Raw genomic sequence first — 140,874 nt, forward strand, 5'->3', positions numbered from 1 at the left:
TGAATTACCATTCTACTATGCGTCCAGAAGGAGGAGAATGGAAAACATTTGGTGAACCTCACTAATGACAACCATTGTCTGTTCTTCTGGTAAAAAAGTATTCAATTTGTTTTTTTCCCACTCATAAAAACTACGCTCCGTCCTTACATAATAGTAGTTGTCTAAACATTTGGAAGGAAGGAAATTTTTTTTTCTTTCTACCCTTTGAGGAACCCCTGTAACAAAAGACAGATTAACAAGAGAAAAATAAACAAAAGGTTATTAACATGTATATTTCATATATACACGGGAGAAACTCAGGGAAGAGTAACACAAAGAGATGGCTTAGAATGCAGGTTTATACAGCATCTTCAACAAAGAACAACACATTTTTAGAGAAATGACAGGACAAAAAAAAAAAAACCCCACACATTTTTAGGCTTCCAAGGGTGGCAGATGTGGGAAAGTAAATATGTGGGAAACTAATGGTAGAGAGAGGCTAGTTAGTAAAGTTTGCATTCAGATTCCTCTAGTGACTCCAAGCTGGTAGGGTCTAAAGTTACCTCTGGTGATTAACTTTCATTTTCTCTGGTAGAGAGGGAAGGAGGGACACCTTTGAGAATTTATGTCCTGCCTTTAGGCAAATAGGAGAAGGACAGGGAGATTTTCTTGTATTTGCTTTTTCTCAATTGCCTTCAGCTCAAAATAATCCTTATGCTAAAGTGGCATATTTTGGGGTGACATATTCTGGTTTCTTTCACATTCTACCCTGTCATCCACACTCTCTATCCCAGGAATGTATAGTTCCTTGCTTTGGCCCTGATTTCCTGCTCTGGGAGTAGCTACCTTGCACTTTGCTCTCTGTAACCCTTGGCTGTACCTACCTTCTGGAAGATTCTTTGCTTTCTATCATCCTCTTTGGCCTTATCTGCCATAGACAACAGCACATTTGCTGACCATTGATGGTTGGGGGCTCTAGAGTCATTTTAAGGCTCACAGGGTCATAAATTTATGCTCACAATTTCTTTGGCCATGCAATACTTCCTAAAACCTTAGTAGCCTTCTTATTTATTTCATTCTAATAAGTTCTATCTGACAGGGCTCATCCACTGCCATTTTAGATATTCCAGATGTATTTCTTGGATTTGCTAGATTTCTTGCTCACCCTATTCCCCACACTTTCCTGTTTGCATAATTGCAGTAAGGTATTGAGTTTATCAGGCCGTTGTGGAAGAGCTGCACATTTAGTCTCTTAGTGCCATTTTGTCAAATTAATAGGAATTACTAATACTTCACCTTTAGTTGAACCCTCACTTTGAAACATCTTTATCCATGCAAAGGTTTTCCTCAGTGGATGAAACAGCCATAAACTTGACGTGATCCTTGTCAAAAGGCTGAGATTTTAATGAGTGTTGTCCTTCCAAGCCTTCCTCATTTTTCCTTTTACTTGTGAGGGTTGAGAAGCAGTTATCACTTCCAACTGTGCAAGACCCCCAATTTCTGATCCCTCTCATTCCCTTCCATTCCTTCTTGGAAATATGCCAGTTACTTTCTGCTTATTTCAAATGCAGTCAACAGAAACTAATGCTCACTATTATCTTCCCTTCCTCTAGGGTTGAACGTTTATTAGGTATAAGACCTGCCTTCCAAGTTATTGCAGATGACATTTTTATTCAATATTTTGCCACTACATAACATAAAACACTATCCCTCCAATATCTGCTCACAGTTTCCTTGCTCCCTGTGACCAGCTCCTAAGCCATTGCCATATATTTTAGATTATACTGTTATGTAGGGACCCCCTTCCTGTGTCAGTTAGGATAGATTACATTAGGCTAGGTGATAGACAACCATAAAATCTTAATGGCTTGAAACCACAAAGGAGAATTTCTAGGTCACTGCAAGTCAACAGGGTTCTCCACTTATCATAGCTACTCAGAGACCCAGGCTAAAGTAGTAGCTACTATCTCTAAAACTGCTTGTAACGACGCCAAAGGGAACATTGTGGTAAACAGCGCAATGATTCTTAAGCTTCTGCTTAGAAGTGACACTTGTCACTTCCACTGAAATTTCACTGATTGATAAGCTATATTGCCACACCTAACTTTAATGAGGCAGGAAAGTATAATCCCAACATGTATCCAGGAGGAAACCAGAAATATTTGATGGAACTAATGACTATCTCACATACTTTGTCCATTTTCATTGTAGTTCCTGTCATTTTCTTGTTGATTGTTAGAGTACTGGTAGGGTCTAGAAGAAGGTGCTGCCTCATCAATTTTAAACACTGAAAAGATCTTCTCACCACCATTCATCTGTGAACTTAACTATGTCTATGGTGTCCTTTACCGAGCAGACATCCTTTATGTTGATATAGATCAATTCATTGATTTTCTCCAGATTGAAATTTGTGCATTGAGGATCTTGTTTAAGAAATCCTTTCCTGGGGCTCCTGGGTGGCTCAGTCAGTTAAGCAGCTGACTCTTGATTTTGGCTTAGGCCATGATCTCAGGGTCATGAGATGGAGCCCCACATTGGGCTCTACGCTGGGCATGGAGCCTGCTTAAGATTCTCCCTCTCCCTCTCCTTCTGCCCCTCTCTCCACCTGCTTGCATGCATGCTCACTCTCTCTCAATAAAAATTTTAAAGAAGAAATCCTTTCCTATCCCAAGGTCACAGATGTGATCATATGCTCTCTTCTATCACCTCCATCTTATACTTCCCACATTTAGATTTTTAATGCATCCAGAGTTCACTTTTTTAAGGGGTTATGTAGAAGTATTTTATTTTAATCCTTAAAATAACCCATTATTCTCAATATCATCAACTATAAAGTTCATTATTTCTCTGCTGACTTATGATTCTATCTTTATCATATTTCAAATTCATGATATCTACTTTTGTTCCACTGACCTATTTGTTTTTTTGGTTTTTTTAAGACTTTATTTTTAAGTAATCTCTACACCCAACATGGGGCTTGAACTCACAACCCCGAGATTGAGAGTTGCACACTCTACTGACTGAGCCAGCCAAAAGCGCCTGTTTCAATTCCAGTTCTACATTATTTTTAGCACTATGGCTTTGTAGAGTGTGTTAATATGTATCAGGAAAACTCCTTGCTCTTCTTCAAAGTTGTCTTAATTATCTGTGAACTTCTAGTCTTCCCTATAAATTTCAGAATCACTTTGTTACGTTTCTAATTTATTTTTGAAAGAAATTCTACCAAATGTATTAATTAATTAGAAGGACATTTTACCTCTCTGTGATGTTAAAATTTCTCATTCTTTAACATACTATATCTCTCCACATATTCTGGTCCTCATTTATGTCTTTTATTAGAGTTTTAAAGTTTTTCTTGTGCATTCTTTGATAAGTTAATTTCTATATATTACATAGTTTTTTATTGCTATTGTGAACGGCATCTGAGTTTATATTAAATTTTCTGGTTGGTAATAGCTGATATAGAAGAATGTTACTGACTTAAAAATTTGTGTTAATATTGCTCATTAATCTAAAAATTTGTGTGGTATTCTGTTGCAATTTCTTTTTTTTAAAAAGATTTTATTTTTTTATTTGATGGAGAGATAGAGAGAGCGAGCACAAGTAGGCAGAGAGGCAGGCAGAGGGAGAGGGAGAAGCAGACTCTCCGCAGAGCAGGGAGCCCAATGCAGGGCCTGATCCCAGGACCCTGGGATCATGACCTGAGCCGAAGGCAGATGCTTAACCGACTGAGCCACCCAGGCACCCCTCTGTTGCAGTTTCTATGCATAAGATCACATCTATCATTTGGAAATAATTACATCTTTGTCTCTTCTTCTCCAAACGTTAAATTCTCTTCTTCAGTTTTTCATTTCTATTATTATAACGTCAAGGTTGAATAGTGGTGGGGATATCATTCATCCTTGGCTTGTTTGTAATTTTAAATGGTCTGTGTCTTCAAGCATGATGTTTTTTGAGGTATTCAGTGAAAACCATAGATCTTCAATGAAATATTTAGTCAGTTTTGGTGGACAGAGAATATTTCCTTTACCTCAGAAAGTTCCCTTGTGCTCCTACACAATCTCTTCTCCCTCCAGAAGCATCCACTATTCTTATTTTTTTTAAGATTTATTTATTTATTTATTTATTTATTTATTTATTTATTTATGGGGGAGGGGCAGAGGGAGAGGAAGAGAGAGAGAGAGAGAGAGAGAAGCGGACTCCCCACTGAGTGTGGAGTCTGAGGTGGTTCTCAATCCCACAAAGCTAAGATCGTGACCTGGGCTGAAACCAAGAGTTGGTCGCTCAACTGACTGAGCCACCCAGGCACCCCCACTATTCTTATTTTTATCATTATACGTTAATTTTGCCTATTCTAGAATTTCATATAAATGAAACTATGAAAAAATAAACTTTTATGTGTCTAGTTTTTTTGAACTAATATAATATTTTTGAGATTCACCTCTGTTGTCACTTGTATCAGTAGTTTGTTTCTTTTTCCTGCATGGTAGGATTTCACTGTTTTACTAACCACAGGTCATTTGTTCTCTGTCTAATGGGTATTTGGGTTGTTTCCAGCTTGGGACTATTATGCATAAAACTGCTATGAACATTCTTATATAAGGCTTTTTTTTTTCAGTTTTATTTATTTTTTTTTGAGAGAGAGAGAGAGAGAGAGAGAGTGTGTACGCAAACGAGTTGGGGGAGGGGCAGAGGGAGAGGGAAAGAGAGAATCCTGAAGCAGACTCCCTCCTGAGCCTGGAGCCCAAGGTGGGCCTCGATCCCAGGACCCTGAAATGAAGAGTCAGCCACTCAACTGACTGAGCCACCCAGGTGCCCTTATACAAGAAGGCTTTTTGTGGACCTATGTTTTTATTTATCTAGGAGTGGAATTGTTTGGTCATAGAGCAGATGTATGTTTAACTTTTTAAGAAACCACCAGTTGCCCACAGTGGCAGTTTAACTGTATGCTTGTACCAGCAATATATGAGAGTTCTAGTTGCTCCCCATATTCTATAACACTTAGTATTGTAAAGTGTTGTAAATATTTTTCATTTTAGCCATTATATCAGGAATGTATTTCCTTACTGTCCTTATATTGGACTGGTACCTAATTGTTTTAATTAGCATTTCTCTGATGACTAATGATTTCAAACACTTTTATCATCCACTTATTGGTCATTGGTATACCTTCCTTTGTGAAATATCTGGTTTTTGCCCATCGAAAAAACTGTGTTGTTTGTATTTTTATCATTGAGTTGCAAGAGTTCTTTATATGTTGCGGAAACAAGCCTTTCATCAGATATGTGTGGTGTGAATATTTACTCTCAATCTGTCGCTTCCCTATTTGTTTTCTTGATGGTGCTTTCTGATGAATAGAATTCTATATTTTGATGAAGTCCCATTTATCAATCTTTTCTTTTATGGTTTATACTTTCTGGAGCTTCCCTAAGAGATCTTTGCTTTCTCAGTGGTCACAAAGATATTCCCCGAGCGCTTTTAGTAGCTTGATTATTTTAGCCCTTATGTTTCAGGTCATGATCCATCTCAAATTGGCTTTTGCATACAGAATAATGTAGGAGTTGAGGTCTTTTAGTTCCCATATGGTTACCAGTTGTTCCAGCACCATTTTGGGGGGACATTTTTCTTTCTCTGCTGAATTACTTTGACATTTTTATCAAAAGTCATTTGATTGTATATCTGTGGGTCTTTTTCTGGACTCTCCATCTGATTCCATTGATTTGCCCATCCTTCCACCAATAGCACATCATGTTGGCTACAGTTTGGGTTTTTCTTTTCTTTTAGTCTGAAAATGTCATATTTTGTTTTCATATTTTGAAGAATATTTTTGTTGGAGATAGAACTGTATGTTTGCAGGTTTTTTCTTTCAGCACCTTAAAGTCGTCGTTCCATTTCCTTTTGGTTCTATAGTTTGGGTACAAAATCACCAAATCTTACTGTTGCTGCTTTGAAAGTAATGTGTTTTCATTCTCTGGATGCTTTTAAGATGTGCTACTTAGCTTTGGTTTTCAGCTATTTGACTATTAAGTGTTTAGATGTAGCTTCCTTTGTATTTATTCTGCTTGGGTTTCAACAAGCATCTTGAATCTGTACATTGATATCTCTGATCAGTCTTGGAAAGTTTTTGGTCTTTCTCTTCCAATTTTACTTCTGTTTTATTCTCTCTCTCCTCTTCTCTGGGACTGCAGTTGCACATATGTTTAAGCTTTTGACTGTGTCCCACATGGCTCTTGTGCTCTGTCCTTTCCATTCTTTTTTTCTCTGTGGGCTTCAGTTTGGATGATTTATATTGATGTTTGGGTTCATTAACCCTGTCTGTTGCTCTTAAATTCATCCAGTGAATTTGTAATTACAGATACTGTGTTTTGTAGTTCCAGAAAGTCCATTTGATATTTTTATAGGTTACAATTCTCTGTTGAAGTTTTCTTTTTAACAATTTTGTCACACTTTGTATTTTTCTCTTTGTAATGGTTATTTAAAATGTCTTGTCTGCAAAATAAAATAAAATGTCTGCTAACTGCAAAATCTGGGGCATCTGTGGGTCTTCTTCTATTACTGATTTTTCTCCTGAGAATGTGTGATCACATTTGCCTGCCCTTTCACATGCCTTATAATTATTTATTGTACGCTGGAGATTGTATATACATGAACTGAGACTGAAGATGATGATATTTTCCCGAAATAGGTTTTACCCTTTCTTTATTAGGCAGATAAGATAAGGGGCCAATCATAACAATATGATTAGAAAATGAACTGCATCGGGGTGGGATTGTAGTTTTGTTAGTCCCTACCTCCTTGGCCATGAGACACCATTGGAAATTCATTTATGCCTTTCAGAGGCTTGAACGTAGCTCCTCAGGCTCCCAATCAGCACAGCATCAAAATTTGGCAAATGACATAAGAGAGAGCTATATATTTGACAAAACCCCCCTTCCTCTAGCAGGACTTTGTGGGAAATTTCATTTTGTTATTCCACACCTTCCTCACCCACCCCCAGCTTCCTGTACCACTCAAGCACTCAGCAAATGTTCTGTGGGAGAAAACTGAGGGCCATCATCGATTTCCCATCTCTCATCCTTATTATTCCAATGTCCTTCCCTTCAGCCCAAGGAAGGAGTGGCTGCCCCCAGGCTCTGAATCCTGTCCCTTTCTGCCTTCTTAGAGATCTTTATGTAGCACATATCATACCCCTTCTCCCCCATGCAACTTGTCTACTTCCTCTCTTGGTACCTTCCCATAAGCACATAAGCTCCGGTATCTCATATCTTGATAAAAGCACTGTAACCTTTTTTTTATCTGTGTGCTCTTCAACTACTCATCCTTCCATTCACCCATCCACTTATTCAACAAACTGTAGCTGAACACCTACAATGTGCCAGGCAGTATTCTAGGTGGAATACAGCATGAACAAAAACAAAGTCCTGACTCTTATGGAAATCATATTCTATGGAGGGATACAGAAAATAAACACATAAGCAACAACATATAGTCAGAAGATTAATAAATTCTAAGGGGGAAAAATCAAGCAGAATGAAGGAGTTGGAGATGACTGGGGATGGGGACTAGAGAGTATCACTTTATATAGGGTGGTCAGGGAAGCCTTCCATGGTAAGGTAATGTCTGAACAGAAATCTGGAAAAAGTAAGGGAATGAGCTACATGGACACCTGGTGGAAGAGTGTCCTAGTCAAGGGGAATAGCACATGCAGAGGTCCTGAAGCAAATGTGCCTGGTGTATTCAAAGAACAAGGAAGGGAGCATGAAGAGGAAGCAAAGAGAAGAGTGGCAGATGAGATCATAGGAATAGCAGGGGGCCAGGTCATGCAGGGCTTTGTAAGCCGATTTAAGGACTCAGTTTTTACTTTGGAGAAATCTGGAGGAATGAAAAGTTGCCTATATTTAAGAGGATCACCCTAGCTGTTGTGTAGATAGTAAACTACAGACAGGAAACAAAGCACGGAGACAGATTAGGATGCTATTGCAATACAGGCATGTGATGAAGATGGCTTGGACCAGGGTGGTAGCAGTGGAGGTGGAATGAGGTCATCTGGTTCTGAATATATTTCAAAAGTAGATATAGTCGGATTGCCAATGTGGGATTTGCAAGAAAGAGGAAAATCAAGGATGATTGCAAGGCTTTTGGCCCTAGCTCCTGGAAGAATGGAGTTGTCATTCCTGAGATGGGGAGGTTTGCAGGAGAAAAGATTTGTTTTGTTTTGTTTTATTTTATTTCCATAACAGGGGGTGGAAATTATTGGAGACAAGTGGAGATGCTGAGTAGGCAGTCAGATATACAGAATTCAAGACACATTCCAAACTGGAGATTTAAATTTGAGAGTTGTCAGCACATAGATAATATTTAAAGCCATTGGAGGGTGAGATGACCAAGGGAATGGGCATAGAGCCAGAAGAAAAGAGTTCTGAGTACTAAGTTCCAGTGTTCCCCAACATGAAGGGGTTGGTGGGAAGAGAAGGACCCAGCCTAGGAGATTAGAAGGAGCAACCAGTGAAGGTAGAGGAAAAGCAAGAGAGGGTAATGTTCTAGAAGTAGAAAGTGTTTCAAGAAAGAGAGTGAATGAATCGGGGGAAAGTGAAATGATTGATGATGCAAGAGAGAAAGTGACTGGTGATGTCCTCAAGGAGATGAGAGTAGGCAAGAGGGGGCCAGCCTCAGTAGAAGAACCCTGTCTCACCCCCAGCATCAGGGGCAAGCAGGGCAAGTGGGCCCACTTGCTATTTCTCTTCTTCCAGCTCTGACTTCTCAAGGGTAACTTTCCCCTTCTGCCTCCACCACCTGACCCTTTTCCTGGTCTCAGACGCACGAAGCACACACCAGGGTAATCAGCTCAGGGTCTTCCAACCTGTGCAGTGTCTTAGACAGGTGCCAGATGCCGGCAGGATTCTAATGCTATTCACTTATCAAATTCTTCCCCTTCTTCAAGATCATCTAGAAGCCCGTCTCCTCTGGGGGCCATTCCCAAACCTCCACAGCGCCAGCGCACAGTGCTTCCCCTCCCCGGCCTTCCCATTTCCTCCTCCAACCCCAAGACTGGAATTGAAGAGCATCATCCTTGGAGACCTGGGTTGGAGCGAGGATGGAGGCCCTCTTCAGTTGCATTTTGACACATCACCAGGAGGGGGCTCAGGGTAGCCAGGGTATCTGTCAACCACAGAGGGGACAACTTGTAAAAGGGTCGGGAAGTTGGAGGCAATCTGTTGGTCTCTTCCTCACTTTGCAGACTGCTTGTGCATGTGCTAGCCTGCTTCATCAGTCCTGCCTGCTTCAGGGCCTAGGGGGAAATCCTTCAGGTTCTCTCAGGGAGAAACAGTCAGTGACTCAGCAGGGCCTGGAGGACACTGTGCAGGACTCTTTCAGAAGAAAAGGAGGCAGAGACCCCAGAACAGCAAACCCATTCTCCTGGTCACATGTGCCGTCCTTGGCAGGGCTGGGAGGAGAGCCCTGGTATCCTGGTTTCCAGCCTACTGTCCCATCTGTACCCCGCTCCCCCTGGCCTAGGTTGAGGCATTCACTCCAGAGTTCAAATGCTCTTTCAGCTACAACGTTAGAAGGAAGGGGGGTCGGGGAGGGGAGCCTGGCTGTGGAGACTGGAGGAGAATAAGCTGGGGTCCTGCCCTGAGGAACTCTTGAAATTACATGGGGCAAGCAGAGAACACTGGGCAGCTCATGTCAATACCAACCAGAGTTGAAGGTGGCACATGTTTCTTGAAGGAGACGGGGAAGTAAGTGGATTTGTGCAGTTTGAGAGGCCAACCTCTTATTGACTCCCTGTCCCTTAGGGGAGGGAATGGAGCTGTGTGAATATTTACAGAGGCGTGGATGGTGTGAAGGTTGATCCAGTGGGACCACATTTTTAAAAAATTTTTATTGTTATGTTAATCACCATACATTACATCATTAGTTTTTGATGTAGTGTTCCATGATTCATTGTTTGTGTATAACACCCAGTGCTCCATGCAGAGCATGCCCTCTTTAATACCCATCACCAGGCTAACCCATCCCCCCACCCCCCTCCCCTCTAGAACCCTCAGTTTGTTTTTCAGAGTCCATCGTCTCTCGTGGTTCGTCTCAAGTGGGACCACATTTTGACAGCAATGCTGACTCAACAGATTGGAACAGGGAATTTCGAGGGTGAGTGGAGACACCCCAGGGTGGCTGGGATCATTCCTCAGAGGTGGCCATGCATCTCCCTGAGTGGGTAAATCCTGCCGCTGCTCGAGGCCCTGTTTGGAAACCCAAAGCCCATCACGGGTTTGTCTGTGGAGGTGTCGGGTTTCCTCGGAAAGTCTGGTTGTAGAGATTTCTTTAGAAGTTATATTTGTGATGATCTCATCATGGGAAATGAGGAAAGAAGAGATGCCAAATATGTTATTGTGCTGAAAATCCTGTTTTAAGAAAACAATCGCAAGATTGTATTCATTAGCAACTGCTAACCACAAAAGTGGAAAAAACAGTTAAACCAATAAGAAATAATCCTCACATCTGATGTAGTAAGTGTCCTTGGGGATTGGGCCAGTGGGGAGAGAGCCCACTTCTGGTGGCAGAAGCAGGGTGAGAGGGAAACTGTCAGAGGACTGACTGGGGAGGCTGCAGCTCATATAGCCTGCTTACCTCAAACTGGGCTTCTCCCCAGGATCAGTGACCCGAGGGGCCACTGAGCCACACCCAAAGCATGGTCCAGGAGGGACCACTTCCCTCACACCCCGCATATCTCCACATGAGAGGGAAAGTGGGCTGAGGGAAGCCAGCAAGAGAAAGCGGCTGGGATTGGCAGTCAGTCATCTTGGAAATGAGGGTTTGGCTGGGGTGCCTGGGTCGGTTAAGCGTCTGGACTCTTGGTTTCGGCTCAGGTCATGATCTCAGCGTCATGAGATCAATCCCTGTTTTGGGCTCCGTACTGGGCCTGGAGCCTGCTTAAGATTCTCTCTCTCCGGGTACCTGGGTGGCTCAGTCGGTTGGTTAAGTGTCCGCCTCCAGCTTACATCATGGTCCCAGAGTCCTGGGATCGAGCCCCGCATCGGGCTCCCCACTGATTGGGGAGTCTGCTTCTCCCTCTGCCCCTCCCCCCACTCATACACTCATTCTCTCTCAAATAAATAAATAAATAAATAAATAAAATAAAAAAAAAAGACTCTCCTTTTCCCTCTGCCCGCCTGCCCCCACCCCTTGCATGCTCTCTCTCTCGCTCTCTCTCTCTCAAAAAAAAAAAAAAAAAAGGACTGGCAGGTGAATAATGCCCCACTCAGGAGGACAGAATAAACCATTTTCACTATTGGGGCAGCTCAGCTTTCCCCTGTGTCGGTACCAGGGCTGGGAGACTATGGTCAGATGTCCTGAAGATGTCCAGGCATGGTATCTCAAGTCCAACTAAAACCACAAGGCCATCATGAGTCCTGGCAACTGAAAAAGCAATACTAGTATTTAATTTAATTTAGCACCTGGATTGAGACTAGGATCCCTGGATTTCAAGTGGTTTATCCACTGTCTTCCCTAGGAAGGTCTCCACTGCTGGCTTTGCATGAGGGGCCCCTTGTTCTCCAAGCTTGGGGCTCTTGGTCTTATCCTTCTAGGTGGAACCCTTAACTTGTTCTGTTCTGTGCTCTCTTCTCTGAACCTGTCATGGGCCAAACCTAGAAGCAGGACCAGGGCCGGGGGGACATAAATGAGGCCCTTGTGACGCCACCCTGAAGGAGGCACTCACTCTTGGGGTTGTGCAAGCGCTGATAACTGGGTTATTTGCACATGACCAGAAGTCATCAGGAAAAAACAAAACAAAACAACTCCCAATATGAGGGAAAATGTCTCCTGGCACCATAGTGCTCTTTTACTTTTGTTGTTTTGTTTCTTAACTCCATCCCAGCCCTCCTGTTTGGAGAACCAACCACCTTGACCCTCCAGCAGCAGGACAGACTCCAATATGGATTCCTGGTATCGGGAGCGCTGGAAGCGTGGGCCAGAGAAGGAAGAGGAAAGCAGGGGGAGGGCTGAAAGCTACCACCCAGGACAGGGGAGGAGGGCAGATACTGGAGAGGGTGGCCAGGGAAAAAGAGAGGACAGTGGGTCAGATGGGGGCAGCTGGTTATACAAGCCTGGTTAGAGGACGTTTTGTTATTTTTGCAGTGTATGTGTTGGATGGAGGGGAAGGTGTTCTTGAAGGATCAGTTCTGCCCTTTTTTTTCAGGCTGCTCCTTTTATTTTGCTGGCCAGATGCTTCCAGCTGGAAATATTTGGATCCAGACACCTGAAGTCTACTCCAACACTCAAATGCCAGGAATAAGAAAGCAGGAAGGTGTACTGGTCACTGTGCTCTATATTCAACCATACACTGGATCCGGTCATTTAGGAGAAACTTGGTTGCCTTAGACAGCTGGGCTGGCTGACTGGCTCCAGATGGCAGCCCTGTGCACCCTAAATGAGTGGGTGGGGCTGGGTGGGGTGGCGGCGTTTGCCAAAACATCAAGGACTTGAGACCTGAAAATGCAAACCGGTCGGGAGGTAATGTGCAGCCTGAGTAAGGGGAGGCCAAGGCCAAGTTATTGGTGTCACAGGAACCTGGAAAAAAATGCCCAAACGGGGCCTTTGGCCAAGACTTGATCTTTCTTTCTTATGGAAATGAAGAGTTCTGGGTATTGTTCTTAGGTGAGGCCTGCCAACGTCTCTGAGCTGCTTTCTGAAAGATGGGCTGCTTAGCTGCTCTAAGGAGCCTACCCCCCCCTCCATTAAAGCTAGGTTAAGGGAATCCAGTTTGCTTGATTTAAGGGTATTCAAATAGATGAGGGAAATACTTGTCTTTTTGTATGTTAAGGAGGTTAAAGGAAGCTGTCTTTGAATTTTATCAGCAACTCAGAAATTCTGTTGCGGGGAAAGTAATAAGAGGGTCAGAACACCCCCTCCCTTTGCCAGAATGATGGTCTGATGTTCCTTATAGCGAGCCTGGGGAGAAAGACCGTTGAGGGTCACTATTCATCCCTAATCAATCCTGAATGAGCAATGGCAACTCTGGGGGCGAGGCCAAGGCCTGGCAGCAATCCAGGGTCTGGGTGGCAGCTCCACAATGCCTTCAGGAACCAGACTGCTTCTGACTTTCTCCTCTGCCACCCTTAGCCTTTGTCCCCAGAGTTGCAGGATGGCTGCTTTACACCTGGTTGTATGTCTGCACTTAACGCACAAAGAAAAAGAAGAGCAAAAGGCAAAAGGCAAAGGCACATGCCAGTGAGGTCTGCTTCTTTTTTTTTTTTTAAAGATTTTATTTATTTATTTGAGAGAGACTGAGAGATAGAGAGCACGAGAGGGAAGAGGGTCAGAGGGAGAAGCAGACTCCCTGCTGAGCAGGGAGCCCGATGTGGGACTCGATCCCGGGACTCCAGGATCATGACCCGAGCCGAAGGCAGTCGCTTAACCAACTGAGCCACCCAGGCGCCCTGAGGTCTGCTTCTTATTATTACTTTGGAAAATGTTTAATTGTGATAAAATATACACGCGATAAAATGTACCATCTTCATCATTGCTAAGTGCACAGTTCAGCAGCGTTCCGTACATTCAGACTGTTGTGCAACCCGTCTCCAGAGCTCTTTTCATCTCACAAAACCAAGTCCGTACCCGCTGAACAGCAGCCCCTCCATCCCCTTCTCCTCCAGGCCCTGGCAGCCACACTTCTCCTCTCTGTCACTAGGAATTTGACTACTTTGGGGACCTTCTGTAAGTGGAATCATATAGTACTTGTCTTTTTGGGGACTGGCTCAGTTCACTTAGCATAGGGCCCTCGAGGTTCATCCACAGTGTAGCATGTATCAGAATTTCCTTCCTTTTTAAGGCTGAATAATGTGCCATTATACGTATTACTACGTTTTGTTTATCCATTCATCTACTGATGGCCACCTGGGTTGTTTCTACTTTTTGGTCATTGTGAATAATGCTGCTATGGACATGGGTATACAAATATCTCTTTGAGACCTTGCTTTCAGTCTCTTGGGTTTATACTCAGAAGTGGGATTGTTGGGTCCCATAGTGATTCTATTTTCAATTTTTTTGAGGAACCACCATGCTGTCTCCCCTCGCATAAGCCTTTTCCTTTAACAGGTTTTTCCCAAAGCCCCAACCAATGAGTTTCATTGGCCACAGCGGGTCCTGTGGCCACTTCTAGCTACAAGGGAGCCTGGGAAATGATGTATTTTTGACTAGGCCTAGAAAAACACTCTCTGCACTGCGGAGGTTCCTGTATACGGGGATGGTCACTCCAGCTGTTTGTGTCAAGGCCAGGTGTCTGAGTCTCAGCTGAGCCTGTCCGGCAGACACTCTGTCTATTCCCTGCCCTAGCTGTTTACACTTTCAGGGGGATCAGCACCCTCTCAGGCCACTGCTTCCAGTCATGAGAGGCAACACTCTCTTCATTCCCTCCTGTTCTGATTCTCTCAAGCAATTACGAAAAAAGTCTCCCCCGCCTGCTCCACACCGATATAAATTGCGCTGTGCTATTCCTTCATTGTCCATCATGGCTGAGTCATACCTCTGCGGTCGGACTACAAATCCTCTGGGACAGGACCTGTGTCACCGCTGCAGGGCACCTGGCACAGGATTGACTCTTGGTGGAGGGAAGGACAGTACATTTTTCTAGATTAGTTCTATGCCACCTCCAGGGTCCTGCTGCAGGGATCCTGGCTCTCTCAGCCTAAGGACACCTCTTCCTTGGATGTTTCTCCCCAGGTTGTGGGGCCTGGTGGGGGCTGCTCATCCTGAGATCTATGAGGTCAGGCCCAGGCTGGACAGGCCCTAATAGGGCAGGCGGAGCAGTGCGGATTGGTGGGGAGGCTCATGACCTCTGAGGACTCTGGGCCAGATGGCCTGGCCTTGAACCCCTGCTCTCTTCCCCCATCCCTAGAAGCAGTTACATAGACATAGCTGCTCTCAAACTTACATTCAGAAACACATAAGCACACCGATTCAAATACAGAGTTGCTCACAAACACACATACCCATGAACCACTGCCCCCGCCCCCCCCACACACGCGCAGGTGCAGAATTAAATTTGCATTCAGCACTTAAATTCAAGGGGGCAAATCCTGTTCCTCCACTTAATAGTTTTATCCTCTAGTAAGTTATTAATCTGTTTGTGTCTCAATTTTTTTTATTTGTCAGAATGAGGATAGTAATGGCATTCCCCTCACTGAGTTGTGAATATTAAATGAGAGCTTACAAGTGGTTACAACAGCTTACAGAGAAGCATATGCATTCATTCTATTTCCTGAGCCCCCTCCCCTTTCTCTGCTGCCACTTGGTGGTGGGCCTGGCAAAAGCACGAAGTTAGAGTCCTTTCATCCAGCCTCAGGTTTCTCACCTGTAAAACGCGGATCATATTATCTATCTGTTGTGAGGATCTAAAGAGGCCCAGCAGGGAAAGCTCAGAGTCTAGACCCTGGACCCCAGGAGCCTTGCTACACTTTAGCTGTTCCTGTCCGTAACTGATGAAGAACAGGCCAGAGAGCAGGTGCAGGGACAGGATGTGCTAAGGCAAGCCTCTGACCCCCCATCTCCTCCCAGGCTGGAGCTGGGGCCTCTAAGGACAGAGCCCAGGCACGGGGATCAGAGCTGCTCCCCCTGTTGGGGCCTGGCCTGGGGCTGGGGGCAGGGCTGGTCGGGTGGCCGTGGGTGGGAGGAAAAGAGGAAAACCAGCTCAGTGGAAATTACCCTGCGGTTGGCTCAGGCGCCCACGACACTGTATTTATAGAGAGCTCCCTGCAGCTCTTAATTCCTCGCAGTCGAAGTTAACCCTTTCCAGGCCGCGGTAGCAGCCTGGGGCGGAGGGAGAACACAGGACTGGGGTCGGCCCACGGGATCCGGCTCTGCGGCCAGCCGCCTGGAGGGTGGGGTGGTCAGCGGGCAGTCGCCTGTCCCCTCTCGGAGAAAATACACGTCGGATCTTCGGAGTCGGGGAACGCGGCGGGGGAGGGGCACGGGCAGACCAGCGCCCCCTGGCCGGAGTCCAGGACCTGGTCTGGGGTCAGGGGCGGGGTCCGGGCCGATGCCCTGCCCAGCGGGCGGGCTCAGGCCTCTGCCCCGGACCGCCGCCGCGGGGCCAATCCGGCCTCTGGGGCGCACCCGGGCTGCCTTTCCGGGCCCGCGGCTTCCTCCAGCCCGCCCCGCCCCTCGGCCTCGCGGGGCCGCCCCCGACCCCCACTCGGGCCCGGCCTCGCGGCGGCGGCGATTCGACAAGCGCTCCGCCGCGTCCCCGCGTCCCGAGAGCCGGCCGCGGCGCGGTGAGTGCTTGCGTGGCGCGGGTTCGCGCGGGTGGGGGCGGCCTTTGTCCGCGGCGGAGCGGTGCGGGGCCGCCGGACCGCGTGCTGTGCCCTCCCTCGCTGGACCCTCCCCGGGTCCGCGGCGCAGCCGGGGTCCGGGCCCCAGGCAGCGGGGGCCGCCACAATCCAACCCCGCCCCAAGCTTACCGCCCAGGGGGCTGGGGCACAGTGGGACCTGCTCTCCCCCGGCAGGTCCTGGACGAGGCTGGTGGGCGCTTGTGATTACCCGGGCCCGGGGCGTGCAGGGGCATGGGGGCAGATCTGTCACTGTGTTGATGATTCTGGAAAGCTCAACGAAGCCAGCCGGGGTTAGCAGGGAAGCAGGGTCTCCCGGGCCCTCCAGAGGGCCCTGCAGAGGAAAACACCCTGAGTCCTCGCTCCGAGGAGAGAGAGCTGCCCGGGACGGTTGGGGAGGGGGGCCCACTCTTCCTGGCTCTGAAAGGACGGAGCAGAGAGGACTTACGCGGGCAGCAGTGGGCGCGAGGGGGACAGATTCTGAAAAGAACAGGTAGGGACCGCTGACCTGGGTGAAGGGGTGAATAGGTGTTGGGGGTGGGAGGCGAACACGAGAGAGCAGGATGGGGTAATTTGAGCTCGGGGAAGTCTCCAAGAGATGATGGGGGAGGTAGGACGGAGAGGAGGTGGGGAACTCGGTGTCCTGAAGGTGGGGACCCAGGGTGGAGACACCCTAGAGGGGAGGGAGTTGAATCTCAGTGCCCCGAGGCCCTCAGAATGCTGTTTAGTCAGGGAGTTGGCAGGTTTGCTGGCCTAAGGCCCCAAACTGTCAGAAAAAGGGGTTTATTTCTAAGCCAGACCTGCCCTAATGAGAAATGCGTGACAGATGACTCAGATATGGATGGGTCTATCACTGGGGGAAAACGTTAGGCAAAGGGTAACGTAGAAACGATTGGGGGAATAGGGGAAGTGTTTGTTTGACCTAACTGAGAAAAACTATTTGCCTTCAAATTGGATGTGGATAATTGTAAATGAGTCAGTTTCATCATTAAATTAAGGCCGGGGTCCTTTTTTTACATGCATGTCTTTAGCAGTTGGCTTCTGTACTAGAAAGTAATGAAGCTGTTCTGTCTTTAAGAGAGTTCTTCATCTAGTGCAGCCTCCTCTCATTCCCTCTGGCCTCCCAGAAATCCCTAGGAAATCTGATGCTGTGCAGCCTTCCTTGCAGTTTGGGGGCCTGCACGTAGGTGGGACGCTTATGGAGGCTGAGGGAAATTGAAGTCTAAACTTGAAATTGAAGCTGAAACTTGTCTGGCGGGTTGGGCCCATCTGAGTGGTGGGGAGGGGTGGAGGGCTCTGGGGCTGCAGGGTGTGAGTGATGGCTCATATTTCCAGCTCATTTGGGAATGGGAATATTTGGGGTGAGTACATTTCCCTGATATCTAGAGTTCCTGAGCTTTAGCACTAACACTGATTTTAACTATCGAGCATGGAAATCTTTCTCTCCCATATTACGTACATCATAGTCTGACATCAGGATACTCCTGACATGAGTGAAATTTTTTTTGTCATGACTTCGAGTCAGTGCTGTGAATGTCAGATTTTTGCGCTAAGGGCCTGTAGGGCGAGGGGACTCTTGTGGGAGTGCGCTTTGCACTAAGTGGCTTCAGCCATGCTTTTATTGATCCCTTGACTGCTGTTTGGAGTTCCTTCCTCTCTTCAATGACATCACTGGTGGTTTCTCCTGCTTGCCTTCAGTGAGCTTTCCAATTTACTCCAGACTCCCCTGCTGCAAGAAATCAGACCATCCGGCGTGTTAATGCAAGCCTGAGGGCGGGAAGGGGTGCTGGGATTTGTGGACCTGTTTTTCCTTATTGTCCCTGGCCCTCTGCAGCTCTGACCAGTCACCCAATGGAAGCAGATCGGCTGACTGTCTGAGATGCTCAGGTGCCTGACAGCCGGGTTGGGTGCTTGAACAGTTGTGGGAAGGCCATGTATAGAAGCGTCGTCCCTTCTGAGGAGGCTCTGTCCTTACTCTGGTGAGGTTGACTTCTGAGACTTCCTGGGGGAATTCCTCCACCCTTAATCTGTATTCGTGTCTTGTCTGGAACCATAAATCTTCATTTTTTTGGAGCAGGATTTGGCCTTGACTGTGAGCTAAGCAATACAGCTTGGGGTCAGATTGTCAGGATGATCATAGAGCTGTGAGTTGGGATTCCACAGCACCTAAGGACACTCCTAGAAAGTGTTGTAGAACAAGTCTCTGGCCTGCTGCTGGCTGGTTCTTGGTTGGATGTGTGGGGTTTGAGTGTGAAGAAAAATGATCCAAATCCAAACAGCCTCCAAGATTATGACCACATGGGGCCTGAGGCTGTGGACTTGAGTCATGGGGTCATGGGGAGGAGGAAGAAGGGCAGGCAGGATGATGTCACTGCCCATGAGCTTATCCTCCGAGTGGGTGGCCACTTCTCATTGCTGTCCTCTTTCCGCACCCCAGGGCAGGAGTGCCAGGGAGGTCCACTAGCAGAAAGGGAAGGCATAGCCTGAGCCTGCGGGAAGTAGGAGGGTGGGAACTGGTTGATGAGATCCGTGAGAAATTTCCTTTGGTCTCAGATGCATCAAACATCTGGGACAGGGCCCCGTGTGTTTTTCTGCACCCCCTGGCTGCCATACCCCAGTTTTGCCACCCCTGCAGTATGAGGTTCCAGCTAGGAACATTGAGTTTCCAGGTTTTGGGGGTGGGGTTGTGCCGGATGCTTCATAGACGTTTAATCATGTCAGTCCTCCGAAGTGGAGTGTCCTTAGCTCCATGGTATAGATGGGGAAGCCAGAGCCCAGAAAGGGGAAGTCATGTGCCCAAAGACACATGCAGAGGCACATCCTGGAGCTGGGATGCTGTCTGTCTTTCTGCCACTCTGGAGGAGGCATGGGCTTCACCCCTCGTTCTGGAGTCTGGCAAGACGTGCCCCACAGCAAGGCAGGGAGAACTCATCTGGAGAGCTGGGGAGAGAGCAGGCCTGACGTAGGTGTCCCAGTCCAAGCCATCTGTGGGAGTGCTCGCTTTTCCAGAGACCTGGTCTTCAGCACACGGGTGCCTCCGGAGGCCCTCCTTGACTCTCCAGGTCTGAGCTGCGCTCCCGGCCAGTTGCCCCCACTCTCCCTCTCATTCTCTTTGTGGTCCAGAGAATGGATGCCTCCTCCACACCCCTAATTCCTTTGGGTATTTGGCCTTCTTGAGGCATGGAGAGAGTATGTCAGAGGGAAACCTGCAAGGAGTGGGGAATGAGAAACAGTTTTTTCTTGGGAGCCCTGGAGTAGGAAAAGATAGTACCTCTGAGAAGCAGGGCTCCTAGGTCACCCTAAAGTCAACATGGGCTCCCAGGAACCGGGGCTTCCCTGGGGAGATACTGGAATGTGTGCTGGGGTTGGGGGGGTGGGCCTAGATGTATAGCCCGACAGAGAAGCTCTTGGCTGGGGGGGGTGGGTGACACTCAGTGCGGGGGCACCCAGGAGGCCTTGTCCCCATGACTACGGCAATAATAACGGCAGGAATAATTGTTACCGCTGTTTGTGGGTGCTAAGTGCTTTCCCAAGTCCTTTCTGTATATGCTCTTATTCTCATAGCAGCCCTTGTGGGGTAGGCATTGTTACTTCGTTTTAGAGATGGGGAATCAAGTCTCAAAGAGGTTAAGTCATTTATACTTGGTCATGTGTCTAGCAAAACTTTTGAGTCAGAATTTGAGCCCAGGGCTGCCTGCTCCTGAGCCTAAGCTGTACCCTGGGGCAGGCAAGGTGGCTTAATGATCCCATTTAAGAACACAAAGGCTCGAACTGACTCAGATTATCAGGAAAAGGGAAGGTCATGGGGGGGGTGGTATTCCCCAGCTGTCCTATAATCATCGTAGGAGGGTAATTTATAGTCCCTATTTTATAAATGAGCAAACTGGGGGTCAGAGAAGATGATTTCCCAAAGTCTCATGACTAGGAAGTAGCAGAGTCTGGATTTGAAACTGTATCTCCTACACCAAAGTCATCTCCTTAAACACCAGGGCTCACTTCTTCCATGAAGCCTCTTGTGATGACACCAGCCCAGCATGCGATCACGGTTACAGCGCAGGATGGTTGTGGAACCTTCCTTTGAGAGCTGAGGAGACAAAGAGCCAGAGAGGTTTGCCCTAGGGAACCTAGCAAGTGAGTGATGGAGCTTGGTGTGAAATCTATAAAAATCTCTCAAGTTGCTGTTTTCCTTTTTGTTAATTGCAAAGGAATTACATGCTCATTGTCAAAGTCACAGAAGTATATCAACTAAGAAGTAGGAGTAGATGCTTGCCCTCATTCCCACGTCCTGGGGTTGGGTTCGCTATCACACTTCCAGACCCCTTTCCCATATACAAACATCTATCTCTCTCTGTCTCTCTCTCTCTAAACACAAGGTCCCCTTCATTCGTTCCACACTGCACTGAGCACTCACCATGTGCCGGGCCTGCACTGGACTCAAGGGTACAATAGTCAGTAGAACAGATGCTGTTCCTTCTCAGGGAGGTTCCAGTATGACAGAGAAAAAGAAAACTGTGTAATGAATAATAGGGACTCCCCCGGAGTGGCCAATCTCTGCCTGGCTTTTCTGCCAAGGTGACTCTCAGGATAAAGAAGTGTTCCCCGTGTCATCCAGGAAGAAGGAACTGTGTTTGCAAAAACCCGTGAGGAAAAGATCCCCTGTTGTAGGACCTAGAAGAGGTCCCTGTGGGGATGGGCAAATAGGAGGAGGTGAGGCTGGGGAGGTGAGCAAGGCCAGAACAGGTAGGGCTCTTTGGGCCATGGAGGAGCTGATTAAAAATTGGAAGTGATGGCCTGATGCAGTTTATGTTTTTATAGCAGTTATTCTGGTTGCTGTGTAGTGTCAAGACTGGGGTATAGAAGCGGGTGGGGAGATGAGAGGGAAAGTAGAGAGACCAGTGAAGAAGCTTTTGTGGTCAGCCAGGCAAGATGACGAGGCTTGGCGGCGCGGAGAGAACAGCACAGGTGGAGAGAAACAGGGTGAAGCTGTATCCGGCGTCGGCAAACGTTTTCTGCAAAGGGCCAGAAAGTAAATGTTTCAGGCTTTGCGCCGATTGCAAGGGCTCGGTTCTGCCATTGTCTGCAAAAGCAGTCGCAGAAAATACGTAAAGGAACTGTGGTTACGTTCCAACGAAACTTTATTTACAGACCCTGAGATTTGAATTTCATGCAATTCCTGTGTCTCATAAAATATTCTTCTTTTGATTTCCAACCGTTTAAAAAAGTGAACCCCTTCTTAACTGGTGCGCTGAACAAAAGCGGGCAGCAGGCTGGATTTGGGGCTCGGGCTATAGTTTGCCGAGCCCGAAGATATATTTTGGGGTCAGGAATGGTTGTTTTTGGTGTGATGCATTGTAGAGGTGAGAGAAACTTGGGTTTCTGGCTTGAGCGGAGGGTAGAGAGCAGTGCCTTTCCCAAGCGGGAAGAGCGAGGGAGGAGCAGGTTTGAGGGGAGATCAAGAGTTTGAAGAGGGCCATGTTAAGAGGGAGATGCCTCTGAGTCACTGGCAAAGAGATCTTTAGGGGACAGTTGGAGCTCAGATGAGAGGTGTGGGCTTGGGGAAGAAAATCTAGGAGTTGCCAGCATATAAAAGATATTTAAAGCCACGGGAGTGGATGAAATCATCTAGGAAAAAATAGTAGAGAGACTTGAGGAGAAAGCCTAGGAGCCAACCCCAGGAGGTTCAGTGCTGGAGGAGGAAGGCTGTGCACTGGACTACAGGTGATGCTGAGATGGAGAGAGAGGTAGGGGACCAGACCTGGGGCCATGGGGCCATCTGTTAATACAGAAATGAGGTCATACGGTTGACAGTGTACTTTACTTATGTGACATATGGCATGGACTTGTTTCCACATTAGTACACGTTCTTTTAAAAAGCTCTACGCTATTCCATCACACAGAGGCGCCGTTGTTAATGTACCAGTTCCCTACTGGTTCCCATTTTTGCTGCTAGCTGGGTGTCTTGGAGACTGGAGCTAGTGTGTCTGTAAACCCGTTCCTACAAACTACAGCCCATGGGCCAAACCTTCTGCCGCTTGTTTTTGTATAGCCCACAGCTAAGAATGGTTTTTTCGCCTGTCATGGTTGAAAAAAAAAATCATGCGATTCATGAAAATTACATGCAATTCAAATCTGAGTGTCCATAAATAAATTTGTGGTTGGAACACGGCTCTGCTCATTCATTTATACATTGTCTATGACTGTCTCCCTGCTACAATGGTAGGGTTGAGTAGTTGTGACAGATATCAGATGGCCTGCAAAGTCTAAAATATTTACTATCCGGACCTTTACAGAAAGAGTCTTTTCCGCTCACGCCAGCGGAACAGCCCTGGGAAGTCCGACTGGGTGTGGTTTGGCTCATCGGCCCATTCTGGAGCCAATCCCCGAGGGTTCTCTGATGAGTCAGGTCCAGTCACCCGCTGAGGCCCGAGGCTGGGGGTCAGCCCCACCAGCATCACATGGACTGGGTTCCCTGCAGGACCGGGGAGCCCTGTTATCAGAAGGAATCAGTGTAGAACAAGAGAGAGGCACTCTAGAATAAAGGACATGGAGGAAAGTTGCTAAGAGTATCAAGACTGAATGCTGAAGGCAGAGAAGGTCTGCCCAGCATCTGTTGTCTTCCTTGTCAAAGAAAGAAGTTGCAGAGGCTGTTAAGAAGGAAAGTTCAGGCCAGGTAGGGAGGTGATAATCTGCTTTCAATGGATTTGTCTTCTGGCCCCTGGGATCGTCCTGGTGTGGGGTGAACTTGGAGATAAGATATCTGAGAAGCTGTCAGGGGTATTTCAGGACAACTGGGGTAGACAGCAGGTGTGGGGGTCATAGCCCTCCACGGGTTCCCACTGTGTATAGAATCCATCCTTAAGCGACCCCTGACCACCTCCCATGCCCCATCTCCCGACAGCCGCTCCCCAGAGGCCCTCTCTTCTCAGAGTATGCCGTGGGGGCCCACTCCTCCAGGGAACTGCTTGACCCTCCATGCCCATAATACTTCATCGTGTTTGTTGTGTGAGTGGATAAATGAATGCTGGTAGACTTGAGGTGAGCAAATAACTGGTTTTACGGGGAAGAAGGCAGATTATGAGAACAACAGATTAGTGATCATGTCCTTAACCCCGGACAAAATCCTGGAACCAGTTATTAATGGAGCACTTGAAGAGGAGTCCATTTTCTTCAGAGGAGCCTTTTTTTTTTTTTTCCTGGTTCTTCCCCATTTGACTGGTGCTCCTCCAGAAGCAGGGATAAGACCTGTGATGGGCAGTTGAGTGGCAGCACGAAGAGGGAGATTCCTAATCCCAGAGCCCTGAACAGTGGATGGGCATTGATCCAGGGGCAGAACCAAGGGGTCTTCTTATTCCTGTCCCCTCCCTGAGGACCTTGATGACACAAGAAACAAAGCGGGGAGAAGAGAGCAACCTTTTTGGGTGACATTCATTTTTCTTTTTTTCACCCACCACAAAATTATCGAGCACCTTCTAGGTGCCAGGAACTGTCACAACAGTACTGCAAAAGATCATGGCATGGGCACACAACACTGTGACTGTACTTCACCCTACTGAATTGTACATTTCAAATGGTTGAAAGGGTAAACCTCACACTCCATGTATTTTGCCACAGTTTAAAAGAAAAGATTGTGGCAGTTGGGGTGACGGAGTTGGCTTAACTGGATGAAATATAACAGTGACGCAAATGAACCATCCCATAAAATTCCAGCCCTTCCCCAGGTCCATGGGAAGAGGATGGCAGAGGTGAGGATCCGCAGCAATGCGAGTAAATGGCGTCCAGTCTTTGGCCACAGATTTGATCGTCTATTATTTGGGGTTATTTTGGTGAACAAAGTGGCATGGCTGCCCAGGGTGGCCTTGTCAAGGGAGAAGATCAGGGAGGGGGCACACTTGTAGTACAAGGTCGAAGGAGGGGCGCCTGGGTGGCTCAGTCGTTAAGCGTCTGCCTTCGGCTCAGGTCATGATCCCAGGGTCCTGGGATCGAGCCCCACATCGGGCTCCCTGCTCAGCAGGAAGCCTGCTTCTCCCTCTCCCACTCCCCCTGCTTGTGTTCCTGCTCTCGCTGTCTCTCTCTCTGTCAAATAAATAAATAAGATCTTTAAAAAAAACAAAACAAAACAAAAAAAAAAAAACAAGGTCGAAGGAGGACTGACAGGGGCGGGACGGGAGACAGATCTGGGCTCAGGATAAGGCAGAGCTTTCCCCAGTGACAGCCGCCCCAAAGCCAGCAGACTTCTTTGGGAGGTTGTGGGTATCCATCACTGGAGGGAGCAAATGGGTTGTGAGGGTGGCCTGAGAGAGGTTCCCTATTCTGAGACTTGACCATTAACCTCTGCAGATTCTCCAGATTTTGCTGGGGGACCTCTCCTCATTCCACACTCTCCCTCAGTGATCCCAGCTTTGGCCCCCATCACTCCCAAACCATGGGTAGCTCCGTGTCCTGTTCTGAGCTCCAGCTCCGTGTGTCCGGGGTCCATGCGGCAGCCGGCAGGGATGCTCTGTAGCTCAAGCCCAGGAGGAATTGTTCTTCCTCCTACACGTGCTTCATTTCCAGGTCTCCTGGGCTTAATGGAGGCACATTGTATGATGTGTGCCCCCAAGTGCCCACTTGCTCAAGCCTTCAGGACATCCTTGACTCTGTCAGCCTCTCCCTCCCATACAAACAAAACGACCCCCAAGCCAGGTCACACCTACCCTGAGCCAGGCCCAGTCATCAAGTGACTCAGAGGAGATAGCGTCCAGTTCGTATTTGGAAACACCTATTTTAGATGTGGTTTCCTTTCACTCTCTGAGCGTGGCAATTTTCATGGGGTGGGAAGAGCGGGAGAGAGAAGGAGGGAAGAAAGGAGGGGAGGGATGGTTCTCTAAATTAGTCATTTCAGATGCTGTAAAAAGACTCAAAATAACCGTGACGCTAGAGTAGATGCTTACTCTCACCCATGTGACAGGCCGAGTCTGTCCAGGGCTGATACTGCAGCCCCTCCGAGGGCCTTGGGTCTTGCTGTTCTGAAGTCTCCAGAGTGTTGCCTTTGGCAGCATGGTTTCAGATGGTCACCACAGCTGTGTTCCAGGAGTGGGAAAGGGGAGGAGACAAGAGAGGGTGTGCTCTCTCTCTTTAAGGGTCTGACCCAGATGTTGTACACACCAGCTCCTCTCACATCCTATTAGCCAGAAGATGGTCACCCGGACACACCTTTCCCCCTGCAAGGCAGGCTGGGATCTGTAGTCTTCAGCTGAGTGGCCATGTGCCCAACTAAAAAGTCTACAGAAGAGGAGAATAGATATGAGGGGGAAATGAGGGGTTTCTGCCACAGTCATTTTGTACATTTTAGCATGACCTGAATGGCAGCTAATTGGCTCAACCTCAAGGATATAGTACCTGAAGCCTTAACATACTAGTATTGTTCCGCTAGGATCCAGCCAAGCATTTCTTTTATACATGGGCATATGGAGTTTAGAGAGGGGAAGTCACCTGTTAAAAATTGCACAGCAGTGTCAGAGCTGGGACCAGAACCCTAAACTTTGGGCTCATTTTCTACTATTTCAAAGGGATCTGGTTGAGAGGCACCCAGGCAGTGCCAGGAGGACAGGTGTCTTGGGGCTGGGGAGAAGCCATCCTGCCCAGGCTGTCTACCTGGGATGCTGCTCATCATTTTTCTGGACTCACCTTTAGGGTTATTATGTCTCTGAGGTACCTGCAAGTAGCCCTCACTGTACCTTAAATAATGTACTGTATTGAAGTGCAGTGAATCACAGGCACTCCTTGATTGGAATGCAGGCTCCTTGAGGACAGACACATAGCTTAGTCATCTCTCTGTCCCCAGTGCCTGCCTACCAGGTACTCAGTGAATAGTTAAATGCACTACTGAATACACAAACAAATGTATATTCAAGGAGTCTTTCAGTTGCAGGTAATAGAAACTTAGCTCAAACTAGCTTGAAGAAAAAAAAAAGGATTGGCTCAAGTATCTGGACAGTCTAGGTGTGCACTTGTTTCAGGCATAGCTTGGTTCAGGTGCTTAACTGCTGTTTGCAGAAGCTCTGCCTCTGTGCTATACTGGTTAGCAGAGATTGACACTAGTTATGTGGTTTGATCCTTCTTGGCCTCTTAGTGGGAGGCATTGCCCAAGTGGACCCTGCAGGGATTGGGAGGAGGCAGGGGGTTAAGAGATATGGGGTGGTTATGGTGGGGGCAAGGAATTCATCTTGAGCCAAGAGCTCTCTACCAAGAGCCCAGTCTCAGCCTTTGTTTCTTGGTTTGGGCTTAATGGAGGCACACCTTGGGTCCTCTCTTGAGAGCTTCCCAGTGACTGCACCTCTGCTAGGGTTGAATGAACTTGCTGCACCTTCAGGCCAAGCATGGCCTGGGCGCCTCAGTCCTGCTTTCCCGGGGAAAGCCAAAGCACTGCGTGTTCTTTCCTGGCGGGACTCTTTGGAGTTCCCACATTTGGCTGAGACTGGGATGAAGGAAGAGGAGGAGGGAGGGCTGGCTGGTGACTCACTAGGAAGGGTGGTACATGCTGACTCCAGGGCAGGTCCCACCATGGGATGAGACTTCCCCTTTGTAGAGAAGGTGGGCAGGGTGGTGCCAATGCAGCACGAGATCTGTGTGCCTCCAAGGGCAGCCCGTCTGTCCTAAAGAGCAGTGATGGGCTTTCTGTTCCCAGGCCCTGCTCCCATTCCCTGAAGGGCACCTTGTCTCCGAGAGGTGTTTCTCCATCCCTCTCTCAGTCTCTGGGGGACCAGCTGTTGGGGTAGGAACCTCTTGGTGCGGTGGAATTCTCAGGTCTTCTTGGTTCTCGGCTGTCAGGTTTTTCCCTAGGGTAAGCCATGACAGTGGGAATTTTGCTGGGTTCAGAGTCTAGGAAGGTAACCAAAGGGGGTAAGCCCAACTCCCACTCCTGGAAATCCTCCCATTTTCCCTCTAGAGTGAAGGACAGCTTGGCCCTTGGGGAGCCCTGGTAGGTCTGATCAGGAGGGGGTGCTCCCTGACCTCCCCCACATTCATGGAGGTGGCAGGCATTCCCAAAAGACCCTGGTGAGTAAAAGCTTGATATATGGAGACCTCATAAGAAAAGTTTTGAGTGCCAGCCAGAGGAAAGTGGCTTTACTTCTGTACTAAATAGGGAGCCACGAAAGGTTCTTGAGCATGGGTAAGGATGTGAACAGATTCCTATCTTAGGAATAAGGTGCTGAGAGCAGACGTTGTAGAGAGTGGGGTTTGTGGGGGCAGAGTGGAGATAGCAGGGCCTCTCAGGAAGGTCACAGGAGGGTCAGGGTGGGAGTGGCAGGCATAAGCAGCAGTGGGGAGGGTGAGGGAGGTGGCCTGGGAAGAACAGATAGGCCTTGGTTTTCTCCTGGAGGTGAAAGAGAGGAAAGGAGTCTTAGAATCTGGAAGCTTCTTAATCCTTAGGTCCTGGTGCTTCCTTGGGGTGGGGGTGGGGGACAGCGCGGAGGCTGCAGCCTGCTAGCTTTTCCTGCAGCCAGGGGTTGCCCTTGTAGGCAGGATGTGGTGCCCGCCAAGGGTGCCTTTATGAATGGAGCAGGGAAGGCTGCTGACTCAGCAGGCGGCGAGGCTTTGAGGCTGCCAGGTTTGGGCCGGAAGTGTCTGGGAAGGAAGTGGCTGTTCAGGGCTTCCCCGCTGTGGACAGCTGTGGGGGGGGTGGGCAGGATGCACCCGGTTTGGCTGAGGGACTCCCTCAGCCCAGCTGCTGGGGGTGGGGGAGGTGCTTGGCTGAGACTGGAAGGCTGGAGGCCGGGTGCCTGCGTCCAAAATGATGGTGCTGGCCGGCTGTGGGTGAGGTCTGCTCCTTGGGAGGGCAGAAAGCTGTGGCAGGAGGTTGGGAACCCAAACCCTCCCCAGCTTGCTAACTGGCAGATTACATCACATTAACAAAGGCACCTCACTTATATAAGGGGCTTTATTTTTTTCTCTTGAAAAATAGGACCAAGTCGATCCGGCTGTCTCCCTGGGTGGTTGCGAGAATGTGAAGTCGACTGCGTTCTTGTTGAACAGTGTTGGATAGCCTAAGTCCACACTGGTTATGTGGCTTCATCGGGACATGGTGTGAACAGTCAGGCAGCAGCTGTGGGACAGGGTGAAGGTGGATGCAGCCCGCCCAAGTCAGACACTGGGGGGGGGGGGGGCAGCCAGGATCGGGAGCAGGGCTGGGCCCAGGGAGGTCTCACCTGTGGCCACAGGCTTTGCTCTGGCTATGCCCCTCGCCTTGGCTCTGGGGATGAGTTGACGCTACGCTTCTGGGATTCCTGCTCCTATGTTCCCTTCACCTCCCATTCCTCGCACTCGGTCCTGATTCCAGCCTCTGGGGTTCACCCCAGGCCGGGCCTCTTCCGTTTCTGATTGGTCTCAGTCACTTGCTAAAAAGTGTCCAGTTAGCAAGTGTCCTCTCTCTCGGGCCCCATACTCTGACACCAGCTGCCTCCAAGAACTCTCCCCTGGAAGTTTCTGCACAAACACTGCTAACTTCCCACACCCTACACCGACCGCCTCCATGTTCTGTCTCAGTGACTGCCCCACCCGCTCACTGGGCTCAAAACCATGGCCACCCCGACTGCCCCCTTCCTCTCTCCGCATGTCCTCCAGTGCTGTTGTTCTCACCCAGACCTGCCTTATCTCTTCTTTATCCTGCAGATGCTATCAGTCATCTTTATGGAGCACCGCTCTGACCATATCCTTTCCCCTGTTCCAGAACCTTCAGCGGCTCCCAGTTGCCTTCAGGATAAACTTCAGACCTTTCAGCCTGTCTCCACGTCTGGCTCCAGCCTCAGCCCTTACTCTCCCCACCAGCTGCTGTCTGGAGTCAAACTGAGCCAAACTGATCTGCGCACATTCTTGCCCCGGGCTGGCCAACCTTGCCTCTACTTGCCAACTTGTCTCATCTTCCTTGTATTTTGTAACAACATCTTAGTTCTGAAAGGGTGGGTCCCAGCTGCCCCCTGCCCCGTGTGGCCCTGGTCTATCCTCCCCAGTGATTCAGTTCCCTCCTGCCAGCTAGCATGTCTCAAAAAAACAAACAAACAAACAAAAAACCCCTCAGTGGGGAGTCTTGTAGGGTGTGGGAGGGAGGACCTGCCACTGGGCAATTGCAGCCTTCCCCGAGCTGGGGCGGGGTGGGAGAGGGAGGCAGTAGGGTGAGGGCGGGCCTGGGGAAGACCCTTGGAGACAAAGTCCTCAATTCCTCTTCCTCACACGCAGGGGCAGCCTTCCATCACGGAGAGCCCAGCTGTCAGCTGCCTCTCGGGAAGATGCTGTGTCGCTGGGCCAGTGAGGGTGTGGGCATGCGTGTGCGTTTGGCCACAGTCCTGGCAGCGCTGTGGTTCTGCATCACAGGTGAGGGGAGCAGTGTGGGGACTGGAGTGGGGGGGGCGCCCATTCCCACCAGGGCTCCTGCCAAGCCTGTCTGTCTAGCAGGGATGGGGAGGGTTCTGGCCAACCTCCTCCCACTGTCCCCTGTCACCTGTCCACTCATTTCCACTGGGATTCCATAGGCAACGTACTCAGCATTTCTTAGCCCGTTTCCTCTTCTGTAAACTGGTCATGTGAGCACTTAATGTGATAATGTGTTTCTTAAACATACAGTATGCGTGCTCCCTCCTGAGGGCCTGTGCACGTACTGTTCCCTCTGCGTGGAGCTTTCCATGCCCACACATTAGCATGACTTGATCCTTTATTTCGTTCAGGTCTTTGCTCCTACGTCACCCCCTCAGCAAAGTTTTCTTGGCTACCTTGTATAACATAGCATACCACCTCTCCATAGCCTTGACCTTACTTCATCATGCTTCTTCCCAACCTTTCCCTCTGCCTGACATGTTGTATGTTTACCTGCTTCTTGTCTGCTCTGCTCAAAGAGCAGGGTCTGTCCCCAGTGCCAGGACTGATGCCAGCCACATAGTAGCTCCTCAATAACCATGTTGGATAAATGATGTAACTCTTCCCACACAGCTCTTGGCACAGAGTCAGCATTCAATAATGGATTTATTTTTAATGACAATATCCTCATATTTTAAATTCTTATCAGTCCCTGGCAGAGGGAGAGACTGCCTTCTTCCGCCAGAGGGGAAGACAAAGCTGAGTGTCTGGTGCCACCTGCTGGTCATAAAGAGGAAGCAACTCTCTGGTCACTGCTGCTCTGATTTCTGTAGAGAAAGGGATTTTGTCTGGGTGATTCCTCAGGTTTCATTCCTAAATGCCCCCTACAAGGGCCACCAGTTGGAGAGCTCGCCTGGGGCATCTGCTGTTGCAGCGAGAGATCCAGGGCCAGCATAAGACCTTTAGAGACCTCTACACAGTGCAAAGATCATGATACCCTCTCCCTGTGTGTAATTCGCAATAAAAAATACTACTTTTCTAAATGCAAGAAACTTTTGACGGGTGCTATATCCAGTCAGCTTTGTGTCAAGACTGTTTGATTTTTACACGGAGTGTGCCTGCTTTGCTGGTGCGCAAAGCACACACCTAAGAATGGCAGTGCCAGAGAGTGTACCTCCCCAAAGGAAAGGCTTGGGGACCCCCGCCTAACTTCCCAGGGCTCTAAAAGAAGAACTGGAATGGAGGCAGAGGTGACTTGGTGAGGAGGCTTGCCAATCCACAGGATAAAGGGCAGGGGACGAACAGGGGAGTCTGCCCCAGGGGGCTTTGCTCTGGCTATGGCCCTCGCCTTGGCTCTGGGGATGAGTTGATGCTAGGCTTCTGGGATTCCTGCTCCTGTGTTCCCTTCACCTCCCATTCATCAGCAGGTCCTGTTGGTTCTCCCTCATCAACAAACCTTGAATCTGCCCCATGCTCTCCGATACCACCGCCACCCTCTGGAGCTAAGCCAACGTCACTTCTTACAAAGACCACTGAAATAGTCCTTAATCCGTTCTCCACAGAGAAGCCAGAGTGAGTTGTAAGCATTGTTAGCCAGATTATGCGGGATCACACACACACACACACACACACACACACACACACACACACACACCCCACACCCCAACCTGCAGTGACTTTCCATTGTATGTAGCAAACCTAAATTCTTTACTGGTCTTACAAAGCCCTCCCATCCAGACTCTCTGGCCACAGGGGGCAGCTACCTGATATTTTCACTTAGGGAACTGAATCTTGCCTCAGAGCCTTCCCACCTGCTGTTCCCTCTGCCTGGAACACTCTTACACTAGCTTTTTTGTATGTCAGGCTCTTTTTCATTCCCTTTAAATCTCAACTTCATATCCTTTTAGTGAGAATGTGCCTCACAACCCCACTGAAAGGTGTGAGCGTTCTTTCTTTTGGGTATAAACGCGAATCGTGCTTATTTGGGAAAAGAAAAAAGAAAAAGCACTCGTGATCCTTTCTCATTCAGAGAAAACCACTGTTAACATTTGGTATATACCTTTTTAGACTCCCCTTTTCTGATTAATAAAGATAACATATACTTATGTGAAAATTCAACTAGCACAGACTGGGGTAAAGTACCTGTCAAATTTTTGAAAAGCTACCACCTCTAATCCTTTGGCTTATTTATATCTTTCATACCCCTAATCCCATGCTAATGCGAATTTGTGTCTTAGTTTGTCCCTCGCTTCCATTAAAAGGTAAGCTCTGTACGGGTGTGACCTTGGTCTTCTTCTCTGTTGCATTCCTAACTCTTAGGCTCAACAAATAGTAGGTGCTTACTGTAGTCTTGTTGACTGGATGAGGATCACAGGTAATAAGCTTTACTTTGGGTCTCCGGCTTTAAAGGAGGGGTGGACGGGCTTGGAACTAACCCGGAAGGGGAGGAAGACTAGGGAGGCTCCCAGTGCCCCCACCCCTCCTCACTGCCCCACCCCACCGCCCCCAGGTGCCGTGGAGGTCCAGGTCCCCGAGGACCCCGTGGTGGCCCTGGTGGGCACCGATGCCACCCTGCGCTGCTCCTTCGCGCCCGAACCCGGCTTCAGCCTGGCGCAGCTCAACCTCATCTGGCAGCTGACGGACACCAAACAGCTGGTGCACAGCTTCGCCGAGGGCCGGGACCAGGGCAGCGCCTACGCCAACCGCACGGCGCTCTTCCCCGACCTGCTGGCGCAGGGCAACGCGTCCCTGAGGCTGCAGCGCGTGCGCGTGGCCGATGAGGGCAGCTTCACCTGCTTTGTGAGCATCCGGGACTTCGGCAGCGCCGCAGTCAGCCTGCAGGTGGCGGGTGAGCGCCGGGAGGGGGCGCCCTCCCCTCGCCACATCCCTCAGCTCCCGCAGCCCCTTAGCCACTGCGCCACCACTGACCCCGTAACTCAAGCCCCGCTGCTGACCCCTGTCCCTCCAGGTGCCCTTTCCTCCACTGCGATCCCCGCCCTCGCGTCCTTGCCTCACCTCGACCTCCGCCCTCTACCCTCTGCCCCACTCCAGCTCCCTACTCGAAGCCCAGCATGACCCTGGAGCCCAACAAGGACCTGCGGCCTGGGGACACGGTGACCATCACGTGCGCCAGCTACCGAGGCTATCCGGAGGCCGAGGTGTTCTGGCAGGACGGGCAGGGCGCACCCTTGACGGGCAACGTGACCACGTCGCAGATGGCCAACGAGCAGGGCTTGTTCGACGTGCGCAGCGTCCTGAGGGTGGTGCTGGGCGCTAATGGCACCTACAGCTGCCTGGTGCGCAACCCCGTGCTGCGGCAGGACGCTCATGGCTCCGTCACCATCACGCCCCATAGAAGTCCCACAGGTTTTGTTTTCTGTTTGTTTTTTTTGCTTAAATGTCCCCGTGAGGGAGGGAGATTTTTGTCCTATCAGCAGCGGCTGCGGGATTTGAATCTAGCTCCGTACCTTCAGTCTCGCAGAAGGTGAAATTCCTAGTAATGATAACAGGAAAGATAAACAGGGTGGGGAGGCGGGGAACCTCACCTTGCTGGTAGGGGACGAGGACAGTAATCACAGACCTTCTTCGCTCTCCGGTGCTCCTGACTCCAGGGCTCTGGAAACCTCTGGAAAGAGAGGAAGGATAGGAGAGGGAAATGGATCCATCGGGGGGGGGGGGGTTGCTAGGACTGGATGCTGTCACCGGCCTGCGCCTCACCCGCCCCGGAACAGGCATTGTCAGGCCAAGGTCAACTGCCTGTGATTCTTGTCATAAGATTAGGGTGACTCCACATCTGGGAATCCGGAGACTCAGTCTGCTTTGGGGTCTGGAGAGAAAGTGGGAAGATGGAACAGGAACTGGGGGTTGTTAATAAAGAAGGAAATCTGGGAGGCTGTGGGCTGGTAGCCCAGAGTGTCCCCACCCCTCTTCACCGCCTATCCAACCTCGCCCCCAGGTGCCGTGGAGGTCCAGGTCCCCGAGGACCCCGTGGTGGCCCTGGTGGGCACCGATGCCACCCTGCGCTGCTCCTTTGCGCCCGAACCCGGCTTCAGCCTGGCGCAGCTCAACCTCATCTGGCAGCTGACGGACACCAAACAGCTGGTGCACAGCTTCGCCGAGGGCCGGGACCAGGGCAGCGCCTACGCCAACCGCACGGCGCTCTTCCCCGACCTGCTGGCGCAGGGCAACGCGTCCCTGAGGCTGCAGCGCGTGCGCGTGGCTGATGAGGGCAGCTTCACCTGCTTTGTGAGCATCCGGGACTTCGGCAGCGCCGCAGTCAGCCTGCAGGTGGCGGGTGAGCGCCGGGAGGGGCGCCCTCCCCTCGCCACATCCCTCAGCTCCCGCAGCCCCTTACCCACTGTGCCACCACTGACCCCGTAACTCAAGCCCCGCTGCTGACCCCTGTCCCTCCAGGTGCCCTTTCCTCCACTGCGATCCCCGCCCTCGCGTCCTTGCCTCACCTCGACCTCCGCCCTCTACCCTCTGCCCCACTCCAGCTCCCTACTCGAAGCCCAGCATGACCCTGGAGCCCAACAAGGACCTGCGGCCTGGGGACACGGTGACCATCACGTGCGCCAGCTACCGAGGCTATCCGGAGGCCGAGGTGTTCTGGCAGGACGGGCAGGGCGCACCCTTGACGGGCAACGTGACCACGTCGCAGATGGCCAACGAGCAGGGCTTGTTCGACGTGCGCAGCGTCCTGAGGGTGGTGCTGGGCGCTAATGGCACCTACAGCTGCCTGGTGCGCAACCCTGTGCTGCGGCAGGACGCTCATGGCTCCGTCACCATCACAGGTAGGCAGGCGGCAGGTGAACCGCTGGGGATACGAAGGGAGCCGCTGCCTTTTTTCTAGACCCTGAGTTGGAATTTAGGTAGGTTTGGATGGTCAGAAGCCTGACATTTCAGGTGTCTCAAACTCTCCACCAAGAAGTCCTTGAGGGACTTGCTTTAAGGAGCTGATATGAGTCATTTGTAATATTGGCCCTCCTAAGAGCACCTTAGGTGGTCCTTGTGCTTCTTACACAGAGGCGGGAGTAGCTGCGGGAATCTGGGGGTAGGGGAGGGAGTTCTAGAGCAGACGGCATGGTGAGCAAGGGCTTTCCTACCGGAAGTCCTCCGGGTGATGGGAAGGTGTTGCTGTGTCCATGGCACCATCTGATCTGAGAGACAGCTGGGGATGTCCAGGTGTTCCGTCCCGACCCTCATCTGGGCGGTGTCAGCTCTTCTAGAGGGGAGCGCTCAACCCAGGCAGCAGTTGGGGGAATCTCTGCTGCCCCCTTGTGGTCAAACACCAGATTGATGTCCGTTTGGGGATTCCCTCAATATGGTTGGGGTCTGGTTTGGGATCCCAGCCCAAACACCTTCCCTTCCTGCATTGTCCGCCTCAGTGGGTGCTCCTTGTGCCTGGGGGTGTGAAGAGGGCGCAGGCCCACACTCAGGCTAAGGGAGGCAGTCTCCATCTGTTTGGGGACATCAGGTTTTCTCCTCAGTCCCTCCCCCTGGGCAACTGAGCTTTCCCAGGGGCCTCCCCACATCCTCTGGTGTCAGGACAGAGGGTCTGTCTGTCTGGTTGTCCTGTCTTCCCTTCCCATGACTTCCATCCACCTGGTAGGTTTCCAGAGAGAATAAGAAGTACCAGGTAGAGTGAGATTGGCAGAGAAAGGGAAGCTTTCTGAGAAGGGAAGTGGGCTGCAGGAGCAGTCGGGAGAAGTCTCCGGGGACAGGCGGGAGTTGAGAGAGCCTTGAGGGACCGGTGGACTTTGTGATCATTTGCACCTGGGGCCGAGCTGGGTCTTTGCCACGCTGCGCAGAAAGGGCTTATGGGTGTAAATGGAATGGTAGGGAGAACGCTTACCCCATCTAAGAGAAAAACACTTTAATTTTAAACTTTAGGAGCTAACATTTAAAGTGTTTTTGTTTCAGAGATGAGGAGACCAAAGCCCAGAGAGAAGAGAGAACTTTCCCAAGTCGGCAGACTAGCACAGTGGCTCCATTTTGGGGGCCAGGCACCTCTTTGAAAATTGGATAAATGGTAAATGCAATAGTTTGCATTTACATTTAGAAGGTGCATGGCCCCTCTCCACTCACCCAGGGTGGTGAGCAGATGAACCAGGACCAGAATCTAACCTTTAACCTCTCAACCTAATTTTCTCTCCTCCCCACCACCCAGCCTCCTGTTTTTGTAAGAGCAGGTCTGGCCTACTTTGGAGCCCTTGGCCTGTATTTCGCTTCAGGCAGCTTTGTGCCTGCTAAAACATTCTGGGATTCAGAATGTCAGTCCTCCAGCCTGGTCTTTCCCACACCTGCTGGAGGGTCGTGACACCCCGCGTGCTGTGCATGGAGGGGGCTTTATGGAGCACGCGCTGGGAGTGGAGCCTCAACACCCTGGCCTGAGCCCCGCTCTTCACTCCAGGGCAAGTCTGGCCTGTGTTCCAGGCACTGACAGCAGTCAGGGGGTGAACACAGAAGGAGATCCTCCCTCCTCCTATTTCTGTGCCTCTGCTCCCTCCTTTGCTGCAGGAGCCCCACTGGGCTGGGATCCTCAGGGGTTTTTCTTTCACGGGCTTCCTGGACTGGCCTTCTTGCCCCTTGTGTCAGCCGCTGTCCTCTCCCGCTCCCCTGGGTGACGGGTCCCTTTGCTTGCAACGTCCTGAGCGGCAGCTCTGCCAGCCATGCCGGCCAAGGAAACATCTGCTGCAAATGCCCGTGTCCCTGCCGGGGCTTCTGTGGCCGAAGGTTCTCCCAGCACTGCTGTCTGCCCTGACAGAGCCTTCTGCAGAACCAGCTGGCCCCCCCGGCTGCCGCTGCTGCCCTGGGCCCTCGTGGTCCACAGAGAGCAGAGGAAAGCGGTGCTGTCTTTTGTTTGATCTGAGGTCCCCGAGCTTTCTGCCCGGGACCTGGCATGGGCCCAGGGCCTGGGCTGCTGGCTGGCGTGCTCAGGACAGTGGCTGGCCCTGACCCAGGTGCGGGAGCCTCGAGCCCATCCCTCTGCCGAGAGATAGCTAACAGACGGGCCCTCCGCGCTTCACAGAAACATTCCCCTGGCAAGTCTCCCCCTCTTGGGTAAACCCAGAACCCTCACCACGGCACCCTCAGCTCCCACCCCCATCTACATGCGGGGCTCCCCAAACGTTTTCTGTAAAGGGCTGGAGAGTAAATATTTTAGGCTTTGTGGGCCACATACGATCTCGGTTGCTCCGGCTACTTTTCCTTCCCCTTCTGCTCCTCCTGTTTCTTTTTTTGCAACCCTTTACAAGTATAAAAACTATTATTAGCCTACAGGCTATACAAAAACAGACCACAGACCAGATCTGGCTCACAGACCATAATTTGCTGACTCCCGAGCTCTAGGACGGGGAATGTCACCGGGCAGGGCTGGACGAGTCAGGGAGGGCCTCCTGAGGAGGTGAACCTTAAACTAGGTGAGCATTTGGGGGCATTTTTTAAGTAGGGGAACCTGACAGCAATGGTGTGGGGGCTGGAAGGAGCCAGTTGTCTCTGCAGAGAATGGTTAGTTCACCAGCTTGGCTGGAGCAGAGGTTCCTGAGGTGGACACGGAAAGAAAGGCTGGAGGAGGGGAAGGAACAGCCACATAATAGAAGTCCTTGAGAGGATTGAAGCATTATTCAAATGTCAGTGGGGAGCCATAGAAGGTTCTAGAGCATCATCAACTGCAGACTCTTCACCCCTGCCAAGTTGAGAATTGTCCACACCAGCCATGGCTGTGTTGGGGTTTGGATGTGTCTTGGTGTGGGGGAGTGGCGTGGGAACTTCAGTGAGCTCTCTTCATAGCGCTGGAGCCCACTGAGGGTGGGAGCTCCCTATTCCCAATATCCCTTGGCCAAGGGTGTGCAGTCCTCAGGGCCATGGGGGCCAGGCATGACCATCTCTTCCCATTCTCTCCACTTCCCCTCCCAGGGCAGCCCATGACCTTCCCCCCTGAGGCCCTGTGGGTGACCGTGGGGCTGTCTGTCTGTCTTGTTGCACTGCTGGTGGCCCTGGCCTTCGTGTGCTGGAGAAAGATCAAGCAGAGCTGCGAGGAGGAGAATGCAGGTGAGGGAGAGAGGGTGTGCACACACACGTGTCTTTGGGTATGTTGGTGTGTCTATGGCAGTGTGAGTGCGCACATGGGGCCTGATTGTGTGTGTGTGGCCTTGAGGCTGAATGTGTCTTAGGTGTGCGAACAGGCGTGAGCCTGCCTCTCAGGGTGGGAATATGGCAGGCTGAGTGTGCGTAGGAGTGGGACGGGAAGTGAGTGGTGGACGTGTGGGGCTGCAGTGTGATGGTGAGGGTGGAAGTCACCCGAGGGTGTCTGTGTGTGGCAGCGTGGGTGTAGAGCGTGGAAATTTAGTGCACACATGTGAGTGCCGCATGGGTGTGGGGGCCCTGTGTGCGGGTGTGTCTGCCTCCCAATGGGCAGAGTCGGAAGGAGCTGCCATTAGCCGGGTTGGAATCAGTGTGAGTTGACCTTGATAGATGGGCAGTTTGAGCTTGGCTGGGAAGTGTGTCAACTCTGGGGAGTGGTGGGTGGTGAGCACACATTGGTGAGTCGGGGGTGATGCCCGTGGGTGGGAGGTGGGTAAACAAAGGCTTCCCTGGGTGAACATGGAAGTAGATGGTCGGAGGTGGGAGCTGGCTGGGCGTCAGGAAGGAGGGTGCATGTGTGGAGGAGAAGGGACAGACAGGTGGGTAGCGGTCTGTGCTGCAGGCGGCAGGGCGGGCTGGTAGAAGGACAGGTGCACAGGTAGGTGGATGGTGCTCGTGTTGGAGGCCGGTGGTAGGGGGGCTTGGTAAGTGGGTGAATGGGGGAGCAATGGGGTCGGTGGGTGTGGCTAGGTGGAGGGGTGAGGAAATGGTGCTTGGCTGGGGGAGGGGTGGGCTCTGCTCTGTGCTGGTCTCAGGCTCCCACCCTGTGTCCAACGTCCAGACCACAGGCCAGGCCTACTCAGCCTGCTTAACGTGCCTCCTGTGCTCCCAGGTGGAGAAGCGCAGGAATGACCGTGGGCTGAGAAAGTCTTGCTTACTGAGTGCTTGTCTTCCAGGTGCTGAGGACCAGGATGGGGATGGAGAGGGACCCAAGACCGGTAAGCCTGATCTTAGAGCTGGCCTTATTTTTTTTTTAAGATTTTATTTATTAATTTGACAGAGAGAGAGAGAGAGAGAGCAGGAACACAAGCAGGGGGAGTGGGAGAGGGAGACGCAGGGCTCCCGCTGAGCAGGGAGCCCGACGCGGGGCTCGATCCCAGGACCCTGGGATCCTGACCTGAGCCAAAGGCAGACGCTTAAGGCCTGAGCCACCCAGGCACCCAAGAGCTGGTCTTATTGGCTGAGGGAAGGATGCAGGGACGGGGAGAGGACTCTAGGATCCGGAGGAGCCAGATTTGCTTGGGGTTTGGGTGCAGTATGTTCTATGGGCTGTGGCCTCCTGCCCGGATGAGTCCAGTCTTTGCTCAGTGTTAGGCCTTGATGTGGATCTCCCCTGACTCCCTCTCAGGTGTTGCTTCGTCTTTCCTGCCTACCTGACCTTTCTACCAGGGCCAGATCCTCTCTGAGTGACCCTGCACTGTGGGGTCTGGTGGCTTCCTAGGGGAAGAGGGAGGGCTCAGGGGACAGGGCAGCCTGGGTTTAAGTTCCAGCTGCTGTTCGTGGGCTGAGTGGCCTGGAGCAAGTCACTTTGCTTCTCTGAGCCTCAGTTTCTTCATCTTTGAGTCTTGGTTTCCTCCTAATAACTGTCTTCCTTCATAGGTTGTGTGGGTTTAATTAAATAAGATCATGTATATAAAGGGTCTAGTACCGTCCCTGGTGCCTGGTCCATGCTTGATAGCTTGGAGTCTTGTTAATAGGTAAACAATTTAAGACAGTCCCGTTCTGGTTAGAGGCTGTGTGACTTTGGTCAAAGTGCTTTGCTGCTCTGGGCTTCCGTGTCCCTCTGTAAAATGTTATGCTGGCCCTGCCTTGATGGCACCAGAGGCTCTTTTGAGTGACTGGACACACAGGTGGTTTGCAAAGGGCATGGTGCTTTGGAGACATTAACTGGGAGCCTAGCTTGGGGTGGGTGCCACGGCACCGGTGTTTCGTGGCCCCTGGAGGCCTCGCTGCCCACCTCCTGGGGCTCCTGGGCTGGGAGAGCCAGGTTCCCGCTGAGCCATTTGGGATGGCGCCAGTTGACATTGGTCCCCTCCCCAGCCCCGTGGAGGAAGAGCAGGAGACTGACAGCTGGGGATGGCTGCAAATGGTGCCAGTTAACTCTCTGCCTTTGGTGTGGAGACAGCCCTGGGATCAGGCCTCATTTGTCTTGCTCGGAGTCAGATGTAGTTGACAGAGGGAGGGGGTAGGGAGAGGAGGGTGGCCTAGAGATTTGTTCAGTCTCTGTTCCGCATGACCGCAGGTCCACCTGGGAAGGGCTGCAGCCCTCCTGTAGCTTCTTACTTCCCCGTTATTTGCGGAGCAGACTCAGTGTCCTTCTGCATCTCTGGCTCACTGGAGGGCAGGGTAGCTGTTCCCATTGTACAGATGTGGAAAACTGAGGCCCAGAGAGAGGAGTGACAGGATACAGAGTGGAGCTGGGCCTTGAGACAGCAGCCTAGGGCCCCTTCCCTGGGGCTGGGAGGTTGCCCTCATCCTCCCAACTTCTCCCAGTCCACGTAGACCTCACTTCTTCCTCGGCTTCTGTCCCTCTGCCTGACTCCTGACCCCGCCACTTTCCACGGGCCCCCTCACTGTGTGCTCCTTCCTTTTTTTGCAGCCCTGCGGCCTCTGAAACACTCTGAAAACAAAGAAGGTAAAGACACGTGGTGCTTGAGATTGTGTCTGTGTGTTGGCACCCCTGTGTGGGGGAGGCTGGGGAGGGTCGTTGGTGGTGGGGGTGACTATCACCTGCTCCCTCCCCAGGAGCGCAGCCTTGACTCTCCCCTGGCAGCAGGGCAGAGGGTGGAGTAACCCAGCTGCTCTAAGCGGATGCAGATGTGACAGAGGCTTCGCAAGGACAGGGATTTATTTCTCTCTCCTGTAACAGTCTAAGCATAGGTGATCTTAGGGCCACTGATGTCCTGGAGCTAGGTTCCATTTATTGGTTTCTGCCCTCTTCCACTCAGAGCTTCCGTCCAGGGAGCTCCAGCTCCCATGCCCTCTCCAGAAGCAAGGGGGGAGGCGCACAGGGAGGAACATTTTTTTCTAGGGCTTGACTAGAAATAGCTCCTGTTACTCCAGTTTCCGTCCATTGGTCTGGACCTAGTCACATGACGCCTAACTCCAGCAAGGCCAGAGAATATGGCTTTTGGCTGGGCAGCCACGTTCCTGACATGTAGTAGGCAGTTAGCAAATGTTAACAATCATTGTTATTCATATTCTGTAACATCAGCAGTTACGTTAGGAAGTCGTTGGTTGGAAGTAAGTTTGAGATTCTTCCTTACTGAAAGTAACCAACAGCGACATCTGTGTATATGTGTGTGTGTGTGTGTGTGTGTGTGTGTGTGTATGTGTGTATTTGGAACAAAACACTCCTTGATGCAGACTTGCCACTCGATATCAGTGGCTTCCACCGAGGAAATCAAAGCTGGTTGCTAAAGGTTATGGAAACTTTTTCAGGTTGCCTGGGTGTCCTTGTCAGGAAAGAAACGTTCACTGAATTCCTGGATGCTCGTCCCTACATTTAGGGGAGAAGGGAACGACATAGGCCCTGTCTTCAGGAAACTTCCAGAGGCAGGGGCGGGGGGCGGGCAATGGGGCCCTCAGAAGCCTGCACAAAATACGTGATACGAGAGGGTCATAGACTCAGACTTTCACGAAAGCCAGTAAGAGGGCTTTGGGAAGGCAGCATTGTGCAGAAGAAAGAGGCCCCAGGGTCGGGAGGGGATACCCTGGGTCTAGTCTCTGCCTTGGACCTTCTGGGAAGCTTCCTCATCTGTGGAATGCACACCTCCCCTACAAGATGGTGGTGAGGATTAGGCATGGTGACAAATGCAGAAGTGCTCTGTAAAGCAAGTCCTTTCAAATGCTGTAGAATGTTCCATGGCAATAAGAGGCCTATGTTGGGTTATGGAGGGATAGAGATAAGTTACCTGCCTCCTTGTTGTTCTGAACCAAATGAGGCATAGAAGGATTGAGCAGATGGAGATGAAAATGTCAGCTTGGCTCTAGAAGAGAGCCGCAGGAGAATGGCATGGGTGCAGGGTGCAGCAGGCTTCCCCATCCTGTTCCCACTGGGGCGGCCTGGCCCTCCAGTCTCTGGTCACACTGCGTGCGCACAGAGGCAGTGCCCAGAAGGGAGGACTACTTCCTCTGGGACAGACAGACCCCAAAGAATGGGAGAGGGAGTGGCGGGGTCACACATGCCCTGGTCCTCCTTCGAAACCCTCCCCCAGGTCAGGGAGTGGAGCGGGGCCAGTCCACTGGTGCCCCCCAGGTGGAGACAAGAGCCAGAGGAACTCAGCATGGGAAGGGAAGCTGGAAAGGATTTCTTGCTAGTAGGTGGGGAGGGAGCCAGGCCAGGGAAGTCGGAGGGGAAGCTAGGAGGGGACAAGTGTGCCAGGGAAGGTGGTTGGGAGGAGTGTGGGGCGGCGGAGCCATGGGGTTGGAGAGAGAGGCTGGTGGGGATTAGGCAGCCTCCCTCGAGGGCCTCGTGGTCTGTCTGATGCCCAGCTCCTGTGTTGGCATCTGTCTGGGCCTCCAGGGCAGTGCTTAGCCCAGGGGCTGCTAGTCAGACTGCGGCGGCCAGCCCCACACACACTGCCCACCTGGAAGTGCATGAGCATGCGCCTGGGCTTCTGAGCATGCCCAAGAGTACAACTCCTGCATTTAATGCCTTTTCCCCCACTTTTTCTTTCCACCACGAAATGCAGATGATGGACAAGAAATAGCCTGACCACGAAGACCAGGGAGCTGCTGCTCCAGCCTGGGGGCTCCCACCTCTGGCTGCACCGGGGCCTCAGCGTGAGCCCTGCCCCCAACAGATGGCTCCCACTCTGGCAGGTCTGCCCATTCTCCAAAGGACAGAGAGACCACCCCGCAGCCTTCTTTCTCCAATGGACGTGATTCCCAAGGCATCTTGCTGCCTTATTTCTCCAGTGACACGATACATAAACCATCCTGCTGTCTTGTTTCTTATGGACATGATACAGACACCACCCCACCGCCTTATTTCTCCAGCGGATATGCTGCATGGACCATCTGGCTGCCTCCTTTTCTTCACAGGACACAATATTCAGACGGATCCTCTGCCTTCTTTCTCCAAAGACAGGATACGCAGTCACTCCTGGCCTTCTTTCTCCAGTGGCCCTGTTACACTAGTTTTCATCTCTCAGCCTTTTGTTCCACTCCCCCGCCCCTGCCCCCGTAAGCCTGTCTCCTCAGACGGGGACACTGCAGCTTCAGCATCTCCTTGAGTTCACAGGCATCTCCCCGCCTCTGGCCCCAGCGTTGGCCTTTTCCCTCCCTCCCTAAGTGAAGACAGGGCCCTTCCCCCAGGCATGCAGGGGCACACCGACACCTGTGCTGGGACACATAGGGACCTCCCTTCGCCCAGTCTCTCCCGTGGTGCCCTGGGCTGTGCCCTGGGGCTGCCTCCCCATGGGAAGCATGTGCTGGTCACACTGGGTCTCTGGGGGTCTGCATGGGCCCCCTGGAGGTCGGCCTCTAGCCCTCTGCTTTTCCCTCCTATCCTTTTGTTCATCCATCGTAGTCATGTTCGTTGAGCATCCGTGGGGTGTTAGCACTGCCTTAGGTACCTGGGACCCAGTGTGAGAAGACAGGCCCCTCCTTTAAGGAGCTTGTCCTTCACCTGGGGAACTGCGAGGAGACAGACAACTGCCTGCCACGGCCTGCGCCTTGTGAGAGGGCTCCTGCCCTTCTCCCTACAGTACCCCTCTAATGTGCCCGCAGCGTCCTGGATACCTCATGCCCAGGCCGTCCCTAATCCCTTCCCAGAGCAGGGGGTGCGGGCAGAAACCTGGAGACAGGGGCAGAGCCTCTTGCTACAGTCGGAGAATCTGATGGTTTCCAAAGTCTTTCAAGGTGTGAGCAGGTGAGCAGGTGGGCAGGCGGCCACGGCAACCCGGACCCTGGAGAGCAGAAGTGTAGGGGAAGCCTGGGGACGGGGCAGGGCCAGGAGGGCACAGGGACACAGCCCTTCACCCCCCACCATGGTGCTATTCTGGAGCCGGGAGGACACCTCCTGGCTTGTCTCTCGCCAGCCCCCGGCCTCCGGAACGCTTCTGATGTCCTTCTGCTGACATTTCCTCCTTCCCCAGGGAACGGAAGAGGTGGCATGCCTAATTTAAATGTGGGACTCTGAGGAATTTTGTTAACTGGGGGTGTATTTTGGGAAAAATAAATGGCTTTGTAGAAAGCTTTTTCTCCGAGAAGTGTGTGGAAGCAGGTTGGGCAGCAGGACTTGGCAGGAGGGATCCCCTCCTGGACATTTGAGGCCAGAGCAGGGATGCCTGTGTCTCCTCCCTCAGTCGCTGGGTCTCTGTGGCCATGCAGCCCCTCCCTGGCTGCAGTTTCCCCCTTGGGAAAGTGAAATTGGCTGTCCAGGAAGGCTTGGTTCCTCCCATTCCTGGAAGCACCACCTAATTTCTTGATCTTGGGAGGCTCAGATCCTGGGCTTGCTTAGGGCCACTTCTAGCACCCCATTTTACAGATGGGGAAGCTGAGCCCTAGTAGGAAGCTGATACCAGGGAAGGAGCTCTGCATGCTGGTGTTGGCTGGCCCCCTGGAACGGGCACCGATCTTGAATCAGAGATCCAGGTCCAGGACCTCATTCTGCCCTGTGACCCTGAGCAGGGCATCTAGCTTCTCTGGGCTTTACTTTTCTTATATAAGAAACAGACCTGAGGTTTTCACCATCCTCCACCTCCAAAGACTGAGAAGAGGGGTGAATGTGGCAGATAAACAGGTTTCCAGGGGGCTGGGTTCAGGGATGGGGAAGCCTGCAGAGCATACTGTGCCCATTTGCCCCTGGGTGACAAGGCCCTGGGGCAGCAGGACAGTGATGGGGGAGGTGGTGGTAAGGACACTTGACTTTTGTTCCCAGCTCCACTACTAACTTGTGACAGAGTCCTTCATACCTCTGACCCTTGATTTCCTTGTCCATTAAGTAGGGCACCAAGTCCTCCCCTGAAATGTATGCAGCATTCTTTACAAACCAGAGTGCCTATTATAAAAGCCCATGGCCCCCGCAGTGAGACTGGTCACCTTGCTTGAAGTCCCACTACGGGTGCCCTGGCTGGATTTTAGAATCAAAAGACTTGTGTCGGGGCTCTGCCTTTGCCCTGTACTCTGCCCCCCTCCGCACCCTTGAGCATGTTGCTCACCCCACTGGGCTAAACTCTCCCTGCCAGGTGGGGACGACGGTGGTTCATGTTTCATAGGATCTCTCTGAAGGTTGGACAAGACAGTGGGTAAGAAGATCCTGCAAACTATAAAGTGCTGGGTGCGTGTGGGGGGTATTTTTCTTCCCTGCCGTCTGGGCTGCACTCTCTTACTCCCTAGGTGACTTTGTAGATGGAGCGCAGTGACCTCAGTTTGCCTATCTCTAAAAGAGGCATGGGAACCAGTTCTTGTTCTTCCTGATGGGGCCAGGATAAGCCTCAGACACTGGATCCGATGCTCGCAGGAGGGACCCGGCAAGTGGGGGGTACTTTCCTGGGGGCTGAGGGCTAAGGAAGGTGGCCACTAAGTCCCCTGTGATAAGTGCTCCAGAGAGCAGTATTTTTAGCTGCCTTTCCTGGGCAAAGCTCCAACTTCTGCATTTTAATGGAGAAATAATTCTCACAGTGCTACAAGCTGTAGCCTGCAGGTGTCACATCCACATTAAAGAGGGGACAGAGCAAGGGTTCATTTGCCCTGGCTGGCTTGAGGTGTGACCGGAATTCACCTCCAGGAGCACTTGTAACCAGGGCTGTGAAGACCAATTAGTGGATCTGATTGCTCAGAGGGAAGAGCCTGGGAGGGGGGTGAAGACGGCAGGGCTGGGGCCCTGAGCCATCCCGATTGTCGACTTTCAGAGCACTCTGCCTCTGCTCAGTACGGGCAGGAATTGTGCCTTCCCCAGGTCGGTTGCCAGGGGCTTCTGTAAAGCCCAAGTCTTAAACTGAAATGTGAAGCCAAGGTTTGCACCAAGTATCAAAATCCTGGGCCTCCAAGGGCAGGGCACTCCCAGAGAAGCAGGAGCGGAGGACTGCGTGCAGTAATGCGCGGGAACACTGCAAATGCAGACAGTATTGTGTTAAACTAACAAGCAAACACAATCAAAACACCACAGGCCCAAAATGGCATCGCTTAGGCCAAGTCCCTACACTGGGGCTTAATATATAGTCTAATTGCACTTTTGACGTCCCCCAGAAATATCGTCTTATAGGAATTTTCTTAGTAGGGTCGCCAATGAATCTGCCATGTGGGCCTTCTCCATCCCCCAAAGGAAGATGAGGTAATCTGCATAAGACCCCTGGCTTTTCCTGTTGCTTTTCCCTGCCCAGGGAAAGTGGCCTTGCCTGGAACAATCCTTTTGCAAAAACTTTCTTGCCCCACCCTCCTATAAGAACTTTCCATTTTGTACAACTCCTGGGAGCTTCCCTCTACTGGCTTGGTGGCCTGAATCATTTAATAAAGCCAATTAGATCTTCAGATTTACTCAGTTGGATTTTGTTATTTAACAACAGAAATGTACAGAGTGGTTGTCTTCACCTCCAGTCCCCCCACACAGAGGGAGGCACTATTAAGGGTTTGCTATCCTTCTAGACTTTTCCCTAGGCTAACGCTTCTATAAAACTGAGACCATATGTATTTTTTTTCCAAAGATTTTATTTATTTATTTGAGAGAGAGTGAGAGCATGAGAGCGGGGAGGGTCAGACAGAGAAGCAGACTCCCCGCTGAGCGGAGAGCCCGGGGTGGGGACTGGATCCTGGGATTCCAGGATCATGACCTGAGCTTAACCGACTGAGCCACCCAGGCACCCCTTGATTGTTCTTGAATTTCCTGTAAATGGAACCCTTACAGTACATACTATTTTGTGTCTCGCTTCTTTCAAAGACATCCCTCATTCTTTTTGTTTTTTTTTTTAAAGATTTTATTTATTTATTCATGAGAGACAGAGGAGGAGAGAGAGAGGGAGAGAGAGAGAGAGAGAAGCAGAGGGAGAAGCAGGCTCCCAAGGAGCAGGGAGCCCGATGCGGGGCTCGATCCCAGGACTCCGGGATCATGACCTGAGCCGAAGGCAGACGCTTAACCATCTGAGCCACCCAGGCGCCTTCCCTCATTCTTTTTGAATAGCTACATAGTATCTCATAGTACTGCTGTTCTAGAATATATTTTGCCAGTTCCTATAATTTGGATACAAATCATGCAGATTTGTGCTTGAGTTTCTACAGTATGGAGCCCCAGAAGTGGGATCTCAGGGTCACAGGGCTGTGTATGTTAAATGTTGGTAGAGTTGCCAACTTTTTCGGACAGCCTGTTTAGCCAGTCTCTGTGGCAGCAAGAAATGAGCAAGCAAAGAACACTTAGGGCCACCAAGTGGGGATTCTAGATAGGGCAGGAAAGGTGCTGGGAATTCCAGCCCCTAGCTGGGCTTAAAGGGACCTCAGGGGTAGAGCCTGTGGTCATCTCTTCCTCTCCCACCCGCTCTGGGCCGCCTTCCCTTCAGCCTCTACCTTGTGGCAGTCCCCTGCCTCTGTTCATAGTGGTGACTATTTCACCCCTAACGAGGCGGTGCTTGTTCGAACACAGGACATCCAGGATCTCATGGGGCGGATACATCCCAGCCCTCAGAGACAGAGGGTCTCTGACCTTTGTTCCCAGCCTTTCCCCCGTGTCCGAGCCTCTTCCTCTCTTCAAGCTCCCTCAGCGGATATCATTTCTCTACCCCCAACGCCCTCCTCTGGACATGTTTCATCACCGGCCTTTCAGATAGAGGCCCTGGCCTGATAATGTTTCAGCGCATAATAGATCATTCTCTCACCTCCTTGATCCTGAGCACTATGTTCCTAGTGATACAACTCCAGATTCCATTAGTCCGATAGGTCTTAACCCTGGCTGCACGTTGGAATTCCTTAGGAGATTTTTAATAATACTGGTGCTTGGGCTCCATCCCTAGAAGTTCTGATGCGATTGGTTGAGATCATTGCTAAATAGTCGATGTGTGTGACCCAGAGGCTCTAGCCTGGCTTACAAGTTAATGCAAAATAGGGCTCAGAGGGACAATCCTGAGCAGAGACCTTTGAGACCAGGCACCGGAGAAAAGCCAGCTGTTCCCAGTGATCACTGAATCAGACCGAGGGGTGTTCGTTGTCTCACTAAAGGAAGTGCAGAAAATACAGGTGCAAAGAAGGTTGCCGGAATCTGTGATCCTATGTGCATGAAGAAGGGGGGCCCTGTGTTGTGGGGCCCAGGGGAGAGCAGGAACCCCAAATTCTTGCCCTCAGACCAGGCACCCAGGCTCCGGGGGCGTGAGGAAGAATGGGGTGCCACGGATGATGGCTCAGACCCTTCAGCTCAGTGTAGGAAATGGGGCCCTTCCCCCCGCCTCCTCCCACAGCCTCCCTTTCTCCCTCTGTCTCTCTCCCTGGTTGCCCCCAGGCCTCCAGATGTGCACAGCCACGTGGCTGGTTCTGGCTCCCTCCCTCCCTCCCTCCAGCATTGTGTTCTGCACCGAGGCAAAGACCATCTGTCCCACTCCCTGCAGCCAGTGTGCGCGCGTGAGCCAGGCTCAAAGAAGGAGGCTCACACTCTTCCTGCTTCCTTCCCTTCGTGTCTCAGACTTGCTTCTGCCCCAGGGTATCCCGAGCCTCTATTGGACTGCAGACCAGCCAGTGACTGGAGCGAATGTAGCATCCTTCCTCTCCACTGCCCCTCACCATCCTCTTGTGGGGTCTCTGGCCTTGGGTCCTTCCTGAGTCTGCCTACCTGGTCCCATAATTCCCCGGGACAGCAGGCTTTCGGGGCGGTGGCGGTGGGGGCTGGTCTGCACTGTATTCTCCTCCCTTCCTGCTCTCATGTTTCAATATCCTCTCCAAAGTGTTTCCTTAAGAATGTGACCCCCACTCTTGGGGTGTTGGAGGAAGGACCAACATGCATCTCTGCCCTGACATTTTGCTTTATTTGCTAAGATAATTTAGTGTTATTTGCTGCTAATGAATGAACGCACTAGTTTTTGTTCCTATAGCTTTCATAATTGCTTTGAAGTCCGTGTGCGCACTGATGGCACCTTCAGAGAACCTTCCAGGAACCCGAAGGGGGCCAGGTTGCAGATGGAGCTCAGCCTCCATGGGTGAACATGCTAAGGGCCTGGGTGACATGGCTGGGGTGCTGATTTCCTTGGCGTCTCTATCCATGCTGCCCTTCTGGGTGTCCGCCTGCTTGCTGCAGCTGGGAGGATCTGGGTCAGCACAACAAGAGAATGATGGCAGCCAGGGATTCCAGACCTAGGGCATTTGTTGAATGGGCTCTGCAGTGCTGAGGTGGGGGTGGCATTCTGCTCTGTCTCGAGGATGGGTGATGAGGGAGAAGGGGAGAGAGATGATCGGCAGAGTGGCAGAAGTTTCATGCACCACATTCAGTCCTATTTACAAGCTTTCGCTTAAGCTCCCCCTGACTCCCACCCGACCTGCCCTCTCTCCCCTCCACCTGTGCAGATCCTACACATTCTTCCCGTGCAACCCCCCACACCTCTGACTGCACCCCAGCTCCTTCACTGTTCTCTGAGAGTTCATCTCCTTCTCTGCAGGGCAGGTCTGGATCCCCCTACCCAGCCCTGGGCACAGAGCAGACCCTGTGGGTGGCAGGGCGGGGAAGAACCCAGACCACATTAATGCTGTCTCTGAAAGGAAGGGACTGAGGCTGAAGTTTGCTTCTGCACTATCCCTGAAAAAGAGAATTTCCCAGCAAAGGAGTAATGTAAATGAGGCTGCCAAAGGATGCTTAACCTATTTAAAGGAATAATCTATTTTAAAAATCTCTTAGAAGCACCTATTTACCCAGAAATAATTGATATGGTAATTGCAAGTCATTCTCTCTCTCTCTGTTATTTACCAGAGAAGGTTCCCTAAGCTCCCTTTGCCCACCCCCAGGTTTGGGGTAGAAAACACTACCTGCTGGCCCTTGGGGAGCTGGCTACCAAGTGCTCTGTGTCCTTGCAGGCTGTGTCTGTAAAATGGGGCCAAGAGTAGCACCCTCCTTTCCAGGTTGGCTGAGATGGAGACATCACCCACAGGACAGAGGCTTCGTGGGGCCGCCTCACCTGCACTTTCACAGTGTGAAAAGAGAAGTCTGAGCAGATGGCACTGGGCTCAGTGCAGACAAAGGAGAGGGGACAGACAGACAGAGTTGGGGAAGATGGACATGGGGGCGGGGAGGACTGCTCACTGCTCAACTGAAGATAGCAGTGGAAGGAGCCCCAGGTGTAAGAGAGAAGCAACCTCAACCCCCCAGGTACCAGCATTGCAGATCAATGTAATCCCTTGGCCTGCAGATCGATCCTGCTTTCTCAGGGTGTAATTGGCTTGTTGGCTTTGGCTCGGGGGAGAGAAAGAAGCTCTTTCCCAAGGAGAGGAGCTGCATCAGAGGCAGCCATGACCACTCCATTCCTGCCCACCCCCACCAGCGGGATGATGGGGCAGTAGGCAGATGCCATTCTTACCCCCTCCCCAGGTCCCAGCCAGGGCTCTCCCTGCCTGCTGGAGTGGGGCAAGGCAAGCCACGATGTTCCTGGGGGTAGTCTGGGGACCCTGTGCACCTGCTCTGGCTCTGCTGCTCCTGGTCTGACTTGGTCCCGGCTGGTGGGGTGGGGTGGGGTGGGAGAGGTGGGGGGAGGAGGAGATGAGGGAGGAGAGCAAAGGACAGCATCCACAGTCTGGGTACTTCAGCCTGCCCAGGAAGGGACCCTCAGCCTCTTCTCCACTGTACTGTTGAGCTCAGAGGAGAGGAGCAATTGCCCAGCAACTGGGAGCAAACCTCAGAGGAGAACCCGGGAGGCCCCTGCCCCCAGCTCAGCACTGTGTCCACAGGACTGTGTTATATAGCCCTGTGGGGTTTGAACTGAGGATAGGAACATGGTATCTGAGCAAGGGGTAGGGCTGCCCAACAGAGAGGACTTCTCCTTGCAGCCCCCACAGGCCAGCCCCTCCGGAGGGGTACATGTCATTGGTGGTGGTGGTGGCAGCGGCAGCCGAGACCTTTTGGGGCATCTTTCCTCCCGGCCTCAGCGGCTTCCTTTCCGCTCCTGTAGTTTTCCTAATAAACACCTTTAAAATATTTATGAAGGCAACTTCAATGAAGTAACACAACATTGCTTTAAAATGATTTTCTTCTTCTAATAGGTAGCTTTGGCATAAGCTCCAAGTCCCAAGCTCCTGAGGGCAGACCCATCAGGGTAAAGGGCTCTCCTTTAATGAGCTAAGCAGTGGGGATCCCTTCCCTCTCTTTGGGGGGCCTGACCTGGTGGCAGGTGTGGAGCTGTGACAGTTTGACAGGGCTCAGGGACCAGAATCTGGACTGTGGAGGAATGGGTCAAGGGAGGGAGGAGACTGGCAGAGGCTCTTGGGAGAACTGACAAGGGAGGAGCCTGAAACCTCAGTTTCTCTGGAACCATGGACAGCACCCCTGGGCTCTGCTGCTGCTGGGGTTCTGAGAAGCCCTGAAGCTGACAGCTAGCACCCCTAGCTGTGCTCCACTTTGTTGATAGGAATGGGGAAGGGCTGTGCTCTAGAAGGAAGTGATGGATGCCATGGGTTGGTGGGGTGGGGCCAGGGGCGCCGTGGGCCCTGAACAGTTGGTGGCTGAGCTCACTGACTCCCCAGCAGCCCCGGGGTTGGGGTGGGGGGGAAGATATGATATCAACACCTTGTGTGCACATGTTGGGGATGGGATTCAGCAGCTGGCCTCTAGATTTGTCTGTCTGGCCTTCAAAACTCCAAGGGGCCCCTGGCCTGCCCTCCTTCTTGCACAAAGCTCTGTGCTGCCCTCTTGTCAGTTAGGATGGCACTCTGTCCAACCTCCCCCGGTACAGATGGGGACATGGATGCCCCTCCTTACGCCCCTGCCCTTCCCCAAGCTAAAAGGAAAACCTCTGTCCATATCGATCTGGAATGGAGGGGAGGCCCTGATGGAGAAATCTGGAGAGATGGGTTCTATCCTCACCCTGTTCACGCCCAGAAAAGTCTCTTTCCAACAAGAACTGTTTTCAACACCATCGCCTAAAGCCTGGAGCTGCTCTAATTACGTGTCAGGCTGGAATCTGACAGGAAGCATTTTAATTATTAATTTGAAGTGTGCTGAGTGTGGGGATGGAGGAGGGCAGGTTCCTTCAGCTCACTCACGCCCAGTTCCGTCTGTTGGGACCTCATTAGTGACACCTCAGGCCTTCCAGGCCTCTCTGCCCGGCCAGAGCCTCTTTCCTGCCATGGCCCAGGGCCTGCATCTCCCACTCCTCTGCCCTTCCTGACCCCTTGCTTGGCACAGCTCTCTGCTTTTCCTCGTCGACAGGGTCCTTCAGCACGGAGTCTACAGTTCCCACTATACAGATGGAGGAGATTGGGGAGGGCGGGGGCAGGGGGAGCGGCGCTGCCCCAGGTCACAGCTCACAGCAGCCACAGGCGGGCAGAAACTTCGGATTTTCCAATTTGAGCTTTTTAGTTCTTGCCTGCCAGTGGAGGTGGCCTTCTGCCAGGCTGTTCTTCCCCTGCCGTCTTATCTTCCTACCTACCTTATCTATGGCAGCACACAGACTTTTCTTTGATTTGTTGCATGCATCTGACACTTTCAAGGACCATTTTCTTGCTCCATTTACACCCAGGCATGGGCATCACCTTCTGGGCTCTGGGGCTGGACTGCCAGTCCTGTTCCAGGGAAGGTAGGGTCAGGGCCTGCCGCGGACCGGGGACGTCATCTGGCCTGTTGCCTCTTCTGCCCCTAGACTGGTCCTCTGCTCACTGGTTATCTTCTAGATCTGACCCTTCACACTCTCCTGTGTATCAAGGCCTGATCCTCCTATCACACGTCATCGTTTCTGCATTTCTGGATTCAGAGCCCCAAATTCCCAGACCGGGCAGCATCTCTGAAGCTGACAAATGTACCGCTTCACATGTATCTACCTGCTGACTTGCTTCTGTATCTGAAAATACCTTTTGTTGCTCCCCTGAGCCCGGGGGGTTTGTGAGGTTGAGATTGTGTTCCCATCCCTGGCTCTTCTCCTTGTGTTGCTGGCTGCCTGGGCAGCCCGGCCTCACCCTGGCTGATCCCCATCCTCCCCAGGCCATGCCTGCCTCTGCCCACATCCAAGGCTGCCACTCAGCAAGTTGCTCTCAGCCAATGGCCTCTGGTTTGTTTCTTTATGCAGCCTTCCTTTCTGTTAGATCCCAGGATGGGATGGAGAGGTCCTGATCCACTAGGGGAGATAATATTTATGCAAACTTGAAGTAGGAGGAGTTGTGGGGTCCAGAGGGAGGAGGAAGAAGCCCCGGAGGAACTGGAGAAGGCTTCCCAAAGATGGGGATGTGCGTGAACTGAGCCTTAGAGGATACTTGGTATTTGAGTCATGGTTGGGTACAGGAAACAGAAGCTACTGCATTTTAGGCAGAAAGAGGTTGAATACAGGGTACTGGGTGTTTACAAAATCATTGGAAGGGGTGAAGGAGCAGGCTTGAGCCTGGGTCTCCAGGCATGGCTCCAAGAATGCCGCAGAACTGACCAGCCAGCATGCTGCCATCTTGGCCACAATCAGAAAGACACTGTGGTGGGCTGAATATCCCACCAGATTCCTGGAACCTGTGAGCATTATTTTATACGGCAAAGGGAGACTTAGTAGTTGTTATTAAATGAAGAATCTTGAGGTGGAAAGATTAGCCTGGATCATCCAGGCGGGCCCAATATAATCACAGGGGTCCTTATGTAAGAGGGAGGCAGGAAGCAGAGTCAGAACAGGAATGGAGGACAGAAGCAGAAGCTGGCTTGAAGATGGAGGAAGGGGCCATCAGCCAAGGAATGCAAACAGCCTAGAAATGGATTTTCCCCCATGGCTCTAGAAGGAATGAAGGTCTTCCAACCTTGACTTTAGCCCAGTGAGATTGATTTTGGACTCCTGACCTCCAAAGCTGTAAGAGAATAAATTGGTGTTATTTTAAGCCTCTAAACTGTGGTAATCGGTTATAGTAACCAAAAAATGTGAGGTGTGGGGGAGGAATCCTTGGAAGCGGTGGGTCCAACACGGCCATAGCTGGGCCCAGGGATCAGGGATCGTGCTGCCGCCTCTCTGCACCCTTGACCCCGAAGACTTGATGCTGAAATGCTGCGCATTTGGCACAACTGCGCAGCATTCCTGGCCGAAAACAGCCCAGACCAGCCATAGACAGCCTCCAAATCTGCCTTCTGAGTCTTGCCAAAGTGCCTCTAATTGCTGGAACCTAGCTCACACACAGAGCCTCAGCTGCAAGGGGGCCCAAAAGTGTCATTTTTAGCTTTCCAGCCACAGACGTCCAGCAAGGCCACTAGGAGGGGGTAGGAATGGGATGCCGAGTGTTGATCAAACATGCCAGCCAGTGGGGAATAATGAATGATGACAATGCGTAATACGCTTCAAAACCTGTCTGTGGGCGCACTCTGACAGCCTCACCCCAGCCCATGCATGGGTGTCGTTGAACTGTCCCCTGTAACCTGCTGAAGCTAAGCTATCGGCCCAAAGTCCCACAGCAAGCAAGCACTAAAGGCAGGCTCTGAACCCAGCTGTGCTCTACTTTAGAGCCCGAGTTCTAACCACTGCACAGGACAGAGGAGAAGCAGGGTCAGTCCACAAGGGGAAATGCCCCGAAGAACACAGAGGCATGAGGGAATTGGGCACTGGAGGGACTCCAAGCTGCTCATCTGCCCTCCGTGAAGTCTGAGTGAGTGGGAGAGGCAAGGAGAGCTGAGGCCGGCAGGGACCAGGCCATGGAGGGACTCAATGTCCTGCTGTGTAATCCTAAAGGCCACCAGGAGCCACTGAAGTTTCCTCCTTCTCTTCCTCCTCCTTCCTTTCATAAGAGCTTATAAAGCAGGAAGGTAATAAGTTGCTTTGCATTTTGTATGTAAAGAATGGCTTACACAAAAGATTGGGGTGCTGAGTTAGAGAGAATACACTGAACCCCAATCCTGGTCACATACTGAGCCCCAATCTTGGTCACACACAGAGCCCTGATCCTGGTCACACACTGAACCCCGATCCTGGTCACACACTGAAACCTGACCCTGGTCACACACAGAGCCCCGAACTTGGTCACACACAGAGCCCCAACCTTGGTCACACACGGAGCCCCGACCCTGGTCACACACTGAGTCCTGACCCTGGTCACACACTGAACCCCGACCCTGGTCACACACTGAACCCCGATCCTGGTCACACACTGAACCCTGACCCTGGTCACACACAGAGCCCCAACCTTGGTCACACACGGAGCCCCGACCCTGGTCACACACGGAGCCCCGACCCTGGTCACACACAGAGCCCTACCTCTAGACTAGACTGAGTCCTATCCCTGGCCTCTTCCTGAGCCCTAACTCTGAATGTAGACTGAGCTTGTCCAGCAGCTGAGTCTTTATCTCATCCAATTATCCCAGGAATGCCCCCAATCACTGGGGCGCTCTGATGAAAGAACAGTTCACTCAATACAGCCGTTCTCTACTGCTGTGTCTGTGGCCCGGAGCTCACATCTTTAAAAAGCAGAGAAGTGTCATCTTCCTGGTGAAGGATGACTGGACAACGCTTGCTTTGCGCCTGATGAATTGAGGAGAAATAGGGGCAGGAAGAGGTGGGGGAAGAAAGGAAAGTGAGTTTCTAGAACATTAAGCTGCTTTTTCCACAACGAAGGGAGCTCTCATTACAAACCTGGAGCTCCCTGATAACCAGAGGCGGGCGGGGGGAGCACAGAGTGACAACCCGGAGCTCGGTGTGCTCTGTGGGGCCTCTCAGAGAGGGCTCAGACCCTCGGTCCTCCCACAGCCACAGCCAGATGGGCTCTTAGTGAGAAGAGGTCTGAAGAGACCAGGTAAGCAGGGCCAGCCCAGCCCGGCCTTCACTGGTACCCACAGGCGGGGCACAGGCAACCCTGTGGCTGGAGGAGACGCCTTCTGGAACTAGTGGATTGGTGGAATGAGTACAAGTCCTGTTTGATTTGAAGATTCCTTTATTAAGAAGTAGGAAATCATCTTTCAGCCCTGTCATGATGCTCTGGATTAGAAAACAAACAAATCAAAACAAAACTGGGTGAGTGCCTTGGCACTTCCAGCAGAGGTCGGCCACCTCAAAGAGCAGGAGCGTCAGGCAGAGCGTCTTTTCTGTCCCTTTGTTTCCCCCCCCCAGACTGGCATGATGGCCCCTCCTCTTGGAAAGATTTTAAGTGTCATGGCCCCCACTCTGGATCTGGAAAGAGGTTTGAACCATGCGGGCAAAGGAGGGTTATTTAGGGCCCAAGCAGGGAGAGACTTATTCATTCAGTGCGTATTCACGGAGAACCTGTGTCAATTCCTGGGAGCTCGGGAGTTATTCCTGCCCTCAAGGGGCTTGCAATCAGCGGCAGCAGACAGCTGTGTGGGCAAAATAAACCCCAGTGCAGTAGTGAGGGTGGATCGAAGGTATGTTCTGGAAGGGGCCTGATAAAAGATGAACTGAGGGCAGGTGGGAGCAGCAGAGGAATCAGACCTGCATACCCGAAGCAGTCACGGTAGATGACAGAGGGCCTTCAGGGGAGGTCGTGGGGAGGTGGCGGAGCGTGTGCTTCGGCTGTTTCCGTGTGGGTTACCAGCCCACTATTGTCAGAGCTTTTTTTTTTTTTAAGACAATCTTTTTAGAGCAAAATTGGGATTTTTTTTCCCCCCAAGAAACCTAAAATCTGTATTTTTATGTAAAATCCTCTTCAAAACAAGACAGAACTATATGGGGGGAGCAAACGAGCTGACCAGGGCCCCAACCTGCAACCTCTGCAGGAGAGGAAGAGAAACGCCCAGGGAAACTCGAGAGTGGGTAGGGTCAGCAGGGCCTGAGGGGGTGTGTCTGGGCTAGAGAAGTTCTCAGAGCGCCCCCTCCAGGGCAGGAGGTCCTCCTGCAGCTTCCCCGATGTGTGCCCAGCCTCCGGCAAGAGCACAAGGAACTCTTCTATGAGGAAGCCAGAAGGAAGGGCCTGAATGGGGCTTCCTTTGAGGAAGGCAGGAACCCGAGGGAGACCCATATACCCTGAAAGATCCCTCCTCTTGTATACGCCACATCTGGGGTGAAGCCAATCCTGAGAATCAGGTGCAGCACCTCATTCTCAGGCACCAGGGACATTGCAGCGTGCTGCCCATGGGAGGAGTGTTAGGCTGAGCACCCCTGGGCCTTGTCCTAGAGCTGTCTCCTCACCAGGCTGAGCCCTTGCTTCATGCTCCGGGCTCCTCTCCCAGAGACCTTCTGTTGCCCCCCACCCCCTGCCTCTGGAATCACAGGCTGCCCCCAACTATCTTTACCCCACACTGGCCAAGCGCTGGGCTCATCACTCCTGGGACTCATCCTTTCTTGTTTGTTAGTTCTATGGATTTAACTCTTCACTCTCACCCTGGGTGAGATACAGCTCCTCCCGACATTGTCCCTAGAGGGAGTGGTCAGTCGTGGGGGCAAAGGGGAGAGATGGTGCCAGAATTCTGTTCTGCCCCCTGCTCTCCTGGGTCACCAGTGAACTTCTTCCCTTCCCCAACTCTCCAAAGTGGACTTAGCATCACAACCTCCTTTGGGACCCTTCCCATAATCAGTATACTGCTTGGCTCTATCCCTACAGAGGTCTCCTAGGAAGGCCCTACCACTGACCATAGAGAATCCCCACAAAAGTCAGGGTCCCCAGACCTTTTCCCACTGTTCCTCTACACACTGTGGCCTGTAGCGACCCCTGCCCTGTGTTGCCTTCTTGAGGGTGGAGGATGGGTGGGGTAGAGCAAACGGCGGGTGAGCTGGTGCCTGGAGACTGGGGTTCTGTGGCACTTGTAACGTGGTGGGTGGCAGGGAGGACGTCCTGCGGGGTCTCCAGCACTGTGTGGTTGCCTGCAGCGGGAAGCTCCTGCCCTCTGCGTGTTCCAGCAGGGATAGGAGAGGGGGCAGCTTGCCCAGGGAACTGAGAACCTCAGGCAGGTGTGTGAGCTTGAGTGTTCCTGGCAGGGAGTCAGATCTGATCAGGCATTTGTGCCTGGGCCTGGAGAGCATTGGCCTGAGGTCACCCACCTTGGTCTCCTCGGCTGGCATGGCCGGGGCCAGGTCAAGTGGGAGAGGGGGATGTTGACAGTGGCTGTGCTCCTCCATGTAACTGGCTGTCAGGGCCAGCAGGGGGACAGAGTCAGGTCTCATCAGGGGCTCGGCTAGTTCACCTGGAAGGGGGCAATGTGGCCCCCGCATCCCAACCCCCGCCCTGAACGGGAAAGGAAGGTTAGGTGAGAATGCTTTGCAGGAGGGCTATTTAACCTGTTAAGATACAATGACTTTCGAGGGCTTTAGCATACCTATTTTACTGACCAATGTGCTAATCATGTGCTGTTTTTTATCCATTCACTGAAGTTGGTCCCTGTCATGAGAGCCACTCCTGGCTAATGCTTTACTGAGCTCTCTTAAATCTATTCTCCCAGTCCTGGACTAGACAGGAAAGCTGGATTCCTTCCCCCGCAGTCAGGGGGATGCAGGGGCTCTGAGGAGGGCGATGAGACTCTTAAGTCCCTTGCTGCTGGTGCTCCCATCTTTCCCAAATGGGGCCAACGTGCACCCTCTGCTGTAGTGAGGTCTCTCTCTGCTGTCTGCTGAGCGGCTGCCCCAGCCATCTTTGTAAAGTTCCACCAGCCCCAACTGCCCTTGGCCCCCTCTTCCAGCTGCCCAAGTTCTACCCCATTGCAAATGCATTCCACCTCAAGTCCCTCCTCCTCCCGGAAGCCTTTCCCACACACTGTAGCCCCTGACCGTAGTCCCCAGTTCAGCCTGGACCAGAAAGGGGTGGGCATGGATGGGGCTAAGGGCCTCGTCTTCCAGGCTCTGCTGGAGATAGGAGAAGGGGAAAGGTTACTTTGGACCTGGAGCTATTTTCTGCTGGTCATCCCCTCAGTGCCCCAGACCCATAGGGAACAGGGGCCGGGGCAGGGGGTTGGGGGGCTCTCAGAGTCCTGCTTACTGCTCCCAGAAGCCTGAGGGGCTGAGCTGAAGGAGGTAGGGCCTGAGCTCTGGTGAGCGCTGATCAGTTGTACCAAGGGAAATCTGTGCTCTGGCAACTTGCAGGGGCTCCAGGTCCCCAGAAACATGTGGGAGTCTCGGTCCAGGTCCTGTTTCTATACTTAGGAGCCGGTTATTTGCGACAGGATACTCTACCTCTCTGGGTCTCAGTTTTCTCATCTGTAAAATGGTAAAGGTGTCAGTTATTTGGAGGGGTGTTGTAGAGTAGGTGAGATAATTGACACATAGTGTCTAACACACCAAAGAGGAGGTATTCCATAAACAGTTGCTCTTACATAGTGTAAATAATACTAGCAATGTCAAGTTCCCGGCCCCCTCAATTTGTGCAACTTTGAACAAATTCCTTGTGTGTTCATTTGCATCCTCATCTATAAAGTGAAGATTGTGTTTCACCCATGTACTCAATAAATAATTATGGAGTAACTTATGATGTGCTGGGCATTACTAAACCTGTCATTTACTGTTAGTTCAAAGATGCAGCGCAGTGCCTGGCATATACTAGGTAATCAATAACTGTCAATAACTGTCAGTTTTCTTACGTAAGTCACAGCTGGACAGTGGGAGATAGAGGGGTTGGCACAGAGGAAGGGGGAGGGTGGAAGGCTGGGCCTGCCTCACATTCTCAGCTTCCTTCCCACCCTTTCCCCCTTCCATCAGTATAGCCTCACTTTGGGGCGCCTGGGTGGCTCAGTCGGTTCAGCGTCTGCCTTCGGCTCAGGTCATGATCCCAGGGTCCTGGGATCGAGTCCCGCATCGGGCTCCCTGCTCACAGCGGGGAGCCTGCTTCTCCCTCTGCCTGCCGCTCTCTCCCTGTCTCTGACAAATAAATAAATAAAATCTAAAAAACAAAATAGCCTCACTTTGCCTCTAAGCGAGGGGGTGAATGGTGCTGGGGTCTCTGAATAGTTTACTGTCCCTTCTGCCCCTTGGTCCCATCAGACCATGTGTGTAGACTAGATCATCTGTCCATTGCCTATAAAATGGAGATAATGGTGCCTCTTTATTCTCAGACATTGGGGACACTGCCACAGTGCCCACCTCATTAAGAGTGGTCTCCTCACCAAGCTTTTCTGCTGCCTTATGGTCCTGGCTCCTCTCCCAGGGACCACAGGCTGGACCCAGAGTCACCTCTGGCTCCTTAGCACTAAAGCCCCACACCCGTCCCTTTTGACTCTGCCCAGCCCCCAGCCATACCAGACTGGATCCTCATGGGGGGTTCCGTGTATGCATGTGCGTAAGCAGCGTGAGACCTGACACATAGGAGGTCTACAATACAATTTGATTGGATGAATCCACAACGGATGCCCCCTCTGCAAATGCGGCTCATTCATTCAACCAACCAACATTTATCCAACTCAAAATCCATTTGGTGCCAAGCTCTACGTCAAGGGCCATGGCACTGACATCACCAATAGCCAAGCTCTCCAAAGACTGACTGTCACTCACAGGTTTCCTGCTCTCAGCACCTCCTCATCCCCACCAGGCCGCCTGACTCTCAGACCCCCAGCCCCCTCCCTCACGCCCAGAGACCAGAGTACTGGCACCACCATGGATTTGAGCTGCGGCAGAAGGTGGAGTGCCAAGTCACTGGGTTTGGGGTCAAATCCTGGTGCCATCAATCACCCTGTGCCCTTAGGCAAGTTATTTAACTTTTCAGAGCTTCATTGCTCTCATCTGGAAAATAGGCGTGCATCAGATTGCTTATCTCATATTTGCTGTGAGGAATAAATGAGATAAGGCGTATGCTTAGAACACTGGACAGCACATAGTACATGCTCAGTGAACATGAGCTATTCGTGATGGTTATGACTCCTCTCTGTCACGCATGGCTCAGCAGCTCCAACGGCCACAGTTCTTTCCCTGGGTTCTGCGTTTCAAGTCATAAGCAAGCCACGGGGATCCCACACTACTTCTAATTACAAGAGGAGTCAATTACTTCTTTGGCCTTCCAGAACCTCTACCCGTTTTCCTCTCCCAGGCCCCCCTTGCACCTTTGGCCCATTTGAGGCAAGTAGTCAGGTGGTAGGGCAGGGAACAGCTGACAGATGTCAGCCATGCCCACATGGAATCCCAGAGCCAGAGTGGGTGGCTGGGTGCATGGTGGGGGGTGGGGAGAGGTTCCAGGAGAGGACAGTGCCTTGCCCAGAGCTCTCTCAGAGATTTCTGGCTCTGGGCGTCCGTTTCCTCCTCGGTGAAATGGGGACCATTCTGTAGGTTTATTTTCCCTGACTGTTGTAAAGCCCAGAGGCTGTAAGTCTAGAAACAGTCTTGCCCTCAGAGAGGAAAAACAAGTTTGGGAGGTAGAAATGGATGTCTTCCCTCAGAGCTAGGTGTGCCCAGACCTGGGTGGGGACTGTCTGGCCTACCCCTTCCCCGTGGTCAGACAGGGCAGGCCCCAGCTGGCCCCTTCCTCAGGGGACCCCCTGGCATGCTTCCTCTGAGCCACGTCCTGTCACTGAACTGCCTGAGAGTGGCCTGGGGCTGACAGAGGGGCTCAGACCCCTGGCTCTCAGGCCAGGCCCTGAGCACGCCCCACCCCCCCAACCCATGGATTTCCACCCCGGAGGCTGCAGTGTGGCTAGCTCTTCAGGGCTCTGACCTCTGAACTCAGCCCAGGCCTGAGGGGAGACCCCCACACTGCAGTCGGCACATCCTAGGCCCGGCCCATAGCATGCTGATAGCATCACTGGTCTCTGCTCCAGACTGGCCAGCACCATCTCTCTGTCTCCCCACTGCTGGGGCTCAGGCAGGGGTGGTGGCGCTGCCAGGAGCAGAGACCCCTCCCAACGGGTCCTGGGCAGCTGTAACTCTGCCTTAATTGAAATGTGCAGCAGGAAGACCCCTGAGGAGTGACGTCCACCACCTCCCTGCTCTGAGCGAGGGGCGGCAGATTGAGCCGCAGCGATCTCTGGGCCGCAAGCTGCCATCGGGGGACAAAGCAAAGCAGTGACCCAGGGATGGCTCCCAGTCGATGGGAGTGGCTTCTTCCCCACCCTCACTCCACGCTTCTCACCCTGGAAAACACTGGAATCCAGGTTGGGGTCACACTGACCACAGTGCCTGTCCAGTGCCTTGGCGCTTACCAAGCGCCTTTCCATTTCCTATCTTGTAGAAGCCGCACAGCAGCTGGTGAGGTAGGTGAAGACTATCAGCCTCATTTTATAGACGAGGTAGATGGGCTCAGAGAGGCAAATGGACTTGCTCAAGGTCACACAGCTGCTAGATAGCAAAGCCAGGTACAGCCTGGAAACCACACACTCATGGGAGGCAGGATGGCACAGGCTCTGTGACTTTGGGCCAGTCACGTGACATCTCTGAACCTCAGTCTTTTCATCTGCAAAATGGGGATAGTAAGAGTTCCTATCTTACCAGGTTATTGTGATGATCAAATGAGATAATGCTCTAAAACATACTCGGTACAACAATGGCATAGAGGCCTGCCCAATCACCGTGAGCAATGATTATGATTATTATCTCAAGGATATCCAGATGCTGTTCCTGTGGAGGCCACACCCCAGATGAAGCCTTGTTACCTGTAGGGTCCCATCTTGTCTCTGTTGGTGGTATTCGAGACCTGCTAAAGTGGGCTCACGGTCCTTGTGTGAAGAAGCAGGGGCAGCGTAAGGCCGTAGGATTCCTCTCTGGGTCTGCCTGCCAGGGGAAGGAGTTCGGGAGCCTGCCTTTAGCCCTGGTTCACAGCCCCCCAGTGGTTTCTGCCTGCTTTCTCACATGGGCCTCAGGTCTGCACCGGGCCAAGTCAGGCATTGGCTGAGGCTCTGCCCTGAGTCTTCCATCCTTAGGGGACAAAGCTGAAGATGGGGGGTGGGAGGATTGGGGGTGATCGAGTCTCTCCAAACAAGCCCCTGCCCAACCTAGCCTGCCTGGTCCTCCAGGGTCTGGGGAAGCCCATCTCTCCAGCATGGACGCCTGCCCCATGGGAGCAGCTTGCTCCTTCTCTGTGTCCTGGGTAACCCTGAGATGGAAGCGGGGGTGGGGTGGGGTTGTGTATCTCCAGGTAAGTTTGCCTTTGGGAAGGAGAGGCAAAAGTCTGCCTCGGAGTAGGAAGCATGGGGGGTTGGATATAAATGATCCTGGGCCCAGCTGGGGTGACACCACCCCTAGGCCCTCAGTCCTGCAGTCAGATCAATGGTTAGCCTTGGCCTTGGGCACCACTCCTGGGAGCCTGCCACCTGCTGATAAACCCCCTTCAGGACAGGGCCCAGGCCAGCAGCCAGACTCCACCACTAGGCTCAGGGCCCTGCAAGAGGAATCCCAGGTTAGGCCTCTCCCACCGAATTTACATACCTTTGGGCACCCCTTTCAGGAGCCCTGCAATGACAAGGGAGGGGGGGTGGTTCTGGCCATACATCCTGGGACCTAGATGGTAAGGAGGCATCTCTCTGTCTAAGATGAGCTCCGTGAAAGCTCTGGGGCCTTTGGGGCTAGATCCTTTGCATTTTAAAATTTTATTATGACTGCGTTTGTTTAAATATATATATATATATATATATATATATATATATATTTATTTATTTATTTATTTATAGCTCTATATGCCCACCGCCCCCCAGACCCCTCCCTGGCCCCTAGTTTTTCCCCTTGGCTTTCTGTTTGGCAGCCGTGTAGGGCAGCAACGTCTGAGTGCTCTTGTCTGACACCGTTTGGGTGCTACTGTTCCTTGTGACCCTTCGGGTCTGCTCAGGGGCCAAGGTGGGGCCTGAGCGGCGGCTGGTCAACGGAGAGCGCCTTGGCTTGTGGGGAGCGGGGGAGGGCTTGAGGGGGTCCACATGGGCCTCTGGACGGGGCGGCTCCGGGCACAGGCCCACCTCCTCCTCGGCCACCTCCCCCTCGCCGTCCCCTTCCTCATCGTCACAGCACAGAGCGTGGTAGAGCACTTTGTCGCTGAACCGCACCCTCTCGCGCGTGCCTGGGGTCCGCTGGGGCAGCTGGCCCTTCACAGGGCCAGCACCGAAGGCCTCCTCACTGGAGGAGTCCGGGGTCTCCACCCGTGGCCCATTGGGGATGGGCGTGCCGCCATTCATGAGCCGGTAGTCAGGGCCAGCCCCTGGTCGGGTCAACTCGGGGCCGTCCACGGAGTCCGAGGGGGTGGACGCGTCCAGGAAGGAGCAGAACTCCCAGCTGTCCGAAAGGATGTCGGCTGTCATGAAGTCCAGGTGCCCCAGGTCGAAGGGGCCGCCCACGCCCGCCTTGTCACTGCTGGAGGTGCTGCTCACAGTGGCCGTGGTCCAGTCGTCTGGCTCCAGTTCAAAGTCGAAGTCTGAGGTTAGCTTATCGATCTGGCTCACCACCTGGCCAGGGAAGGAGAGAGGGGTGAGGGGGTCTAGCGTCACGTGGGGGTGAGCATGCCCCCGTCCCACCCTGTTAGATGCCTGGCTCATGACCCCAGAGGATGGTCACAGGTTTGCCTGCCTGGTGAGGGCCCGTGTTGGACCAGGGTGAGCAGGTTTGGGCCAGTTCCCCATTTCCTACTCCTCAGCCCCTCCTTCCAGCCCTGCACCCCATCCACCCCCACACTCCTCTCCCCCAAAGCCGGCTGCTGCTCTGGGCACAGCCCTGGTGCTCAGAGCTCCATTCTCTTTGGATCAAGAGGCAGCCGTTTGCAGAGGGCTGGCACTCCAGCAAGGCCACTCAGTGGAGAGATGAGCAGGCCATGCACCTTTGGAGAGGAAATGATACAGGGTGACCATGAGGAAGACTCTGCCCAGGTTTTCCAAAGCATCCTGGACCAGCCTGTGCCGCTGGTCAGTGGCTGTCCCTGTGGGTCTCCACCACCGCACCCCCACAAACCCTGGAACCCCCTCCCTCCTTCCCTTCCCCCTGATGAGTGGAGATTAACCCTGGCTCCTTGGGGAAGGAATAAGACAAGCATCATTTGGTAAGCAATAGGAAACCGCCCCCCACCCCCATCCCGGGCCCAGAGCCTCTCGTTACATGCACTCAGGGGGCACCTCAGCTGCCGAGGTCAGTGCACCCTGCCCACCCCACATGAAGGGACATACAGGTGGCCTGCCTCAGGACACCCCCTCGCCTTGGCCCCACAGCACAGAAATCGGGGATGAAGACTGTGAGGGGAAAAGGGAGACCCCATCAGAGATGTTGGGAGAGGACCGAGTAAGAGAAGGAGAAATGATTCTGACCAAAACCAAAAACAGCCAAACAACAATAGCCAAGCAGAGGGACCAAGAGACCTAAAGACAGGACATGCGCAGTGAGTCACCAAGCCCAGGATCCAGCTCCAGGCTCCTCTCTGGTGCCTTTTCCCGGAGTCAGAACAGTCAGTGAATGAATTAGCTAAGGAAGTTCCTAGTCTAACGAACTTTTATGAGGATGACTGCTGTCCAGGGATGTGCTAGGTGTTTGGTGAGGGGTGGGGTGGGGAGCGCCCCAAAGTGCAAGACGAAAGCAAGGCCAAAAACCGTGGGCCAGGAGGAAGTTTCCTTGGTCAGGAGTTGGGGGGGGGTCTGCCAGTGACCTGGTCAGTCATTTTCCCTCTGAGGCTCAGTTTCTCAGTCTGCAAATGGGGACCTTGGGCGAATGGTTTATTACCAAGATTCCTTCCATCTCTGAGATTCTAGGACTCTGTGTTTATAGGGATGACTTGAGAAGCTGTTTTGGGGTGTCCATGCCTAGGGATGCCCACTCCCCATAGCCCCAGGCCCCAGGGGTGGTGGGGACACTTGGCTGAAGCCTGCAGAACTGGGAGAGTCAGGACACTTGGGTTCCAGATTCAGCTTCGACATTGTTCTGTGTGTCTTTGGGTAAGTCACATAACCTCTCTGGACCTCAACTAGTTGAGCATGATGACCCCAGCTCTGTCATCCTCATCAGCGCTTCATGAAGAGCAAGGAGGAGGGCAGTGAAAAGTCTCCATGGGGCACTGGTGAGAAAAGTGACATCAACTCCCATCTCTGAGCACCTACCAAGTGTCAGGCTTTCCACCCATGAGATCATCATCTCCTGAGCTTCTAGAAGACACACCAGAGGTACCAGTAACTGGAGGGAGCTGAGGTTCCCACCCCCTCCCACTGCTCCCCTGCAAGACTGCACACCACCATGAGGTGCTGCTGGGATTTCTGGGCTTGGGCAGACAATGGGGACAGGGCCCCACCCTCCAATCTGCCCTCCCTGTCTTATGTCCCCCACCCCCGAGTGACTCCCCCTCCCTCAGAGAAGCTCACATCCCCTAGAAACCCTTGGCTCAACCCAAGCCCCACTTGAGGGGTGGGAGCTCCAGCCCAGAGCAGAGAGCTCTCACTCGGGAGTGTGCACCAGCCCACTCCCCAGAGTTTCTGATTCAGTAGGTCTTGGTGGGGGGGGGGGAGGGGGCTTGAGAAGGCGTATATAAAACGTGTTTCCAGGTGCTGATCCAGGAGCATACTTTGAGAACCACTGGCCTGGGGCCTGGGATTTAAGCAGGTGAAGACCTAGAACCTCAGGGCATTGTCAGCCTGAGGGGAGGCCCTGCATCTCTGGGGCAGTCACACCCTCAAATGAGACTCCCCCTGATCAAGCTGAGCCTGAGTCTGCTGCTACAGAAGCGTGGGGACACAGCTAACAGGAATCTGGTTGAGTGGTGGGCTATGACAACACAGGGTTGGCTGAGGCTAGGCTGCGCCCAGAAGCGGAGCTCCTAATGCCCTGTGAGGAAGACCTGGGGTGCACAAGGCAGGATCCCTAAAGCTGTCAGGCCTGGACACACTCCTTCCCAGCCAAGAAGTTCCTGCTCGCCACCAGCTCAGGCAGGCAGCCTTCCCATAAAGGCCCTGCCCCTTCTCCATTAGAGCGCCCTCCTCCGGTTTCATCCTGAGGCGGTGGAGGGACAGGACAGAGGGAAGCTAGGGGTCACACCCCAAGTAGGCCACGTCTCGGCTAAGGAACTCGAGGCAGGTGATTTTCCCTCTCCAAGTCTCGGTGTTCTAAAATGGGATGCCCCTCCTCTACTCACCAAGGTGATGGGGACTCACTAGATATGGGTGTGCTTTAAACTGCAGAATCGGCATTGCCAAGCACTCCACAACCTGGGCTCTGGAGTCAGACTTAGGGTCCAACCCTGGCCTCACCACTGACGGGCTGTGTGAGCTTAGCCAAGTTACCCAGTGTCTCTGTGTCTAAGTGTCTTCGTGAAGGGGAATTCTAGTCGTACCTACTTGATAGGGCTGTTGTGAGGATTTAATGACATGACACACGGGAAGCAGGTAGAACAACGCAGACTAGATCAAAACCCACTGTGCGCCCGTGGGGGCTAAAATGTGACCAGGCCCCTGGCACCAGGCCCAAGAGCTGATGGGAGTTTCCAGTGCCTGTGGCGGAATAATGGGACATATTGGGCATTTCAAGTCCCAGCACATGGGTGGCACCTGTGCTCCCTAAAGTAGGTTTGTCTCGACAGAGCAGAAGGAAGCAGAAGAGGTTCTTTTTTTTTTTTTTTTGAAGCAGAAGAGGTTCTAAAAGCCAGGCAGTAATGAAGCTCAAAGGCGAATCTGGCCCCGACCATGGGGAACAGGCACACCCACCTGATGAATGGCATAAGTGAGGATCCGAAAGGGGAGCGATGTGCCAAGCGTACCCAGACTGTATGCAGGGTCCCTGTACCTCATCTCATGGAGCCTGTGCGGATGGCAGAGGGCGGGCAGGCCCCCACCTTACCTGCCTGTCTGCTTCGGATGCCTCGAAATCTGTGATTTCTCCCTGAGATTTAATAATCATTTTGCCTGCGTGTAATTTGGGATTGTCTCGGAGTGCAGGGAAATAATTATATATACAGAAGGAAGGAGAGGGGGAGAAGAGAGAATGGAGAGAGAAATGACAACATAAAAATCATAGAATCATAGAACCTCAAAGCCAGAGGGATGGAGACGCTGCTGACTTCACCGTTCTCACTGTGCTTGCTGATGGGGAAACTAAGGTAAGGCCCAGACACTGGAAGCAGTGGAGCTGAGAGCACAAGTCAAGAGTCCTGGCACCTTAAGAACAAGACTCGCCTGATCTAGAGGTGAAGGGCAGGGCTGAGGGCTGTGACACCTGCTGGCGGTCCCAGGCCCCATCCCGAGGGCGTCCCCAACCGCTGTCCTGCTCACAGCCTCAGCTCCCTCACCTGAACCACTGTCCCCACCTGGTGGCAGCTTCCTGTCCTGTTCCTGCTACATTCAAGGCACTTGGTAATCGGCCAACAGGACCACGTCACCCCTCTGCTTCCAGCACTTCCCTGAGCCTCGCAAACACAAACCCTTACCAACTCTGGCCACAGGGCCTTTGCTCTCCAGCAGGCAGCCACCACCCTGCCAGGCCTGCCTCCTCACCAGCTCTACACACTCCACCGAGCCTGCTTCAGCCTCTGGGCCTCACCTGGAATGCTCCTTCCTTTGCTCCTCATCCATCTCACTTCCAGAAGGAAATCTCTGATGCTCCACTGAGGATAGGTTCCCTATGATAGGCTCTCAAGGCACTCTGCACCTTTCCTACAAATATTTTCCAGTATTTATCACGGCTACACTTTTATGTGCATATATGTTACAAGAATGATGTCTCCCCACTAGACTACAGTAAGCCCCATGAGGGGTGGGACTGGGAACGCCTTGCCCACCATGGCAGCCCCAGTCTGGCACAGAGACTGACACACTCTTTGTGAATACAGCCATTGGATGAGTGGGTGAGTTGAGACAGAGGGCCTTATAAAAACTGCTGGGGGCTGCTTTTCTGAGGAATTCCATGGTCCTATCTTGCCTGCCCCAGCCCTCCCTCCAGCCCTGGTTGAGCCCCCACTCCGAAGAAAACACATCTGTGTTCCCTAAGGCCCCAGAGCCAGGATTGAGGACCCAGAAGTCCCAGCACTGGCATCTCCCCCACCTCCGGCCCCTGCACCTCACTCGACAAGTGGCTACGTCCTCCCCTCCCTCCCAGCTCCCCAGGCAGCTGGTTACATAACTGGGGATCTGCATTATTTATGACCACTGATTATTTTTTAATTCTGTGATTATGTTATTTATTGTCTTCCTGGGGGGCTGTGGAGCTGGGGAGAGGGGAGAGAGTTGACTGTGATTCATGACTCTCATCCTGCAATTTGGCCTAATTGGCCAGGGAGCTTCGTGAATCTGTCCAAAGGAGGGGAACGCGAAGGGAAAAGGGACGAAAGGAAGGGGAGAAAAAAGAAGAAGAAGAAAAACTCTGCACAATTCTTGCTGAGCTGCAGGTGATGGAGCTGACCCACTTCGGCACAGCTCCGTGGTCCCCAGCCTCTCCTGCCCCAGCTGCTTCCTGGCTGGGCCACGTTCATCTCGTGCCCACACGGCCCCTGTCTCTCCGTGCCGCCCCACACGCAGCCCCTTGCCCAGGGGACTGCACAGCAGTTAGCGGGCCTGTTCCCCATGAAAATCGGGCTGGGGGCAGGCCCTCCGCGGCCACCCTAGCTGGGCAGCTGTGCCAAGTTAGGTCTCCCCCCATGGTGAACCCGAGGATCATTTATGAGCCCCCACGCTGAGTGACATCTTGGGGAGGAGGAGAAGGCCACGTAACTGCTTAAGATAAGCTCAACAGCTGGAGGGCAAGGATGGGGGCCCTTGCCTCTGACCTTGGGGCCCCCCAGCTGCTGGGGAACTGGGAGAGCAGTGGGGAGGCAGATCCCAACCCAGAACCACAAGCAGGAGGTTCCTGGAGAGCATGTGGGGTTCTCACTGAGGGTATATCTGAATTTCATACCATGGCCTGCAAGGCTCTGTGTAATCTGACTCCCTGCTCTCTCTTTGACCTTCCTTCCTGCTTTTCTCCTCCTGGTTCACTCCACTCCAGCTGCCCTGGCTTCCTTCTTGCTGATCCCGAACTTGCCAAGTACACTTCCACACTTCCTCCTTAGGACCTTTGTACTAGCTGCTCCCACTGCCTGGCAGGCTCTTCTCCTAGATATCTATTTGTCTTGTACCGTCTTTCCCTTTGGGTCTCTGTTCAAAAGGCATCTCATTGGAGACCCTGTCCCCCCATCAGTGTCACTCTCTGCCCCTTTCCATGCGGGAAGAGGGTGGCACTGTCTACTGCAGGAGATGTTGAAGGGTATCAGCCAGGAGGCCAGGGGCCTGGCTCAGACCACTCCGATCACGGCTAAGAAGCTCATAGGACTCCAAAAGAGCAAGGCCACACCTGGAGTAAGGCGCAGGCCAGTGCCAGGATGTCTCATTAATAATATCTAAAAGATGGGGAGCTAGTTTTTGGGTTCATCTCTGTGCTAAGGACTTTATATATGGTATCACATTTAATTCTTACAACAAGCCTGGGGCTGGTCTCGGAGGCATAAAATTCAGTGTCCTCATTTGCCAGAAGATAGAAGCCCAGAAAGGTGAAGTAATTTCACCAAGTTCACACAGCTAGGAAGGGGGCAGACCTCGGATTTGAACCAGAGACCTCTGGCCACAAGAGCCCGTGCTCTTAGCCTCCGGGCTGCGGTGCATCTCTGAGTTAAGATGCACAGAATTTTGTGGAGCTTCGAGAGCCTGCTGGGATTGGCCTAGCATCCTGGGGTCTTGGGGGACCTAGAAGAGTGAGGGCTAATTAATGATTGACTGTCACATCCCTCTGCAGTAGTTTCAGCTTTCAAAGCACTTTTGCATTCCTCACCTCTCCTAGTCCATTAAGGTACTTTCCCCACCCGTAGGACAGAACTTGCTTCCTATCACATGGGGAGCCCCGTGAGGGCTACAGCAGGGGTCTGGGAGGGCGGGGGAGGTATGGGAGAGAGAACTCCAAAACCTTTAGGGCTGTGAGTGCTAGCCCCCCTTACCACATGCCAAGCCCCAGATAAATCTTTGTAAGAGCACTCTGAGATGAGAATGATCAGCATCCCCATTTCAGAGATGAGTAGCCTGAGGCTCAGGGGCTTGGGGAGGAAGCGCTTTAGTGTCTCTCGTCTTTCTATGAATTTCAGGCTGTGTGCTCAAGAGGATAAGGAGAGTCTGCCATGATCCGTGGTATCTGGGACTAGGGAAGTTAAGCAGCAGCAGCAGGAGGAGGGTGGCCTTGCTTCTTCAGTCAAGCAGCCTGTGCTCTACCCCGGCAGTCTTGCATGTGAATCTTGTCTTCCCATCTAAGCGTTTTGCTCTCCTGGGATGAGCACCCAGCTCAGTGAGCCCTGAGCTGGCGGTGTCTGGGGAAGGGGGTATAATTGAGCAAACAAGTACCTGCCTCCACCCTCTCGACCTTGGGTCTACCCATGCCCCCGATGGAAAAATGCCACACAAAGGGACTGAGAAGAGCCAGGTAGATCCAGTTTTGGAAGCCCCCCCTGGAGGATCAAGAGCCAAGATCACAACCCCTTACCCCAAACCAAGGCCTGGCCCTCCCACTGGGTAACCCCATTCCTGACAAATCCCATCCCACAGGAAGTCAGCTATGGTGTCTCCTCTTCTGCCTGGGCCTCGCAGAGCCTCACCTGCCTTCCCCAACATCACTTCTGCCCATCACCCCATGTCCAGACCCTGCCTGGGGGGATGGGGGAGTTCTGAGGCCTGCCCCCCTCCCAGCTGGGTGCCATTGGCAGCGGGCAGGCAGTGGCATACGGGGTAGATGCTGGTTGCTGTAGCAACCTGCCAAAGTCTTGGGTGGAGGCACATGGCCTCCAGGGTGTATAGGGGGAGGGAGCACATCTCTCTCTGTCCTGTCTCAGGCCTTTGGGCTGCACAGCCTGTGAACCTGAGGCTCTGCAGTTCAAGACAGGGGGGTGGGTGAGTGTATGTGCTGAGAAGGGAGAGAGAGAACATCTAAAAGATCTGCAAATAAATCCCAGTGCTTCTGATCTCCCTGCCTCATCCACAGAAGGGCACCCCCCTCAGAGCATCACAGCATGTGTGAAAGAGAGCATCTTTAGAAGGCCCCAGTCAAAATGCAAAAAAGATCACCTCCTAGCCCACCGGCTCCAGCCTCAGAGAGGCAACAGGAACCTGAGTTCTAATTAGTTCTGCCCCTGGTAGGCTGTGTGACCTAGGATAAGCCCCTAGCCCTCTCTGGGCCTCAGGTTCTTCAAACAGAAAATGGACAGGGCTGGTACGGATGACCTGTGAGATGTCTTTAAGCTCTGGAGGACTATGCCTGGGTGGACAGGGGAGGCGGATCTTGGAAGATGCTCAGTTGAGAGTAGGTTCTGCGCTGTATGATTTCCAGGCTTAGAGTCAGTCCTGGCTCTTTTCTGGGTGGGCTCTTTTCTGGCATAGGTCCCATGCCCCTGCCCAGGACTGAGACTCCAGATGGTTCCCATGGCCCTGATGGACCCACAGAGCATATAGAAAAAGATGGGGTGGGGAGGGAGGAAGAGGCGTTGTGGTCCTTTGGACCAGTGAGGGTGGGGGAGGAGGGGTTGCTCAGGGGCATCTGGCCTTTGACCACAAGGCTGATTCTGGACTGAGTAGCTGCCCCGCCCCAGCTCAGTTCATGTCCCAGCCTCTCCACAACCCCTGTGCTCTGGATAGAGCTCCCTCCAGACATCTCCTGCTCTTTGGCTCTCAGGCCAGGCTGGGGTTGGCACCCACCATCACCCCCTCTCCTCAATCCTCCTGGAGCCCCCATCCTCCCGCATGGCTAGCTGGGGAAAGCAGGAACCCATAACTCCCGTTAAATCACTTGCTCTACCGTCTCTGCAGAGGCCCTGGTTACAGGGAGTTGAAATTTGCCTAAAGTCCACCTGGCTGGCATAATGGCACCCAGTGGGCAAATTCAGGCCAGTGGCTCAGAACTCTGGTCATGCATTTTGGGCTTGAACACAGCCCAGGGGGCAGGGCTGAGGACATGTGTACCTCACTACCCCAGCGATGTGGGAAGTAGTCATTAAACCGGGCTCCACTTAGAGAGACAGAGAGGGACACACATCCCAGGATCTCTCAGTGACTTTTCAGCCTTGGCCAAACCATTCAGAACTGTGGACAGGGATGCATGCCTTTAGATGAGATTCCTGCCCCCGCCGCCCAATGTACGCAGGAACTCTGGTATCCGCTAGCAGCCCCCTGGACGCATTCCCACCTCAGGGCAGGGAGGGCATAGCTGGCTTCAACCTTTCCAGAATCAAGGGTTCTGAGTAGCTGTGTGATTTCTGGAGAATGCTCTGAGCTGGGCCTCCTCGGTAGGGCTGTCAACACCCTCCCAGAGCCGCTTCTGAGCAGGTCAACGTCTGGGAGGCAGATGGCGGGGTCAGAAGCCAGCTTGGGCCCCAGAAGAGTGTCTCCCACTAAGAGGCTATGGTGGGATTTGGTCTATATTTGTCAACTTGGCAGCGCTGAGTGCTAACCACAGAACCGGGGGCCCACGACATGCTGCCCAAGCCGACTCTGCCACACTGGGGCCCCACTAGTCCTGGAGTATGCTGAGATTTCTAGCAAAGCAGATTTGGGGGAAAGGAGAACAAGGAAAAGGAAGTACCCAGCAAAGTGACATGTGTGCACACGACTTTGAGTACACACACACACTGAAACACATATGTGAGTGTGTTTTTGTGCCAGGCCCAGGAAAACTGGTCTGGCCCCTCACTCACCTCCCTTAGCTCCTTGGCCACCTCCTTGAGTTCCTGCAGGATGCCCTCGAGCTGCCCGATGACCATCTTCATGCGCTGTCGGATCCGCTCCCGCTGGCCACCACTGCTGGGGTCGTCACTGGGCTGCCCGAGGTCCGGGGCGCCCCGAATGTTCATCCTTTACCACGTCGCTGCAGGCCCGCCCATATTCCCCCCAGCCGGGCACACGCTGCGTCTGCCTCCACGGAGCCCCCCTCGGCCAGGCCGAGCTCCACATCTTAACGGCCCCCCAGCCCACCCTGGCCCTGGGTGGCCCTCACCCGGCCCCTGCCCCCTGCCACCCCGCCTCCTCTGCCTCTGGGTGGGGAATGGGACACCCAGAGGAAGACAGAGTCTGACGGAGGGGGTCAAGGTGAGGACACAGGAGGACAGGGGGAGGGGCCTTGGGTCTCAGGAGTGGCCTCCAGGACTTGAAGTGCCCCTGCCTATGCTGAGGTGATCTCTGGCTGAGCCTGGACACAGAGGCAGGGGGATGACTCTGCAGGGACTAAGGGTAAGAGATGCCCTTGGGATGGGGGAAGGCAGCAGTAATCCCTCACAACTCCTAGGCAGTTGCAAAGACAGAGGTCTTGGGGTGCAACTGACACTTGGACAGGGACGGTGGCTGGGGTCTTCCAGATGTGGATGTGGAGGGGGCTCCAGATGTGGGTAGCTCTGAAAAGGGAGCTGGAGGGAGAAGGGCAGCCCCCTGCAGAGAGAGCAAGCCTGGCGTCAGCCCTCCCAGGCTGCAGCACCAGCCGGCAATGCCGCTGCCTCCCTCCTCTCGCCAGCCTGCACCCTTCGTCGCTGGGGATTTTTTTTTTTTTCTTTGTGGGGAGGGGTGGTGGAGGCAGATTATCTACAGCATAGCCCTTACTCTAGAAGGAAATGAAGGAGCCCCTGCTTTAAAGGCAGAAGTCCTCTGCCTGCTACGGGGCACCCTGCCCAAGCTCCCCCAATCCCCCGTGTCTCCACCTCCCCAGCCAGGCCTGGTTCCGCTGGTTCCGGAGAGGGCCTCTCCAGTCATCTGTCCTCCCTCCAAGTGCCCCCAGGGTGCCCTCACTCCCAGAGGACCCTCCCTTCCCCAGCCCCGCCTTTCCACTGAACCCCCGCTCTGCTCCCCGACTCACCAACGGTGCGGGCACCGGCCTTCGTTCCCAGCGGCGTCGGGGGCCAAGCCCCAAGAGGAGGTTTGGGGGGCCCCCAAGGCTCCCTAGGGCGGGCTTCTCTCTCTGGACCCTTCGGCCCCTGGCCTCAAGGAGGTCCTCAGAGCAGCCACGGGAGACATCTGGACGGTGGGAGGGGGCGGGACCTCCGCGCTCCAAGGAAGGGGGCAGGAAAAATCTCCCCCAACCCCCGCCGGGCTCCGGGTCGGGAACGAGCGAGGGTCCGGCGGGCTCGGGGCTCCGAGGCCACAGGTGACCCGGGCGCAGGGCGACCGAGGCGACGCCGGGCCGGTCCCAGCGCGTGAGCCAAAGTCGGAAGGATCGGAGGGCGCCGGGATCCCCTCAGCCCACGCCTGGCATCCCCCGGGCTCGGCACAGTCCGGGATTCGCTCTGTCCAGTCCAGATCGGCCGGCTCCAGGCTCCGCCGGGGGGTCTGCCTGCCCTGCCCGGAGTGAGCGGGCACCAATGGGCGCCCGGGGCGCGTTCAGCCCGGACCCAGAAGGTCCGCTCTCTGGCACCCACGGCGTCCGGAGCGGCCGCGAGGGTCCGCTCAGCCCGGCGTCGTCGTCAGCCGGGGGTGAGAACGCGCCCACCGCTCAATCCGCGGTCGGGAAGGTCCTGGGGGGAGGGGCGGCGGCGGCGGCCGCGGGGACCGGGTCCCCACCGGGCCCGGCCGAGAGCGCGCGAGGCAGGGGGCCCGGCCGGGCTGGGTTCGGAGGCCCGGGCGCGGGCGGGAGCGGCGCCGGGCGGAGCAGAGGAGGCGAGGAGAGCGAGAGGAGGAGGCGAGGCGCAGGGAAGGCAGGGGAGGGGCGCGCGGCGGGCCCGAGCGGGCCCGGGCGCACGGGGCTCTCAGCCTCCGCTCCGCTCCCGCCGCCCCCCCCGCCCGCTCCCGCTCGGCTCGCCGCCTCGCCAGCCCCCGGGCGCGCCGGGTCGCTGCCCGTGGGACAGACCGGCGCGGGGTCGGGGCTGGGCCTCCCTCCGCTGCCTCGCCCTGCCCTGCCCCTCCGGGGCTCCGCGGGCCTGGGCCCGCTCCCCGAGCGCCGGGCCGCCGCGCCGCCCGCACCCCGGCCGCCCCCGGCCCGCCCCGCCGGGCCCCCCCCCCCCCGCGCCGGACTGGCCGCCCGGGCGGGCGCTGGCTCCCTCAAAGGCCGCCCGGCTCGCTCGGCTCCGCTCGCTCGGCGCTGTCAGAGAAGGGGCCGGCCCCGCGCGCCGGGAGGGAGCTTTTAAAGCGACACACACGCCGCCCAGCGCCGAGCGCCGAGCGCGCGAGCCCGGGGTCTCAGCTGCCAGTCGACCACGAGGGTGCTGCGCCTGCTGGGGGCTGGAGGCGCGCTAAGCCCGGCGAGACTCTGGCCGACCTCGGGGCGCGGAGGGACTGCGGTCTGGGGACTTAGTTCTTCCCGCGTTTCCAGGCACCCCTATTGCCCCTTCCCCCACTGCGGTGCACCCCAAGCGTCTCTTTTGGCTAAGTTTTCCCATCCCTCTCTCCTTATCATATCTCAACCTCCCCAGACCTTGCTTTGAAGCAGATTAATTCAGAAAATAGAATAAAGACACTCTTCACTGAGCACCTACTGTGTGCCAGGCTCTGGGCTAGGTAGAGCTGGAAGTTGGAGGCTCTGGTGAGAGGTATGCGTTAGACATAGATCATTTCTTCAGTTACTCATCTACTTACTCAACATTTATTCAGCACCTTCTGTGTGCCAGACCCCATGCTAGACTCTGGGGTCTCAGGAAGGAAAGGCAGCATTTTAGGAAGCTCACAGCTCCTGGGGAAGTTGGGGCGGTAAATTGCAGGACAAGGGCAAGTTCTAGAAGAAATGGTAAGGGATTGGGGAGGGCAGGGAGCAACCCAGGTCAGGGGCTGGCAGGCTCTCCCAGGAGGGAAACCTTGAGCTGCTTCTGGAAGGAGAAGTAGGAGTTACTCAGGTGACTGTCAGTGTGGGGGAGGTGGGGATGAGCACTGGGGGTGTGGGGTGGGGAAGGGTTAGAGCGGAGACTCAGAGGCAGAAGTGAGGGGAGAGGGAGTCTGAGCCAACTGTGCCCTTGGGAGATACGTATTTGACAGCTCTGTGGAAAGTGGATTAGAGGGAGACCAGATCCTGGAGAGGCTTGGAGGCCACAGTTAGGCGCTAGGATTTTCTCCTGGAGCAGAGGGGAGCGATGATGTCAGAGAGGAACCTGGTCTTGCTTGCCTTCTCAGGAGATTCTTCTGTGGCGTTGTGGGTGGGGGAGCAGAGGGCTAGGCCACAGGGAGGGGACCAGTTAGGAGGCCGTTGCAAGAATCCAGCTGAGAGCCGGTGAGGCCGGAGTGGGAGCAGAGATGGAGAGGAGAGGAAGGTTTGAGAAAGAATTTAGGAGAATAAGATGGGACTTAGAGACAGGCTGAACTTTGAGAGGGAGGGAGAGTCCAGGATGCCTCTTACGGCCTATGGCTTACCGCTTGTGAGACTGGGCAGATGACTGTGCCGGCAGTTTTGTTAGAGAACAGTGGGGAAGAACAGGTCTGGGGTGAAGATGAGGAGTCCAATTTGGGACAGGGGGAGGTACCCTGAGGACAGTTGATTATATGGATCTATGCCTGGCCTTGAGAGGTGTTTTTTTGTTTTGTTTTGTTTTGTTTTTTTTTATTGAATCGTCCGTCATTCGAGAGGATGAGATTAAGCAGGATGATTGTGTAGACTAGTACCAAAAGCAGGAAGTCTGGGCTGGAACTTTCGAAGAGAGTCCCTGAGTGAGATGGAGCAGGAACGGTCAGGGAGATAGGAGAAGAACCAAGAGACTAGGGCATCTTGCAGGCCCAGGAGGACAGGGTTTGGAGGAAGGCATGCTCAGCCACGTCAAAGGCTGCACAGAGCTACTGGGAGAGAAGGAATGCAAAGTGTCCCCTGGCCTTGGGACTTAGGAGATCACCAGTGATGTGGCCAGAGCATGCTTTTTTTTGGGCGGGGGGCAGGGGGAGGGAGGAGAAGAAAGGTGGCAGTTGCGCATTGGGTGCTGAATGGTTAGTGAGGAATAGAAGTGAGTCTAAGTGACACTGTCAAAAATTCAGTTGACAGGGAGGTAGAGATCTGGAACTAGAGGGGAGGAAGAGTCAAAGGAGATGGGGCTGGGTGGCGGTTTTGAGGCTGGCCCATGGGGGGACCAAATTCCGGGGCCAGCGGTGTGCTGAGGATACTAATGGTTTCACTTGTTCTCCAAGCTCTCTCAGAGGGGTGTGAACAGGGGTCTTCTGGAGGCCCTGGGTCCTCCAGAAGCCGTGAGGGTGGGGATCCAGCTGCCTGGGGTGGAGGAGATATCCTCCTGGGGATGTGGGGAAACGAGAGGCCCCACCAAATCATCACTTTAAAAAAAATTGTGATAAAATACACATAAAATTTACCTTCTTAACTATTTTTAAGTGGGCAGTTCAGTGGTATTAAGTGCATTCACACTGTTGGGCAACCACCACCACCATCCATCTCTAGAACTCTTTTCATCTTGAAAAACTGAAACTCTGAATCCAGCAAATGAGAGCTGCCCATTCTTTGTCCCCCCAGCCCCTGGCAAACACCATTCTGTTTTCTGTGTCCATGAATGTGACTACTCTAGGCACCACATAGAAGTGGAATCCGATAGTCCCACCAACCATTTTCACAGAAGCTATGATGCTAAGGATAGCCAACATCAAAAATGGGCTGAGCCTGAGGAAATAGAAGGAGTTTCTAGCCTTAGGTCCACGGGACCATCTGTGCACGTCCATAATGGGGGAGATGTGTTGAACTGGGAGTTGTTAGGAGACAGTGAGCTTGGTTTCAGAGGCTAAGATGGGACTGCTTAATACCTACTTGATTTGGGGTCTCATTAATAGAAGTAAGTTATTTAGAAAAAGGGAGGTGACATTTCTTCTGCTCCCTTTGTGGATCAAATATCTAGGACCCCCATCCACTGGGTGGACCCCCAAGAGGGCAGCCAGAATGGAGAAGCAGCAGGGCCGGTGTATATGTCCTCTGAAGAAGGGGCAGGCTGGTCAGAGCAGACTAGAGAAGAGGACTGTCAGATGTCTCTGGTTATAAATCTCCAAAGGGCTACCACAGGTGAGAGGGAATAACTAGGTTCTGGGTGGTACTTAGGCCTGCCTTCCTTAGTGTTTGGAGACTGACCCATTCTTTCTTCCCTTCAACCTCCTTGGCCACTTGCCCAGATGTCCCATCCTTCAGATTTCTGCTTAGATCCACACTGCCTCCCCCTGCCACCTACAGACAGCCTTCCCTAGTCCTTAGCTGGCAGAGAGAAACAGAAGCACTCTTTTGACCCTTAACCAAATGTTTCCCAGGTTGTTCATTTAATATGTTAGCTGTGTGACCTTGGGCAAGTCACTTAACCTCTCTGAGCGGGGATAAGGAGCCCATAAACATTTTTATTTTTCCCTATATTGGCTGCCTTGCCAAAAAAAGGGGGGGGCGAGTTGTTTTCTAATGTCTCTTTGACTCAGAAAAATAGGGATGATAATAGTACCTCCTTTCCAGGGTTATTGTGAACTTGGAATAAAATAATGCATGTGGAAGCCCTTGGCCCAATGCCTGGTACCTGGTAGGTGCTCCATGGATGATAGCTGCTATCAGCTCTTATTAACAGCTTTGTGTCTGTAAGCCTTACTTCTTTGTGAGGCTCTGACCGCCCCAAGATGGTGTCTGTGTCATGTCTGCGATTGTCTCTCGCATGGACCAGTGTAGTGGACTGTGATAGTTAGTGACTTTTATCTCTTAGCCTGTTTTCCATCATCCCACTTCTGGCATCCCTTTCCTTTGGGAAATTTCCCTCGTTGTCACAGAAACCTAGTGGGTTGTCCATTGCAGTGCTCACTTATCCTACCCCATTGTCAGCAGGTGACCCCAACTGCACCTATCATAGAACCTCATCCTCTAGCACCAGTGATTGACCCAAGGGGTGGGCACACTACCCAAGCAGAACCAATCCAACTCTTTCCCTGGAATTGATATGTGGATGCCGGGGTGGTGGGGAGGGAAGCCTTCTTCCTGGGCTGCAGAGGCTGCTGACAGCTAGCTCTCCCACGAACTGGAGAAGCCAAGCAGGGCAACAGAGGGGAGAGGAGTTTAGAGAGCACACGTGGCACGGAGGCCCAATCTTGGCTTTTATGGCCTGGCAGTCTTTCTTTCAGTCCTGGCAGCTACAACATCCTACCCGTCTCAAAGAGCCAATGAATTCCTTTCTTGATCCAACTTGTTTGGCTCTGGGTTTCTGTCTCATACAACCAATAGGAGCCTGACAGATACACTCAAGGAATATTAGCAAACAGATGGCTGACTAAATGATTGGGTTCTGGATAGGGTGGGTGTCAAAGATCCTGAAACCCAAGGGTTGAGAGCTGCTGCCCTGTGGCCATTGAAGGGAGAGTGGGTATTTGGGAGGTTATTACATCAGACAGACTTGGTTTCAGTTCCAACTCTGCCATTTACTAGCTGTGTCATCTTGGGCAAGGTACTTGCCCTCTCTGACCTTCAGGTTCTTTACCTGCAAAATGGTAAAAGTAATAGAGACTGCACAGGATCACCTTGAGGATGGAATGAACTAAGAACACGAAGTATGAAGCACTGTGCCCTATGTGGGGGCATGCGAGACAAGAGCTAGAAAAATGGTAGCCAGTTTTCTTAGCCCACAATCCGTTGTGACTGATAGAGTAGGACTGAGATTGGCATGCAGGTCAGGAGGGAACCAGGATTCAATCTGCAAGCTGAGTTCCCAGAAGGAATGGGTCCTGGCACCAGGGAGGCAGCACCAGGGCCAGAGAGAGCATGTTTGGAGAAAGTAGAGAGATAGTAGAGAAGTTAGCCCTGAGGCAGTGGAGTTGGAAGGCCCATATGCGGGTTTTTCCGCCAACCATGTGACTCTCTAAATCTTCCCAAGCCTCAGTTTCCCCTCTTTGTCAATACTTTCTTGATAGATATCTTGAGGACTCAATCCATGTAAGATGTTCAGCACAGGGCTTAGTAGGTGTTCCATAAATATTAGCTACGTTATCACCAATGCTTGAGGCTTAGGGAAATTTCTGAACACAAAGGTGGGATCAGCGGATAATGTTACAGGCAAACTTTCCATGAGAAAATCCCCAAGTAAAGGACCATCTGTATCTGAATCTCCCAGGAAAGGCCATTTCGGAATGAGGAGGAGATGACGTGTTTTTCCGTAGCTGGACAGTGGTGGGGCTCATACTGGGGAAGCCACGTCCGGGAACATTTCTGTCATCTTCCCGCTCGATGTCATCTCCCCAGCTCAGGCAAGGTTATCAGAAGATTTTTCTCTACTGGCTATCTCTTCTTCCTCACTTCTGATCACTCTGCAAACCTTATAACCTGGTTTCACCTGTCATTGCTTTGTTGAAATCACCCTCACTGTGCAAGACCGTGTTCTTGTTGAGACCAGCAGACACTTTTTCTCCCCTCTCCAAGGCGATCAATTTGTGGTCCCGACCCTGAGCTGCTGGTGCACCCTCTGCTCTATGACAGTATAGCTCATTTTTTCCTGGTTCTCTTCCTACCTGTGCACTGCTTCTCAAGGATTCTTCTTCTGGTCCCTGGAATGTTGCTGATCTTACTTGCAGGGGGGTGATTCTCACTTGGACTCTCTTCTCACTCCTTACACCTCCCCCGAGGGAAGTCTTCCACATTTCCTAAAGGTTCTTGACTTCCAATTTGCTATTTCCAGAAGAGACTGTTCCAAAACTTCAGACCGTATTGCTACCTGCTTGCTGGACATTTCCATGAAGATGTCATGTAGGCATCTCAAATTCAGTGTGCCCGTCAGAACCCATTGTCACCCTCCCCGAAGTAGCCCCTTTTATCACCCCCATCTCAGAGGCTGGTGCCATCCTCCAGCCCTCCACGCAAGCTGGACACTTGTGATCACCGTAGACTCCTGCTTTCCCACATCCATTTGGGCACTAAGTCCTGCTCATTCTACCCTCTTAACACTGTGTAGACAGGTATCTTCTCTCTATTGATGACCAGGCTCTGTCTTGGACCCACTGGCCCCTGCATTAGCTGATGGCCAGCTAATGGATCTGCCAACCTTCAGACTTATTCTGTGGAATCCGCTGTTGCTGGTATCAGTTTTCTCATCTACCTGTTGATGACCCTCCATGGCTCCCCATCCCTATAAGGCAAATCCAGCCTCCTTAGTTTGGCATTCACCTCTTTTCAGGAGCTTGCCCTTGTCTGTCTCTGCACCTCCTCTCTGTGGCCTCCTGCTCCCTCTTGCCTTCTGCCAGGGGGAGCTAGTTGCAGCTCCTCATACACAACTCCCTTTACACCTGCTCTCCTCTTTGCCTGCAATGCTCCCCTGCTCGCCCTTCTCCTTGAGACCAACCTCCAGAACTTCCTGAAATACCCTCCCAGGGTATAAGGTCCCTCCTCCTCTGCACCACCGTGGATCCCTTGTCCTCTGCAAGTAGGGCACTTGCTACATTCCATTGTCATTGTGAGTCTGACCCTCACAGTGAGCTGCTGGCGAGCACATACCTCCATGTTCTCGATGTCAGGCAGAGTCGGCTGTAGTCAATTCTCAAGCTATATTTGTAGAACATTGAATCTCTAAGACACTTATTTGTCTCACATTTTTATTAAACAAATTATCTTTAGGGTGGAAAAAGCTGGAGGGAAGGGGCATGGCACATAGCTCAGGGGTCCCCCCAACACACATCCTGAGCCTTCACACCCCTCCCGTGAACCTCTGATACTCAGACCCTGCCAACGGTATGGGCAAACTGCCCTCCTGCCCTCTGGAGAATCTTAGGCTGTCCATTATCCCTCACTCTCTGCCCTCCTGTCAGTTGTATCATACCCCCCGCCCCACCACCACCTCTTTCTCTTGGTCCCTTTCCATCAACTTTTAAACCTGTTTTCTAAACTCTCCCATCTTAAAAGTAAGATCCCACTTCCTTCTCCAAGTACTGGCTCCACAGCCAGACTTACGCCAAGAGTTGTCCCCGTGCCCGGCCTCTTCCTCCCCAGCTCCCACTCATTCCTCTTCCCATGGCAATCTGGCACCCACTTGGACCAATCCTCTAGCAAACCATTAAATGCTAAAGTCACTGGTGACCTCCAAGACGCTCCACCCCCAAGTCCTGCCCTGACTTGTCCTCCCACTGCATTTGAGAGTTAACCATGTCTTTTGTCAACCACCTCCTTTCCCCTCAGCTTCAGCGGGCACCAAGCCTTCCTGGATTTCTGCGGGCTGAGAATTCACCGCTGGCTCACAGCTTCCTCTGCCTGCTTTCCATTGTCGGAACACTGGAGCTGCTCCAGGCTCAGCGCTAGGTCCTGTTCGTCACCACCCCTCTCTTCCCCCTCCGCCCCGTCCCCCACCCCCACCCGTCTCGGGGTTGCCGATGCCACCTACGTGGCTCCTCGTCCCCACACCGCATCTCCAGCCCAGATTCTCTCCACGTTCCCAGCTCGGGGGATCCTCTGCCTCCTGGGGAGCTCGGATTCAAAACTGAACTCCGGATATTTCTGAAACAGTCCCCTCCCCACCCCCATCCTCTCAGCAGCTCTTACAGAAACTCTGGGAATCTTCTTTTATACCTTCTTCTCCTCACCTCCCCACCCCACATCAGATCCACCTCTGCTCATTCTGCCTCCTGCACGTTCCCCTGTCCCCATTCTCTGCTGCCACCCCCTGTGTCTGAGACACATCATCTTTCCACCAGACAATGAAATTCGCCCCGACCACGTGCTCGCTAGTCCTCCCAAGGCATTAGCCCCTGTAGCAGCCGCAGGGATCTCCAGAAACTCTTGAGTCGGACACATCATTCCCCGGCTTACAATCCTCACGTGTTTCACATTTTCCTGAAATCCCAAAGTCACAGGAGCACCCGGGTGGTCTGGCCCCTGCAGCTCTCTCCCTGCCCTCTCGCCTCACTGCCCGGTACTCCCGCCCCTGTCAGGGCCTGGCATGCACGCGCGTCCTGCTGCTAGCCTGGGGCACATGCCGTCCCCTCTGCCCCGTGGGCACTCTTCCCCCATCTTCATCCAGCTAACTTCCCTTCGCCCTTGAGAGCCGGGCTTAAATTTCAATCCTCGGGCAAGCCTTCCAGAACCCTCCCCCAGACTGGCCTACGCCCCTGGTTATTTGTGATAACGTGACATCTGCATTCCCTGCTAGACTGGACATCCCTTTGGCTGACTGCAGCGGAAGTGCTCTGCAAATCCTGGCAGACAACCGAGGAAGTTCAGGGCAGTTAAGCAACTTGCTTAAGGTCACACAGCTTATGAGTAGCAGGTCTCCCCTCATCCCCTTCTACACTGGTTTGGGTGCCTCTGCCATGGGACCCCACAACACACAGTTTCCTTTTATCCCAACAGTGGTCACACCTTGTCCGAGCGGCCTGTTCAGTGGCAGAGCCGGGAGCAACCAGGGCCGAGGCTGCGCTGTCCTGTGTGTGCGTCCCAGTCTCTCTCCCTGGGCGTCTGGCCAGGCCGAGCATGGCTGACTCCCTGTTGATGAGCCTTCAGAGTGCTTTGCCGGCGCTGCCTTCCTACCCAGCGCCAGTTTTGTTCTCCGGCGTGGCTATGGGTTGCGCTTTCTTTTCCTTTCCATCCTAAGTTAACTCTTCAAGAGAAACTTTTATTAAAAAAAAAAAAAAAAGCATAGATCAGCAAGTAATAATTGAGAGAAGCGCAAAAGGAAAGAAGACCCAAAATAGAAGACACAAGAGCCTAGAGGTGGTTGAGGCAAAGAGGTTCGGCTCCGTGTAGTCTGCGTGGGCTGAGCTCTTACAGGTCACTGCCCTCTTGGTCCTTGGGCTGGTACTCCCATCCTTCTCCTGTTGTCTGGACTCAGTCCCTGGGCACACTCACTGCCTAGCCACACGCTGGCTGACAAATCTGCGGGCAACACTTCTAAGGGGATTGGGGTCTCCAGGGATGGGGAAACAAAAGCCCAGACAGAGTTAGGGGGAGTGGAGAGTGGGCTTCGGTGTTCGTGCCCCAGATCCAGACGACACCTGCGCTGGCCGAGCTGGTCTGTACACCCCGGCCCCCCGCAGGGGCTGGCGCTGCACTGCCAGGGGTAAGAGCAGTGGGGGCCCCAGTGACAGAGGCAAGCTGGCATGGCTGAGCCGGAACCCGGGCGGGAAGCGGGGGGCCGATGGAGCCGGGGCAGGACAGAACAGCAGGTTCTTGTCAAACACACAATTTAATTCTGAGGCTGTATCCCTCGTGCCTGAGAGATTTTCAGCTTGCAATAGTGTCATTTACAAATGGATTTGCAGCGGCGAATTACAAGTTTGTAAGCAACAGCTTCTCTGACGCCTCGAAGGAAAAAAAAAGCCTTATCCCTCTGCAAATTATAAATTCATAACTAACAGTGTTATCCAACTGAATGCAAAACAAATTCATTACCAGCTACATTATTCCATTGAATACCAAGTGAATGAACTGCACAGGGGTTTGTGCGGATTAGGGACATATCAGGAGATGGGGGCAAAACAGCCCTTCACCCGGTTTTTCTTTCTTTGCGGCCCTTTAGGCCCACCTCAAGCTAACCCCAAATGTCGGCAGAACTGGACGGAAGCACACCGCTTGTATAAAAAGGAGGCTGGAGATGATGGTGGTGGTGGTGGTGAAGGTAGGATGGTGATGGTGACGTATCGAAACGCAACCACCCTGGGCCGTGTGTGCATCTTTTGCATGATTATTAAAACTGATGTGGTGTTACCTTAAGATACTATCTTATGGGGGCGACTGGGTGGCTCAGCCGGTTAAGTGTCTGCCTTCGGCTCAGGTCATGATCCAGGGTCCTGGGATCGAGCTCCGCATTGGGGCACCCTGCTCAGCGGGGAGTCTGCTTCTCCCTCTGCCTCTTCCCCTGGCTTGTGCTCTCTCTCTTTTTTTCCCTCTGTCAAATAAGTAAATAAAATCTAAAAAAAAAAAAAAAAGATACTATCTTGTGAATGCCTAAGTCCCTGTGAGTTGCAGGACCTCCCCTGTAAAAGGGGACCATTCCGATTGTTAACCACGCAGGAGGATGTGGGTCCTCTGAGCAGACACCAGACTGAGAAGATAAGCCTCAGCTTTGGCGCTGGAGCAGGAATTCCTTGTGTCTCCCCAGAATGTTCTCTCAAGACCCTGTTCCAAGGTGCTGAGCATCTGGATTGATGATCCTGGGTGGGGGCGTGTCGAGACCATGCCCACAACGTGCAGGCACTTTGGGGTCTGTGGTGGGAGGGGGTGGGCCATTCTTTTTAACTCAGATGACCCAGTTCCTGACACTACAGTGTATTCCCCAGGTGTGGTTCCTGAAACTTACCTTTCCTCTTTACTGCTTATTTTAGAAAGTTGGAAGATACAAATAAACAAAACTAAAAGATACATATACTCCCCATAATAAACCCCACCAGAAACAACCACTTTGGGTTGTTTCATTCTGAATGAATGGAAAACTGTTCATTTGGAACTCTCATCACTTAGAAGACTTGACTCCATATTGGATGTGGGAGAGAAGGGGAAATGGCCCATACTGTAGGTATGCAAGCAAAGGCCCCGGACTCCAGCTCCTGAAGGTCTCTCCCCCCCGCCCCCACTGCCACAGAGTTTCCCTGGTCTCCTTGTCCCGCCTCAGCCTCTCCTCCAGGCCGACTTCCCTGTCTCCCTCCCTTCTCTGATCATGGGGCCTCTCTCCGCATCCTGCTCAGGAGTCAAAAGACTTCCTCTCCTTGTCTCATCCTGAGTGGTTTGCAAACATCATCTGGCTAAACAGTTGACCAAGGTATTTTTTTTTCCTAAGCAAAGACCATTTCCTGTCTAAGAAGAATTTTTGGTGCCAACTGTGAAGATAAAATATCTTCACCTTGTTCCATGAACACATTTACATTTTTCAGAAATGGGGGTTATCCTACAAATGCGAATATCAAACCTGCGTTTGTTCATTAACAACGTGGGGTCTGCGCATTTTTATGCCCATTGATAAATCTATATTTGCTGTTTTAATGGCTGCGTATTAGTCCATGTGATTTTTTTTAAACCATCCCTCTTTTTTTTTTTTTTTTTTTTTTGCTATACGTTTAGGCTATTTCCAGTTTTTGCTATTATAACACCCACCTCATCCTATTTATCTATTTCCTTAGGTTAGGTTCTTAGAAGAAAAATTTCTGAGAATATACTTTCCAAAGGCTTTTGTTGTATCACTGAACTACTCTTCAGAAAGTTTGTGCTGATCTATAGTCCCAGCAGCAGCTTGACTTATTGCCTCTTGACTATCAGTGTTCTAGCTCTGTCTGAGTTATGCCCCGAGGTGTCACAGAAAGAGCCCCCGTGGACACTCTGGTGACAACATGGCAACGAGTGAGTGATTCCCTGAAGGATGAAGAGACCCAGGGAGCAAGAATGGGGGCCATGCGACCGAGCTGCCCCTCCCGATATGGATTCTTTCATGGCCTCCATGGAGGGATTTAAAATTGATTGATCGAACCATTGATTCAATGAAGGGAGACATTACGTCCCTTCCAGTGGTGGTGACGGTCATGAGTGCAGAGTGGTGATGCTGATGCTGGGTGGTCATGCGGTGAGGACAGTGGTGGTGGCAGGTGATGCTGGCGGTGATGGGAGTGCAGCATTATGGAGGTGGTGGGGGTGGCACTGAGAGTGGGAAGGCCATCATGGTGGGGTGGTGGTGGTGGGGGGGGCGGGGAGGCCGATGGTGATGGTGGCAGCGAAGGCGGCGGTAGGGGAGGATTGGAGGCGTCCCTGTGGTGGTGCGGGGCTGCTGCGGAAATATGACGATGAGAATAGAATACAGGAGGATCACACAGATACCATAGGAGAAGGAGGTTGTCTTAGGCATGGGGAACAATGTGAACAAAAGAAGCAGCATGATGGGGCGCTGCAGTGGCTCAGTCGGTTAAGCGTCTGCCTTCGGCTCAGGTCATGATCCCAGGGTCCTGGGATCGAGCCCTGAGTTGGGCTCCCTGCTCAGCGGGGAGCCTCCTTCTCCCTCTGCCCCTCCCCACCGCCGCTTGTGCTCTCTCTGTTCTCTCACTCGCTCCCTCTCAAATAAATAAATAAAATCTTTTTAAAAAAAGCAGCATGAGCCTAGTGCCAAGAAAAGCAAGGATATCCGCTAGCCAGCAGGATGGTCGGGGAGAAATTTCACGGTGGTGGGTGCTGAGGTGGGTCTTGAAAGTGGCAAGAGAAATTTGGACTCCAGGAGGGCAGCAGAGAGATCTTTTGGATCCTGGGAGGAAGATGGGCCAGAGTTGAGTTGCCTGCAGGACGGAGGAGGAGAATCTGAGGAGCTGAGCCGTCGGCCCCACTGCTGACCTCGAAGGGGAGCAGCAGGGAGGCTGAGCCCTCTGGAGCGCCAGTGAGTGCCCTGGGTCTGCTGGCAGCACTCGGGAGAGAGGGGTGAAGGGTCTATGGCACCGGATCCAACTCACAGGTGGGAAGGGCCCCTGGCCCCTGCCACTCCTGTGCCAGCCCCAACCAGCAACCCCCACTCTCCCCTTCGGTCGAGGGGGAGAAATGTCTAGAACAGTGGTTCTGACTCCCCCTCGCTTCTCCCACAGCAGCTCCCAACACCCACCCTGAGTCTGATAGAGGAGCATTTACTCAGTAGTGTTGCCTGGGAAGAGCCCTTTCCCACTTCTCCAGGTACAGCATGAAGCCTGCATTGACCTGTGCACAAGGCTGCAGGGTTCTTTCTTTCTGGGCGAGGACACCTGAAAAATCTCAGGGAGGCCGGAGGCTTGTGTCTGAGCAGCCAGCATCCTGGGTATCGAGGGGTGAATCCATCCCCGAGGTTGGGGCGCAGCCTCTGCCCTCACACGGTTTGCTGTCCTCCTGCCTCCTACACAGAAGCCCTGGGAGCCAAGTGGGTGCTCTCTTTGGAGGAGGGAGAAACATTTTTTTCCCCTACCATTTTAATGATACCTGTGACCTCGCAAGGTTTCCATGGTGACAAGATCAAGGAGCCAGGGGGACTTGGCGAATTAGGCCAAACAAACCCACCTCCCCCCAGAATCTTCCTCCTGTTGCTGGGCTTCCGGAGTGGACTCTAGATAATCAATGAGCTTGCAGAAGAGGGAAGGGTGGGGAGTGGGGCGCAAAGACAGAGGCTGCAGAGGAAATCTGGGCCCTCCTTCCCTTTCTGTGCCCCAACCCTGGTCCCCTGCCTGAAAAGCTTCCTTGCTGGAGAGCCTGGTGCTGAGTGTAGCCCCTGACAGCGAGCTCTGGATGGTCACAGAGCACCCATAGGAGGGCAGTTCTGATCCCAAGTGTAGGAAGCATTCATGAAGTAATTCTAGGCACCAAGGCAGGTGAGGTGACTGAGGGAGGTAAGAATCAGAGCAGAGCGGTGGGTTTGCAAGGAGAAGGAGTTTAGCACCTGGTGAAGAACTGGGGGCTTGCCATCTAAAGCTTGGTTTTCTAAGGAGTAGTCAGGGGCCAGTGCCTAGGAACACAGGCTGTGGATGTGGAGTCCAAGTGATCCAGGTGTAAAGAACACCCATGCCCTACGGTTGTGGATTTCACGGACCATCACAGTTAAAGCACCTAGCAGGTGCTTGATATATACTTGTTTTCTCTCTCCTGCCCTTTCCCCACCTCCCAACCCTGGGGCCACCACAGCTTCCTGAAGGGTTTGAAGCACCACATTGCCCCTCGTTAATTTCTTGCTTTCAGGCCCTGAATAATTCAATCTCTACATAGTGCAGTGACTAAAACGCCCCTATCCGTTGTCCTAGTGCCGAAATTTCCACCACTGAAGCTCCACCGCTTTGACCAAACCTCCCTGTAAATGGTAACATCTCACCTGGGAGGTGATTGTCCTATCCCTGGTCCCTGGACACCGGCAGTAGTGCTGGGGGATGGGGACAGTGGGTTTTTTTGTTTTTTTTTTTGTTTTTAAGTGCAGATGGAGCCTGTGAGTGAAAGCCGAAGAGAAAGAGAAAGCAAACAAGAGTTTGCTACCCCGAAATGTTGGCGAGCAGTCATGCCTTTGGCTGTGGGATTTCTCTAAGGGCGAGTGAGGGAAAACCCAGAGATTACCCGGCAGCTGAGAGGGGCCATACATGGGTATCACGCCATACTCACACTGTGGAAAATGGAAGAGAAATCTCCAAGCTCTGCTTTCTGAGAATAGGTCCTGGAGGTGAGATACCCTGGGCCTGTGCACCAGCAGCTCTGCTGGGTGCCTCCAGGGGAATCATGCCACCTCAAGCAAGGCAGGGCCCAGTTGCTAGGAGTCCGGAGGCAGAGAGCTGGGGAGTGAGCCCCTGGCATCAGAGTGGAGCTGGGAGGTTGGCTGGGTATGTCTCTTTGCCTCGACAGTATGGGTATGTCTCTTTGCCTCTCTTGGGAAGTCAGCTTTAATGAATCCTGAAGAACAATTTGTAATCAGCCCATCAAATGTTCCGAAACACTCTTTTAGCTAGAATCTCACTTGCTGGGAGTCTGTGGCCTGTAGTAGCTGTAGATTCTCCGTCAGTATCTGCAGTCCCCCACCCCGTGTCCAGGGCAGCCTGGATCTCCCAGTGGGCAAGTCCGGCTGCTCAGTGAGTCAAAGCATCATTGGGAAGCACCTGGGTGGCAGTGTCCCGAGTTGCTGTCTGTCCCGGGCTGCCAGGAATCGGGCCCAAAGGCCTGGGTCTTCTGCTAACAGGGCAGCTTCGAACCCAAGCCCAACAGTTGCCAGCCCTGGGTGCTATATGACACCCTCTCCCTCCTCCTTTCTCTGCTCTCTCCAGCTCCGTCCTGTGTCCCACCTTCCCTTCCTCCTCTACCAGGGCCCTGGGGCTTGATCTTATTCTTGAACTCTGAGTGCCCTTGGGCTGCTTTCTCACTCTGTTTGCTCAGGGCATGGGAAATCACTAAAGACGTCATGTTGGGTGGGAGGGGCGGGGGTGAAACAGGTGAAGGGGATTAAGGGTACACGCATCTTGATGAGCACTGAGTAATATATGGAACTGCTGAATCACTGTGTTCAATCGCTATATTGAAACGAATATAACACTGTATGTTACCAACACTCGAATAAAAAAAAAAAAACCCTCATGTTGGGGATATTTTTTTCCTTTTCTCTTATGTTTTCTAACTGGATTTTGCTAGTGTATTTATTGATCCTGGCCATTTTACTGACCTCCTTCATAGTCTCTTCCTAGTTTTTCAGTTTATTCTCCCGAGTGTTCTGGATAAACAATCATTTCATGAACAAATAATGATAGCAATTTCTCCTCCTTCTCGAATGTTATGCTTCTTTTTATTTGCATTTTTAATGTACTATTGCATTAGCTAGAACTTCCAGAATAATGCAAACCAACCGTGGTAATAGCAGGCATTCTTGTCTCACTCTGACTAAAATATGAACACCTCTTGTTGGTGTTTTGTTGCTAAGAATGTTGTTGACTGTTGGTCACAGATAGATATTTTTTATTATGTCAAGGCAACGTTCTTTTATTTTTATTTCACTAAGAGTTCTCATCCAAATGGATGTTCCGTTCTATCAAATGCATTTTTGGTTTTTGTTAAGATTGTCACGTAACTTTTCCCTTTCTGGTAATTGACATGATTAATTACATGGACTGATCTTCTGATATGTAATCATCCTCACCCCGCTGCATTTCTAACATAGCCATCTGTGAAATGGGGAGGAGATCTGTTGCCGAAGAGAAGTCTGGTTGAATAGCAGCTCTGTATTGTGCTCTGAGTCCCACGGCTGTGAGCATGCTTTGCCCCCACCCCCACCCCTAATGCAGGATGTAATCTCAGGCAAGCTTCTGTGATATGTAGGGGCCTGAGCTGGGGCTCTGGAAATCTGGATGGGGTTACGGCTGGTCCCAGAGTGATCTTTTAAAGGCCGCTAGGTTCAGATGACTCCCTTCACTGGCTCCCCATTGCCTTCAGCAGAAATTCCAAGCTTCTAGGCACATTGTCCAGGCCTCTTAAAATTGGCCTTTGTCCAGCACCACCCTGCTGCCTGCCATCTCCCTACCTTCTCCCTCTAACCACGTGGAAATCCTGGCAGGGCGCAAACCTGTGTCAACTTCTGTGCCTCTGGGCCCCTTTCACACGCTGTTCCCTTGCGTGGAATGTTCTTCCCCAGGGAGGGCTCATCAGTCCTTCCAGGGAGCCTTCCTGAGCCCGCCTGCTGGGTCAGGGGCCCCTCCCCAGGTGCCACAGTCGATGGCGTTCACCACCTGTTTGGTGCTTTCCAGATAGAAGGTAGTTCTATGTGCACATTTGTCTCCAGGAGCTCCAGGGGGCCAAGCAAGAGTCCCTCTCCCGGCCCAGGGCCTGCCCTACGACAAGTGTTGCTCTGGCAGGTCTAGGTCAAACACACGCTGAATACATCCATGAACACAGTCAGGTGTCCATATCCACGAATGCACCCTGCTTGAGCACCCCACCCCACCCACCTGAGCCCCCCAGGGCTCACTGTCCCCACTCCAACAGTTGTGTGTGTGGAGAGGCTCACAGGCAGGACTGCAGCTCCCTGGAGCCTCTTTAAAAAAATTCAGTCAGGCTTGTTTCCTCCTCATAAACAACGACTGAGCACAGCATAGGGCCCCACGGGAGAGTGTCCCGCCCCAAAGCTGCTGCCGTTGGAGATGCAGGAAGGGGGAGGCCAAGTAGGCCCAGGAGGGACCTGATGACTGGGCATAGATGGGAGGGAGCAGGCAGGCAGGGCCCTGATGGCACGGACCCTGGCACCCGAGCTGGGCCTCGGCAACAGCTCAGCCTCTTCCTTTCCAACTGGCCTCAGGCTCACCCTTGGTGCCCCCTGGGGAGTCCTCAGCCCCTCTGGAGAGGATCCATTTTCAACTCCCTGGGGCACCAGGTGGCCAGTTAGAGTTCTCACCTCTGGTAACAACAAGGTGATGTCAAATGGAGGGCTGCTAAGCTCGGGGTGGGGTGGGGTAACTCACGCCTGCCCCCCTCTTTTGCCCCCCACGCCCCCGCCCCAGCAATCCAGAGCTACACAGCACATTCCAGGACAAGAATCTCATAAGAGATCAGGTGACATGGCCTAAAGGGCATTGGGGTCAGGTCATGGAGTCAGGCAGACCTGGGTTCAAATTCCGGCTTCACGCCTGGCCTAGCTATGTGATCTTGGGCACACCGGCTTCTCTGAGCCTCAGTTTCCTTATCTGTGGAACAGTCCCCGCCTACAGAACTGTGGTGAGGACGAAACGAAGAGACCGACTGTGAAGCACTCAGCACCACGTCTGCCACACAGTAGGAGCTCATAGCCTGTCAGCGGATGCTAGAGATTACAGGTCAGAGCATGCTGGGCGCAGCTCTCACCTCTCACAGCCTTGTCGCCCATGGGGGGTGGAGAAACTGAGGCCCAGAGAGGAGCCGGACAGCAAGCTGCTCAAACCCCTCCTCAGCCGGCGCCTTGTGTCTGTGGAGGAGATCTTTGCAAGGAGCAATAGTTTCCATCACAAAGGCCTTGACGCCTGCCATCTCGGATCTTGGGCTCTGTCCTATGAACTTGGCGAACGTCTCACTAATTTAACAAACCTTTGCATTGTGCTCACTAAGTGCCCCGTAGAGTTAGAAGCCCTTTATGTATATTCACTTTTTACTATTATTATCCCCACAGAGGAGGAAACTGACCAGTTCACACTTGCCGGAGGTGGTCCAGCTAGCAGGTGGGAGGGACACGCCCTCAACCAGGTTCCCACCCTCAGGCGAGCACAGACCAGGCTGGGGGAATGGGGGGAGGATCCCGAAGGGTACATGGGGCATCCGAAGCCTGTCCTGCCCCACCCTCAAAGCTGGGGTGGAGCAGGCATCCTTGCAGGATAATGGAAACGTCAGCTTCGCCCTACAAATGTCCATCACTGGACGCCACATCTCAGGCCACAGCAGGTATTTCCCTGGAGAGAGGGCAGTGAAAACTTGGAACAAGAGAGCTCTTTATTATTCAGAATAACCACACTATTTAATTTACTATTAATAAAAGCTCTTGAGTCAACCTTCCCTTGAAGAGAAGCGGGAACTGAAAGGATGTCCCTCTCTTCTCCCCCCTTTGGCCGCCCCTCCTCTCCTGCCTCCTCTCCTTAGAATACTGGGAACTCAATGGCAAATGATGGTGCGTTTGGGGGGAAGGAGGAATTGAGGCCCAGCAGGGAACCCATTACCCTTCCTCCCTGTATAGGCTTGCTGTGCTATTTCTCTGTGGGTTTGTGGAGGCCACCACCCCTCTGCTGTCAGACCCCTGGAGGGAGAGTATGGCTTCTGTCCTCTTAGGCTAAGCCTAGGGCAGAGGCCAGGGGGCTGTGTTCCAGCGGAAGCAAAGGGAAATGTGGACCCAGCAATCCTTGTGGATTGAATCTTAGCACTGATGGGGGCTGTAGGGGCCGTAGTAGGGATGAGGGATCAGTGATGTCAGGGTCCCTTCCGGGGCCCCATCCTCTGGCTTCTGCGTCCAGTGGGGGTGCAGTGTCAGAAAGAGCACGTCCAGAGAGGGGCAGAGCCAGGGAGGAGCCTGGAACCTGTGCCAGGGGAGTTCAGAAGACCTACGGGGACCTGAGAACTGCCTTCAAAGAACCAGAGGGATTTGTTTTCTCGACCATCCATCTTTACCGAGGGGTTCCTCTGCCAGGTGCTGGGAATATGTGGCCCCCATCTCTGTGGGGCTTCCAGAGTGGCAGAGACAGTGGGCAGGAACATAGTTAGTGCTGGGCAGGGAGCATGTCAGGGGTGGAGCTGCATGGTCCCGATGGGAGTTGTAGGAGACGATCGGTTTGCCTGATTTGGAGTTAGATGGGCTTCCTGGCTCCCAGAGGCAAGAGTGCAAAGACGCCTCTGGAGTTAAGTTTGGCCCTTCGGTGTTTGTTTGCTTGTTTGTTTAATTTTTTTGAAAGAGAGAGAGTGTGAGCGAGTGTGTGAGTGGGGAGAGTAGCAGAGGGAGAGAGAGAATCTCAAGCAGGCTCCACACTCAGTGCAGAGCCCGATGCAGGGCTCTATCTCAGGATCCTGAGATCATGACATGAGCTGAAATCAAGAGTTGGACGCCTAACCGACTGAGCCACCCAGGACCCAGGCGCCCTGGCCCTTTGGTGCTTATTCAAGATGGCACCCAGTTTCCTGGGCACCCATTGTCCTTGACTCTGCTTCCCGTATTAGGGCCCCTGTGTAATCTCGGGTGTGTTAAATGGCCCACGGGGCTCAGCTCCCAGCAGGCAGGGGTTGTGTTTTCCCTTTCTTCTAACTACCCTACTACCCAGAGCTGGAAGACTATGGTTGACCCCTCGGGCTGTGAGATGAAGGTCCCAGGCAGCACACCAGCTTTCTGTCCCCCTTACCTGGGAGATAGCCACCAGCCTCCTCTCCTTTCCTGTCCACCTCTCCATGTGGGCTGGGAGTCCTAGACATCTTTAGGCGATTGAAGACTGCTTTGTAACACTGCCATGGGGTGGATTCAGACTGGTTGATGTGATACTTGAGCTTTCTTAGTCTGCCAGAGCCAAGTTCCACATACCTGCACACACACACACACACACACACACACACACACACACACACACACACTGCTAAACATGCACACTCACACACATGCTGGCTTTCATTGTGAGGGCCCCATTCTTTATTCAAGGAGCAGTCTCGGGTGTCTGAATGGATGCTTGAAGACTCCCTCTTTGCAATTAACATGCTGCTGCAGTATTATTAGCCTCTGATAGGCAGGTCTGCCTTTGCCAGAGACTATAAATATGTGAGGCCAATGACTCAGCAAATCTGTTGCTATTTTTCTTACAGATCTGTGTGGATCTGTGTCTGTGTACACCATGGCCCCATCTCCCAGCAGCTCCCATGGCTTGTATCCATGGAAACGCAATCCTCCCCAACTACAGTACTCAGGCTGACAAACACTGGGAGACTCCCCAGCCCCCTACCCACATTGGAGAGGGAGTGTAGGCCAGGAGGGCTCCCAGCGATCGAAAGGGTAGCATGATGGAGGACGTGCCACTTTCTCAGTAGCTTTGAAGCTCTAAGCAAGGCCAGCCTCCAACCCCTTCCCTCCTCCCCTTGCTCCTCCCCCTCTCCCCCCAATGATCTGTGGTCAAGCCTTTGTCACCCGTTCAAGGCAAGTGGCCCAGTGAGGGAGCCCTTCCTAAGGGCCCTCATGGGAGTGAGGTTGGCAGGGCAGTTCCTGACAGCTGTGGGGCCGTATGGCAGGGAATGTGAGGAGGGCCTGCTGCCCTTGGCAGTGGGGGACACTAGCCACCGGGAGAGAGAGACTTGGAGTAGGGGAAGGGGCAGTTGCTATGAGAGGCGGAGGGAGATCATATGTGGTATAAAACCCTGTCTCCTGACCTTGACTCTGTCAAAAGAACCTGTGGGATGGATGAAAGAGCATAAACTCTGGAAGTCCTCCCTCCCTCCTTTCCTTCCACAAACATTCACATTCACTGACTCGGTGCAGGCCCTGTGCTGGGCATGGAAGCACAGAGATGAATGGGAACCAGACTCTTCTCCTTGAGAACATCAGTCTGGGAGGAGCAGACAGACTCAACATCAGGTCAGGCTGGAGCAGCGGGCCACAGCAGGGTGGGCAGTGCCAGCTTCGGGGCCAGGAGAGCTTCCTCGGGGAGCCGCAGGTCATGGAACATGCCAGGAGGATGAGGCAGGGTGCGGGAGATGGGCTAGGAGGCAGAGTGGGCATTCCCCGCGGAATGGTAGCCCCGGGAGCCTGGGTGGTGAGACACACACAGAGCTCGAACTCTGGCTCCTGTTAGTGGTGTTCCCTTGAGAAGGTGACCTAAGCTTTCTGTCCTACGAAATGGGAACCCACAGTAGCTACCTCATGGGGCCCAGTGAGAGTTAGCACAAGTATCTGGCGCCAACTGCAGCAGATGTTTATTGTGCTAACTCTGTACCAGAACCATCCACATGGCAGTTACTTTCTTCCTTTCGGGGCCTGTTCCCCTATGTCAAATGAGGAGGCTGGGCCAGGTGATATCTAGAGGCCCAGATGCCTTGACTTTCCCTGGCGTAGGTTTCCCCATTTTCCAAATAGGAAGAAGAAGGTTCCAATAGGTTTCAGAAGTGAAAGAACGGATCATGGAATTATTCAAAGAACATGAGCAGTTTTTTATTAAGCTCAGCTCACCTCTCTTCCTGCTTAGGGAAAACAGGGCCAGGCTGATGTCACAGCTCCACGCGTGTGCATGTGGGGTACAGAGGAGCAGGGCACCTGCCCGCCCCCGCCACCGCCAAACATCCAAGGTGGCCGGAGAGGAAGGGAGGACTCAACGGCCCAGAGTCTGGGCTCTAAGGACCATCTGGCCCACCTCTGGCCTCCAGATCCTTGTTCTCAAAGCACCAGGGAGGCTGGGGAGCAGAAATGATTGAACACCCTCTTTGTTGGGCTCATAGCGAAGTTGCGTGGACCCTGTGGGGTAACTACTGTAATTAGAGAATCTGAGGACGGGCCCCAGGTCACCCAGATGCAGGTGACAGAGCTGGGGTATCAATCCAGGTCAGCATCACCCTACCGCCCACATTCCCTCCACCACTCTGCACCCCACCCTCTGGAACTTGGTAAACCTCTTCAAATCCTTTGGGAAGTAGAGGAGATATAAATAGCATGTGGGATTGTGCAGTGAAGAAAGCAAGTTGCTGAACAATATATACAGGATGATTGCAGTCATGAAGAAACCAACCCGGAACTGATACGTGTGTATGTGGAAATGTATACGAGGGTAAATGCACTCTGGGGGTACATCTGGAAGGGGATCTGCCCTGTTGCTTGAATTGTGTTCATCCCTGAGTAGAAGAGTAGAGTAGAGGTGGGGTGGAGGGGGCATGTTCCCTGTGATTTGATGGATTTCCAAATTGGTTAACTTTATCACGAGGAGAAAGTATTCATGTCTTACTTGCACAATAAAATCATTGTATCCCAGACGGTGACCCATCTCCCCCGTCGTGAGTGGTGCCGTGTGAGGGCTGGGGCAGGCAGTGACTTGGGGCGGGGGAAGGCCCTGGTTTGGCAAGAGTGAGTCTGACGGCCCAGGTGGGCAGATTCATGGGAACTTTTTAGTCAGACATGGCAGGAATTTGCCAGGAGAATCCATGTGCTTTGTCTATCTTTCAGACAACCAAGAGAGCAGTTCTTCTATCCATTTTCTGGATGAGGACCCTTAAGTCAATAGACAGCTTAGCCCAAGGTCCGAGAGCCCCAATGCTGTGGTTTGGTTGGTTAGTATGCCTGCCTAACTTGCAAGCCTCAGAGAATCAAGAGCTTTATCTTCAGACAGACCTGGCTTTGCCTTCACACAGTGCATAGATTCTCTGAGCCTCAGCTTTCCTGCCTGTAAAATGGGATTGATGCAACTACCTTGAAGTGTTTTTGTGAAGGTTGAATGAGGTCAAGTTTGATGGTGGTCCTGTTCGTGGTAGTTGTGGAGCGATCTTCTCCTTTCTTCATCTAAGGGATGCTGTTCTGGACTCAGCATGGGGCAAGTAAGACATAGGCCATGGCTTCAGTCTTAGCTTGGCCTTATAGATATAATTATCATACACTGAGCCCATGCTAGGTACCAGTGATAATTCTGCTCCCGATGTCTGAGATAGGGGCTACCTGTTACTGTCCCCACTTGACAGATGTGGGAATTGACATGTCAAGGTTATGCTGACCTGGGAAAAATGGCTTAGAAAGAAATTCACCTTTTCCCATTATTGGGAAGACTTTGTGTAATAAGGTGTATTTATTTTTCTTAACTATTAGGTAGAATTCACCAGGAAAATCACTGAGCCTGGAGTTTTATGAGAAGAGTTTTGATTACACATTCAAGTTCTTTGAGAGTTTTAGAAGCATCCCTACTTTCTATTTCTTCTTGTGTCAGTTTTGGCAACTTTGCAGCTGTAACTGTAAGAGGGTGATAGGAATTCCCGCCAGGCAGAGTTATTTGGCAGAGTGACAGAGCATACTTGCTTGTGTGTTGTAACAGAATAGCAGACCCACTCTAGCCTAGGAGCACACTAGGTCTCCTGACATCGCATTTGGGCATCCCAATGTCCCCCCTGCCCTCCATCAGAGCAGGAGGGCCAGGATAGGAGCCATGCCTCCACCTTTGGGTATGGGGCATGAGCTTTTCTCACGTGTTAGAAAGACTTGGGTCGGGGCAGGAAGGCGCTGAAAGGTTGGCACATGAGACCAGAGGGGCTGTCCAAGGCCAAGACAACCTGGAGGGCCAGTGGGAGCAGGGCACTCGGAACCTCCACATCGATGGGCCCAGGAGCTCTGGGTTTGAAATGCTGAGTGCCCAACTGGTACTTGGGTCATGCTTATGGAAAGAGAGAAAGGGAACAAGGGAACGGGAGCAGAGGCAGTGCAAAAGAAAGGTTTCTTGGTCGAGGGGGGGAAGTGGGGTAAATCCCTACTGATGGGGGGTACCCATCAGTGGGTCCTTAGGGGCTTCCCTCTCCAATAAGCCTTCAGGACTAGATGGGTGCAACCAGAGGGGATGTCCCCTGCCCCTGCCCCCTCCAGGATCCCTAGCTTCCAACTCTGAATCCTGGAGGGGGTGATTATAATCACAGGCCCTCCAAGGTACCCCCATGACCAGTCCTCCAGCTCCAGCACCCAGGCAATGTGGCGTCTGCATCCTACTTGCCTCAACATTTTTGCCTTGACTCTCCTTCCTCCCTGAATAGCAGGGCTGAATGTCAATGGGGGCAGAATGGCCAGAATGAGAATCTACTTTGCTATGTTGGCTCCATGCTTATATCACCTTTCTGCTCTGTGAAGCTAGAAGGAGTTAGGCCTGTGCTGGGTGTACCCATCCCTGGGTCCATCGTTTGCAGACTGCTCCCAGGGATGCCTTATGCAAGGATGTTCTAGGCCCCGCGACACCTGGACACAGTAGAGCTGCTCCACGCGGCATCGGGATCTTTCAGAGAGCTCAATATCCTTGGAACGAAGGAATAAACAAATGAACAATGGCTCACTGAATGACTGCACACATCCTGCACATACTGGCACATTAAGGTAAAATGCCTAGTCTGGTGAGGGAGGCCAACACACACACGCAGCCTTTGGGTGATAAACACAGTGCTAGAGGTGGGGGCACAGAGGAGAACGGTCTAATCCACATTGGAGGATTGCAGGGAAGGGGGCAGCAATGATTTCTTGGAAGAGGTGGCGTGGGCTGAGTCTTGAAGGATAAATAGGAGTCTGCCGGGAGGCTGGTAGAGCTGGGAGAGACGGGGAATAAGAAACACACACGCCTCACACAGGGGAGTGAGAGTTCTGATCTCAGTCTATTAGTGAAGTTACCGATGTTCAATACTCAGCCTTATTTCCAGGATATATCCTGCTGCAAGAGGGTCCCGACTCACAGTGCATTGGAAGTTCGGTGTCCAGACCTGCCCTGCAAATACCAAGGTCAGGGGAAGAAGATCCTTTTCTACCTAGGCTCAGCATTTCTAACCGGGGGAGGGTGGTATAACAATTAAGGATGCATATGGCTGTAAGAGATAACCTAAAAAACAGTGCCCTGGCACTTAAAGGGGGCGGGCGGGTATTTGTTCCATACACCAAGCAGTTCAAGAGTGGGCAGTCCGTGGCTGGTGTGAAAGCTCCAGGCCCCAGGGTCCCCTCTGCCATCTTTAGTGTGAAACCCTATGTCTTCATGCTCCTTGCCTCATAATAGCAAGATGGGTGCAGCAACTCCAGACCTCTGTCCACGTTCCAGGCAGAAAGAAGATGGAAACCCCAAAAAGGAATGCCAGTAAAAGTACCCTGAAGCCCTGCCCAGTCTTGACCAGAGGTGGGTCAGATGGCCATCCCTACCGCAGTCACTGAAGGTGTCGGGGGAGAAAGCGGCGATGAAGGGGCTTGAGGCAAGCAGCCAGCAGTGTCTGCTGCAGGTGGGCATTCATGACAGGACACACAGCCCTCAGCCCCCAGACACGGGCACAGCCAAGCCAGAAATGGCCTCCTTCTAGCAGTCATTCGACTGACATTAATGATTCTCCTGCTGCGCCCAGCTGAGCCCTGGAGCCCAGTGAGGAATAATCTTCAATCCAAGGCCAGGCAGAAGGGAGGGCAAAAGATGGAAGAGAGCCCCTCCCGGAGGGAAGAGAGTGTAGGACAAGAAGCAGGGGGTCCTGCACCCTGGACATCAGTGGGTCCCAAGCCTGTAAAAACCCTTTCTTGCTTTTAACTAAAAGGCATTTATATGAGTCTAGCCTCAAAATCCCAGTAGAGAGGATCCAGCCTCTTCATCTGGCCACTTACAAAGTGGTTTCTGTCGGGGGTGGGAGAAAGCGGGCAGACCAGTGGGGGTAGTGGAGTTACACCACAAACTGGGTGTGACATGAGGGAGGGCACTGCTCTTCCAGCCACGTCAGGCCCCCATAGCGTCAGAGAGCCCAGGCCTGTCCCCACCACCCCACTGGGATCTCTTCTTCCCCTGATGTTATCTGACAACTCCTTACCCCTCATAGCCCTGAGCCCAGGCAGCTACCTTCTGACATCATAGCAGAGAAAGGTCCTTCAGATCCTCCTGGCCTCCCCACCCAACCTTCAGATGGAGAGCAGATCCACTGTGGGTCTGATGAGACCTGCCCAGGACTGGGCATCAGAAGGCCTGTGTGACCTTGGGCAAGTCAGTCAACCTCTCTGGGCCTTTAGTGACACCTTGTGGCAGCATCTGCTTGAAACCACGGTGCTTGGATGAAAAAAATGAAAAAATAAAAACACCAAAAAACCCTCTATTTCCTGCCCCCGTGTCCCTTCTGGCACCTCCAGGCCTGTCCTACCTCAGAGCAGAAGGGCAGGGCTCCAACACCTCTGACCCAGCCCTCCCCCCCCGCGCCCCCCCCGCCCCGGTCCTGCCGGTCAGTGATTTAGCCACACTAAAGTGAGCTGACTTCCCCAGGGCAGCCATCCCCCCTTGGTCCTCTAGTCTGGAGTTGCAGGTCTCAGCGCTCTGCCCTGTGTGGTGTTTCCATCAGCTCTGGGAGGAGGATGGGAGGGCCATGTGCTGATCACAGGAAGTCAGAACATCCCCCCATTTTCCAGGAAGAGCAAGTGAGTCCATAGCCAAGTCAGGTTACCGCCTGGGTGATCAGCCTCAGCCTCCCATTCTCTGTCCCTTCTCTGACGGGCATAGGGTCTCACCCAGAAGTAGCCAGGGAAGTTTCCCTGCTTGGTGTGTGCATGTATGCGCACGTGTGTGTGTGTGTGTGTGTGTGTGTGCGCGCACGCGCATGTTGCCATGCGCCTGGGGAACTGTCTCCTGGAGCCCCTGCAATGGCACAGATTCAACCCAATGCCAACAGTGAGGCAGGGCCCTGGTGTTTGGCTTTGGAGACAAGGTCTGTCCCAGGTGTCGCAGCACTCCATGTTCTCGGCTTCCCTTCCTGCCCCATGAGACCGACCCCTTCTGCTCCGATCCCCACCCTCCCAACCTGCTCCTGTGCAGAGATGTGCTGGTTAGAAGGGATCTAATAAAACCGCTCCTAGAGGCAGCTGTTCCTGACTAAAAAGGGTGCCCCGAGGGGACTGACAGGTTGCGAAGGGCCTTCCAGGCCCAGAGCCAAGCGCTAATGGTGGAATTTCAAACCAGGTCTCTGTGGCCCAAAACATTTTCTCTTCCAGCCTGCCAGGCTGACCCACTGGCGCAAGGAGGCAGTTTGGGGCAGGAGGGAAAAGCTGTCCTGAGCTAGCCATGCCCCTGCCCAGTCACCAGGGAGTGTAGGAAGGGGGCCTGGGGCTGGGGAGCCAGGAGATGGGGCTTAGGGGACTTGGTCTGGGGCTCTGCAATATCTGGCCCAGCTCCATATCATCAAGAAGATTGAGGGTAATCGAGTGACTACTCTGGGCAAGGCGCTTACCACTTGGAATTTGGACGTTGGCCCTGATACCCTCCCATTCAGTGTGCTCATCCCCAGGATTCAAGAGCCCCTCAAAAGGCAGGGAGCACCCCCCGGGCTTTCCTGGGGCTGGCAGAAGCCTGTGGCGCCCTTGAACAGGCCTGTCCTGACACACACATTATGTCCCTTAGCCCTCTGCAGCCCATGAGGTGGACATCATCTTTATTCCATTTCACAGACGGGGAGATCAAACTCAGAGAGGTGCGGCTGATTCCTATTGTACCATGTCGAGCATCAGGGCAGCTTGCTGCCGGAGGTCGGGCGGTGTAGACAGTGGCATAGCCAAAGGTGAGGCACACAGGCCTCATCCCTGGCCAGGTGCCCTCAGGCTGGGCTCCAGGAACCACCTCCTCTGTTGGATCAGAGCCAGGAATGTGGGCTGTGGAGGTCCGGGACCAGACCAGGCTCCCGGCATTGCTACGCACTGTGCCTGCCATCCCATGACACGATTCCCGTCACTTTCTACTCCTCAACATTCGGTGGCTCCCCATCACCTCCAGGGCCTGCTGTCACCTCCCCTTTGCCGGCCCTCCTCAGGGCCCAGGACAAGGCAACTCCCACTTTTGGTCATCAGGATAGATACTGTGGAGATCTGGACTTTTCCCTGCAGCTCCCGGAACACTAATGGGGGACCTTCAAATTGGCCTCCTGAATGTGTGTAATGGGGGTGGGGGCACAGCCCGGGCCTGGAGCCTACCCCCTACCGGGGCTTCAGAGAGCACTCATTATCACCCTTCCATGTGAGCTAGGCCTTGGGGTGAAGCCAGCCCTTAGCCTTTGATGGGAGGAAGACTTAATTACCTTCTCCGGCAGAGGGAGAGGATAATGAGGAGCAGATGAAAAGCCTGGCAAGGCCGCTCCTGCCCAGGGCCTCCTCCCCGCCAGCACCCAGCCTGCCCCCACCCCCAGCTCAGCCTTTCTGGGCTCAGGTGAAGACTTTGTACCCTGGTCTACAGGGGGGCCCGGGCAGCCATGGCCCTCGTGGGATGCATAGACCCCATTAGCACTTCCTGTTGGGGTTCCCCGGGTGCTCCCATCCAACATGGAAGGAGTGGTCAGGTTGTCCTAGAGCACACTGGGATCCTGGGCCCCCTCGGAGGAGGCAGTGACGAAGCCAGACATGCGGGCTTCTGGTTTGCATGATGGAACCCTGAAGGAAGGGAAGCAAAGCACAGCTTTCGCAGAGGAGAGTCAGCTGTGGGGTCCTGGCCCCACCTCCCAGGGTGCCTGGCAGGGGCCTGCCACTTTCTGCTGTCCATTGGCCCGAGCCAGCGCTCCTGTGCTCTTGGCTCTCAGCGGGCGGGCAGGGGGGCGAGGGGAGGAGGAAAAAGGGGGGCAGTGTCTGAGCAAGAACACAGGGGAAAGCGAGCGGAAGCTCGTCAGACAGATAAAGAACAGCCTCCCAGGGCAGACCTGGCACCCAGGATTCTTCCTTGTGGGTGGCACCGGATGCTGTACCCTGAGTTGGGGGCACTCCTCTCCCACTGCCTGGAAATGTCATCAAGCTCAGCCCAGCGTGGAGACGCGAACCATGGGCTCTGAGCCCCAGTGCAGCACACGAGGCCCAGAGGCTGCCGATTGGCCTGATGCCAGACAGTCCTCCCTCGAAGCAGGCACGTCCAGGACGGGATCAGTGGAGAGGGGCCTGAGGGATCCCCTGGCATAGTACCCCCCCCATTCTGGTGCTGACCACCCGGCGCCCACTTAGTGCTACTCTTTTCCAGAGAGGCGGCCTGAGGTGTTGGGGGGGCTGCTTGGGTACTGTGGTCCCTTCTGCCACTGACTAGTTTTATGATCCTCAACAAGTCACCTTACTCTGCTAAGCCTTCAGTTGTCTCATCTGTGAAATGGGGATTGCAACAGTAAAGGGTTGTTATGGGGTTTTAAAAAAATAATGTATGTAAGCAGCTTAGCATAACGCCTGGCGTGGGGCAAATGCTCCCAACTGTCAGCCATTATTATGGTGATTATTATTAATCCCCTTGGGCAGCGTTTCTCAACTTTAAAGAATTCCAGGCTCCCTTGTGATAAACATACAGACCTCAAGCTCCTCCCTTTAATGGTACAGGATTAAAATGTCAAAGAAATAAAAGTCTAGGCCAAAAACAAATCAAAGTGCTTATTATATGGAATATGCTTTTTCAAACGAAAGAGCACCCCCACACACACAACTGAGGCTCACTGTGGGGGGCTGGAGATAAGAATAGTTTGGGCTGGATTTTGTGGGGCCTTCAGGCCAAGCAGAGAGAGGCCCTCCTGGCAGGGGCCTGGGGACAGAGGACAGCAGAGGGCCTGGTGCCCAGGGCAGCTCCCTTCTGGTGAGCGCCTCTTTCCCCTTCCCCTCAGTGGCCTCTGGATCCCAGCCCAGCCTCCCAGCTATGACTTTGAGGGTACAGAGAGAGTTCTTTAGAATACAAATGCCTTTGGACCCTCCTGATCCCACCGGAGGTCAGTTCTCATGCTAATGCAGAGAATTTGGGAGAAGAATTTGCCCTGGTAGGAAATCCACCCCAAGAATGGGCCCTGGGGACAGGGACAGGGTCTCTGAGGTCCTTTCCAGCCTGGCCTCCTAGGACCCAGCACTGGGTTCCAGCCCCACACCCTGCAGTCCTGGTAATGTCTTCCTGGTGGGCTGGGTAGGTCCACAGCTCCAAGCACACTTGACAAAATGAAGCCCCTTAAACCTAAGCAGGCAGGCAACACCTGGTATCGGGGATCTCTCCATGCCCAGCACAACCTCTTCTCTGCTCGATTCTGGTTTCCGCCAGAGCTGCAGTGCACGGTTCTGGGTAAGCTAGGGTTCACCTTGTCGCAGAAGTGTCCCTCCTCAAGCTCACCCCTGAGTTTACTTTCTGGCTCAGGGCCTTGTCCAATGCTGGGAAGCCTGTTTGGCCCATGAACAAAAGCAGGCTAAAAACACAGGCGAGCTAACACCCCATAACACCCCTCAGCCAACGGGGGACGGGAGCCCACAAGTAACTGGACAGTTCTGGAGATGATCTGTGTGCTTCTCAGAGGTCAAGGCATAGGGACCTTGAGGCTACTCCATATGTTGGCTGGCCCCCTTTCCTTGCTTGCTGTCCTGTACCATCAAGCTTTCTGTTCTTGGAGAAAACCTTTATCAAGACAGTGAGCAACCCAGAAGAAATTTCTTGATGGAAGACTCCTTCTTTCGCTGGCTCTGACCCTGATTCCTGGGGCTTCTTGTCCAACAAAACCCCATCTTAGCTTCCAAGGGATCTCTGAGGTGTGTGCGAAGCTCTGCAGAAGAGAGTCATTCCGGGAATTATTTCCTGAAATTAAACTCCTTGGTCCCTGAGGGAAGGAAGGAATGGGGCCCAGGGATGCTGGGGTGGGGTGGGAAGTTGTTGGGGGTTTGATGGGAAAGCCATTTTGCCTTAATTGCATTGTGCACATTAAACCAACAACTACGGGAGCAAAGGCGGGGGCGTGGGAGGAGGCAGAGTGGAAAAATGGCTGGAATGAGCTGGCAGGGGGAGGGGGTGGGTCTGAGGATTCGGGGGGCATAAGGGATTGGGGTTTAGGGATCCCTTGGCCAGGCAAGGACATCCCACCCACCCCCGCTTACCAACTGGAGTGTTGAGAAGGTAGTAGGTAGATGGTAGGGGCTGGACTGTGTTGAATTGACCTTCTACTAAGGCCAGGCACTGTATCAGGTGCCGTGCCGGATGCCACTCTCTCATAAGCTGCTTCATATGCACCACCAGATGTAACTCCTGCAGCAAGCCTGTGAGGTGAGCACTATTGTTGTTCTAATTTCCCATGAGACAACTGCACAGAGAGGCAAGTAACCTGCCCAAGGTCGCACAACCCCACCCACTCCAGCTGGGGATGGAGCCCGATCTCTACAGACGGAGCCCCATCTCTACAATTGGAGGGAAATGGAGGCCAGACCCGTGATGAGGGACAGAGAAGCCATTTTGGAGAAGCCCTGGGCCCTTGATGCCCATGGGTGGAGGCTAGAGAGCTCTAATAGGATCCGAGGCATCAGGAGGGCTTCCTGGGAGAAGAGAGGAGGGACCATGATGGGCCACTTTCCCTCTCTGAAACCAGGATGTCTAATCTGGAAAACAGGTAGTGGGGTATCCCTCTGCTCCCTCCTTCTAGCGGTCCCTGGGAGGATCTGGGAGCTCCATGCTGTAGGGCGGGGGGACCTCCGAAGGTGCGCTGAAGGATGATGAAAATTCTCTCTGGGAAGGGCTCAGGCTAGCAGGAAGCCAGAGAGGGAAAGGTCACTGTCTGGGGGAGCACAGGAGGGTAACTCTCTCTGTTAGACCTGCCCAGGACTCCTGGGGAGGAGCTCTTGGGACCAGAAGTCAAATGGGCAAGGCTCTCAGTTGGCAGGGCTGGTGAATCAGTCGGACGACATGGCCCTCCCCACCGTGCCCATGGCAGGTCAGCCACTGCCCTCACTGAGGCCTCAGACTCTGGGCAGCTCTGCCCCAACCTGGCCATCCTACCGGCTGGATGCTTGCACGGTGTGCCCGCCAGGGCCTGTCTTCCAAGGTCCAGAGCTTGACCACTGGAAGAGCCCCTTCTGGATCTCAAGCCTCCAGCCAAACTCCCAATGTCCCCTCATCAGAATTTCACATGACCTAAGTGTCCCAAATCCTTACTGAGTAGGCCACGATCTGAGCGTAGCTCCCAGGAGTCCAGCGTCAATGATCAGCTTGACAAATGGCAGTGAATGAGACCTCCGTCAGGGCCCTAGTGTGCGACCCGGTCTGCAGGGAGTCTGTGACCAGGGTCAGGGCTCCCTGTGCGACCATGTTCAGAGTTCAGCCTGGGGCTGCTGTCAGAAGTGCATGTTTCCAGGAACTGACTTTCCTTGAAGCCAGGTTCCAGGGGCTCAGGGACAGCCTGCTGGGAGCAGCAGCAGGTCATCCTTAAGGGAAGGGGCTGCGGAGTCCAGATCCTGGGAACAGCCCAGTGCCAGGCTGGGTGCGGATCCTGGCTCACCACTGGCCATCTCTCACCCTGGGGAGCGTCCTGAGCCCCTAACCTGCAGTGACTCTGGCAGCGAGTTTGGGCCATGTGCCTCGTGGGCTGGGAAGGGTGAATGAGATGACAAGCAGCGAGCTTGAGGCTGACACACAGTGAGTGTCAGGAAACATTAGCCTCTGCTATACACACACCTGCCCCTGCGTGTCCTCGGGGTTCTGCAGGCTCTGGGGCTCGCCGCTTTATAGCTGGCCCCAACACTGCCCTCCTGATTCAGAGGAGGCTCAGAGAGTCAAAGGGACCAGGCTCCCTGCTCCTTCATGGCCAAGAGAGCCCTTGGGTCCCCGGGGAATTTAGCTGGAGGCAGGATGGCTTGGGGTAGAAAAGGTTTGGGGAGAGGAGTCCCACCCCTTTGACAACCCGTGACTTTTCTCAGAGGTCTCTGGTACTCTGCTTGGCTGCTGCCTGGGTTCTCTGGGGGACAGACCAGCCCTGCAGTCCTGGACTTTCAGTCCCAGATTTGAGGTGAGGACCGCAGTCTTCTAGACGGCAGCGTGCTGAGCTCCCTCCTGTCTGCCCTGTCCCACCTGTTGCCCTCTCCCTCCCAACAGCCCCGTGGCCCACTTCTCAGCCCCTCCATCACAACGCTTCAGGGAATTTTGGCTTCCTCTTTCCTCCTCTCTCCTCCATTTGGATGTCTTCAAAGATGACAAAATTCCAATCACCAGCCAGCCTTCCCTGCCCCGTCCAACAAAACTGATCATCTGTTCTCCATTTTCCAAGAGGGGAAAAGGAGACAAATGCACTGAATGGCAATGGGGCTGTAAGGATGAGACAGATGGGTTGGCAAGGCAATGCTGTGAGAGGCAGGAACGGGCTGGGGCTGGGGTGCTCCTTTGGGACCCTGGCCACTGATCTCTGATTGGAGAGGAGCCGTCCTGCCAGAAACAAAGGATAAACTCAGGAACCTTGGATCCCCCCACTTCCTGTCCTAGGACTCCAGTCTTACCAGGGAGGCATCGTGGATTCCAATCCAGACTACTGGGGAGCAACCCTGGCTGGTGCTGTATCTTCCAGGCTGAGTGGCCTTTGGCAAGTTACTTAACCTCCCCATGCTCTGGTTTCCTTATCTATAAAGTGGGCTGTTGCTAGGAATAAATGAGCACTGGGCACAGGACCTAGAACACGGTAAGTTCCACATTATTGTCAGCTATTACTTTCCACACTAGTAGACCCTAGACATTTTTTTTAAAGATGTTATTTATTTATTTATTTATTTATTTATTTGAGAAAAAGAGAGAGTGCGTGTGCATGAGCTGGAGGGAGGGGCAGAAGGAGAGGGAGAAGCAGACTCCCCGCTGAGCACGGAGCCTGAGACACACCGGGCTCCATCGCAGGACCCCAAGATCATGCCCTGAGCCGAAAGCAGATGCTTAACCTACTGAACCACCCAGGCGCCCCAACCCCAAACATTTTTGACAGCTCACTTCTTTTTTTTTAAAGATTGATTGATTGGACAGAGAGAGACACAGCGAGAGAGGGAACCACAAGCAGGGGGAGTGGGAGAGGGAGAAGCAGGCTTCCCTCTGAGCAGGGAGCCCGACGTGGGGCTCGATCCCAGGACCCTGGGATCATGACCTGAGCCGAAGGCAGACGCTTAACGACTGAGCCACCCAGGCGCCGCTGACAGCTCACTTCTATCAGTAAAAACTTTAAGGACCTCTCTAATATATAGCGATATTAATTCATTTGTAAATTATATGTATATGCTTCTGTGCTAATACACTCTGTATATTATAAACATATACAAAACAGTAATTTTAAAAGGGTAAGTTAGAAAACCAAATGTCAGTAGAAGCTCTAAGACTTTCTTCCCACATGCCAGTGGCTTCTTCTATGCCCCCACGGGGGCAGGCATGGTACTTTGGAGACCACTTCATGCACTAGCAGCCTGCGTAAATTGTACCGATTTGGGCAGCTTCAGAAAAGCTTGTGCCAGGCTGACATGCGAGGAGAAGCTCCGGGGCCCCCATGTGGGAGCCAGAGAGTGCTAATGTGGGTGATTAAATCATTTGCAATAATCCATTTGGAACCGCAGCCGTGTCTAACATGGGGACTGATGACTGCTTCACAAATAGAAAGGTGGCCAGGGAGGCAGTTGGCGGGACGTATTGCAAGGGCACAGGGTAGGCACGTGCAGACTCACCCTTGCCACATACTCAGTGTCCCTGCTGCAGCGAACCCACCAGGCTCTGTGCTGGCCCGGTGCAATGGTTCAGTGTGCCCCTTTCCTGCCCGAGGGCACCTTTCCTCTTCTGCCCCTGAACCAGCCCCACCTCTTCCAGGAAGCCCTCCATCCTGGTCTTTTTTTCCCCTTAATCTCCCCTTGGAACAAGTCCTCTTAGGCCTCCCTCTCTTCCTCTCTCCCTCTGTTTCTGTCATCAGATAGCGGCTGTGCGCCCAGCCTGGCGATGGTCTGTGTCTGCCATGCAAAGCACACTTGTTGATTTTGCTCTCCTTGCATCAGCTCCCGCTTCTTCTGGAAACCACACCATCTTTTCCTTTTCCAAAACCTCCCTTCTTTCAGTATATGAGGTCTGGGTGGGGTTGACCTCATCCCCATGGTTCTAAGAATGGGTACATCACCCAGGCCTAGCCAGAGTCACTGTGGTGGTCATGTGATCCATCCCAGGCCAATGAAATCCTGCTCTGGGACGTTCGCTGGAACATTCATTGAAATAGAAGGGTCCTCCACTACAATTGCTAAGCTAATGGAATATAAACTGGGGACTGCTGAGGACGACAAGGGAGTTGGCAGAGAAAAGCATATGGACTCCTGATGACCTCAGGTGAGCCCCTGATTCAACTACCCCTGAAACTTATTCCTTTATGTGAGCTGGTAAATTCCTTTTTCCATGCCTAAGCATGGAAAACCTTTCTAAGTTTTTTTTTTTTTTAATAAGATTTTATTTATTTATTTGAGAGAGAGAGAAAGAGCACGAGAGGGGGTGGAGGGGCAGAGGGAGAAAGAGAAGCAGATTCCCCTGCTGAGTAGGGAACCCAGCATGGGGCTCGATCCCAGGACCCCGGGATCATGACCTGAGCTGAAGACAGACACTTCACTGACTGAGCCACCCAGGCGCCCCTGTTTTTGTTTTTTTAAATCAAATGTACCTGACAGTTGTGACCAAAACGTTCACAACCTCCTGTGATAATTGTAATATTCTCCTAGCTGCTCCCCCTGCTTCTACCCCTGCCTGCACCAGCCTGCTCAGCACCCTGTGTCCTCACTGTGGCCCCTACGGCCCTCGAAGACCTCTCTCCCCTTACCAACCGGACAGCCCCTCCTGGCCCTTTCCTCTTCCTTCATTCTGTCCCAGTGAAACCAGCCTCCTTGCTGCTTCTTGATAAATGCTTTGTGCACCGAGGCATCTAACACACGGCAGGTGCTCAGTAAACAGTAGCTGGATGTACTGTCCTGTGAGGCTGAGCCCTGTCTCTCTCTGGCCTAGACCCCCAGGAGAGGGGCTAAGGGCTCCTTCTCCTCCATCTCTCCCACTGGTCAACTCATCAAGTTAATGGCTGGCTTCCTTCCATCCTGCATTCTTTTTCACAACCCCTATCACACTGATAATTACTTGTGTGTGCCCGGTGGGAGGTGTCTATCCTCCCCATCACCTAGCCCCTGCCTGATACATCCCAAGTGCTCAAAACAAGTTAATGAGGCTCCAAACAGCACTGGCCAAGGCAGCCCCTTCCAAGGTATCCCAATCAGTTTTGAAAGAGCAGGCAGTTAGTTGGCTTCTAATTACCAGCCTCGCTGTGGACATCCTCAGAAGATGCCTCTTTCCTAATTAAAACAGCAGGGTGGATTGTAGGCTCTGGGCAGCATCCTGTTCCTCTCCTGGTAGGAGCCAGAGGCAGGCAAAGGTGTTTCATTAGAAAAAAGCTGGGGAAGGGGGCTGGTCATGGTGCCCACCACCTCCTAGAAGAATTATTTGGAGGCCGGCAATTTAGACGCACGATGAAACAGCAACGGAAGAATGAAACAATGAAGTCCCCGATCTGTCTCCCCATCTCAGGCCCTGGCTACTCCTCCTCCCGCCAACTCCCTCCAGCATAGCCGGAGACTCCAGCTAAGAGGCAGCTCGGCAGGCGCCTGCTCAAGCGACCTTTGGCTTCCTACCCTCGCCGGGCAGGGAGGTGGTGGCTCAGGGATGCGCCTGGGACTGTGGGGAGCCCTGTCCCTCCTGGAAGAGATGACATCTTGACCCAGATCAGCCAAACTCAAGGTTTGGGGGTTTATTTGGCTTGTTGCAGTTGCCCGCTGTGACATGGCTCACTTCTTACATTCCTGTAGCCATTCTCCCCTTTTTTTCTCAGTAATAGAACCTCAGTTTTATTCCAGGTAGCAAGATACCCAGTTAAAAGACTTCCCAGCCTCTCTTGCAGCTAGAGGTCACCAGTGATATATAAACAGAAATTGTAGGGTGGACTTTCAAGAATATTCCTTAAGAGGAAGGTAGACAGATGACACATAGCCCTTTTACCCTGTTTCCCTGATTTCTGCTTCTTGCCTGGAATATGGATGTGTATTGGGGTGCAAGCAGCCATTTTGGGCCCTTGAGGATCAATGCTATATGCTATGGATGGTGTGTCAAAATATAGAAGGAACCCAGATTCCTGGTAATCATGAAGCTGCCACACCAACTCGATCTGCTTAAATCCAATCTTCTTTTTTGAGAGAGAATAAATGTCTAATTTGGTTAAATCATTGTTTCTGTTACCAGCGGCTGAAAGCAAATCCTAACTAACGCACAGGCCCCTTTGAGAATGTGACAAAAATGGCACTCTGTTCTATAGGCGCACACACCTGCAAGTAGGCACAGGTATTCTGTGCGGTTTTGCACTATTTTGCACACAATTTCTGCGGGAAAGAAGCAATCACGGATATTCTCTAAGTAAGGAGTTCAACCATCTCCTTGGTCCACCACCTCAAACTTTACTGTGGTTCACTATTTCTGGGGCCTTGGGGTGCAAACCCATGATCTGGCATCTAGAATTTGCATTATTGACAGCCTTTTTGCTTCTAGTTCTGGTAGATCAAATTTCTGCATCATTGAGTAGAAGAGAACCCAGGACCCACCCTCGCCAAGTCCTAGGGGAAATCAGACTTACACAACATGGTTTATTACCAATGCAGACAGGAGAAAATCTGGGTCCACGGAGGGCCATCACCCGGAGGTGCTCTAGATCTCAGAGGAGGTGGTGGCCTCTGGGAATTAGAGGCAGTTTCTTGGAGGAAGAGGGAACCCTGGAACTGGAAAGGCCAAATGAGGCAGCAAGCCTCGAGAAGGAGAGATACAAAGGGGAGAGAGGCCCCCCCAAAGGCAGATGCCAATTAACACTTAGTGCTGAGGGGACTTTGACCTCTGTGACTGCAGGGAACTGAGCAGGAGGAAGGCCCTTACCTGAAAGTACAGATGTCAAGGTCACACCAGGTCCTGGAGGGAGACTGAGGAGTGTGAGCTCACAATCTCTCTGCCTCTGAGCATCAGGGAGAATCTCGCCCTTGGGCCTGGCTGGTGGGACCTGGGGCCGGAGATCTTCTGGGCCATTCTGGATACTGGATAGTCTCCATACTTCACGCCCTGTACCCAGGGCCTCTCTGTGGCCTCTCAGAAAGCTGACGGACCCGGTCCCAATTCTTTGCCCACCCCGCTTGCTGTCAGTGCCTCTGGAGCAGGGCAGCCGGGGACCTGAGGAAGCAACCCTGCATGACCTGGACCACCCTGACCTTTACCTCCGGGCCTGGCTCTGTCACCGGTGCCTTTGCACACTTGTCTTCCACCCACAGACACCCCACCCCCCGCCCCGGGGCTCTCCAGTGCAACTTTGGCCAGCTCAGAGCCCTCCTCCCATGGCTCACTGCTCTGAAAAGTCCTCCCCCCCTCAGTTGCTTTCCCTCCTCCACGCCGCCGCCCCTCCAGCCCCTGGGTGACAGAGGTCAGAGAGACATAAACAACCCACGGTTTCCAATTAATTTTTAATTGCAACCTGAAATTCTTAATTGCAGCCGGAACGCTCTTGTGGGTAGAAGGGTGATGGTGGAGGTGGGGGTGACCCCGTTCGAGATGCTGGCCCCCCGCTGGACCGCGCACAGAGCCAGCCCAGCAGGGGGCCACGGGGCAGCGGGAGCTTGGTGGGACACTCTGGCCAGTCACCCCAGAAGGCCAGGGCAAGGCGGTTACACCTCCGGCCTTGGGCCTGCCCCCCCCCTCGGCAGCAGGAGGCCTGCGCTTTGGCCTGGCCTCTGGGGACGGCTGCCTGAGATTTGTTACGGCCACAGAGGGTCCTGACCGGATAGTGCGACAGGCTCCACTACTGGAGTGAGAGCCCTCTACTGGAGTAGGGTCCAGAGATGGAGGCAGCTTCCTGTGGTGGCAGGCCTGGGGTGGTGGTGGTGTCGGGGGGGGGTTCCCAGGGAGCCCCCAGCCCTGCACAGGCGGCATAGGTGACTGAGGAGCCCTGGAGGTCGGAGCCCAGGCCATACTCACTTGGGGGGTTATAGGCAGGGCAAGTTGGAAGTGGGATGACCAACTCTCCTGGTTTGCCTGAGACCCATGGGTTTCCTGGTACATGGGATTTTTGGTGCTAAAACTGGGACATTCTCTGGCAAATGGGGTGGTGGGGAGTTAGTCACCCTGGTTGGAAGCAATTAGTCCCTTTGACACAACTAGCTTTGGAGAGTGCACAGCTACCCTCAAGCTCTTCCTGGGTGGTAAGGCCTCCTAACTATAGGAGGGAGGGGCTCCCTCTTCTCCCACTTCCAGCCCCTTGACCTTTAGGGGCCAACACTGTGACATACAGGGTCTGTTGGTGCCACCGGGATCCTTAGCTAAATACACTCATGCCTTCTGCCTGGCCAACCATATCTCACCCACATAGTATGTGAGACAGACATCAGGCAGCTAGTTATTTGATCTGGCAGAAGGCATGTGCCTGGTCTGAGCCTCAGTTTCCCCATCTGCCTTCCTCCTCACCCAGGAGTGGCCCGGACCAGGTAGGGTTATGGCTGGGAGGGGCCAGGAACAGACAGAGCCTCTGGCAGCCCAACAGGCGGGAGACCTCGGAACGTGGAAGGGACCGGCCCCGCCTGTTGCAGGAGCAGCAGAGCCAGCAGGGGTCCGCCTGCCCCTCCCGGGCTGCATTTGCAAGCTCTCCAGGGAAGGCAGCTGGCTCTCCATAGGAGCCATTACCTGACACCTGACAGCTAATGACAACAGAGAGCCGGCAAGTCGGCTTCCCTCCCCAGGCTGGCAGGCACGCCTGCTAGGTGATGCTTGGGGCTGCCCGCAGGGGTGTGAGCTGGGCGGGGTTGGGGGCAGAGACTGGCTGCAGTGGGGCAGGGGATTGGGGGCTGGGAGGATTCTGAGAATATGGGTTTTTCTGGGAATTTGGGGAAGGGTCCCTTGGGCAAGTTCTGCCTGGTAACCCAACTCTGGCTCCCTTTCAGTCACTCATTCATTCATTCACTCACTCATTCATTCAACAGAGGCCTCCTGAGCAGCCACCCCCTGCAGGCCCCATTCTGGTCCCTGGGGGCGGGGGGGTCTGAGGAAGGAAACAGACCAAAGCCAGAATACCTGTCCTCAGAGCTTCTCCAAGTAAAAGTTTCCCCTGTAGCATGGTTCCCAGATCCCCCACCCCTGGCCAGGCCCCCTCTCTAGAGCACGCCCAACTTCTCCTTCTCCGGTCCAGGTCCACAGCGGGGCAGATGCAGCGGCCTGGGGCCCAACCCAGCCAAGGGACCGAAGGGCTTTGGAGCCTGAGGAGAAAGACAGGGCCTGCCTACCCCTTGATGTCATTCCCTCAAATCTCCTTGGCCCTGAATGAGTCCCAGTATAGCCAAAGCTACTCCACCCTCGGCTGTAGCCCCTACCCCCGGGCTTACAAGGCACCCAACTACCCAGGAGCCTCTCTGGGATGCTCCAAGCTCCACATGCCATACCATCAACACTTACCTGTCCTGGTCCCTTCCCTCCAGCCTGGGAATCCATGGCCTCAAGAGGTTCCTGAAACAAGTGAACGTATATTCGTGATGTGGCCCTCAATACACATTCTGCACCTTCACGTGCCTCTAAAGCCCTGCCCTTGAGGAGCCTGGGGGCAAGTGGAGAGAGGGGCCTAGGTCCTCACAACAGGACCATTTGAACATTAAACCTGAGTAACATGGAACCCCTATGATACGGTTAGCACTTTACATAGATTACTCTTTTACTGTTCATAAGAACGCTAGGGAGTAGATACTATCATATTCCCATTTTACAGATGGGGACACTGAGGTGTAGGGAGCTTCCCTAACTTGCCCCTGATCGTCCAACTACGGGTGGGAAGCTTGCACATAAACCCAGGGTCTCACTGCTGAACCCACGCTCCGAAGGCCCACACTGGGCCCTTCTGAGACGCAAATAGGGCAGAGCAGGGCCGGGCTATGAGCACAGTTTCCCCTTCTGCAGAAGGCCGAGTGAAGGATGAGTATGGGGAGGACCTTGTGGTTTGCTCAGAAATGAAGAGCAAGGGCGTGCTCACGAAAAGGAATAGCAGGAGTGAAGGCCAGGAAGTGAGGACTGTGGGCAGGGCCTTCCCTGAGACGGAAGAGAACGCCTGACTGGTGGAGGTGGGGTGCTGAGGACCTACAGCCCAGTGCCTCACTGAGCTGGGCTGGCTGAGGCAAAGGGGAAATGCTGGCTCTTAAGCCGCTAAATTGGACGAAAGGTGACCTCTGCCTTGGACTGACTCTGGCCCATGAGCCTAAGAGTCTGGGAATAGTTGGGCCAGAAGGGCCTTCACAGAGCAGGTGGCCCAGTCTGCCCTGTACAGGTGGGAGATGGGAGGTCCGGGGAGGGGAGGGCAGCTCCTGGCCTCCCCACCTCCCTCTGCAGGTGTGTGGTCCTCCCAGGGGAGTGGCGGGCAGGAAAACTTGTCTGCTGTTTCCAAGCCTCTGGGAGGAACCAGCTCTGGGCTCTACTTCGTCCAAGAATTCTCTCAAGGTCGGCTGCACCCGCTGACCTCTCGCTTCCCTGAGCGGCTCTTGGCCTGTCTGTTCTAATGAAGTCAACGGGATTAGGTGAAAGCAGACTTTCTCCCTCCATCCTTCCACAGGCACGCTGCTTCTCTCCCTGTCATGCTTCGAGCTCCCCAAGGGATGAGCCCAATCCAGAGCAATCAGGCTGGAGAAGAGAAGGCCACCAAGCCTGGTCTATAGGGGAAACCACAGTAGGGCCCCTCCGCCCCTATCCTGCCTGCCCTTGTCACCTGTATGGACAGAAAGACAGCTTCGGCCCCTGGAGTCAGATGACCAGGCTTTAGGTATGAGATTAGGTGCCTCTTCATCTCCATGTCTTTGTTCCCCACCCCCACCCCAAGGCCAGCCTCCTCCCAAGCCCTTAGTGGATCATCTCAAAGTCAGACGAGCCTCTGACACACCCCTCCCGGGGCTCATCCAGCTTCTCTTGCATGCCTTCAGTGACAGGCTGCTTACTCTCTGTATCATCACTTTATTTCCTGCCTGGCCTGGTCAGAATTTGTGTCTTTTTGTTTTGTTTTGGTCAGCAGTGCCTGGTGCCGGAGGTCCTGACACCACGCCCGAAGCTGGGTGAGCAGCACAAAGGCTGAGCCACCCATCGTCGGCCACCTGGGCCTGGGACCAGCCTTTTGTTCCACTCTGGCTATTGGTTCTTTTGTCTGGGGTGGCTTTGCCTCCCCGCCTGCCCTCCCTCCCTCTGCACGAATTTTCTTCTCCTTCTCCCTCTCCCCCCACTTCCTTGTATCTAAGGATTGCATGAGTCACTTCACTTTGAGCTGCCAGATGTCGGATGCGGTTGGGCTCAGAGTGGAAGCCAATTTTTTCCCTTCACTCAAAGAGAGCTCAGGGCTGATGAAAGCCCCCAACAGTGTCATCCCGGATTTTTCAGGAGGGTGGGGTTAGCGGCCCTCTGCTAGCGCCCCTTCTCGGGTGTTCCTGCCTGCCTACCCTCCACTCCTAGCTGGGGAAGGCCACTTGTCCTTGTGCTGGCACCAGGCAGGGGGTCAGGCCGGCCCCAGGCCGTCCAGGGCCTGCTCAGTCAGCGCCTGTCATCCAGCCCCTTGGTGTTCTGGCCTGAGCGGAGCCCAGGGCTCCAGGCCCAGCCCTACGCTGCCCAGGGAATTTTCAATGGGAGCTCCATGCTGGGGCTGTGGGGAGACAGGAAAAAAGAAATAAGGCCCTCGCCTTCAAGGAATCGGCAGTCTGTTTAGGGAGACAAGATTCATACAAACAGTGGTTCACGTTTTCAGCCTGGATCGTGCTTCTGCTTCCACACACGCCCTCATTTAGCTCTCCGGTGCTTCAGCGTGGTGGCGTTCCCTTCACTCTGCAGCTGGGAGAGCACGACTCTCAGAGGTGATGGGCTTGTCCGAGGTCCCCTGGTGGTGCTGGTGCAGCTGAGCCCCACCCCAGGTCCATCAGGCCCCAAGCCCCTCTCTGTGGCCAAGTGGGAGTTGGGGAGGCTTTCTTAGTTTGGGTTCCCTTGAAAGCAAAACTAGAGACCAGGACTTGGGTGATAGTGGTGGATTTGGGATGTGTCTAGAAGCAGGAGGGAGGGAGCGGGGTGGGTGAGAGAGGGGAATAAAGAGCATTAGCAGAGCAGCCAAGATGGGGGGGGGGCGAGTGGGCTCTATTTCCCCAGGTCCTCTGGAACCATTTGCCTGTAAGACGGAAGGCTGAAATAGTTATCCACTGGCTCCCAACCCCCCTCAGTGGGGGGTTGTCCTGGCAGGGTGTTGACCCCTCCGCCCTCCTGGTTCACAAGCCCTATGGGCCCCGGTGGCACCAGAAACAAAGTGGGAAGACTGGCGGCAGGTGTTCGAGGTGGGTGCTGAGTTTGCATAGAACCGTCGCCCCCCCACCCCCCTCCCCGAAGGGCGGCGGAGCCAGAACGGGCTTCTGCTGCAGGGGATTATGTGCATTCGGTTATGGGCAATACGCAAGGTCCTGCTCAGCGACCTGAGGGCAAGCTTTATTGGGCAGCTCCTGGCGCGTGCCTAGCCGGGTGCCCTGAGTGCATGGAGAGAGAAGAAAAGACAGCAGGAGGGAAGAAAAGACATCTCCATACTCCTAATTCACTTCACTATGGCCAGCAGGAATTGCCTAAAGGTCCTCCCATCCTGCTGGCTGGCTGGCTCCTTGAGGCCGAGGGACGGTCTGATCTGCCTGTCCTCAGCTTCCACACAAGGCGCTGCCCACAGTGCTGGCGTCCCAGCCTCTGCCCTGGACTGTGGGTCTCCGGGCTCATCTCAGATGGTGCTGGGCCTTCAGTGGAGCGAGAAATGAAGGGAGAGCCTCCCCTCCCTAACTGACTAGGGCCTCCGACTCATAAAACCCGGGGTTCTCTCTCCCGTCCGCCCCCCACCCCCGCCCTCCCTCTTCCACTTGATTACTTATCTCTGGAATGGAGTGGTTTCACCTGCCAAGTGTCTGGGGGAAAATATCCCGTGTAAGAAAGACACATTCCTTCCATAAACTTGTACTGGGTTTTTGATTGTCTCCCATGAAGGAAGAGATGGATCTTCTAGTTTGTGTTTACGACTCTGTAGCTGGAAAAAAAAAATCAATTATCTCGCTCTATATTTTTTTTTTGGCCAAACTTCCCCCTGGCAGCCTTTCGGCTGGGCCAACAGGCTGATGCCCAGAGCTCAGGGCTGGAGGTTCCTCGGCTGTGTGCAGGCAACCGGGAGGAGCCAACAGCCTGAAGCTGGCTGTGGGCCTGGTGTAGACTGGCACAGGAGGGGACCTCTCATCTCTGCTCGCCTCCCAAGCCAAGTCGGCTCCAGAAGGCAGGGGCTGGCTGACAGAATGTGGCAGTGCTCCAGGCAGAGGGAAGGTTGGCCAGAAGGGAAACAGAGGCCTCCTCCACCAGGCCCAGTGCAGCTTCTGAAGGGGGCCATAGGGACCTCTCCCCTGTCAGCCAGACACAGAAGCTGCTGCCACCTCCTACATGAAGCCTTCCTAACTGCACAGAATAAACAGAACCCTTCGATCACTTAGTTTCCTTGCTGGAACCTCTGTCCAGATGGCTTTGTGTGTGTTGTGGGGTCATTTGGAGTCATGGTTGCCTGGTGGTTTGGAACAGAGCACCCCCATCAGAACATTCTGGTTCAGATTCTATCTCCTCCCTTCCTCACTGTCTGACCTTTGGCAAATGACTTAACCTTTCAGAGTCTCAATTTCTTCAACTGCCAAATGAGGAGTCTTTTAAGGATTAAATGAGACCACCCCCTACCCCGCAACTGTCCTGCTTTATTTTTCTCCATAGCACTTGCCACCATGTAACATCCTATCATGAAGGTTGCTCATGAGCCTGGGAGCCCTTTGGGGGCAGGGACCATGTCTTGCCATCCCAGGGTCCCAGGGTCCCCAGTGCCCTTGTTCATAATGGGCCTTCTCGGGATCTGAAGCGGCCAGAATCTTTCTTCGAGATGCCAGAGAATTGATGCCTTAGGCTTATGTCTGGCAGACATAGCTTGATTTCTGGAAAGTGACTGTGGGCCAGACCCAACCCCGTTGAGCCTCACTTTTGACATCTGTAGAATGAGCGTGAGTGGAGATCGTGACTAGAAGAGAGATTTTGGGCCAGAGGTGCCCTCCGGCAGCCCCTTGAGGATACCTCTACCTTTCCTTAGACCTTTTCTCACCTTGTATTTTGTCTGATCCTTGTGACAGATTTGTGAGAAAGCTACCAGGAGCTATGATGTTCACTTTAGAGATGAAGTAACTGAGGCTAAGAGACAAAAACTACCCCAGGAGGTCCCCTGGCAGCCTGGGGTGAGAAAGACCAGGACTCAGGCCCGCGGGGTCAGCCAGGCACCAGCTCGGGGAGGAGGGTGTCTCAAGGGCTGTAGCAGAGCTGGGGGGGTGCTGGACCTGCTGCCCGCCTCCCTGCTGGCCCCCCGCTCAGGGCGTGCTGTCTCTTCCCCTCTGCTTTTTAATTGCTTGGAAACAGAGCTGACGGCAGTAGGAACAGCTCAGCCGCTGCTGGTCTCATGACTGGATGCTTTTGTTTGTTCACAGAATCATATTTTTACACTCTAGCTTCTGCTAATTTATGCCATAGCCTGAGCTCTCCCTTGCTGAAGATCAAGTCTTGGGGAGGGGGGAGTCAATTCCTGGGTTGATTTAGTCATCTTGGAGCCTATCAGAAGCCAAGCAGGGGACAAATTAACAACAACAAAAAGTAATAATAGCCAGGCTCAGTGTTTATTTTCTGGCGGTACCCTCCTCCATGGGCCCGCCATGCTCCCTTAGCACGTCCACTGAGGGAAGCTTCGCTGGGAAAATTAAACAGCTCCTTATTTAAGATGGAGCAATTAACCTGTGCCGGTTGGTGCTCAGCACCTATGGGGGCTCATCCCAGCTCCGCTCCAAGGGGAGAGGAGGTGGGGAAGCCTGAGAGCTTGCCTCCCAATGCGCGCGCGTGCGCACACACACACACGGAAACCACAGCCTGTTCCATCTCTCTGTGTGAAATGAAGTTTAGGTACAGAGCTGAAACATCCTGTAGGAGATTGGGCTCACTTGGGAGCAATCAGGGAGGGCTTCCTGCAGGAAAGGCTCTTTGGATCTCAGAATGGGAGGGGGGAGTCTGACTCTGACCCATAATAGGCCAAAGGTAGAAATGGATGCGGGGCTGCTGTGAAAGGTAGAGAAGCCCAGTGAGTGTGCTGGGGACCCATTTTGGAAGCCTACATTGTTGCCTAATCTCTCTTGAGATGGACTCTGCCCTGGCAAGTAAAGTTTGAGAAAAAAACATTTGTATCTACTGCAAATAAACCAGGGTGGGAGCTGATGAGAGGGTGTGGGAGGAGACCCCAGCTCCAGAAAGCCCCTGCACAGGAGGGAATGGTCTCTTAATTAGTAACTGAAACAGGAAGGGCCTAAGGAAGGCCCACAAAGGTCAAGGTCATGCATACCAGGTCATGAGAGCAGGGAGAAGAGGCAGAGGAGGCAAGGGGAGAGGGAACCAGCCCTATGCTCGGTGCTGCAGGTGGTAGGTGTTCCACACAGGTTAGTTCTCGGCTCTCCCTTTATTTCTTGTGGCATATACGGTTGCCTTGTCACGCCCTGTGCCCACCGGGGCTGCTCGTTCTGGTGGGCACAAATCTGGATTGCATCCACCCAGCCACCCATCCTCCCCCCCACAGTGTCCCATCCATCGTTCACCTCTTCCCTCAACCGCCCATCCATCTCCCCCAACACTTCACCACCATCCATCCACCCCTCCTCCCACATCCAGCTACCCACTCAGCCAGCTAGCCAGGCAACAGAAAGGCTGACGGGGAAGCACAGCACAGAGGCTCCTCGCCAGCATCCCGTCCGGCTGCCTGGTGGCCTTACCTTGTGAAGGTACGAAGGACCCGGCCACCAGCCTGGGGGCCGAAGCAGGAATCTGCTTTGGTAAGCTGGGTACGGGGAGATTCATCAATCTGTGACAGACTCCCATTTACCAAGCTCGCAGGGACTGATACTTATAGACACACCCTGATGCCAATTTATTGATTTATAATAAGAAATGCTACTCAGGTGGAGCAGATGTTTGCCTTGGCAGAACGGAGCCTCTCCCAGTAGGCAAGCTACATGGGAAGTCAAATTATCATCAAAAATGCTGGGTTAGTAATTCACAATAAGACACAGAACTTCTGAGGGGTCTGGGTACTTGCATACTCCCGGTCTGTCTTCTCTCACTAAAAGCAAGTGACAAGAGAAGATCATCCTCAGAAGACCCCTCAGTGAATCTGAATTAGAGAGGTGGGGCGGGGCGGGGGAGGTTGGCCTGATGCACCTGCCCCACCCTGGGATCTGATCTGTCTCAGGAACCCTCTACCCCAGGGAGCAGCAAACTATGGCCCGTGGGCCTAAACCAGCCCACTGACAGTTCTGGTACAGCCTGCGAGCTAAGAATGGTTTTTATGTCTCTAAATGATTGAGACAGAAGCAAAAGAAGAATAATACTTTGTGACGTGAAAATTATATGAAATTCATATATTAGCATCCTGACTAAAGTTGTAATGACACATAGCCCATCCATTCACTTCCTGTTATCTTGGGCCCACGTCCGTGTTAGAAGCACAGATCTGAGAAGTTAAAACAGAGACGGTGCACCTGCAAAGCCCGTCTACTATGTGGCCCTTTACAGAAAATTTGGTGGACTGCTGTTCTCAGCCAGTCCTCGCTCTCCTATGCCCTTTTTCTCTTTACCGAATTACTTGTCCCCCCCCCCCCCGACCCCAGCCCTGTTTATGAGGATGTTCAGAGATCATCTGGATCATGGAAGCTCTCCAAGTGGACCGGTAACGAATTTTCAGGCGCTCTTTTGGTTCCTGCGTGCACGTTGGCACACCATCACACTGCGTGGGGATGTTGTCTGCCTAGCCCCCAGCAGGTGCATCAGCACCTCAGTGCACTTGCTTTCATCTTTCCCTTCACCACCCGTTCACCCATTCACCCCCCAGCCTGCCATCCATCATCCCTTCATTTGCCTAAGCCAGCCTCCTTAGTCTGCCCATGGTGGCACCCACCTTTCCATCTCTGGAACATCCAACCAACCATCCACTTAGTCTCTGGTCTAATCAGGGAGGGTGTGGTGCGTGCACGTGTATGTGCATGTGCGTGTATGTGTGTGTGTGTGTGTGTGTGTGTGTGTGTGTGTATTGAGTGACTTAACACACTCCTATGTTTGAGACTTTAATCAGAGGTTAGAGGCCGGTGAGCAGGTCAAAGTCCCTGCAGATTGGGGCTCAGGTATCCTGAATAGGGCTAATTGTCTCCAGTGAGAATTTTCTCTAATTGAGAACAAACAGCACGCCATGACCCTGTGGCCTTGCTCTGCTTCGAGGCTGTGAAGTCTCGTCTGGAGTTCTTAGAGGCAGCTGTGTGGGAGAGAGAGGAAAGGAAAAGAGAAGGTGAGGGAGGGGAAGGGAAGAGGGAGCCAGGGGAGGGGGGTGGAGGAGAGAGATGTGCACCCTGTGGGAAGCATTCACAATGGGGCCCATTGATTTCCTTCTCCCAGGGCTCCTTTGTCCAGGCCCCGGGTGGCGTGGGCAGGCTCAGTCTGGCGGCGCCCAGGGCTGGTGTGGGCACAGCTGGGCGCTCAGGCAGCCAGGGCCCAGGGCACTACCTCCCACGGTCCTGCTGCGCAGCTGGGGACTTGGGTTTCTGGCTCCCCCGGAAGGGTTGGGGAGGATCTGTGCAGGATTCAGCTGAGCTTTAGGGACCCTCAGAATGACAGGCCCCTCCGAGGTGGGAGAAGGGGGGCTGTCTGCAGTCCGCGCCGCCAGTCCCGCAGTCCCCGGAGGCTAGCTCCGATCGGGCTCAGCTGGCTCCTGTTGGCCTCAGACACCAGACAGGGGGCTGGGGAGTGCAGACCACACAGGACTGCCTGGGAAGAGTGGCAACTGAACCCCAGCGTCTGAGACGCCAGTTTCGGTCACTGTCTCCTGCTCCAAACTGCCAGGAGAAAATGTGCCTGCCTTGCTTTGCCAGGTTTCCAGAGGCCATGGGCAGAAGGCCATAATGAAACCAACAAAGCAGAGAGAATAATCTTGAAAACAAGATGTCGACTCAAAGGCACAGTTATTGCCTTTCCGGCTACTGGCATAGACCTTTAAAGCTGGAAGCCCCTGCCTTTGCATTTTATGGAGGGAGAAGCCAAGGCCTCGGGTCACAAAGAGCTAGGTGGCATGGCCCGTACGGGCCTCGGGACCTCGAGGCCAGAGCTTTGTCTCTGTGGGAGGCGGCATAACGTAGCAGTGAAAACCTTAGGCTCTGATGTCAGAAAGACAAGCTTCGATGTCCACCTCCTTTCCTGGACAGGATGAGTCTCAAATGCCTTTATAAAATGAGAATGCTAAAAGGGGAACTGAGCTCATAGGTCGTTTGCAGAATAAAAGAGGCTCTCCTTATAAAGTGCCTGGCACATAGTAGGTGGACAATATGCATTAACTTTTTTAAAATCGCTCCTGTGCCTTAGACCTTGGGCTTAGAGAACGAACAAAATCCTTGTTGCAAAGAGTCCCTGGTTTGGTGGGGGAGAGGTACAGACACACCATTCAGAGGAATCAGGACAACTCGGCTCAAGACGTGGGTGTGGGGGGCGGGACGAGGGAAAGGGAATCGGTGGGCTTCTGGCAGGTGCACTAACCCCCGCAGGTGGAACAGCTGGGCATCAGGTGTGCAGGGGGAGGGGAGAACACTCCAGGGTCAGGGCGAGGCAGAGAGAGCTGGGAGACCCTCCTGGACGTGAGGCTGCTCACTGGATAGCCACCAGGGGGTTCTCCCTGCCAATTAAGGGTCCCCACTCGGCTTCCCACGGCCCCGGGCTCCTCACCGCCCTCCCTCCAGTGTGAGCTCTGGGAAAGCAAACTGGCTTAATATTTGCTGAAGCCAAACACCATTTTCTTCAGCAAATTTTCTGGTGGAAAAAAAATAATTCTGTAATGAGGCCCCAAGTTAAATAGACTGGGTGTTTGGAATTCTCTGGTTCCGCTCTTTGCCAGGAATGATAGGAGGATCAAGGAATTAGTTCAGGTAAGTGTATGAGGGGCCTTCTTCTCAGTGCCCACCTCCAGGAAGCTCCCCCAGCTTTCATCCTCATGGGCACACACATAGACACCCTCCTACCACCTACTGTCCCCGGTGATTCTACATTTGCCTCTGAGTACTCACGCACAGGCTCAGTCACACACGTACCTCCGAGCAAACGCAGGCTCCCAAACCGTGGTCATGTGCCATCACTTTTGCACACACGCACACATGCAGGCCTGCTCGGCGTGTTCCTTCAGGCTGCTGCTGTCTCTACGAACCTCCTGGTTGCCGGGGAACAGGAAGACTGGAGGACCTGGATCTAAGAGTGACCCCAGCCTGCTAGTCGTCACTCTGTATCACCCCACGGAGGGAAGGGCATGTGGATGCCCCCACCCACCCTGGGCAATTCTCTGAGCCCAGAGGGACTGGTGGGCACCGCTGTGATCCTAGGCTCACTCAGAGAGTGAGGCGGGGCAGCCAGGTACCTTCTGTGATCAGAGCCCTGGGGAGGCCCGAAGGTAGACAGTGGAGTGGAGTCCACGGTGTCTGGTCTGAAGGGGCCCAAAGACTAAATAATGGTGCTGCCAGGCCCCGCGGAGATGTAATCGGGTCTGACAGTCCTTGACTAATCTGTGTTGATCTTCCTCAAACCCCTGTCATGCCACCCACAGCCCCAGGCACTCCCTCAGCCCAGATGGACTCAGGAGAGGGAGGAATGAAGGCAGGAGCAGGGGCGGAGACCCATTGCCAGAGCCAGAGCAAGACTCCACGTCAGACACACGGACCTGAACAGGCTCTAGTTTCCAGAATTAAATCTGGAAAATCTGGACTCTGCCTATGGCTGTCTCCCTGTCTCTCCTAGTCTCAGAGATCTCTGCGAGTGGATGCACATCTCCCCTGCTCCAGGGTCAGAAAGCAGGGATTTCATGCATCTAGCGGGCACCGACTCGCACTCATCCCTTGACACCTCACGAAGCAGGCCGCTCCCAGGCTGCTAAGATGTGCTGGTTATTTTTGTGGGTGAAGGTGTGATGTCACAGGTACAGGCCCTTCCTGGCTCCCGGAGGGGTGGCGGCCAGCGGAAGGGGCCATGCTTGCTTCGTTCTAACGGCTTCGTCAGTGCTGGGCTCCAGGGTGACTATCAGCTTCTTCTCTCCAGTGCCTGCCCCTCCTGTAAGGGCTGTGGGGTGTGCCCACGCATTTCCTGACACTCCTGTATGCCTAGACCTGCCACGGTGCCCCGGGGACCGCAGACACCAAAATAAGGGAGCCTGGACCAGTTCGGAAGATGAGTCATTCCCGAAGATGCCCAACCCTGAAGGCCACAGGGATTCTGAAATGAGGCTTGTCTATAAGGGCACAGTGGTCAGAGGAGCTTAAGGATGATGCGGATTTGGACAACAGTAGGGGCCTCCTAGGTGGGGGTCGGCATAAACCAAGTCTCAGAAGCCAGGATAACAGCTAACATTTTCCTGAGGGCATTGTTCCAGGTGACTTTGCATGGCTAAACTTAGTTCATCCTTAAAATAACTGAGGCACAGAGAAGTCAAGAAACTTGCCCAAGGTCACACAGCTAATAAGTAGCAAGGCTGGGATTTGAACGCAGACAGTCCAGCTCCAGAGACCACACCTGTAGCCACTTTGCTCAGCTTTGCCTGCAGTTCCCTGAGTGGAGGGAGGGTTTGGGGCAGGAGCTGTAAAGGGACTTAAATGTCAAAGAAAGGACCTGACAGCCTATTTGTGACAGGGCAGTAGGAGGAGGGACAGCCCCTGTATGTCTCTGTACCCCTCCCGCACTACCCCCACGCCCTGCTCCTGCCTGCTCAAAGGAGGAGGGCATGCTCTAGGTGATCTAAGATCCCCATCGCTTTGCTGCCCAGCCCCTCTCCCTGCTTCCCCGGGACCTGCCAATTGCAGAAGCCCCTCATCCCCACTCTGGTCCCTACCCACAGGGACAGGCTATGACCCAAGCCCGGCCAATCAGCATCTTTCCCTGGGATGTGAACACTTAGAACCCAAGAAAGAGGGCCCTTTTCTTCCCTGCAGAGAGCTCTTGGCAGAGGGAAGGCTGGAGCCCACGTGCGAGGTTCCAGTCTACAGAGAAGGCGGGTGTGAGAAAAGGAGGCTGACAGCCTCTGCCAGCAGGGAGGAGAGGCCACAAGGGAGGCCTTGTGGTATAGGGTTCTCACACCTAGTCTCCCTGAGGTTTGCTGCTCCCCGGCCTTCCCCAACATTTGGTTTTGTGATTCGGTAATATCCCCTTTGTGCCCAATTGACTCAAATTGGGTTTCCATTATTTGTCACCAGGAGGGCCTCAAAGGGTAATACCTCCCAGACTCTGGAGGCGAAGAGACCTTTGGGAGCATCTAGTGAAGTCTCCATGTAGAACTTGGGGGGCCCTGATGGGCATCCCCTCACTTCTCCCAAGATGGGGGCTCACTGAGTATGCTCTGTGTCCAGGTCTGGCCTGGACAATGTAGGGGTCAGGGTCAACCCAGCAGAATGGAGACTGGACTGTGTAGAGGTATCACCCCCCAGAATGGGAGCCAGAGCCAAGCCCTACGCTCTGACCCCAAGCTGTCTGTATACACGCTTTAAGGGGGGAGAGTAAGACTAGTCCCAGAGGCCCAGCATCCCCTTGGCCTGGCCTGCTTGCCCCAGGTCTATACCTGGGAAAAAGCCTGGTCTTTCTCTGAGTGGAGGTGCCCATCTTTCCCTGCTGTTGACCACCAGCCCTCGCCACCAGCCCACCAGCAGAGCCTGCCTCCAGACGACTTAGGTTCTTGGAAAATAGCAACAGCACAACAAAACCTCAACACAGAATCATTGTAACCATCATTCTTTCCCTAGTGCTCGTCCTTCCTCCCAGGGTTCCAGAAGGTTCCTGGGGTTCCTTACGTGTCCAATAAGCTGCCCTCCGGTCCCCGTATCCCAGATGGCTCTGCTGCCTTGGTAGCCAGTTGCCCAGGTATGTCCTCACCTTCTGCCGTGTGCCATGCTGGTCCAGGTTGTCTGGCTGGTGTCCTTGAGTATATGCCCCCTGCTCCCTAGACAGTGGTCTTTCTGAGACAGATGCTGAAGCGACATGATAGGAGGCCCAGGCCTGGGCAACTCCATTTCCCAGGTCAGCTGCTACCCCAGGCCCTCTCTCACCCCTCTGCACTGAAAATTTCTCCCTCCCCTTAAAAATAGTTAGAAAAAGTCATTTCCTAAATCCCGAAGCACTTGAGCCTATGCCTGTTGGTGGGGATTTGGGCCTGCTGTATCTGGTTTGGGGCTCAAGCGGAGTGAGGTGAGGGAGGGGAGGGGGATGCCCTCGGTAGGCTCAGCAGCAGACCATGCAAGAGGAAGCTGTGTGATTCCCGCCACACTGCATCTCACGCTGGGGATCGGAGCTCATTCAAGAGTGGTTATGCCAGCAGAACAAATCGTGGCAACACGCTCCATTTGGCTTTTGGACTTAAGGTGTAGCCCAAAGGGCGACTGACAAATTAGGAATAGCTCTCCCTGGCTGCCCAGGTTTGGCTCCAGCCCTTGCTCATGCGCGTGTGTGTGCGTGCATGTGTGCATGCCCAAGTCCAGCATGTACTTCTGAGCACACATGTGCGCACAGCGTGTGTACATGCTAAGGCTTGGCTACATTTGCCCACATCTGCTCATGGCAAGGGCTAGTCTTCAGCGCAGCTGAGAAGTTTGAGGATTCTGGGGCTGGCCCTCCGCTCCGTTCGCTGGGCCCACCCCACTGCCCTTTCCTTCTGCACTGTTTCACCAGATGCCTCTCTTGACCGAGCAGTACCGAACTGTGATCTCCATCACAGGTTATAAAGAATACCATTTACAAGTGCAGCCTTGTCCTTGAGGCCTTATAAACCAGATGTGATGCCTCTCACCATCTCTGGAAGGTACTCTTTTAGTAAGAAAAATATTAAAACATCTGCACCTTATCTCTCGAATAAGCTTCTAACACTGGGGTGTGCTCCTCCAGGCTTTTATCAGCCTGGCCCCAATCTCACTTTCCTGATTCACCACAGCTTTCTAGACCCTTCTCCCTCCCCATATAGAGGGATAAAGGATGGACGAAGGCAGCCTGGGGCCCCGGGAGGACTGAGAGTTGAGTTTCTTCAGCTCTGGGCCTGTTCCTGCCCATAAGTACTTTTGTGACGTTGAGTCGCCCTTACCCTTCTCTGGACCTCAGTTTTCTCTGTAAATCGGGTGCATTAGATAACATCAAACTCTCAGCCTGAGGGACAGTCAGAACCTCCAAGGATGGCTCTGGAGGTTTACAAACAGCTTATTTAGTTCACCATGGCTCTGACTTGTTTGAAATCATTGTATGAGTTTCCTGCCCTAACAAACTGGCACGAACTGGGGGGCTTAAAATGACAGACATTTATTTACTCAGAGTTCTGAAGGCCAGGCATCAGGAATCAGTAATACGGGGCTGAAATCAAGGATTTCGGCAGAGCCACACTCCCTCCAGAGGCTCTAGGAGAGAATCCATTCCTTGCCTCTGCCGAATTCTGGTGGCTGCCACATTCTATGGCTTGTGGCCACGTCACTCCCACCTCTGCCTCCATGGCCACACGGCTTTCCCGCTGGGTTTGTCACATCTCCCTCTTCTAAGGATACATTTGATGTATGTAGGGTCCACCCAGAAAATCCAGGTTATCGCCCCTCTAACTTAACTTAGTCACATCTACAAAGACCCTTTTCCCAAATAAGATAACACTGGCTGGGGATTAATAATAATAATAATAATCCCGGGGATTATGTGGAGGCTACTGCTCAGCCTCCCACACCACAGAATGGTCTCCACTTACAAATGTCACTATCACCAAAGGCGAGTGTGAGGTCCTTTTATGTACTAAAGGGAGACAGGAGTTTAAAAGGGTTGAGAAATAGTGAGCAAAATGACCTGGCCCTAGGCCGATCCCTGCAATTCTAACTGCTGTGTGCTGGAGGAAACACAGGTAATTTAATTTCTTTCTTTTTTTTTTTAAGATTTTATTTATTTATTTGAGAGAGAGAGAGAGAAACAGCATGAGAGGGGAGAAGGTCAGAGGGTGAAGCAGGCTCCCCGCTGAGCCGGGAGCCTGATGTGGGACTCGATCCCAGGACTCCGGAATCATGACCTGAGCCGAAGGCAGTCGCTTAACCAACTGAGCCACCCAGGCGCTCAGGTAATTTAATTCCAACCAAAGCCAAGCACAAGCAAAGAGTGCGATGCATTTCCACAAGCCAAAACCGATCCCAGGCACAGAGTACTGAGGAGCCCCTGTGGATACAGTACTGTCTAGATCTATGAGGGTCTTTGACTTAGCTGAGGAACCCCCTTGCAGGCCCCACAGGCCACCGGTTCCTTAGCACATGCCGCCTGGGCCAGGCTGGTGAAGTGACCAGAGAGGTCATGGTCTCAGGCCTACTGAACACCCGGGGCTCTACACCCCTGCCTCAGTGCTCCTAGGTGGCCCAGGAACAGGAGCAGGCCCTCTGGGTCCTGCCCAGTTTATGCTCACTGCCCACTCTCTCCATGGGAAGATGGCCACCTCTGAAGCATTCCAGATGAGCCTGTAGAACCCCTGGGCCTGTCGGTCCCAATGAGGAGCCTAGCGCCATGGATCACTTGGGTCCCCCTGTTGTCCACACATCCCTGCCTGCAGACTCATAACCTGTAGGAGCGACCAGGGTGGGAAGTAGAGGGAGTTTGATGTCAGACACATTTGGACTCAAATCCTGGCTCTGTCATTGCTGGCTGAGTTTGCTTTGGCAAGTGCTTTCACCTCTCTGACCTAAGATTCACCATCTGTAAAGCCGGGACAATACCCCAAGGGTCGTTGTGAGAAGTAGTGAGGCTGTGCCCGGTAAAGAGGAGTCACTGGTGGGATAACATGGTGGCCTCTGCTCGGCACTATAGCAGGGGAGCCTTCCTCAGGAGAATCTGAGAGCAGGCGGGCACTGTGAGCGTGTCCGGTTGTACACAGAGCAGACAAGGAGAGAAAACAGGGGCTAGTGACTAACCCGAGGCCCCCGGTGACCAGGATGTTCACATACCCCCTCTGCCAGGAAGGATGCCCGAGCTCAGGAGGGCAGTGTTTGCCTACAGCCTCTCCACAGACTGTGGCAGGGTCAATCTCCTGACCTCAGCGGACAGTTCCTTCCAGGGCCCCGGGTAATGAGAACCAGGGACCAAAATGGGGAGCCCGGGGCTGTGGGCCTAGGGGGTAAGGGAAGGGAAAGCTGGGCCTGAGTGAGGGCTCTTGGCAGGGCTGCCTGGGGCCAGCTCGCAGCCCAGCCCAAGACCCAGCGAGGCTGCCTCCTCCTTGCCAAGCCAGCTCTCCGGGAGTAGCTCTCAGGAGGTCCTGCGTGCTTGCCCAGACTCCCAATACCCAGCACTGAAGGATGGCTGCCCTTTCTGGCTGAGGACATCTTAAACACTCCCTTCCCACATCCTTTCCTTTTCGTTTTGTTTTGCTTCTCTGTGAAATGTAAAGGAAATGTCCTTTTTTTTTTTTTTCTAAAGTAAGCTCTATGCCCAACGTGGCCCCAAGATCAAGAGTCGCATGCTCTCCACTGACTGAGCTAGCCAGGCGCCCCAGAAAGGAAACATCTTTGAGCTGGACTTATTTCTGAGTCATCGCGGATCCTAGAGGAGGAAGCCAGGTTGTCAACGGGGACAGGGGGTATCTAGAATAGGAAAGAGGCATGAGGGCTGCCCTGAGAACCGAGAGTCACCTTATCCCCACCTGGGGAAGCTGCTGGTGTCCTTTGAGGGGTGTTTGGAGTGCCCCCTAGGCTATGAGCCTTTCACAGAGCCTCTCACACACACCCCGGGGCTGGGGCTGACCTACTTCACCACGCAAGCCCCTCAGAGGGGTCCCGCCCTCAGTCCTTCTGTCTTCATGGCCAGAAGAAGGTATGGCTCCCGCTGCTGGGGTGGGGGCTCCACGGGGAAGCAGGGGGCTGTGGGAGGCAGAACCTTCACTGTCTGAGGTGGGGGAGGTGTGTGACAGGGCCTGGGGTCCAAGGGGTCAGCGGGGTCATTTCCTGTCACTCCCCCCAGAGGCTATAGGATGATCCCTTCTGTATCTTGGGCCTGGTATTGGGTTGGGGTATGTATTATTGACCAAACCAGGGAATTTTCATATGTGTTCTGTTTTCCGGCCATTTTGACTGTCCACTCTTGCTCCTGACTGCTTAGAGGCCAGGCAGGGATTTCTTCCAGTACCCCGCCTCCTCCCACCCCCACTGCCGAGAAGGACCTTCCGCCACTCACCTCACTGTTGGGACAAAGGTCTGGACTGGGGCACACGGCTGGCCCCGGCTGGGCCCTTCTTAGATAGAGGGGGTAGATATGAAGCGGGTAAACTGAGGCAGGGGTGGGAAGGACTGGCCAACGCCCCTGAAATATGACAGTGGCGGGCTAGAGCTGGGATGCTGTCCCCCTCTGTCCCGGCCCGCATTCCTTCTCAGGAGTGGGGACAAGTGGGAACCACTGCTAGCTGTGGAAACCTCCCAAGGCCCGCACAGGAGGGCGGCTTCAGGAATGCATGGTCCAGAGGGGCCTCGGTCCCAGCAAAATCGCTGTGAGGCCGAAGTACTGGGCTCCTCCCCCAGCATCCCCTGATGCTTTGCTCCTCCTGAGCAAACCCCAACCAGTGGTCCCTGGGTCCAGGCCTGCCTCTGCCGGCCCTGTCGTCAGCCACGTCGGCAGTGGCCCAAGCTACAGAGCATCCAGGGCTGCCCCTTGGGGACAATGTGTGAAGTCCCACTCTCGACCACATGCCAAACAATCCGGAAGTGGCCTTGCTGTCTCACCCCAGCAGAGCTGTCGCCTCAGCTCCCCTCCCCGTGAGGCCTGGGAGGGCTGAAGTGGTGTGGGCATCTGCCAGGGGGAGGCAGGCTGGAGCTAGCTCGTGAGAGCCAGTGGGAATCTGTGGGGGGCTGGGGGGGGCGGTCAGGGGAGAACACCTGAGGATGGATGAGGAGGTGGGACCCCCTGGTGTGTATGGAGGCCTTTATTCTAGGGGAGGAGGCAGAAAGGATCCTCCAGCCCAGGGTAGCAGAAGGAGAGGGGCAGCCTGTCTGTGCGGGGCCCTGGGAGACAGGCCAAGAACAAAGGCTTTGTCTTCAGGGAAGGAAAGGGAGCACCCTGGGGCCTCCTGGAGCTGCTGCTCCCTGCACGCTGGCCTCCTCTTCTCTCCCCTAGGCTGCCTGCCTGGCTCCCTTCCTGGGCCTGCAGTCTCTCCTCCCCCCAGCAAGGACTGCACTGCTGGGCTCCAGCTCCAGCACCTTTAGATGGAGTGGGGGAATCCAAGCAAGGGCTGCCCAGAAAGGGGGCTCAGAGGCAGGCTGCACAGGGCAGGGCTGGAGAAGACAGGTTCCAGGGCTGGGGGCTGGCCCCGGTCAACCCCTGCCTTTGCCACCTTCTCCTTGAGTAAACTGGGCACCCTCCGGGGCCTCGGGCCCCTCCTCTGACACCCAGCAGCGTGCACACTCCTCCTGGGGCCGCACCAGCCTGGGCTCTGACATCGAGAGATAGGTGCACAGCTGGTCCCGAGAGCGGGCACTGTCCTGGGGCAGGTCCGTGTGGTCTCCATCTTGATTTCCCGGCGTTTCTCTGCCTCTGGGTCTCCTTCCATTCTCCTCTACCTCTCTTGATATCTGCTTGCTTCTTTTTTCTCTCCCTCTTGGACCCGTGAAATCCCTGTTAACTTGCCGTCAATCTCACCTTCCTTTTTTCCTTCATTCCTTTTCCTTGGGCTCTCCCTCAGCTCCTGCTGTCTGCACCCGGTTAACTCCATGTGTGCTTTGCTCAGAAACAGCTCGCAGCCATCCCCTTGGGTCCAATCTCAAGGTGGGCACCCTAGTTCAGACCCCCTGGCCTGAGATAAACTACTACAGAAATCTCCAAATGGTTCCTCTTCCTTCATTGCCCGAACCTGTTCTCCCAACTCCACCTCCGTGCTGTCCTCCCCCCAGCACTTCCTCTTGTTACTCACAGCCTCTCTCCTCCATCTGGGCCTCCCCCACCAGGCTAGGGGCAAGGAACAGGTGGGCATGTGGCCTATCAGAGGTAGAGGGGTCAGGTGAGGGGTCCTGGGGACTGGCACTATTGGGGGGCTTGGGGGGAGGCTTTACCTAATCTGTCGGAGGAGGCATTGCTGTGACCAGAGACAGAATGGTAGCTGGAAAGAGCCAGGAAATAATCCAGAGGATGTGCTAAGGCAGCACGGCAAGTGGGGGTGGGTGCAAGGACACTCTGGTCACAACAGGAAAATCAGGCAGAACCAAAGAATTTCGGCATCAAAACCTGTTTTTCGGGGATCAGTAATCAAAACCGGGAAGGCCTCCTGTCCACCAGGCATTTTGCCAGGATTATCTGCGCAGGTGTGGGAGTCAGAGCCCAGAGGGCTGCAGAGGGATTTGGAGTGGGGGTAGTTTGATCCTGAGAAAGGAGCCACTGAGGCTGGGGCTGAATGAGGAGGACCCAAGAGAGGACTCCATGGCCAGGGGCAGCCAAGTGAGGGTGCTGGAGACAGGTCAGAAGGGTGTTTCTGGGGTGTACAATGTAGACTCCCCCTTACCTGCCTTACAAAATCTTTAGCAAACTATACCTTGCTCACTTATGCCCAGGTGTGAGTTCATTTCTTCCGGGAGCCAGGGGGGTTGGGGTTCTCATCTGGGCCATCCTGATGGGGGCAGAGAAAGGCACCGAGGGTGCAAGGCAAGGAGGAGGAAATCCCAGGAAGCTCCCACCTTGGTCTCCCTTTGTGATTGGGGGACATGAGTACAAAGCAGTATACAGTGTACTAGTCCTGGGCAGAAATGGGTGGACTTGGCCCTAGAGGAGGTTGCAGGGATACACAGATGTGTGTGGGGGTGAGCGTGCACACGAGCTGAGAAAATAACATTGGGACCTCAGGCCGACAGAGATGCGACATGACCGCATGTCACCGTATGCTCCCCACCCCGCCCCCCACATGCCTGGAGAAAATGCTGCTGGACCATCAAAGCCAGCACAGCGTTGGCCACTGACTGGGACTCTGCCAGCCACCCTCCAGCACCAAACTACCCACAGCCCCGCAAGGACACAGACACCCAACGGCAGCTCAGGGGGTCTTGGCCCAGTGGGCTCCCTGCTTTCCTCTCCTTGAGGCAATGGCACCAGGATTGACCCATATGTTGGACTGCATATGCACCCCTGGGGTTCTTGGTTTTATCATAGGCAGGAGGCCCTGGGAAAGGAAAAAAGACAGGTAGAAGAGGAGTATCACTTAATTTCTTTTTTTTTTAAGATTTTATTTATTTATTTGACAGAGAGACACAGCGAGAGAGGGAACACAAGCAGGGGGAGTGGGAGAGGGAGAAGCAGGCTTCCCGCGGAGCAGGGAGCCCGACGCAGGGCTTGATCCCAGGACCCTGGCATCATGACCCGAGCCGAAGGCAGATGCCTAACGACTGAGCCACCCAGGCGCCCTTAATTTCATTAATAAAAGGATACAATCTCATTTTGCACTCCTCCCTGGTGAAGAGGACATGTAAGTTATTTGTGCCTTAACTCAGACCTCACTCAAGGAGTATGCTTCTAGACTGGGAGACTCTACATTCCTGATCTAAGAACCTTGTGCTCTGGGGCAGCACAATGTGGTGTGTCAATGAGAAGAATCAGAGTATTGAGACTGATCTTTCTGGTGCTTTCTACAGGTTTCCAGAACTTTAATAGGTCTGTGCAATGTGAGACTGGCTTTGTACACGTGAACTAGGCATGCTGAACCCTCTGCCCAAGAAACATAGACAATTATCATCTGTGACTATGGTGATGTCACCAACTCAGGCTTGGGAGGACGGCCTCCCCATCTTCAGCACATGCTCTAGGACTGGTTGGAATGCACCTCAGGCTGGGGACAGCTCTAGACAAAGTCAGCCAGGCGATACCGTGATGCTTCTCACATGTGCGTCAGTGCCAAGAGAAGGCAGGAGGCTGAATCAGATGACCTTAGGAGACCCCTTCTTTATACTCCCTGGTTCTATCACCAAAGAAATTTCTGCGGATATTGGCCATCAGGCGTAAAAACTTAAATCGGAGTTACACCGAAAAACGATTTGCATTTACTAAGCACCACTGTGTTTTAGATTTTGCGCCAGACACTGGGATCCAACAGGTAACAAAACAGTCATGGTCCTTCTGTTGGATGGAACCATATGAAGTTGCCCATTTTGTAAGTTTAAATGGCCAAATATTCAACATTTCGTGTCTCGATTTAATATTTGAGATGCTCGGAGGTAGATGGGAGAGACAGATTGGTAAAGAGGCAACGGCTATATATTGTGAGAAGCTTTGATGGGAATAAGCTTGGGAACTACGGAAACCCCAAGGGGAGAAGGAACCAGAACCAGGGCACCACAGAAGGCTTCCCAGAGGAAGTGGCATTACTTTAAGAGCTGAAAGACGGGTGGAAGCAACCAGATAAGGATGGGGAATGAGGAGACGAGGGAAATTTTTAGGGAATAAAATAGTCTACCCAGAAAGGCTCAGAGATGCAGGAGAACATGGCATATTTGAAGACCTGATATGGCCAATGCCCTGAATTCAAAAAGGGGTCTGGGTTGAGATGGAGCTTGAATCATAAGCAGGGCAGGATAATAAAGGGCATCCTAAGCCTTGTTAAGAAGGTTGGATTGGACTTCATTTTGAAGGTAATGTGGAGCCATTGAAAGTTCTAAACAGGAGAGTGATGTGCTCAGATTTGTGCTTTAAAAAGATCCTTCTAGTTTCCAGAGTGGAGGCAATAGATGAAAAAGGAAGATATCAGAGGTGGGGGGACAATTAGGAGGCTCTTGGGGTAAGAGATGACGATGGATTGAATGTGGGCAATGATGGTCAATATGGAGAGAAAGTGAAAGAATGACTGAGTGTGATAATGCCTCAAAGTCTTCCATTATTTTGTGACTGGAGGAGGAGCCAATCCAGGAGGCCATGCTTCCTCTTCCAGCGGAGCTCCTCAGTGGAACTGCCATGTTTTTCCATGTACTTCCATCTGTTTTCAGAGGGGAAAGATATCAAAGAAAATGGACAGTATTGAACTGGATGTGGGAACAAAAGCCCATGCCATTAATAGATTGGGCCTGGGGTCAACGGAACGTAGCCCTTTAGGAAGCAGGATGCTACCTCAATCCCCTCAATCATGACTTCAATCATGCCTTCCCTATTGTCATCTGAGTCTCCTTCTTGCCTACCAGCCTCTGAAGCTGGGGGTCCTTCTTTCTTCCGTCTGAATAAACCCAACCACACCCTAAACTTCTGCGGACTCAGTCTGGGCTCCTGTTAATGTGATCTAGTTCATCCTATGAGGAAGTCCTGAGCTTTCCCATGGTCCCTCTCCATATCATACCCCCACCTCTAACTCAGCCATGTCTTCTATGCTTTTGAGCATCCGTTGGCTCTGAAAGTCTTCTGTTCAAGGACAGCTGATGCCTGGTGGAGCCAAGAGGGCTAAGTCATAACTTGTGGCTTCTAGACCTGGGAGTGAGTTGAGCTCTCCACCCCAGATAAACCCATCCCAGACCCGAGCTCCGAGAGAAGACCTCAGGGTCCAGGCCTGGCACTGTGCTCCCAAGGATACTAGCCTTAACTCTCAGTTGTTCCCAAGCACATACCCCAGGAGCCACAAAATTCCTTCTCTCATTTTTGGTCCAAATCAGAGTAAACATTTCCCCCCAAAATGTTCTATCCCTGAGCACTGAGTGCAAGAGACATGTGAGTGGCAGAAAACTTCTTTAGGTCTGAGGGCAAGGAGACAGGGCCCTACTTTCACAGCCAATGCCCCCACCCCCGCACTTCACCCCCAAGGATTAATTAAAGACAAGTACAGGCCTGGGGAGCATATGGCTTCTCAGGTTTGTCTTCAGGTGAAGCCCTGAGATAAAGGGAGGTGGAGCTCTGTGTAGAGGAGAGGTGGCTGCCAATGAGTATCCGCAGTGCCTGGCCAGCTCCTCATGAATAGTGATGACCAGTGAGGATGCCTTTGGCTATAAGCAAGAGAGAGCTCTGGCCCAGCTAGCTCTAACCACAAGTCACCCCAGTATCTTGCAAAACAGGAAGCCCAAAGTTGGGGTGGGCTCCATGGGCTCCAGGAGCAGCTCTGGTTCTGCTTTTCCACTAAGGGCGTCAAGCCTCTTTTCAGCCTATTCTGAGAGAGATCAACTCTTCCTGTGTGCTCTTTTAAAAATTTTAAAATCAATGTGAGCACATGATCCATACCTCTCAGCAGTCTTTCTCTCACATCTCACCCCCCCGAGTTGCTCAAATATCCATTCCTAAAACAACTGGCAAGGGAAATGGGACCACTAAAACTGCCTTCATGAAGCCCACACCTCCTAGAGCAGGTGACCCCTGAACACAGCCTAGGTACTATTAGGGGAGAAATGGCTGATAAATAGGATGGATGTTGGGTACGTGACCAACAATGCCTGCTATAGGCAATCAGGTGAAAACTAGTTTTGATATTTCTCTGCATCACTTGGAAAGAAAAGACTTTCTTTTTCTTTTTTTTAACACTAAAGAAGAAAAGGATGAGAGAGAATCATGGCAGGTCAGAGGCTGAACTGGACTACTGGACAGAGTTCCTCCCATCCATACTTTCTGCTGCTCACAGCACTTTCCTATCCACTGTCTCATCTGATAACCATAATGACCCTGTGAGCAAGGCAGGGATGTGATTTTTATCTCTATTTGACAGGTGAGGAAGAGGAGACACCAAGAGTTAAAGTGACTTTCCGAGATCTCTTCTAGGCACTGCTTTCATTCACACCACCTAGATATACCTACATGAAATTGTGGCTTATTTTTAGATCTTTTAGGAAAAACATTCATTCTCACTGGTTACATGATCCCAGAGGTCAGCCTCTGGAATCAGGCATCCAGGTTCTCAGGACACTTCTTAGGATCTCCAGGCCTTTTTTTTTTTCCCTCTTCCACCTCACGGAGATGCAAAGATGCCCCTCCTGGTCCTGATCACAAACCTTTTCTATTAATATGGAAACAGGATGCTTCCCAAACTACCCTTGCGCTCTAAGGAATGGCATTGTCCTTGGTACTGTCCACTGCTTCCCACCACTTGCTGCCCTTGAAGCCTCTTTTCACCTTCAAGGCTGGATTCTTTTTTTTTTTTAGGGGGGAGGGGCAGAGGGAGAGAGAGAATCCCAAGCAGGCTCCATGCCCAGCACGGAGCCTGGCATGAGGCTCAATCTCACAACTCTGAGATCATGACCTGAGCCTAAATCAAGAGTCGGACGCTTAACTGACAGGCACCCCTTCAAGGCTGGATTCTTAAACCAAGATCTACAGGGATTATGGGATTATTTCTAAGGGGGTTATTTCAGTCCACCCTAGCATCACCCTTGCTACCCCACTGACAAATTCTTCAATGGCAGGCAAATTAGGTATTAATTGAAAGATTTGCAAGTTCCAGACACGTGCTCCCATGTGGTTCTGTCTACAGCACTAAACAGTCTACACTCTAGTTCAAGGGTCAGCAAACTATGACTCACAGCCAAATCTGGCCTGCCACTTGTTTTAATAAGTAGAGTTTTATTGGAACATAACTGCATTACTTATTGTCTATGACGGCTTTTGCTCTACAACAGCAGAGGTAAGCCCCTGAGACAGAGACTGTATGACCTGCAAAGCCTAATTAATTACTAACTGGCCCTTTACAGGAAGTAAGCTTTCAGCTCCCTCTCTAGTTTACTTCCTTTGGGGCACAAGATTTTTGTTTTGAAGACAATTGTTTTGAGTGTTTTTTAAATTTTTATTTTATTTAAATTCAATTAATTAACATAGTGTATTATTCATTTCAGAGGTAGAGGTGAGTGATTCATCAGTTGCATATAACACCCAGTACTCATTACATCAAGTACCCTCCTTAATGCCCATCACCCAGTTACCCCCCCACCTCCCCTCCAGCAACCCTCAGTTTGTTTCCTATGATTAAGAGTCACAGTCCTGTATTACTGACAATTCCCTTTATCCCTACCTTTTCCCCCTTACTCAGGATGGCTCTTCCCTACTTTCCTCTGTTTCTGGATAAACAGACTTCCCTACCTGTGTGGGCCGCAGGTCCATCTACTCTCTTCAAATTCAAGCTACCCTCTTCAAATACTAACTCTGTGGTGTTCTCTGGCGCCTTCCCGCCGATGTGTCCCAAACTCATCCATTTCATGCACACAGCATTCTGCTCATCTTCCTTGAGCCAAGCCTCTAGTCTAGACCATGCCAGCAATTAACCAATTAATCACAGCTAGGAGTCTCAAACATCTTTTTTACCTTTTTTAGTATGTTAGGACTTTTTCAGTTGCAAATAACAGAAAATCTGATCCAGATTAGCTTAATTAAAGAAAGATTCTGCTGGAAAGCCCAGAAGCCAATCTTACAGCTCCCAGCACTTAGGTGATGCCATCAGAGCTCAGCAGCATAGCACCTCTTGGCTCTGTGTCTTCAATACCTGCTTCATTCAGGCAGGCCCGTACCACGTGGTGGGCAAAGAGCTGCAAACAGATCCACTTCTCAGAGCTTCTCAACACCCCCAGCAGAAGAGTCACTGCCTTCCTTCTAACAGAAGAGCCCAGGACTGAGTCTCAGTGGCTTGGTGGGATCACATGATCATCTCCGAGCCATTCACTGGCCAGGGGAGCGGAATGCTGTGCTTGGCCAGGCCTGGGCTATGTGGTTGTGCACGTAACCCTCTGGATAGGCAGGTTCCGAGTGGCAGAGGGCTGGTCATCAGAGGAAAATGCTCTTACCTGATGGAGGAAAAGATGCTGGCCAAGCAAGGACTATAGATAAACATCTCACCCCGGCTGCAGGGCTTGT

The 140,874-nt window shown here is 53.2% G+C and overlaps 2 protein-coding genes across 3 annotated transcripts; one reads left to right on the forward strand and one right to left on the reverse strand.

Moving 5' to 3' along the window:
• Positions 1–16,176: 16,176 nt before the first annotated feature.
• Positions 16,177–43,977, forward strand: CD276 (CD276 molecule). The gene is made up of 11 exons (XM_088025137.1): positions 16,177–16,250; positions 29,014–29,242; positions 29,520–29,654; positions 32,143–32,481; positions 32,685–32,999; positions 33,589–33,927; positions 34,130–34,426; positions 37,551–37,685; positions 38,675–38,716; positions 40,378–40,413; positions 42,473–43,977. The coding sequence occupies exons 3-11, from the start codon at positions 29,570–29,572 to the stop codon at positions 42,493–42,495; spliced, it is 1,611 nt and encodes a 536-aa protein (XP_087881263.1). The 5' UTR covers positions 16,177–16,250; positions 29,014–29,242; positions 29,520–29,569; the 3' UTR covers positions 42,496–43,977.
• Positions 43,978–63,417: 19,440 nt separating this feature from the next.
• Positions 63,418–73,511, reverse strand: INSYN1 (inhibitory synaptic factor 1). Of its 2 annotated transcripts, XM_088025138.1 has the most exons (3): positions 73,356–73,511; positions 70,749–70,939; positions 63,418–64,142 (listed from the first exon to the last, which is right to left on the reverse strand). In XM_088025138.1, exon 3 carries the CDS (start codon positions 63,994–63,996, stop codon positions 63,418–63,420), a length of 579 nt encoding a protein of 192 aa, XP_087881264.1. In that variant the 5' UTR covers positions 63,997–64,142; positions 70,749–70,939; positions 73,356–73,511. The 2 variants fall into 2 exon arrangements, with proteins under 2 accessions (XP_087881264.1, XP_027955752.1); XM_028099951.2 differs by lacking the exon at positions 70,749–70,939 and having other exon boundaries at positions 63,418–64,140.
• Between the last annotated feature and the right edge of the window lie 67,363 nt (positions 73,512–140,874).

Source organism: Eumetopias jubatus, unplaced genomic scaffold (assembly GCF_037043125.1).
Source record: "Eumetopias jubatus isolate StellerSeaLion01/CBP00866 unplaced genomic scaffold, mEumJub1_p1.0 scaffold_7, whole genome shotgun sequence".
Classification (NCBI taxonomy): Eukaryota; Metazoa; Chordata; class Mammalia; order Carnivora; family Otariidae; genus Eumetopias; species Eumetopias jubatus.

What these genes read in the sequence shown, in the direction of transcription:
- INSYN1 (XM_028099951.2), bottom strand. Translation starts at nt 73,511, where the DNA reads ATGAACATTCGGGGCGCCCCGGACCTCGGGCAGCCCAGTGACGACCCC. An exon ending in TGGCCAAGGAGCTAAGGGAG is followed by an intron (nt 64,141 to 73,355) that starts GTGAGTGAGGGG and finishes TTCCCTGGCCAG; the next exon opens with GTGGTGAGCCAGATCGATAA.
- CD276 (XM_088025137.1), top strand. Translation starts at nt 29,570, where the DNA reads ATGCTGTGTCGCTGGGCCAGTGAGGGTGTGGGCATGCGTGTGCGTTTG. An exon ending in AGTCAGCCTGCAGGTGGCGG is followed by an intron (nt 33,928 to 34,129) that starts GTGAGCGCCGGG and finishes GCCCCACTCCAG; the next exon opens with CTCCCTACTCGAAGCCCAGC. An exon ending in TGGCTCCGTCACCATCACAG is followed by an intron (nt 34,427 to 37,550) that starts GTAGGCAGGCGG and finishes TTCCCCTCCCAG; the next exon opens with GGCAGCCCATGACCTTCCCC.